Raw genomic sequence first — 144,179 nt, forward strand, 5'->3', positions numbered from 1 at the left:
ATTTGTAAACTTTGCAATCTATTCTCTATCAAAGCATAAAAACTTGTTATTGCTCAATATTGGATTTAAGGTGTTCTGTGTCATATTATCAGCTTTTTACAAAATTAACACAATAGAAGACAGCTGACAATAGTGACCGAGTTTCTTGCGCTGCTTCTCGTCAGTACCTACTGGCCCATATATTGTCCGGAAGCAGTGGTAGGGTTAATACTGGGACGTGTAAAAGTGCTTTTAAAAGCCTACTTACAAAAATAAATGAGTTTTATGAGTTTTAAGGAAATCAAAATTCAATGGCAACTTGTGTGTAACTAACAGCCCACTAAAATAACTGTATTGAATACAGTTAAGAATTTCTTAACCTAATATTTTTATTAGTTAAAGCCTACTTTTCGCAAATTGCTAAAAGCAATTAAGAAACCTAATAAAAACTGGCTCGCAAACAACAAACTGACGAATCACCGGCAACGGGAACGTTATCCAAGTTTTCTTACATTGTAAAAATTACGGAAATGAACTTGGCCAAAAAAACCCTGAATCTGGGTCGACCGGTATTTGGTACCGTACAGTGGAGATATGGATAGTAGGACATGTGCACACAATAAGCTTCGAACGGAGCTTAAAAATAGGCTAAGCGACAATATCCCAATGGTGTCGATGGTTGGAAGTGGTTTGAACCCTGGCTGCTAGAGATAAGATTTCCAGTTCCTCCGTGGTTAAGGATTTCGGGTGAAGCTCGCTTCCACCTTCGGCCTGATCGTCACTTACCATCAGGTGAGATACAGGCCAAGAGCTTCTTCGTTGTGGATAAAAAATGACTTTTTAGTCGCTGAATCCTCAAGTAGACGAATTATACATAGTATTATGAGACTAATTCCCGTTTTCACCATCAATTCCTAATTTTAAAGTGACCCCTGTGAAAACAAAATGCCTATTATGTGTTATCATAGGGGTCACTTAAAAATTCGGAATTGATGGTGAAAACGGTCATTATCACCTCGTTTTAGGGACCAAAAATAACGTCAATTTCAATTTTCCCGTCCCATAGAGGGTTTAAATTTAACTACATCTATACAACAGTTATTGTCAGCATGCGAAAGTTTTTACATTAATTCTCCGTTTCAAAATCATCTCCTTTTCTCCTATTCTGATACGAGTATTTTCTATAAAATGATAAATTTATTAATCCATTAATCCACACATTTTTTGTGAGGCTACTGCATAGATGGCGGCTATGTGAAGGGTAACTTGATTAATTATCCTGACATTACAGGGTACGGAACCCGAAATTATGTAATCTTGCAGTAAATTGAAATACGTGCCTGCATGCGTATCCTATTAGATGTAACATTGTTTGGAGTGACGAATGGACTACAAATTGTTTGGACTTCACCTACCTAACAAAAGACAATGCCGGAAATTGGCGTACATAGGACAATACATAGGAATACATAGGTACTAGATTTGCTTTTTGCACGCAAGTTTTGTAAGAAAATGCAACAAAATAGTGACATTGTATGTGTAAATAAACAATACCATCCATTAAAGGCTCCAGACATCAGTATGCAGCAGAATCAGCGCAATAAAAAATAGCGCAATATTTTGTTGCAATTTCTTACAAAACTTGCGCGCAAAAAGCAAATCTAGTATGAAAATCATCAAACTTCTAATGCTCGTAACTCAGTTCAGACTGAGTTTAGAGGTATACATGTCATAGTAAGTTTGGTTTATTACACTATTTTGTAATCAAAAAACAAAGTTTGGTCGATGGCCGCGCGAAAAAAAAAAGACGCCACCTTCCATACAAAATCTGGCATTGCCATTTAATAACGCCTGTATTCACCAACATTACTATGAGGTCTCACAGTGCGCGTGGACGCACAGGGTGACACACGAACCAATCACAGAGCTCTATTCAATGCTGTGCGTTCGATTTGCCCCTTCACTTAAGCAAGCATCGTTTGGGGCGTTTAACGGGCGTAAGAGTGTTGAATACTCATAAAATAAAGTGAAGTATCTACCTACTTACTAAACACACGAGCAACGCCATTAATAATAATAACCCTCCTTTTGGCGCAGTCGGGTAAAAAGAAAAAGAAGAACTAGTGTACAACACGTGTATACCAACTTTTATACTGTGGAGAAACACGGAAAAATTTACAATTTCTTAAGGTTTTTTTAGAAACTTCATACTTGATAGAGTTCAAAGTGGGATCGAGATAGAGAGAGTCATGTTATTTCTTAATCAAGATTTATAGATCGATAGAGTAAATAAAAGTTATAGCATTTTCATAATACTCTGCACTGCAAATACTGCACATTCACTGTTTCAGAATCAATTTAACGATTAAATTTATTCGTCCATAAATAAAGACTGCAATTCAAATCAAAGTTCATGCCTTTTTCAATTTGTCCCCGGAGCGAAGAAACAAAAATTAATATGCATAAATAAATAAAATATCCACAACAAGCGCATTTTCAGAAACAATCCCAGTAAAACCCGCTGAGCTTTTTGACAAATAACCCGGGCAGAAATTGTAGTACAAGAGCCATACATCAACATCACCCATTCACATCACACAACGGTTTAAGACATTTATTTTTCTAAAAGAATTGGCTTTACTTATAAGAGAAATACAAAATTAACCTTAAAACTAGATTGTTTAAAATGCAGTTAAAATTGACGAAATATTTCTATGTCTCGATATAATCGTATCAGCCAAATTCAAAACTTTTATTTAGTACTTAGTAAAGATTTCAGTTTCATCTTCCCTTCTCTTTATCTGTTTTATGGTACAAAATTGAAATCTCGCCTTTTTTATTCAACAGTATATTATTTTACTGCTCTATTGGTAGGACCTTGGCTTTTCTATAGAGCCTTACCAATAGTCAAAATCCTCATGCGTATCAACGTATTTCAAAGCATGTGTTTATGTCGTGATGATGGTTTAAAAAACTTTAATTTAATTTAAAAGATGGATGAAAGTCTATGTACGGTGGGCTCTAAGCCTATAAAGCGCTAGACAATCAAACAATAAATATCGGGACTGCGATTTTTAATTGGAACTTTATTATTTGCGTTCTTTTTAAAAAGTTCATGCTCTACCTTCTGAAAAATACACTATTCTGTTAAGATAAATCACGTACCTACTTATGTATAATTTGCATATAAAAGGGTTCTATTAACTTTTTAGTATCCTTTATCCCAACTAATATCCCAACTAATATTATAAATGCGAAAGTAACTCTGTCTGTCTGTCTGTCTGTCTGTTACGCTTTCCCGCTTAAACCTCGCAACCGATTTTGATGAAATTTGGCATAGAGATAGTTTGAGTCCCGGGAAAGAACATAGGATAGTTTTTATCCCGGTTTTTGAAACAGGGATGCGCGCGATAAAGTTTTTCTGTGACAGACAAAATTCCACGCGGGCGAAGCCGCGGGCGGAAAGCTAGTGGCTCTATAATAATAAAAATTTAAATTGACAATTTAATGTCCCGTGTAAGCGAACCTTTAGTTCTTTTGTCCTGTGACCAGCTCCTAAAGATGTAATATTCCGAATGAAAAACGTCTGAGTCCGTTTTTGTAGCACTAAAATCCTCACAGTGGAGGTTTCAATACGTGAATATTTTTAAAACCAAATATTACTCGTAGAACTTGTGTTAAAGACTGAAATAAGATTTCTGAAGTCCTTTCTGTGTCCTTTTTCTGAGTATTGTTTATTTTTCCCCTTAATAAATAAAGCTTAGATAACCCTACCTCTAAACAATTTTATGACAAATAAACACCAGAGAACGATGTAGACCCGTACCTACTCAACTCAATACACATTGAAACTTTCTCACAGTAGCTTTCTACATCTACATTAACTGCACACATGGCAGCCGTGACGTCACATCGACGCTCTAGTACCGACGGGGAAAACGCGGGGAGGTGTGCGGGTGAGTGCGAGGGAGAGTCGCATTCCAACGAGATGCGCAGATAGCTTGATCGGGATGTACATTGACGCCCGTATTCACAAACGATTCTTGCTTAAGTAAAGCAGCAAATGGAACGCACAGCGTTGAATTAAAACTCATTAAAACTCATTTATTTCTGTAAATAGGCTTAAATAAGCACTTTTACACGTCCCAGTATTAACCCTATCACTGCTTCAGGACAATAAATGGGCCAGTGCTGAGAAGAAGCAGCGCAAGAATAGAGCTCTGTGATTGGTCGTGTGTAACCCTGTGCGTTCACGATCACTGTGAGACCTCATAGTAATGTCTGTGAATACGGGCGTGAAACTTTCTCACCGTAGCATTCTACGTCATAACAGAGTCAATACAAATGAGTAGGTCATCTTCATAGAAACGCACCGAGCGCGGTTTGTATGTGAGCGCGCCAATACGTATGCGGCGCGCACGCACACACTGACAAAATTTAGCGTGGATTAGCGGGGTGTTGCGCCGAATTTTGTCAGTGACCTACTCATTTGTATTTACTCTGGTGATAACTTGTATATTCGCGTTCTAAAATTTCCCCTTCCAGTAATCCAAGCAAAGCCTCAAAGAAAAGAAATGGATGCCCGGCAGATGCTCCCCGACCTATCAAACCAATTGATCTTAGATTGCAATTCGACCCAAAAAAGTGTATTCTTTGTAGGATTTGTGTATTTATTTAGGACCGCAGTTAATAGCTTGCTACGTTTAACGGGAATACCCGAGGTCCTTTCAATTACCTACATTTTCTTTAAAAAAATATTAAACATCAAAAGGAAAATTATTATAAAGTTTCTCAATGTTTACTTACTTTACGCAAGCTTTTTTAACTGTTTTTTTATCAGTTTGAAATATCATCCTTCACAAAATTAGGTATCATTAGGGACAGACTTTGATACCTACCTATCGAGAATCTTACAAAATTTAGTTAGTTAATATCCTGTTTTTTTATAAATTCAGTAACTAAATACAATTTAGCTATGACTAGCTTTCCGCCCGCGGCTTTGCGCGCGTGGACTACATTACCTACATATTTTACGGAACCCTATTTTTTTCCAAAATAAAATTTAGCCTATGTTACTTAGGTAAGTTATAGGTAGTTGTTGCAATTTACGAAGGCGAGTGAGCTTTACATGTGTGGTGGCTCGCTACTGTTCGTTTTTCAACAGTTTTGATAGACATTACACTACATATCGTTATTTGCATGTACACGTAGTCACGCACACACACACACACACACACACACAAGTAAAGTTCACTCGCCTTCGTGAGTTGGAATAACTATAAATAAATCATTAGCTGTTTTGTTTTAAACTATATGGTCATTAACCTTAATTACGGGCCTCAGACATTTAAGCATTTCGGCAAAATGTTTTTGTACCCACTAAAAATGCAATATCAAATTCGGGGAATTCTAATTAAGTCCTATGTTTGTTTTGTCCAACCTTCCAATTGCCTCTTATTTCAAAATGTCCTCCCTGAGTTACCTGGAAGAGATCGCCTCGTATCGACCAGGGATGTTATGGATATCCGTAACCGTAACCGAAACTTTCGGATATCCGAAATAAAAAAATATCCAAAATCGTAACCGTAACCGATTCAAAAGTTTCGGATGTGGGCAGTTTAAATTGATTTTTGTGTAGCATTATATGTAAAGGCATAACAGCCTGATTTACCTTTAGAATGCCATCGAATACTTATCAATTTTTTTTTTTTATTACTTTTCATTTATTCGATGTAGTGTGCGGCCATGAATGAACCGTATTGGACAACTATTGCAAATTGCATTCTTAAGCACAAATATCCGTTGATAACCGTAACCGAAACTTTCGAATATCCGAAATAAAAAAATATCCGTAACCGTAACCGATACCGGTATAATATTATTCCTATATCCGTAACCGTATCCATAACCGAAACTACATATCCATAACATCCCTAGTATCGACCTCCTAAATTACGCCATTCGAAGTTGTTGTGTTTCTTGTGATTAACAGTTTTGTTGTCAGTAAAAAGTTTCTATTTACTCTTTCTTTCTTTATTTATACAGCCCACAGTCACTTACACGGGGAAGGCAAGATATTGCTCTTCTCAGAATCCAAATACAAAAGAAATTTGGAATTCAATGCGTTATTTGCATCACAAGGAGAACTCGTAAAATTTTCATAGGACCTCTTTATGGGTATTGTGAGTTGGATGTGTGGTTGATGGTTCTTTGGGGTATTTTTACGAGTTCACAAAGTTTTTGAGGAGTATAATAACCTGGTATAATCGAGTGAGATGTAATAAACCTCCTTGGCACGCATACATATACATGCAACTAGCGGCCGCCCGCGACTTCGTACGCGTGGATCCCGTTTTATCCCCTTAGGGGTGGAGTTTCGTAAAATCCTTTCTTAGCGAATGCCTACATCATAACATTTACCTGCATGCCAAATGTCAGCCCGATCCGTCCAGTGGTTTGGGCTGTGCATTATCAATCAGTCAGTCAGTCAGTCATCTTTGAGTTATCTCGTATATTATATTAAGATATCATACCAGAACACTGGTATTGGATCCGCGCTTTATGATAGTTATGATATCGTTTCAAAAGCGAATCTTTTCCGTTTAGCTCGAAGGTTAACTGGCAGCAAATGTCTTATGGCAATAAGTTCGCCAATCACTATAGGACCCATCGTTGGAAATCCTTGGGAAAATCCAAATCCAAGAAATTTTGAATTCAATCCTTGTCCAGCAGTGAACGAATGATCGAATAGGTAATCAAGTTCCGAAAAACTACTAAGTCGCCTCTGAAGCTTGTAATAATAGCTCTTATTGCCCACCCAATAAAATATGACTGAAAGACGCACTTTTCGCGTTACTCAAGCACCTTCAAGCACTAAACATGCCTAGTAAAATGAATTCAAGTACAGTCGCAATCAAGCTTTATGTTGAAAGAGAGTCCCTTTGTCGGCCGCGTCGGTCGCGGAATCTACTTACCGTCTTCTCTGTGAACTCATTAGTACTGTCCTGTACAGATACCCTTGGATGACAATGGAGAGGACTTTTTATTATACCTAATATTTATTTCAGTGAAATGAAGCACCCGTAGTTTGCTTACAGAATGTACTGGCCCTGGAAATGTAGGAGTAGAACAAAAGACAAAAACCGGCAATACAATAATTAAGAGTAAATAAATATCCTTGGAAGTTTTACACTACGCTTCTAGTCCCAAACTAAGCAAAGCTTGTATTATGGGTACGAGACAACGGATATTTAAACATACGTGGTTAGAGGCGTATTTGTTTGTATAAACGTTTCAAATACAACATCTGAGAAAAAAATAATTGTTTCATAACACCGATGCTCACATACGGCACCTATACATATAAATCTATCATATTTAATTCACGATTAAAACATTCAAAATGCGATAGTTTCTCGTAGTTGGTCTAAACTTGAGTCTAAAGTCAAACACGAATCATAATCATGTATTATTTCCTCCGCATTCACTGTATTTCGTTTCACATTTGATGACGTAACGAATGATGAAAAGTTAAATTTTATCAGTACAGTACAATTCAAAAACTCTAAACCTAAGCAACATTGAATAATAGAAACTACAGGGTGACATTGAAGTCGTTGGCACATTCCCTGAATATGAGACAAATCCAATGAGTTTTTTTGTCATAATTTTACTATTTATTTGCATTATAAAAAGAGTTAAAAACGATTGTACAGTTAACAGCACATCAGCCTATACCTTTTGTTGCATAATAACACCTACTACATCGAAATAAGATGCCACAGTGTTAAAATATGTTTGATGTGTTGTCGTCTGTACAAGTTTTAGTTTTTGAAATTGGATTGGATTCATTGGATTTGTCTCATATTCAGGGAACGTACAATGTACCATGAGTAGAGTCTTAGTTTAAAAGGATGCCAACGATTTAAAAGTCACCTGTATATGGCTACGACAGTCATCTCATCTTATACTTTTGCTACAAAAATGTATAGTCTTATGAGCTATTATGTACATAATAACGTCAAACATAATTTTGAATAAGAGCCCTTTCAGTCCACGAATTGAAATTAGGGAGTCTACTCCATTCCTTCATTGTTCGTGTAAGGTCACCTGAGCGCCTTATCTGTAACAAGCACTCCCATTCGTTAGCGAGTTGACAAAACAATTAGCATACTCGTACGAAACAAACCGTTTTGCTTACGGATTTGTTTATTTGTCTGTAAAGACTCGAACTTCTTCTTCTCAGCACTTGCCAAATGTTTGTCTCGAAGCGCTGGTAGGGCGAAAAAAGAATGAGACATGTATAGGCTCCTTAAGAGCATTTGACGATTTGTAAGTACTAATTTAATTATTCTATACAAATAAAGATAATTTAAATTGTTTTTATTTTAACTTACGCTAAAAAGTTTCTGACGCCAAGAGTTAGATTATGAGACTAATTTTATTGGTACGACGTTTCTTTTGTTTTTTATTTAAAATTGGATATTTGACAGCATAATAATATTGAGTTGGCGAAATAGTGACACAATAATCTCTTATTGCATTAGATCATTAATGGGAGAGCTGTATGTTTTCGGCGGAGTCACAACATTATGGGAGAAAGAAATAAGCACACATTAGGCCTCATCAACCCGTCGTGGGGAGTGTATACCAAATCCTCCCTATGCCTCTGATAAATTAGAGACGGTCGTCCTTCTGCAGTATAGATCGTTTCATTCACGAAGCCCCACCAATTTTGGTCGAGCGAAGCGCGGGAGATTGATCCGAGCGTCATTATTGTAGTGTGCGTGTGCACTCATGGATAATTTAGCGTGTACCGATAACACTGAAACATTAGCGGAAGAATGGTGAGGCGCGTCTTCGTGGATGAAACGATCTATACCAAATGACCTCCTAATGATGATGTTGATAAGAGACTCGTCCAGACTCCAGGGCGTAGGTTAATTAATTTTGGTGATCGCCACCAAAGCGCTGCCACCTGAGCTCCTCACCTCAATAATTTACACCGGAATCTAAACAGCAGACTATAATTAGTTTGCGGTACTGCTTGGATTGTGGTCGGATACCGCGGCTCGTCTAATTGAGCTGCGGTCAGGCTCGCCCATCTAATCACTAGATTAGTGAATGTTGTCTGTCTGTAGTTATATGGGTACAGCTAGTCGGCGGGAAATAATAATAATATTATTAAAAGACACTTTATTTTTTACAACAGACAAAACAAGAAAGCGAGAGATACACAGGGACAGTACATTTTAGGCGGTCTTATCGCTACAAAGCGATCTCTTCCATACAGCGGAAATATTATATTTAAAACACTATACCTATAAGACGCAAAACTGACGGCCGGTGGGGCAGCAATATTTTGGAGTGGAGGCCACGTACCGGAAAACCAGTGTGGGACATCCATCCACAAGGTGGACTGAAGATCTGATAAAGGTAACAGGGAGGCGCTGGATGCAGGCCGCTACCAACCGTGCGACGTGGAAGTCATTGGGGGAGGCCTATGTTCAGCAGTGGGCGCCCTGTGGCTGAAATGATAATGATGATGAATCAATAACATCTGACTCCGTCAAAATTGGACGCAAATATTGCGGAATAAATTGCCTACAATATAATTTTCACCTTATTTATTGCTACTTAAGTATTTAAAGAAATAACAACACTTCGACCAAATTTTATGTCAATATATTTTAATATAATAAGGTAATTACGAGGTAATACCCAAACTTTAAAGCTCACGTTTCAATTTATGCCTCCCACGGGCATAGTTTATAGTCCATCTTTCACCGACTTTCCTACTTTCTACCGCAGAACGTTTCGGATTTCTGAAGAACGGAGTTTCTTAGATTAAAATTTTAATACTATTTTGTGTGACCAGAATTTTCACTCGAAATTTCGTGAATCTAAAAAGTAATTCAGATAGACGTCGGCTTAATACCTAATTGTTTTGTGAGATAAAATTAATAGTATTAAACGGACCGGAAAACGCAATTTGGACAGGCCTCGGTTTACCGACGATCTAGTGAAGGTCGCGGGAAGCACCTGGAAGCATGAAAATAGTCTCTTCAAGAATCAAAGTTGTACTTCCACTAATATAAACAGAACTGTAATATCAGAAAAAAGAGCGTAGTTATAAGATCGTTTCAGCCACGAAGACGCGCCCCGCCATTATACCTCTAATGTTTGAGTGTTATCGGTACACGCTAAATCATCCATGAGTGCACACGAACACTACAATAATGACGCTCGGATTGCTCGGATCAAACTCCTTGCACCCAAAATTGGTAGGGCGCGTATTCGTGGATGAAACGATCTAGTAAATGTTTTATAGTAAAAAGTATCATTGTATGTGTGAGTACATATAGATAAATAGCAAAAACACGTGTCTAGTCACGCCAAGAAGATGTGTAAGTACAGATATAGTCAAAAAACGTTTGAAAAAACCACAAGCGTTTGGTACTGAAGTGGAAAACAAAAACAAAACAACTGAACAAAAACAGTTTCTGTCCCAGTGAAAATGTGGAATATTTTCACATTTTGCACAAAAAAGGTAATTTAATTTGGTTGTTGTAGCATAATAAGCGATAATATCAACATAAAATTACTTTACACTCGTTCTAACATTAAGCTCTTGTACTTTGAGTTGGACAGAGTGCATGGTGAACGCAGTAACAGTAGTTTGAATGGACTAAGATCCGTATGACTTAACTGTAAGGTGCATATTCATTTATTGTCACAAACCAAACTGAAGTGAAGCTACGCAGAATAATTGACGGCTGAAAGGACAGCAAGGTTCTGGAATGGAGACCACGTACCAGCAAGCACATCGTGAAACGGCAGACTTATGACTTTTTAAAGATTGCAGGAAGGCGCTGGATGCAGGCCGCTGCCAACCGGCCAATCTGAAAATCTTTGGGATTCAACAGTGGACGTCCTGTATCTGAAATGATGATGATGATGAGGCATAGGTTTACCACAATAGTCCAGAGACGGATTTAGAAACAACGACCCTGACCTGACTGATAGTCCGACACTAACGCCCACTAGGCTTTTATTGGTGGTCAAGCTGTAGATCCTGGCTACACAGGAATTGCAGCGGTGGGAACGAGAGGGAATAGTCCCGTAACGCTCAACTTCGCACTCCTCCTATGTTCTTCTGATTAATTTCGTTGCGGGTCCAACAACAGTTTAACTTTCCCCCGGGACAAACTTCACCTTCATTGGTTGGGTTTTTGTGGCGGTCAAGCTGTAGATCCTGGCTACACAGGAGTTGCAGTGGTGGGAACGAGAGGTGAGAATAGTCCCGTTAGTCCCGTAACGCTGGGCTATTGTCACCATAAAAGCCAGTCTCACTAAAATTACTGCACCTCCCTTTTTTCACTGTGCACTTTGTTACAACTTGATGTGTCTTAATCAAAATTTAACGGCCAAAACAAACATTATTCGGTATGACGTTATTTTACGCTCTGAACACTGTATCGTGTTTAATATTCTCCCTAATAACCTGCAGCTTTTATGGGCTTTGGATTTACACTTGTCGTAAAAAAATCCTTGTATTGATTTAGAGGTATAATATGTGTGTTGGAGCATTACGTATGTAGATTTTTTATATGTGCAATAAATTAAAATAAATACGTAGTTAAAATGATATCTTTGCATACACTTAGGCTGGGTTGCACCATCTTATTTTAACTTTAACAAACGTAAAAATCTGTCAAACTTCATACAAAAATCACCGGTTATCGTTATAGTCACGATTAAAGGAGGATGGTGCAACTCAGCCTTACTCTTTTCATTACTTACATTCTATAAGATGCCTGTTTGCAGAATATTTGAAGTCTTTATGTTTATTCTGCATAATCCCCTTGGAAAATGTAATGAGAAACGATAAAGAAAGATTGAACCTGGGAGAGTTTCTAGGATGGCTGACCCGCTACAGGTTTTTCAGGTAAGAACAGGGGAAGTACTACTCCCTTGAAACCCATCGTCGCTTGCTCAAACAGAGCGAGCCACAGTCTAAGTCCGAGCCGCGAAAGAATGTCTAAGTAGGCCGTTTAGCTAGAACAATAACTCGCAGTTCCGTCCCAAAAACTTTGGAGGACACCGACACCTAACCCACTGGTGCCCCCAAGTCAGTGGGTATGTAATTTCAAGCATTTCCTGACGAAACAAAAGTAGGGAAGTTTTGGAACTTACTTGGCCAACGCTGCTCACTCGCAGTCCTGGGTTTTGAGATTGCCCGGCCGGGGCTGACATCCAATATTTAGGGTCTTGCTGCACTCACAACACACAATTCACAGCATATTTTTTTAACACATCGGGTCTTTTTTTACACGTTATTGCGGTTTTTCACTCGCACGCGCGCGTGATTGTACTTGACTGGACGTGGGTAGTAGTTTCAAAAGCGAACAGCGCCCTCTCACGGCGTGACAGCGTACTCATTTTTGGTTGGCTAAAGAATTTGATAATTAAGTTTTTTGTAATTTAATTTAATTTCCATACGGGCTTTGTCCAGCAGTGGACGTCATGTGGCTGAAACGAACGAACGAATTTATTTATTTTGTTTCTTTTGAATTTTTTTAAAACTTTATTATTCTTTATGGTCTTAAAAAATGGTTGTATGGTTTTTATTTAAAGAATTTGGAATATAGGAATACGCAGCCAGTATTAAACAAACGATTAAGGCCCGATTCGACTAAACTTTTATCCGAGAATACAATAACTCCTAGTTTATCTGGCACATTGACAGTTTCAGTATGGGAAATATGTCAAAACTGACGTTTTATTGAATAAAACGTCTAGACTAAATATTAATCTCAGAATAAAATTTATTCTGAGATTAATATTTAGTCTAGTTTGGTCGAATCCACCTTGAATAGGTAGAAAAAATACATAGATAGCGATATACTTTTTATTTCATGGAAATTGTTCAATATTAATCTTATAGAATTAAAACGTGTGAATCATGGTCTGATCAAATCACCAAGATCCAGGTCTGCCAGCACGTCATTCGCGATCTCGTGCACCGTTTCACTCAAGAAACTGGTGATTTCAGGCTGAAAATGAAACGTAATGAGGTCAAAACTCCAGAACACAAACGAGTACAACGATCCAAAATTCTGCTGTTTTGCGTGTTAAACAGTGAGATTAACGCTCGTATTCTCAAACGATGCTTGCTTAAGTGAGGCAGAAAAACGAACGCACAGCGTTGAATAGAGCTCTGTGATTGGTTCGTGTGTGACCCTGTGCGTCCACGCGCACTATGAGACTTCAAAGTAATGTTTGTGAATACGGGCGTTAGGCTAAGTTGCACCACCTAACTTTGACCATAACTATAACGATAACTGGTGCTTTTTGTATGGAGTTTGACAGATTTTTGACGTTTGTCAAAGTTTAAGTAAGATGGTGCAACCCAGCCAAGATTTTGAAAATGAAAATTTGGATTTACACTACCCTAAAGATGGGTTGCACCATCATAATTTAACTTTAACAAACGTCAACAATCTGTCAAACTCCATACAAAAACACTAGTATATTGAGGTGATAGAACTTAATTGGTTTAGATTATTGTTAATAATAAGATAATTACCTCGTAAAATTCTACCAAAGTTGGCACCAAATCTTTCAGGAAAAGATTCACAAAGTCGCTAGCTCCTTCGTGACCCAACAATCCTGTGATTTCAGGCTGAAAGAAATAAACGATATCATTGTAATGGCGTTTTAATTCGTTTATGGATCTCCTCATTTCTGATTCGATCTTGTAAAGAAACACCGAGAGGGATACCTACATATAAATAATTTTAAATTGAGGAATAATAAGTAACAGCTAATTAGTAATTATAATACTTATAATAATAAGGTAAAGATTTCTAGTTCATTCGCTCTTCAGAAAAATTGGAAATTTTGACTTAGGTACAAGACTTTAGAACTTAGCATCGCAATAGAAAATTACCTCAATTGCAGACAAGCCGAAGTTGACTGTACACTCTCTGACGTTCAAAGATAGACCATTGGACCCAAAAATGCTGAGGTTGACCAGAAGGTCGGCAGTTACTTTTGGATCTATAATCTTGAGTCTGGAAAGACAAAAATCTACGTTACTAAGGCCCTACTTCACCATTTGCTGATAAAATCAATCAAAATTATTAGGCTGGGTTGCTCCATCTTACTTCAACTTTACCAACGTCAAGTCTGTCAAACTCCATACAAAAACACCGGTTATGGTTAAAGTTACGGTTAAAGTAAGGTGGTACAACTCAGCCATTGTTATTATTACTGATACCCTCTTGTTGATAAAAGTGACACCCCAGTTGAATTGATTTAAATTGTCATTTAGTACGGAAATGTCATTTTAATCCATGTTCGTCCCTAGTGTAACTTTTTACTAAGGAGGATAGTGTCCAGTCCAGCTAGAGTCGTATAGGTTATTATGTCAGTTAACTGTCAGAAACTAAACCCCTAGTCTCTCTTATTATCACCAGTCATTGTGACCATAGATCTTAACATTTAGCAAAGACTAGTAGCCGCCCGCGACTTCGTACGCGTGGATCCCGGTCCCTAGGGGTGGAGTTTCGTAAAATCCTTTCTTAGCGGATACCTACGTCATAACATCTACCTGCATGCCAAATTTCAGCCCGATCCGTCCAGTGGTTTGGGCTGTGCGTTGATAGATCACTATGTCAGTCAGTCAGTCACCTTTGAGTTATACCTATTTAGAAATACGTTTAAAACTAAAATTACAACTTACTTTAATTTCCCATTTCCAAAAACGTTGACTCCCATGGCTGAGATATCAAGGTCGTATTTATCTGAAAAAAATTTGGTCATTATTAATTCAATAAACACCATAGAAATTAGTTTCCTTGCATTTATGTTATTAAGTGAGGAGGACCAATAGAGCCATAGAAAAAAGCATAATTATTTCACGAATTAGAAATGATTACGAAAACTTTCAAATTATTTTCTTTAAAATAAAAACTCAAAAATATGTTACTAAATTTAGACCACTAGTGGCACTTATGAACGTCAAAATACAGTACAAAAAAGGTAGCCCTTGGGGCACTTTATAGGTCTCTCTATCTTTTGGGCCCTACCAGCGCTTCGAGACAAACATTATGGCAAGTGCTGAGAAGAAACGCCGGAACAAACGCAGTCAAGAATTTTCTTCAAGAATTTTTCCAGTGGTCCATTTTTTTTTTAATTTTGCTAAGCATTTTGAATTCTATAGTTAGTGAGTATTACTTACGTGTAAGTTCAAATAACATACTTTTAACGAAACAAATATGTAGGTAGTTACATAGGAATAAAGTTATCCAAAATTGAACAAGTCTTATTTATCGACCACTGTTATCATATCATGTAGGAGATCTTACATAATATCGGTCACTGACTGCTTCAGTGGCACTTATGATTAGTGAACATAAATAGATGTATTAAATCAGGTCAAGTATACTCATAGATAACAAACGTTAACAATACACCATTTAACAAATAAACTGAACTAGCTGTGCTCCTGACTTCGTATGCGTAAAAATAGTTTGAATATTTTTTTCCCGCTTTCGCAATATTTTTCGATGATGCTCCGCTTGATTGATTGTAGCTTATAGGCCTCTTCGATAAAAATGGGCTACCTAAGAAAAATAATTTTTCAAATCTGACTAGTAGTTCCACAATGGCTGGTTGGTGGCATTGTGGAAATCATTGGGGGAGGCCTATGTTCAGCAGTGGACTTCCTATGGCTAAAATGATGATGATGGTGTTCCTGGGATAATATTATTATACCTACTTAGATATTCTAGAACAGGGGTGGCCAACCGACCGGTCGATCGCGACTATTAGTCCAGTCGATCGTGGCAAGGCAAAAAATACTAGGTACATGATTGTGTACTAAACTATGCTGTTTCATTTAAGATTTCAAGAAGTATGTAAGTGGTAGAGGCCCAGGGTTTCGTTAGTAAACAGTAGATCTTATGTCTAATCAAGTTGGCCACCCCTGTTTTAGAAGATGTTATCTACCTGCTTCCACTTCAAGTTCTGGTATTCTTCCTACAAGTATGATTCTGTACCGTTGGAGCAGGAATGAGGTCATGGTGACGCTCAGGTCGTCTACCACAAAGGCTCCAAGGTTTGACATTACGGTGTCGGTGAGTGACACACGAGCCCTGAAATTGTAACACCTTATTAGTTTGTGATGTGTATTTTTTATCAAACTGTTATACTCGTAGCAAAGGAAATTATTTCTAGAGTTCCATATTGTACCCAAAGGGTAAAAACGATATTAATAACGGCAACAGGTACATGCTTCAAACATTCACAGAATATTAAGTTGTATATTGATTTCAAAAATAAATAATTTAAATTAAAATCAATATTTTAATTTCATTTAATTATTTACGGACTCACGGCCTCATAAAGTTAGCACGAAGGTGCTAGATGCAGGCCGCTACCAACCGAGCGATGTGGAAATCATTGGGAGAGGCCTATATGTTCAGCACGGGACTATTCCCACCTCTCTTCCCCACCACTGCAACTCCTGTGTAGCCAGGATCTACAGCTTGACCGCCACAAAAACCCAACCAATAAAGGTCAAGTTTGTCCCGGGGGAAAGTTAAACTGTCGTTGGACCCGCAACGAAATTAATCAGAAGAATGTTCTTCTACCTTAATTTCGAACTCCTCCTATGTAGGAGGAGTTCGAAATTAAGGTTCGAATTCCCTCCATTGCAAAGCCTATGTTCAGCAGTGGAGGTCCTATGGTTGAAATGATATGATGAAAGTAAATATAAGCGGCTCAAATATAACAAAAGTTTTTTTTGCCGTACGGAACCCTTCGTGCACGAGTCTGACTCGCACTTGACTGGTCTCTTAAGTTAGTCTTACCCAGGAAACGGTATGATTTCATCGTCCAGGTCAATCTGGCTTATGTTCAGAGGGTCCAGTGGAGGAATTACACCCGAGCCGTTGAGTATAATATCTCTGACAGTCTCAAGAAGGTCCAAAATAAGTTGCTCCAGCTGACTGTTTCGGGAGTTCTCCCCTGGAAAATAACATTTCAAAGGTAAGGAATTGTGAACTCTATTTGACCACGTGTATGTCACACCTGACTACTATGAACAAACAGCTAAATAGCACCAGGATGTACTTAAAGATATAGCCGGGTCTCCAGCGCGTGTTTTGCCCTACTTATGTTGAATGTTGAAATGTTTTTGTTGATGGTGTTATTTATTTGGCTTATTACCCACAAAGCTTTTAGAAACATTTATTACGATGGACATCACTTAGTTAAGGACAAAGAACGTATACAGAAAAAAAGACAGAAATAGCACATTAATATTACAAGGAAATAAAAAGTGAACAGAGCCGTGCTATCCTGTCGCAACCGCGATGCCCATCGCAATGGGACTCCACTCAGCATATACCGTGGCCCACCGTGGGGAAGGCCACCACGCTGGTTTTCATCCCATGCCGAGTGGAAGTCACGGACACTAACCTAAACTGTATATCAACATCAACAAGGCCGTATAAATATAAATTATAACAATAGTTTCGCATTTTCATATCTTGACGGATGTAGTACCAGTTAAAGCCAAGTTTGTCCTACAGGAAAGTTAAGCTGACATTGGAAATTAATACTTACTACTTTGAGATAATGCTCGCAATAATTTGGACTCGCTTGTTGGTGAAATTTTAATGTCAGCGGGCACCGAAGCCACAGCGGCCATAACCGCAAACAGACACCACAGCAATCTCATGATGGATAACTCTAAAAAAAGAAATATTCAAGTACTTATACCATCTATAGTAAGTAGTCTTTGGACATTTATTTATACATGTGCCATCTAGTCTCAAACCATAGCTAGCGCATAACTCAGTTAATGCCTTATTGATTTATTGGGTGACTAGCTTTCCGCCCGCGGCGTCGCCCGCGTGGAATTTTTCGGTTTTTTATATAACCTATGACACTCAGCAATAAAGTGGCTTTCTATTGGTGAAAGAATTTTTAAAATCGGTTCAGTAGATCCCGAGATTACCCCTTACAATTTAACAAATATACGAACACACAAACTTTAAATCTTTAAAATATTAGTAAGTATAGATTTTTGTTTCATCAAAATGTCAGCGAAACTTCAGATTTGTATGCTCTGTCACGTCATAATAAGTCAAAATCACCCTTCCCGCGCCGCTCCCATAACTCAGGCACTGACCTCAAGCACTAGACCATTATTATTTTATTAAACAATCGGCGATCAAAAATGTAACAACCCAAGCCTATACGTACCATCGGCAACAATGTTAACTATCCATTGCCTATCATGTATTCTCGTTCTATCGCAAAGAATCACCATTTGATGAGAGCGAGAGCAAAAACGGATATGGATAGGTAACAGTGTGGCCGTGTTTACTTGAGAAAGAACTTCTGCAGGTGTTAATTAATAAGAATTCGGAAATAACATACCCGTATTTTTAACTATTCTGTTAATCTCACCTAAAATATGTATGTAGGCCTACTTATTGAAAAAAAAAATGTAAAAAATGCTGCTTACCTTAGATAAGCCAAATAACGAACGCTCTACTCCTTGTCTTATTAATTAGTGGCTCGGATTAGTTGATAACGATTACAATTTCAGAAATACAGTTATCTTCTTATCATATCAATAGTGAATTAAATTATTAGTTCAACCACAACTTCGTGATAGTGTTCTTCAGCTAAGTGGATCATCGTGAGGGACGAAAGGACTATTCCCACCTCTCGTTCCCACCGGTGCAACTCCTGTGTAGCCAGGATCTACAGCTTGACCGCCAATAAAAACCCAACCAGTGAAGGTCAAGTTTGTCCCAGGGAAAGTTAAACTATCATTGGACATGCAACAAAAATAATCAGAAGAAAGATAAGTGGAGTTCGAAGTTTGGACGTAGACATAGTACCCCCGGTTTGTCTACCACGAGATTCTTAACTTGACCATGCTCATTTAGGTACTAGGTACATTAGTATAAACTAAAGCCTATTTTAGTTTCGAAATTATTCTGGGTTAAGAGCAAATTGAGAAAATTGAAAATTTGGCTTGAGTGATCTTAAATCAATTCGGACACGAAAAAAGGCAAAATATAAAATCATCACAATCCTTTTAGCAGGTTTAGGATAGGATTACCAAAATAAAACAAATTGATTAAAAATATCATATTTATTACGTTATTTTAAGCATGTAAATATGCTCCACGATTTCTCAACATGTTTCTCAAAATTGTTAGTAGATACGCGATTTAAATTGTCATCCATTCATTCATGTGAAATTGTCCAAAGATTATTTGTCCAAAGATTATTTATTTATTATTTATTATTATTATTTCTTTTGCCTTTTCATCCATCCAACTTGGCCGGTACTTGGCAATTACTTTCCACGTGCCAAGTGTCGAAGTACCAATCGAAGCTCATGAGTGAACTGCCTGATATAGTATCTTTGCAAGATTTTCGTTTATTACAGTCTGAAAACAAAAATAAATCAACATCAAACGAATCTATGTTACTCAAAGGTGACTGACTGACTGACATAGTGATCTATCAACGCACAGCCCAAACCACTGGACGGATCGGGCTGAAATTTGGTATGCAGGTAGATGTTATGACGTAGGCATCCGGTAAGATAGGATTTTACGAAACTCTACCACTAAGGGGGTAAAACGGGATCCACGCGTACGCTTTATGATAGCCAATAGAATTTAACTAAATGGAAACCAAATCCCTCACCTCGTTTGATTTAATAAACTCCGGCACGGTTTTCATCAAAAAAGTTTCGACTGTCTTCGAATAATCAATGTTGTTGATTTTCACGTTCACCCTTTTGGTCTGTAACAAAAACATAATAATATCAACATCGTCATTATCAATTTAATCGCAAGGGGACTTTATTATTTTTTTGCGCTAAGCCTTTTTTTTCGTTGAGTGGCTATTCTAGTTCTATGAAGTCCCAGTATCATATGACCGGTACCGATCTATTGTGATCGCCGCTATTTTCCTTACAGTTCGCCTCCGAGTCCTGCATCCAGTAAGTCGTGCAGTACCTTTTGGGGGGCGATATTTTACATCTTGTGGGCTTAGGATGTGTTTACCCAGGTGTAAGCTCCGCTTAATTCCCAGTTTGTATATTTCCAATTCAAACTAATCTATAACGTTTTTTTCATCATCAAGTCGTTCAATCTCTACAGCAGGAGCACAGCTCTTTCTAATCTACCATAGGCAAATAAAGGATTTGGCCTGTCTAACACTTACCCCCTGCCCACACAGAGAGAGGGAGTCTCATCGTGTATTTGTCCGTTACTCGACTTTTTCGACATCCAGGGAATAGTGGATCGCAAAATATTTAAATAAAATCATACCTTAATGGCTTTGACTTTAAACTGCAAATTGGAAACGCTGCGTAATTTAAAATCGAAGTCGTCAGAAATGTCAAATATAGCTTCACCAAGTATACGGAGCTCGAAGATGGTAAATCTGAAAGTTATAATTGAGTCATAAAAAAAATTTCTATTGCATTAGGTTAAATAATAAATAATGAATAATTATTTGAAAATACGAGTATGCTTATTAGGTTGCACTTTTCCTCATAAAAACTTTAATAACCCTGTTATACCTCTACAGTGGTGGAATATAAAAAATATTAAAAACTAGCTTCCCTATCTTAATTTTTAGCCTTAAAATAATGTTTCATGCTTCAAAGATTACTAATTTTCATACAAAAATTCAACCATTTTCACCCCCTTAATGGTTGAACTTCGAAAGACCTCTTCTTATAATTTGTCGTCTAAGTATTTTATTAAGAACTAGCTGACCCGGCGAACTTCGTACCGCCTTAGCGTAGAGATTTTCTATATATTTTTTTCCGTAAGAACCTTGTACAGAGTATTAGAAAACTACAAAAAAAAATCAGCCAAATCGGTCAAGCCGTTTTCATGTTATGTCGTGACAACGGAAAACGGGTTTCATTTTTATATATGTATATAGAAGATAGAAGAAGAAGACTAGGTGTCAAAAATGTTTTCTATGCTCAAGGGTTTAGGCTGGGTGTTCAGAATCACTTCAGGCTTTTCCATTTTATACAGAAAAAAATCTACTTACTGCCCTTTTGCTTTTCCACTTGATTTCGCTCCAAAAAAATTTAGTTCAGCCTCACCTTTACCTGAAAAAGAAAACATAATTTTATAAATTAGATTCAAAACAACGTAATATTATGAAGATGCTATCAATATGATATTTCAAATCGATTGCTACTGCACTTTTTCAATTTTGTCTTAAAACATACAAAAGCGTGGTGTCATAATTATGTGACCTTTTGTATGGAGCGTTTTTGGGAAAGTTCAATGTGATTTACCTACAAATAGTGACTATGAATCTCGGGATGTTTTTTATTACCATTTTTGCTTGATTTCAGACTAGCTTTCCGCTCTCGTGAAATTTCGTCTGTGACAGAAAAACTTTATCGCTTACCTGTTTCAAAAACCGGGATAAAAACTATCTTATGTCCTTTCCCAGGACTCAAACTATCTCTATGCCAAATTTCATCAAAATCAGTTCAGTGGTTTAGACGTAAAAGCGACACAGACAGACAGACAGAGAAAAAAAGGAAAGGGGAAAAAAGGGAAAAAAGTAACACTTTTGCATTTATAATATTATTATTAGTATAGTAGATTATTTATTATCGCATCGAGTGACATGAGTGAGTTGAGTAGTATGCAATTTTGTTTGATAAACTTACCGATTGAAAACTCCAGCCGTGGGAAAGACACATCGAAGTATAACTTAGAGTCCAGGGAGCTATAATTCAGTTGGTGCACAACAAAGTCACCGATGCCCGCGAACAATAGCTTCTCCAATAGTACACTGTATCCGAAAATACTGAAAATTACAAACATGATCATTATTTTCATTGTAAAAATCCTGGTATGTAAAAATCTATGTATCTGGTGAAGGTCAGGTCTCGGGAACCTGGATGCGGGAACCACAGGACGGGTCATTGTGGAAATCCGTGGGGCCTTTGTCCAGCAGTGTACGACTTTTATTTGAAACAAACAAAAATCCTAGGTCGCGAATACACGCTCGGAAGTATGGGCGAGACACGACGAATCGAACTGTGTGCCTACCATGAGTTTACGTTAGGTGTGCTCGCTAGCGACTGCGTAAAAAAATGACATTTAAATGTATGACATATTGTGCAGCGCCCCTAGCGGCTACTTTCAAGAAATAAAATCTTCATATAATTTTTTGACGTATTCGCTAGCGAGCTCACCTAACGTAAACTCATGGTAGGCACACTGAACTGCGTGTCTACACTGTCTGATTCCATCAACTTCGCGCATAATGTAAATGCGCCATCAAATTCATACCTAAATATCTTTGGAGAATAGACCTTTCAAGATTTCAAATAAAATGTCTCTCTTTACATAAACTAGATTACTTTGACTTACTCTGGCAAATCTGGGTGCTGTTGTGCTTGTTTCCACTTCGCAATAGTAAAGTTTTCATAACCATTCTCTTTCAGGAAGTGCCTTGCTAATTCCACTCCACCCTCCAACATTTTGGATATAATAGAATCCATCAGAAAAGACATGGTTACTGAAATATAAACAAAAATACAGGGTTATTTGTAAGAAAAACCAGTAACCTCGCAAATACAATCATTTTTTTTTTTCACCAAAATCAATTAAAAAAATATTTATAGTAGGTACTATCGTAACACTTGTAAGTCTATGGCACCATCCTACTTTAACATTCATAAACGTCAAAAATCTGTCAAACTCCATACAAAAAACACTGGTTATCGTTAAAGTTACAGTCAAAGTTAAGTGGTGCAACTCAGCCTATGTCTCATTCATAAACAAAATAACAATGACAATCGTTTGTTAACATCTTGATAATAGTGTAGTACTAGTACTCTTTTACAGTTAATAGCATTTACGAGTAGTAAGGTAGTTAAAAGCTCTTACATAATGGCTCAAAGTAGTATCTACTAATAGACAGTTTGACATCATACCCCAAAATTCGAAACCACAACTTTTTTAAAAAGACCCTTCATTCTGGTCTTAAAAACTTAATTTATTTTAAATTATACTTCGTATCTCTCCCGAAGATGATTATGTTTTACATGCAGCAGTACCTGGGATGATGCCGTCCTTATCACACTTTTAGAGAATATTTATTTAAAAATATAAGTTTTAAATATAATAAAGTACGTGTTTTGACTCCTCAGCACCGTAGTACATTCCGCGGTCCGCCATATTTCTTGTCATTACTTGTGTTGGTGTTCGTCCGACTCACACGTACTTTTTCAATAAAAATAACTTAGCGTAAAAATGGGTAAAAGGAAACGATCAAGTAATGGTGATAATAGTGATATGGTGAAAAGTTTGTTAAGAAACCTCGTATGTACATAGACAACGACAAATTATAGTTTTATCTGATGATGACGAACCAGAAAAAACATCTTTGTCTCCATCGTGCAGTCACTGCAGATTTGCAGACATACATACATACATATTTAAAACATTCTGGTAAGTTGTGAATCGTGTATTTTAAAATTGTTATGAAATAATGTGAATAATTTCTATTTTTTGTATTAAAAATGAATATTTTCAACTACCCTCCGTGGTAATACTTTGTGTCCCGACTTAATCGTGTGTGGATACTAAACTACACGTACAAAAATCGTGTTATACAAAATACATAAACATCCCGACGTAAATCGTGTGTGGATGCTTTATTGCTTATCCCGGCGTATATCGTGTGTGGATACTAAACTACACGTACAAAAATCGTGTTATACAAAATACATAAACATCCCGACGTAAATCGTGTGTGGATGCTTTATTGCCTTTGAGCGTATTAATTATCCCGGCATATATCGTGTGTGGATAAGACATTTTGAAACTGATTGCATTTTGCTTTGATTATTTTCCTAACGTATTATCATATAACGTGGGTAGACGTATCAACACGTCGTAAAATAGTATAACATAATTATAAATATAATAATATACAATATACATGGGGTATTTATAATTTATTACCCTATCAAATACAAAAATCTTTATTGTGAAGTATTACTAAAATAGCATACAATAATTACCTACATCAGACGAAAATACCGGGTATTTTTCAAGACAAAGCCTTTCAAAGACTTTCACAATGATCTAGCANTACGTACGTAAACCTACATACGTACCTCATGACATATAAGTAGATTAATTATTTTTTCACTAGACAGCAACCCTAACAGCGTAAGAAGAGTTCAGAGGCACGCGATAGAAAGAGACAAAACTTGTAGGTGAATAAAATTGTAGGTACATAGTGCTGTGCGAGCTGAATTCCACTGTATCGCGTCGTAACAAGATTCGCATTTATTTAAATCGTCTTGCGGAGTAATCCTTCTGTACCTGTACTATTACTTATTCTGTGCTGCTAGTGACGTTGTTATATGCACACGTGTAACATAATATTTGTACATAATAACAAGTAGATACAGTGTTACATAGTGGGGTTTTGACACGTCGATTGTCGAGCTACAAAGCTGGATTTCATTAGATGTCCATTCTTAACATAAACAGGAGGCTGCACAAGCCGGCCACACCCACCACTTGAAAACCTTTTCCTAGTTTTCGCTTTCAATCAAATACCTATCGTTCTCTTTCGTCCAGAGCAGTGTTGCCAGAAGGTTACTTTTGTAACCTTTTAGGTTACTTTTGAACTGCAGTGGTTACTTTTAGGTTACACTAATGAAAAGGTTACTTTTAGGTGATTTTTCAGAAATTGTAGAATTAACTTTACAGGTTATTCAGTAAAAAATATTAATAGTGACAATTAAAAAATTATGTCATAAAGTGGATTTAAACTTGAATTTGATTTATAAGGAACTGGCAAAGAGGCTCACCGAGGTGACCGGTGATCAAAAGGCTGGCAGCTATTTTGGTCAGAGAATTAGCCTGGCCATTCAACGTGGCAATGCTGCCAGCCTTTTGGGCACCATTCCTGACTGCGGCGCTGGGGGTGAAGTATTATTTATTTTGTAAATAGTTTTTATAATTTTTAAATTTTAGTTTTTAAGTCATTTTAAGTTAATGAATTATTATAAAATTTATTCTCGAATAAATGTACCAACAACGAATAGGCTTCAATTTGATTTATTATTTGTTAAAAAAAAAAACGCAAATCCATGAAACGTTTTTATACGACTGGTCACTTTTCGAATTTAGATGATCAATTTTATTGTATTCATTTTCCATCCATGAANACATAATCATCTTCGGTCAAGACACTCGTATAATTAGATATCAAACATCACAGGTAAGTTCGTTTGATTCTTAATTATCTGTAAATTACGATTTTTGTTCGCATTGTAATTGAAAAAAGTAGTTTGATTGAGTTGACAAAATAGTGACGTCACTTGCTTGTAGTGCCATACAAAATCTATGGGAGAGTTTCATTTTGACAGTTTTAAAAAGTACGTCAGTTGATTGGTGGTGTCAACATGTCTATTGTAATTAGATACCTACTTAACATGGTAACTAATAGGTACAAGCTGAGATCTTTTGGCGAATATTTAGGAATAAATTGATTAGATAAGACAATGAGAGTGCAATTGCACTTATTGGCTCAGAAAATTACTAATAACGCACTAGCGGCCGCCCGCGACTTCGTACGCGTGGATCCCGTTTTACCCCCTTTGGGGTAGAGTTTCGTAAAATCCTTTCTTAGCGGATGCTTAGGTCATAACATCTTCCTGCTTGCCAAATTTCAGCCCGATCCATCCAGTGGTTTGGGCTGTGCGTTGATCGATCACTATGTCAGTCAGTCAATCACCTTTGAGTTAAGTATATTGTATTTAGATTTTAACAAATGCAGATATTTTTTCTAAACTAAGTATATGTTTAGCAACAATTTTGTTTGCCACGTTGAATCAACATAAAAATCTGAACATACATTAAATTATGCAATAATTAATCTCCGTAATGGTGAAGAAATACTCACAAACTTTTAGATTGTTCACTTCCGTTGTTAGTTAAATCTGATAAATTATTGACACAGACTACTGTTGAAACACTTCCACGTATTAACGAGTTTTAACAGAATAAAATAAGTCTTTGTCTCAGAGCAGATTACAACAGGCTGACTAGTTAGTAGGTACTTTGTCTCGATAGTGTGACAAAACGGTAATTCCCCTACCATCAATTGTTTGGTGTTGCCAAATAAAAAATACTATCCACACGTGACACCGTGACTGGGTATTTCCAGCGATTTCCATGTTAATATTGTTTTGTGTTACCAGCTATAAAATACTATAAGTACACACGTGACTCGTGACTGGGTATTTCCAGCGATTTCCGTGTTATCTGTTACCAGCTGTTCGTGCTTTTATGGTAACAAAACGGTAATTCCCTGCTATATTTTTTTTGTGTCTTGCCAGCTACAAAATACTGGTCCACACGTGACTCGTACTATCGGCCACTCCTATCCATTTGCGTTTTTGCTCTCGCTCTCATCAAATGGGATTCTTTGCGATAGAATGAGACGATATGACTGGCAATGGGTAGTTACATAACTGTTGCCGATAGTAGGTACGTGACTAGGTATTACCAGCGATTTGCGTGTTATTTGTTTCCAGTAAAAACTAGTACTTCGTGACTCAGTTAGGTAGGTATAGATAAAGTGTCATTATGATTGCTAAAGGCGATTTTGTTACCCTGATCTGCTAGCAATTCTATTCCATCCTATCCTTAAATACTTCCTACAGTTCCTACTAATAATATTATTAAATGTGAGTTTGTGAGGATAGATGGAATGATGTTTTTTACTCTTTCGTGCAAAAACTTACTAAACGAATGTAGACCAAATTGACAAGTGAAAATTGAATTCTTAAATTACGCCGATCTTAAGTAATAGTATAATAGTTGTTGTGACCACAGCTCACAGCTATGATTATTAGAAAAATACCTTACCACAAAATTAACTACGGCTTTACTTCGTTAGCGCCATCTATCGGCGGAGTTCAATTGTTACTGTCGCCTGATACGCGCTATTTATAGCACGTGCTAAATGATGTATGTAATTTCATGTGTTGTTATAGATGGCGCTGATAATGTTGCTCGAATTTTCATTTCTTCAGAAATATAACAAAAACTCAATGCTTTAGGTGTATAAAGTAGGTAAATAAATAATACTATCGAATGGACAACTTAACAATGTCCTCCGAGCCACGATATACCTAACTAAAATAAAATAATTTGAACGCTAAACACATTTATTCTTATGATTAAATTAATATTTTATCTTTGAAATGCAATATCTTTATTGGATCTATCTTCGTTTGTATTTTCATAACGCATCTTTCACAGCTTCCGTGATGTAGTACACCAGAACTTCACTAATATCATCCTGGAAAATTAAAATTTGTAGTTATAATAAGGCACACAAAACATGACAACGATCAACACTGGTTGGTCACACTCTTTTTTTTTAAATATAGGTTAATCAAGACTTACGCCCGTATTCACAAACGATGCTTGCTAAAGTGAAGCAGCAAATCGAACGCACAGCGTTAAATAGAGCTCTGTGATTGGTTCGTATGTCACCCTGTGCGTTCACGAGTACTGTGAGACCTCATAGTAATGTTTGTGAATACGGGCGTTACTCCACGACACTTTCCAACTCAACAGGCCTGTATAGCTAGAATTTACAGCTTGGGTTCTAAATTCTAATGAAACCCACCCAGTAAAAGGATTGAACTGTCTTGGACAACTACGAATATACAGGGTGGAATTTTGTAATGCCACCTGGAGGGAAAGTACTCTTAATACTGTAGATAGAAAATTTTACTCAAAGAACACATTCCTTTATTTTTGAAAAAAAAATAGAACTACATTCAAAGATTTCCAAAAATTTGAATGCCACACCCGGGAATCGAACCAACTAAAATATGTTAAAAATTACACCCTGTATTTTTATTGCATAGATCGTTAGGGTCAAGTTTAAGGATGAATTATCTCCAACGAACTTGATAAATTAAATGAAAGGAAAACCATGAAATCTTAAATTATTTTAATTATTTACAGAAAATTGTATGGTATGGTAGTAAAATATCGAAAAATTTTCAAAAATCTTTGAATGCAGTTTTATTTTTTTTTTTCAAAAATAAAGGAATGTTTTCTTTGAGTAAAATTTTCTATCTGTAGTATTAAGAGTACTTTCCCTCCAGGTGGCATTACAAAATTCCATCCTGTAGGAGGAGTTCGAAATTGAATATTGTATACAGACTGAAAACGATAAGTGATCTCACTCGGTTATTTCTAAACTAAGTACATATACAAGATATCGAAAAACTGATCTTAAAAGTGCTTCACGAGCTCTATCTGATAGAGCGATTAGGTACGATATCTTATGTAGTTTTAATAAGTATGTGGCTGTACCAAATGTATGGAAACTGAAAACATAGAATTTTCGGATAGATCCAGTTTATTCTGTAACCTATTCATACCGTTCTCATGAAGCACTTTCAGGATCAGTAACTAGTTTTTCGATATCGTCTATATTTAGTTTAGAAATAATCGAGTGAGATCACTTATCGTTTTCACCCTCTATAAGTAGATAGAGTAACCTATTTATGTATGTACATACGTTGTAATCGTTGATCGTGCTGGGCAGTGTTGTGTTCAAGAACTTGTTCACTTTGCTGGAGATATCCTGGCCCATCCAGATGACCGTCATGTTAGACTGAAACAAAAATACAGGGTGTTAGGTAAATGGGTATATGAGCCGACACAAGCCCATGTTAACATGGGCATATAAATGGTACTAGCTTTCCGCCCGCGGCTTCGCCCGCGTGGAATTTTGTCTGTCACAGAAAAACTTTATCGCGCGCGTCCCTGTTTCAAAAACCGGGATAAAAACTATCCTATGTTCTTTCCCGGGACTCAAACTATCTCTATGCTAAATTTCATCAAAATTGGTTGCGAGGTTTAAGCGGGAAAGCGTAACAGACAGACAGACAGACAGACAGACAGACAGACAGACAGACAGACAGACAGACAGAGTTACTTTCGCATTTATAATATTAGTTGGGATGGTGAAGTCAGAAAATTGATATCTTCATTTTAATTATTTTAATTTTCATACAAATCGGATTTTATAAAATGTAACACCCTGTATATTATTAACCCTAAATAAAATTAAATACCTACTTTGTGATTCTGGCAGTGTAAATAGAAAGGGACAACTCTACTATGCGTGATGTCGTAAAAGGTAATTAAAGGACGTCGCACATTTATCAACACGGAAAGGGATCGTAACCGTATCAACTCGAGGAGGTCAGTATTTTTTGTACGAAACTCCATACTGCAACACTTATCCGCACCGTAACGTAAACGCCTCGCCTTGCAATTGACAGCTCGCGAAAGGCGATACGGTGTTGATCCCTTTCCAAGTTGATAAGTCTGCTATGACCTTAAGAGTAGGCGCACACCGTTGATTTGTAGTTGGCCGATGGTTGTGCCCGATTTTAATTTGTATGAAGAATCGGCCAAATCGAATCGGCGTAATGTGCGCACTCCCATACATGCCCATACTGATCAACTGCCCGACTAAACTATCGGCCGACGAAAAATCAACGGTGTGCGCCTACTCTAAGGGATAAATGTGCGAACATTCAGGCCTCCCCAATCCATCTGTTTATTCGTTTCAGTACATTCAAATGAGTAATGACATCCGCTGCTGAACAAAAGCCTCCCCCAAAGATTTCCATAACGACCGGTCCTGCGCTGGCCACATCCAGGTTCTTCCAGCGACCTTCACCAGATCGTTGGTCCACTTAGCAGGTCCACTGTGGTACCCGTGCGGTGGCTCCACTCACTGCCACTTATTAGCAAACCTGCAGGCTATATCTGTTACTTTGGTTTGGTTAATACCATATTAATGTTATAATGAATAAACTTACCGTAATCCGGCCGATGGGACAGCAAGGTTCTGGAGTGGAGGCCATGACCCTGAAAGCGCAGCGTAGGACGTCCCCATAAGGCGGGCTGACGACCTCATAAAGCTAGCAGGAAGGCGCTGGACACAGGCCGCCACCATTCGGCGTTTGTGGAAATCATTGGGGGAGGCCTATATGTTCAACAGTTGACGTCCTGTGGCTGAAATGATGATGATGATGGTGATGAACTTACCGTAATTTTACCTATTGAAAGAGTGGCTTCGACATCGCGAACTGTGATGCCCGACAATATCCCAATGTTGACAGAAACTTTGCCCGCTACATTGATGTCTGATATAGCAACACTGAAAAAATAATTTTTACTCAAAATAATAACGTGTTTGAGTATTAAGCAACGCCATCTAGTGCCAAAATTGGCAAAGTATTTTACAGAAAAATCAGGATTTATTTTACCTTCCGTTGTATTTTGCGGTTAAGTCCATGTTCATTAACTTGAATCTTACGTCGGTTTTATCTATAAAAAAAGAAAATTGATTCATTATTCAAGTAGAACTAGATAAGCAGCGGCAGGGTTTTGAAATGTAAAGGACGCATTTAAATATAAGAAATAAGAAGAATACGCATGTTTTCTTCTTATTTCTTATGAATTAATATTCGAGTTAGAAGATCTATGAAAGAAAGGTGAGTCTAGGTAGGTGTAGGCTAGACTAGCATTTGTATGTAATATAACGTTCTTACGAACGGTACAATACAGGTAAAATGTGTGACGTTTGGTTCGTGACAGATGATACACTATACGCTCGGTTGTTCTGTTACAAGTAAATGCTATAGTCTATACACCTTTATGTCTGAGACTGAGACCAGCACTGTTGGATTCATAATAATAATGTACATAGTTTATACTACCTACTTTATACTACTTTTTGGGACACCCTATATAAATTCTGATTGTGAATCTGTTTGTGGTGCTGTGAGAATAAATGAAAAGAAATGTCCAATACATACTGAAAGTGGCTGTGATGAGGGGTAAGGTGACCGAGTAGGTGATCCTGGACAGCAGCGTGTTGTATCGGAACTTGTCCAGCTCGATGTTGCTGATGCCCGTCACTCGGATGTCGCCGACTGTCGCGTTAACTACCAACAAACTGACAAAAACTGACAAATAAATAAATAAATCTTTCGCTTTGTTGGATAAATGGTGCTGAAATGACAAATAGTGAAATATGTAGTTTACACAAAATTCTCCATGCAATTAATTAACACAAGACAACTTATATATTAGCACCATCATCATCTTTTTCTTCTGATTCTTAGCACGAGCTAATATGTCGTCTACCTACACTGACCTACAGGATGGGATGAAATTAAAATCGTTGGCATCTTTGAAATAATCATGATACATGTGTGGCAAATCCTATGAGTTAAAATGGCCCCAATTTAGAGGACGGAGAGCTGGAGAGCAGAAACTAGTATGCATTTTTTAGAAACAAATGAATGACATAGGAGTATATTTTTTTTTACTAAATTCTCTTCGTGTAGAGTCGACCACGCTCATTCATCATCTTTTGACTAACTAATATGAGATGCTGTATGGTGACTGTATGACATCATGATCGCCCAAATGTACCTACTACGTTCTTTGTGGAATTAAAGTATAAATAAATTTCAGTAAACTCTCAGTAAAAATACTTACTCTGTCACGGGTAAAGAATAGTTGTAAGAAAAGCCCTTAATTTCTAAAGGGTCATATCCACTGTCTGTGAGGTTCTGGCTGATTTCTTTAATCTTTTTCTCAGCGAAGATCTCTAAAAAAATAAACATCGCTTTAGAGACTTCTTTTAAAATGTAAAGTTGCTTCGATAAATGCTAGGTATTTCTTATTTTATTTAAGCAACAATCTTGGAGTGCAATTGTGGTTTAAATTTTTTTTTTGTTTGTTTTGGGCCGACTCTGTGTAGGTTTCGTTGTCGATACGACAAGAAGAAGAAGAAGCAACATTCTTAACCAACGGGAAAATAATCCACTAGGGAATCGAACCCATGATTTTATTCTTATAAAAAAATGAATTAAATAAAGAAGTAGCCAACCATAATACATACCTGTCTTTACAAATTATCTAATTTGTATGCTTTGACATTCTCTACAAAATAAAACATCGCATTACAGTAGGAGATTGACTTTCACTTACTAGTTATTTGAGCGTTTGCACCAGTCAGGATCGTCAGGAAGAAAGCAAGCAATGTAACGAACACTTTCATTGTTATTTTTGTGTTAATTTTTCACAAATAAAATCAAATAAGTTAATTTTAACTATGTTAAAAACACGTCTTAATACACTATAGAAGTTTAAGTAGGTAGTTGATTGTAACAGAATTAAAATTCCGATTTAAAATTTCATTTACATCCGGCCTTAGAAAATTCAGAAATGACTTATTTTAACTGAACGTTAGAAATAACAAAGTAAAAATATTTAAAACTAAAGGTTTTATTTGACACGTTTATCTATTGGGTATAATTAATTGTTAAAATATACGATTTAAGAACAAACACATGAAACCAATTGCCTCATGAATTGTAATTATGTTAGTTAATGTTAATTAATTTGATATAAGTAAGTTCATTTACGATGATTTTAAGTACTTGTCAATGTTAATAATGGGCTCGTCATATTAACTCCTGTCATAATATATTAATAATAATCTTTTCTATAAAAAAAAATAAAAAAATAATAGTATAAATAAATATTTTTAGAAACGAAGGTAGCTTATCTTCTTAGGTTAGTTCAAATAAACATAAAAACATGCATTATAATAATTTATTAAAAATCATAATTAATAATCACAGAAGTTGACTAAAAAAATACAGAAACATGGATTAATGCAATAATACGTTACATAATAAAGAATAAAAATCAGTCGGCTCAGCCTGACTATAGTTTTTCATTAAACTTTTTATAGCAAAACCAAGCACAACTGAAAAGTACCTAGCTAAAGAAGACGGTGGTAGAACCCCAAGAATTCATATGTCCCACCAGTGCCGTACTTAGGGCAAATGCCATGGGCATTAGGAAGTCGTAAACTCATGGAGTAGTAAAAGTAGCCCAGTTAAAATGGCCCCCGAAAACCTAAATACAGCACTGGAATCAACAAGATGTACGTAAGGGTTATATTTTTGTAATAGTGGTGAATAGTTTATTTTCAAGGGTGAATCCTTTACAGCTGGTTTTCAATAAGGTCGGTGATGACATGTTCCAGCAGGTGGTTGATGTCAGCCTGAAAAAACAAACAAGAATTAAAATTTTGATATTTTACCTTAATAGTGTAATGAAGAGTCTTATTTACAATACAAATAACATATCTACACCCTTCCTAAAGGTTTGGTGCATTGATGTATTTAGATTGAAAGATAATTAAAAGATTATTGAGATGGACCTTTCATTTTATTTGTATTTTTGGAGATTGCCAAAATCTGTAGGCGCGACCTTTACAGTGATTTAATTTTATCAGTTTACTGTTTAATTATTTCCTATCTCACAAAAGATTACCTACTTCTATTCTACTTTTTTCAAATTGTTGAAAAATATGCTAAAAAGCACTTAAATTCAGTGCGATTCACAAAATGTAAATGATTCGTACACCTACGAAGAATTTAAAAACATGAGTCAGATTAAAAATCTAGATCGTACCAGTTTTGCTCACACTTTGTCATAGAGTAAATATTTAGGTATTTGGATGATTTCAACTGAAATTAAAGAACTACATGGCCTCAAACTAAACAAGGCTAGAAAAATAATAGTGTAAACTTACCCTGTTGGATGCCAAAGTGAGGGGAACGTAGTAGTTCAAGAAGTTGTTGATCTCCTCCGACAAGTCGTAGCCGAAGACCTCAACGTGCAAGTCAGACTGAAATAATTAAAGTTCAAGTAAATACAAAAACAAAATCAAAAATTATTATTCAGTTTAGACCACAAGTGACACTTGTGAACGTCAAAATATATGTAGTAAATAATAAAAAAAATAAAAGTTAGCCCTTATGAGTCACTTTACATGTCTCCTATCTTTTGGGCCCTACCAGCGCTTCGAGACAAACAGTGTGTGTTACCAGTGATAACATACGGCTCCGAAACGTGGCCTCTCTCATAGGCCTCATAAAGAAGCTCAAAGTTGCACAGCGTGCTATGGAAAGGGCTATGCTCAGTGTTTCTTTACGAGATCAAATCAGAAATGAGGAGATCCGTAAACGAACTAAGGTCACTGATATAGCCCGATGGATTAGCAAGCTGATGTAAATACAACTTTTTAAAATACTTATTCCCTTTACTGGGATAAGGGCCTTGACTTCTTACTCGCTGATAATCAACAGCTTACTAAAGTTCTTATTCAGGATTCAGGAAATACTAAATATTACTTTTAATTTCACTGGTGTCAATAGAGACAGTATAATAGGTAAAAGTAGTCGGTAATTAGCAACGTCAATTTCTTTGATATACGAGTACCTTTTCAGAATTCAGACGAAGGAAGATCTAAAACTTTATCTAAAATGTATGAAACTAGTCCTAAATATTGATCAATTAATGTTTATTTGAGGGATGGTGCTAGCCCGCTACCAATCGGTCATTATGGAGATCATTAGGGGAGGCTTTTGTTCAGTAGTGGACGACGTCCTATGACTGAATCAATGATGATGTATTTGGGGGACTGAGGACCTGATGATGGTTACAGTTACCTGTGTACAGGAATGCTCGTACTAGAAATGCTTGACATAGATTATTGTCCAGCAGCTAATTTTTTTTAAAAGGAAGGAAGAATGAAGGCAACAAATAACTCAGCAGTACCTTGATCTGGCCAACGCTGAAATCGATGTCAATACTGCGGACAGAGATTCCACTGATGATGCCGATGCTGAGGCGGACGTCAGCGACGATGCGGATCTCCTCAATGGAGGCCCTGGAAACAAAAAAAAAGGTGTTGAAGCCTCACTACCTTGGAGAACACAGTTAATCAGGCACTGGACCAAATTACCAGCTGGGGTGAGAGCGTCAAGCTGGAGTTTGGCCCAGACAAAACGCAAACTATTGCTTTCACCAACAAAGCTGTCAAATGTAGGTTAGTCATGAGGGGTCGTAGACTCACCTTTACTGACCGCATTAAATACCTGGGCATCATCATTGACAAGCGTCTTACCTTCACCAAGCATGTGGATTATATAGTTGACAAGGTAAAGGCCCTTTATGGCAAACTGTGCTTCTTCATACGACCCACTTGGGGCGTTCACTCAGACAACGTTCGGATAATCTACGAACATGTAATAGAGCCTATCATTTGTTACGGGGCAGGAATCTGGTCTCCAGCCATCAAACACAAATATATCATCCAGCGTCTCCTCTCTGTTCAAAGGCTGTTCGCCATTAAAATCATTCGAGGATTCAGAACGATTAGCACCGCTGCTGCAATATCTCTTGCACAGCTCACTCCGCTCCCAGCAAAAGTTGCCATGGTTGCTGACGTGGAAACCTCAAAACTCTCCGGCGTAACATCTTTTTTGCCCCATGAAATCTCTCTCGAGAATCCATGTCCTCCGTCTAAATTACTCCACCCGTCTGACAGAATTGGCATACGATTCGAGGAAATCACCTCCACACCCGAGCTCACTCAGGCGGGCGCCAATCACACCTGGCTTATATTCACGGACGGAAGTAAAATTGACGATCGAGTTGGAGCTGCCTTTGTCGTTAAGGACTCCGCCAACACTCAGCCATCAGTCATCAAGAAGTTCAAGCTTCATGACGACTGTTCGGTATTTCAGGCGGAAATGCTTGCCGTGCAAATGGCTTGCAAACACATCATTGACCACCACCTCACGGATGTACTCATACTCTCTGACAGCAAGTCTGGCCTTACAGAGCTGCGAAACGGCAGCAGCTACAACCGCTTCGCCGTCAACATCCATAAACTCTTACACCAAGCCCGATCATCTGGCTATACCATCGAATTCGCGTGGATTAAGGCCCACGCTGGATTCGATGGCAACGAAGAAGCAGACTTGGCAGCAAAGGCTGCTGCAAGAATGCGCAGAATACCAGACTTCCAAAGAGTACCCATCAGCCTCGTTAAACATCAAAATAGGCAAAAATGCAAAGAATCGGCCAAAACTTTGTATATGGACCCGAACACCTGCGTCCATACAAGATCTCTCCTGCCAACATACAACACCTTGCAGGAGTTCATAAAGATCGTTCGGCCGGACTTTGCCACCACCCAGGTCTTAACCAACCACGGTTATCATAAGGAATACCTACATCGTTTCCATATCGTCGCAGATGACCGCTGTCCCTGCGATGACCAGACTCCACAGACTTGGAAACACCTTTTAACACAGTGCCCTAGATTTGCTTCAGCCCGATATAATCATGAAATGATATCCCGTTTGTTAAACATCGATCCATACAATCTCTCAGAAATAATCAGAAAAGAAGATACAGCAAAAAGTTTTAAAGCCTACATTACCAATATAGTCGATCATTTAAAAGAATTCAACCAAACATAAGCAGCCAACACATTACAACAATAAAAATCACAAACTACCTAAATCACCGCACTGCAATTGGAGTACTCCACTAGCTCCAATTGCAGGTGCATATCAATAGCACTCATTAAAAAAAAAAAAAAAAAAAAAAAAATGTCATCATCATCAGTTCATTTAGTCTCCGCTACAGGACCACGACCCTGTCTAACTCCCAAGAAAATGGAGGACGTAGTTAGCAATAATTAAAAGTCTAAACTGATCTCATTTTAATATTAAATTATTGGTTACTTTGAAATCAATTTAGCCATTTTATTTTAAATTTTGTATTAAGTACCCACTTTACAAAATCTCAGCTCATAAAAAATACTATAAACTTGATTGTTAATATCATCATAACTTAAATTATCAACAAAGTGGGTACTCTAAGGAGTCTGTCATGGTTTCCAATCTCGTTCTATAATTTTATACGTTCCATCATGAATATTTTAACACAAATTAAGATATTTTCTTTGTTTATTTAAGCAGTTTTGGTAATTTACCTTCCGCCACCACGACCTGTGAGGATTTCATCGAAGATCTTTACACGAGCTTGCGCTGAACCTGGAAGAAAAGGAATTCTTCAGTATTTAAAATTCACAGTAGGGACATGGGACTATTTCCATCTCTCGTTCCCACCGCTGCAACTCCTGTGTAGCCAGGATCTACAGCAGGTGTTCGAGACTCAAGTGCATCTTCTTTTGTAAGGGATTCGAACCCAGAGGGTGCCATGTGGGACCCTATAATGTTTTTACTGCCTTTGTTTCATCGAGCTGTACTATAAACCGTAAGATTACAAACTGTCTCTCAGCCAATGGTATGAACATGTATGGAAGTGCGCACATTACACCGATTTGATATTGATAAGAAGAGAGCGAGTCAGACACGCATACTCAGGTCTAGTCTACACCAAAGTGAAGAAGAAAGAAGATGTGGCTGAATAACCAATCAGATTTCGTTATTCCCACATCACTTCTCTGCTCAGCTTCGGCTCGGAACTTTTCTCCACTTTGGTGGAAACCAGGCCTAAGTGGTGCTTGGTTTTACTTGGTACTTGGTTATGCTTTGGTTTAACCACAGATCACATAAACTAAAGGGAGATGTGATAAGGGGGCGGGGCCGGTGTCGCAGCAATATGCCCAAAAACAGAACAAATTGCTCGTGATAGCAATGATGACAGCAGCGACGTCATAATGTAAACAGTTTACATTGCTTGCGTAATGCTAAAGATTATTCGATCGTTGAATGCTGATACCGCAACACATTTTGATTTCTTTGTATGTGTGAATTTCTGATGCAATACTGAGTTTCGAAGTCAACGCATTAGTTGGCATCTCTCTATATCTCTATGGGTTTAACTTACCAACAGCACCAGTGACGAGGGGCAGGGAAATGTCCAACTGGAGCCTGGAGGTCAGGATGCCGTACGAGATGCGGTTGATGCGGATGTAGCTGAGACCGGTGCTCAAGACGTGCTCAGCAATAGCATCGACCTCCAAGAGGCTGTAAGAAAGTTTAAATATTAACTTGTGCGTGTAAATTAATTTGAGTTGCGAGCGTTGCGAGAGCTACGTTAAGCTAAAGCCCGGTCTGTGAGCACGTAGAATTTTGTCCAATGACCCCAAGCTACCCATCTGCTATATTGCTGTACAAATAAAGGAGTTTTGACTATGACTTTGATTACTCACTCAGTAACGGGAAGCCTGTAAGAGAATTCTTCCTTGTCCAAAATGTAGGGGTCGAGACCCATCTCCTTGATGTCATTGCTCAGGTCCTCGATCAGACCAGCGATGATGCCATCCACAAACCTCTCTAAAAATAAGAACAATTATTGTTATTATTAAACTTTTCTGCTTCCAAGAAGGTCTTATCACCTTCTAGAGCAGTGGTTCTTAACCTTTAAGTCACGAGGAACCATTTTACCAAATTTCTGTCTTGTCAGGGACCACTTTTTTTTTAAAATCCTATGAAAGGAGGTCGTTTTCTCCCACTGTGCGCCTTTTGCGTTGTGTTGACTCGTCACGTCACGTCACTTGTTTATTACGCTGTCTTCGCGGACCACTTGGAATGCAGGGACCACCAGTGGTCCGCGGACCAGCACCGGTTAAGAACCACTGTTCTAGAGAAATTTCTTTCATTTGCCCATTTGCCGGTTCGTGTGGTGTGCATTAATGACTATCCTAACTTTCTCTTCACTCTTTCTGGGGGGTTCATTCTATAATCATTATAATTAATTTGCAATTAGGTAGGTACTTTAAATCCAGAATACCAGTTCAGTAGTAAAAAAAAGGGACAGTCAAAATATAAATACAATAATAGACATCATCATCATCATCAGCCCATTCAGTCTCTACTGCAGAGGAACTACCCTTTCTAATTTACCAGATGCAAAAGGAAACATTTGATCTTAAGGTGTAATGTTCACATAATTATGTATATCTCCCTTTAATGCCTCTTACGACATCCATGGGAAGAGTGTTGGTGGTCCTATTCTCTGCCAGAAACAGACTGTTTTTTGAATTTGATATACAGGGTGTTGATTTTAATCCTCGCCATATTTAAGGAGTTGATTAATTAGCTTATTCTGATCACGAATCAATACAAAAGATTGACATCGAATAAAAAATTAAAACGAACTTTAACTTTAGTCAAAGAAAAATACCTTTACACCACGTACTTTACGTGGCTTCCTTCAGTAGGCTATCCGACATGATAAGCGAGCGATCCGCGTAGCTCGAAGGGTGCCGCAGTATAGAATGATTTCAGTATTGCGAGCCACAGTATAGTTGATGTCGCACGGAAAATATTCGCTAAAAATTATACTTTCGTTTGTTTTTTTTTTTGTGGATAATGCGTTTATAACTCATAAATAAATCAATATGGCGAGGAATTAAATCAACACCCTGTATAACATTATTTCCAATATCTTACCGTTTCCACTTAGCTCTTGGGTCTCGGGCGCGGCGGCAACACCGGCCAAGAGTACGGCAAAGGCGAATGCGAAGATTTTCATGGTGGTTTATTTATGAAGCTGAAAATGAATTACTTGATTAATAAGTGGATCAAGTTAGTGAAAGTCGCGGGAAGTATTGAATTGCCCGGTTATTATTTGAAGTATTGAGTTGTCTAGTTGTACCCATTGACGCTTCTAACCGTCAGAAAACGAAGCACATCGCCAGGAGAGCTACCATCGGAGATTAAATTACCCCATCATGTAACCTCGTCAGCGCAATCACGACCACTCTGACAAGACAAGCTTTGCTTAGTTTGGGACTAGAGGCGCAGTGTAAAAATGTCCAAGGATATCAATTTATTTATTTATTTGTATCGGGACCGGTCGTTGTGGAAACCCTTGGGGCCTTTGTCAAGCAGTGAACATCCTGGTTGAGACATCCACTAGACTAGACTTGACTATTACTTTAATTGGTTATTAATTTATAAGGAGGTTAATTATTAGAGGCGTCACTCAGCACAGTAGCTCTCACTCGTTTTTCATTATTTATGTGCCCTTTTATCGAAGCACTGTGCAATGATAATGGATTTCATCGAAGCAGTACAATGAAATGAAAATGGTATAATGAAGTTTACCCAAAAGTCGGAAAACAATAACAAATAAGTATTGTGTCCGTAATAGGATAGGTATCTATCATATAAAAGAATATTATTCTGAATTATTTTTGACTTGGTGAACACTTACACCCGTATTCACAAATGATGCTTGCTTAAGTGAAGCAGCAAATCGAACGCACAGCGTTGAATAGAGCTCTGTTATTGGTTCGTGTGTGACCCTATGCGTCCACGTGCATTGTGAGACCTCATAGTAATGTTTGTGAATACGGGCGTAAGTCTAGAAAATGCAATTGACTTGGCCAGAAATCGAACCAACACTATTGTAGAAGGCAGTTTAACTGTGCCATCGAATATCTATTTGACATGTTGTATGGTTTCGTTCATATTTAATTCAAAAATACCTTTGAAATTAATAATTTAAGAAAATTAAGGTTTTTTTATGCATAACAAAGAAGATATTTGACCATTATAGGTCTTATAGGTTATAGTCAAATAGGGGTCAAGTTATAGGGAGTATGTCAAGACGTTACGCAACGCATCGTAGGTACTTCACAAAACTTTCACTCATAAAAAGTAAATAATAATATACACTTTTCCTACTCTCAGATAAAACACTTAAAAAAGGTCACAGATCAATCCCGGATCACATTTTACTTATACTAATGGATGTTTAAATTAACTATTTTATTGCTTAAATTGTATATCTCACCTGGATTACAATAATGATTGTTTTGATCAATAAAATCGACTTCGGCTTATATACTAACTTTAATTAAGAGATAAGTATAATTAATTATAATCCGATATGGCTTGTCAGTTTATCTGCGCTGATTTTTACAAAACTGATAAGTACTTAAACGAATAATTGCCTACAGTTTTGGATATTAACAGAAGGTACGTAACTACGGCATAATATGTAGTTTGGAATATATACCTACTTATATACTTACGGAAAGCGCAGCGTAGGACGTCCACCCATACGTAGACCGACGACCTCATAAAAGTAGCGGGAAGACGCCGCTGGATGCAGGCCACTACCAACCGACCATTGTGGAAATCATCAATAATTTTAAAAAAATAAAAAAATCTCAAAATATTTTGACCTCTTTTTGTCGACAAAAATAGGTCTAGTTTCATATGTACACTTTAACGTGACTCACACTGTATATATTTAGATAATAAAATCTGATTTTTTATATTAAATATTTGGGCAATAATTAGAAGTATTTTCCCCAACAGCGAGACAGTTTTGACAGTTCCAACTCCTTGCCAGATAGTTTTTTTAGGGTAGCTCCCAAAGCCACCAGGGAGCATACGCTGACAAACTTTCAGCTTTTATAAAATGACGTAGGTCTGGCGATCACTAGCTCTTAGTCTATAATGTCTAATGTTTGAAGAATGTAGCTGTAAAGACATGAAGTTTTTCAATATGAAGGTCATTATACGCTGTAGAGCCCGTGTGAGCTTTTATGAAAGGAAAATTTGATAATTATCAAATTTCAAGGCGAAACTTAATTAAGTTTCGCCTTGCATCATTAATTTATTACGTAACCATGCCCTGCCAAAGACGTTGTATGCCTACTATTCATACTGTTATGGTTTAAATTTCTTATAACCTCAGGGTATTTTGTATAGGACACACAAACAGTCTAAAAATGAATTAAGAGACATGTATCTTTGAGTGAATCATGCTTCTTCAAAATACAACTTAAATAACAAAGATAAAATTGCGTTGCATCTTCCAAAATTTAATTATCTTATCAATTGTTTCATCTGATTATCAACAAATATTGCAACTGCGGCGACTTAAAAGCACATAATTTACGTCGTATATAATAATAATATTTATATACGTATAATAAATTTGTATACCAAATGTTTTGTGTGGTATCTTTAAAAAGTACTTTTGGTGTCCTAATAGGACACCAAAAGTACTTGATAGATATCACGATAACTATCATGAAGATTTCTTGTCACAGCGTGACCTTATTTATTGTTTTAACATATTTTATAAAAATAAGGCGATTTGAACACAAAATAAAAGACATGTCTATATATACAAGCATTTATTTTTATAATGAAACACAAATGTTGCAAACATTCAATAATGCAATCATAGCACTAATAATATATTAAACTTACTTGAAATTTTACTATTAGAATTTAAAAAGATAACTCGACTAAAATAATAACGACAATGCTTGTAGGCCTGACGTGCTATTTTCGCTATTTAGGCCAATTTGTGACACATTGAAGTATTATTATACATTATAGGCAAGCAGACTCGAAGGCAAAGTATCAGTGTGTATAAAACAATTGAATATTTACTATTCCTAATTACCAAACAACAGGTTGTTGATCAATAAAATTGTTCAATTTGCTTATAAAAGATCGATTCGTTTTTTTTTTGTAGATAATAAAAGTTTGAATGTAAACTTACATAATTAGGAATAGAAAATATACAAAATCGTCAGTGTTAAGGGAAAAGCTATTTTACGTAAGATAACTTTAGAGTTTTAATTTATTTCAATTTTCTGAATTACTCTTATTGTCTGGCGTAGCGTTTGCTGTGAAGGAATACATTTGAATTTGAATTTAAATTTTAATATCTATTTGAAATTCCAGTGTTCAAAAGGAAGAGTGGGTAAAATTGCTGAGCATAGTCAATTGAAATTATTCAATTTTATTTATTTGAAAATTTATACGCACCCCTAGTATTACTAGAGGGTGCTAGGTTAGTGGTTGTACAATAGCGCTATATGAGCTAGAGACCCCGTTATTGGATTAAAAATTTAAAAAACTTATTTAAGATACCTACTGTGTTAAACTTTTTCAAATTAACAAAAGAAAACAAAATGTCACTAAAATTGCTTAATTTATTTTAGACAATTTTATTGGCAATTTATCTTACTAATTGAATTACTTCAATTGACTATGATGTTTTATTTAAAAATTAAAACAAAGTCAATTCCAACTCTACAACAAATTCAAAATCGATCCTTTAAGTGAATAAAAGCATCACTATGACAATATAACTTGTATAATTTTTTGAACAAATTAACATAACAATGTATAAATAACCTATATTTACTTCTTTACTTGTAGGTATGTATAATTATAATTAAACAAATTATTTCGTTATAAAACTAGTTAATATTGGAAGTTATTATGGGACATTTGGAATGAACAAAATATAATTTCAATTTTCTAGTATTTAATTCCATTTCTTAGTTTGGCACTACCCGTCGTTCGTTGGCCTTTCAATATCACATAATATAATAAAAGAAATAGTGCACATACATTATTGAGAAGTAACGCATCACTACTCTACTAGTATCACCTATAATATAGTGTTTTATCAATATATATAAAAGTGAACAAGAGGCACTCTATAGGTTTACATACGCAGGTTCAAGTAAGCGTAGTCGGTGATCAAACGTGAACTAGAACATGTGAGAATGATACTATATTACACTAACGTCAGCGAATAAAGTTACATCGTTTATACAAATACGCGAATTTGTGTATAAATGTAGTCAGAGACCGAGCGAGAGTATCCTTTGACCATGAAAAGTACTTCAATGTCATTTTTCTCCTTAGTCCTTTTCAGTTCTCATTCATTTGTACTTTAAATACGAATTGTATAACTGTGAACAATTCTGAATATAAGTTTATATAAATGATGTCTGCTCGGTCTCTGACTACCGTATACATGCCTAGTTACAAAATGAATGTACCCAAAGCACGAAGGTTCTACCAAGTTACATTAGCGCTTATTTATACTTAATATGGTATCGTCCTTCACAACAGGTTATAGTCAGTATGTCATGCCTGAACCCAACACTTGAACATAGGGCAATGACGAGTTCCTACAAATACTAACACTCATACATTATTTACAACAACGAAATTTCATTACCTATATTGTGGCTTCCGCAAGAATATTCTCGAAATTACCGTATTTTACTAGTATTTTTACCTTATACCTCGAATTGTAAAGATTCTTCTATTAAATCGTTTATACCAATATTCGAAAGCTGAACTGCTGGACTACAATCTCTAAGCTAGATGTATCGACCCTAACTTTTAGGTACTAATTTTGTATGTTCTAACACAGTATACTAAGAACTGTACATCCCACACGCTGTACATACACTGCAAAATGTAATGTACATCTTGCTGAGTCAAATCGGATTTTCTATTGAATTTCGAGGCACATTTTTTCCGAATGTATTAATTTTGTTCCATTTAACATCCACCGTTTGCTACACACGAACCGTATTACACGTACAACTTTCTAATATTGGTCCGCTACTGAGTTGTGAAATGATCTAGCTTATAATCTTACTTAAACCCTAAGGCTAGAACTTAAACTTCACTATGCCCTGCGTGATATGTATAGCATTAGAGGCATCGAAGCTAACACGTTACTCTGCTACGCCATTCTGACATCCTGCAATCCATATTTCTAGAAGAATCTCACTCCTGGGACCTAATCAGTGAACAAAAACTATTCAGTTATTTTCATTTAAGTGAATTTTCCCACCCATAGCAATCCATTGTAACATTATTGTTTCAAATGCTTGCAAACGTGTCAAAGTCGCTTCAGTCGACGTTCCATTCAAATTGCAATTTGTATTAGACAAAAATGATTGCCCTGAAGTTTACATTCACTGACATGGTCAATAACCAACTCAAATCGTCACTCAATCCCGACATACGTGACCTACAACAAGAGATATGTAGAGACTTACATACTATGACCAAATTACATCTACATAATTCTATAATTTGTTATTAACAAGTGATATGTTGGTGGAGGCATCACTCCTTTTAAAATATATTATAACATTAATTCATAAACAATAGTTTTACTTCCCTAACGATTTAATTAGAACTTAACAGCGAGTTACTAGACGAATACTTAATGGACTTAAGACCGATGTTTCAGTGTCGACGCAATCAGAATGTCGTCAAGGTATCGACACTGATACGTCTGATCCCGAAGCGCAATATAACACTTGAGGTGGCTTACAATTAAAATATACTTTCTATAATTTTACATATAAAAATAAGTTGATAATAAAATATCCCAGAACTTCATAAGACGGCAACATATACACACATATACTATTATAATACAAAGACGTTTTGTTGAATTGCCGTTACAATGAGCGTAGAATGTATTGGAAACTACGCGGAGTAGTGTACAATACAAAATGTCGCGGATAAATACTTAAATTAGCCAATACCACCAACATTCTTTCGGTCCCATATCCAGTTTGGATTGCATTCGATCTCATGGTTATTCCAACATTACATAAGGGTGGGTTCAGATGACCAGAGATTTAGTACGTGATTGCTGAACTTGAACTAACATTGTGACAACGCACCATAATCATTACACTAGAAAGGCGTGCCATCTGCACACACCCTTACAATAAATTGATCAATCATTAAATGCAAGAACTGCCTAATTCAACCATCTAACAGCGACAACACATCAAATGCGTGGCAACTTCATACTCGCAGTCATACGAACAAGCGAATGCGGAACTTATTGACATCAAAACGGCAAGGCTACTGAGAGTTGGCTCAAATGATGAATTTGAACAAAGTTGCTTGCACTCCGAAGGCGAGCAGGCCGAAGCTAACTGCTTCGTGTGAGGGCTGCAGCGAAAAACCGCTGCTTGTGCAGTTCTTCGGAGGATCTGGCTTACCTGGAATAAAGAAGCAAGTAATTTAGACGAGTAATTTCATTATCAGCCTAAAGATGTCCACTGCTGAACAAAATACCTTTCCCAACTTTTTACGATAATCGCGTCATGCGCTGCTTGCATCCAGGCGCTTCCCTCGACCTTCACAAGGTTATCAGTGAGTGGAAAGTGTGCCCTTACTACGTGTTCCTTCATGCGTTGTCTCTACTTAAAGATTTATTTGAGCCTCAACGGCTAAGTATTAACCCAGCCAGCCAATAAGGAGTAGCGGACTAAGACATTCAGGCCATAGCTAACAAAACTAGAGAATTACATTTTCATTCTTTTTGAGAGCAAATCAAGTTTTTTTACTTATATGCTATTTCAGCAAATGTTTCGACGAGTTTTTTTTTTCTTTATTTTATATGAGCTTAGATCGATACAGTCGAACATATCAGCTCCATCATAACAAAAAACTTACTATATAAATCAACTTAAGACTAGAAATAGCAAAGTTTATCACTACTCTGGCTGCCTCTGATGACGGCTCTGCTAGGAAGTTAGACAATAAACCAACATCGTGTTTGTTAACATTGAGAATACTATATACAGTGTCTCTAAGGTGCCGATCCCAGTCACACTCCATCAACAAGTGAAACACATCATCTATTACACCGCACAGTTCGGGGAGTCTGTAACTTTCATCAGATATTTAAATTTATTAAGTGGAATGTGGCCAGATCGAAGCATTCGAAGCCTATGAGCAGTTATTGTATGTAATCTATCAAAACAAGTATTGGCAAACCAGGGCACCCGAGGAGGTTCTGACTGTAGCGTTTTGTAGGTACCATATCCCTTTATTCGACGAGTTACAGTTGTTGAGTTGTAGTTGTTGAGATACAGGCCAAGAGCTTCCTCGTTGTGGATAAAAAAAAAGTGTGTTCTCTCTTGCATTGCACACGTGTACACGTGCCAACAACTTTTTTTTTATCTATTATCAGTCTATCCTATATCTTAATTTCCTGTCGTTTTTCTATTATGCAAGCCTGGTAAATGCCTAATTATTATAATTACTTACTTTAATCATGCTATTATGATAATTTCCTGACAAGGCTTAAACGTGTGTGCGACCACGAAGCAATTCAATTAAGAATAAGTCAGCTTTTGCTTATAGACGAGACAATATTAACAATGACCAGTCTATGTCTGCTGGAGGATACAACTGCACCTCCATAGCACGTCACCTAGTATGATGATTATTGGCCAAATCATTTAGATTTTCAAAGGGGTATAATGCAACGCAATCCATTGTGGCGTTAATTAGTTTGTTTCAGCCAAATTAATGACGTCCACTGCTAGACTAGACAAACGCCTAAGGATTTCCATAACAGAGCATTCCTGCGTTGCAGTTCTAGTAGTTCCAGATACTTCCCGCGACCTTCACCAGATCGTCGGTCCATCTAGTTGAGGGCCTGCCACTTATATATACTCGATGTTTAAAATTAGGGCAGTCAGGAACACTTAATCAGTCATTTTCGCCCCCTTGCATCGCTATGCTAATCTCTTGCTTACCCAAGTAACCTTGAATTTTCGTAAATACCCTCGCCATATAAATTACCTACGTCATATCGTTATCAAGAAACTAGTAACTAATGTTTATCTGCACCTGTTAAGATCATTATCGATATATTTTTATCGAAAAAATACCGATTGATCGTTTTCGACACCTGTTTTGTAAGATAAGCCTGCGGATTACGAGTATACCAAATAGTACTATACTATACTCGTATTTTGATGCATTTAATACAGTTTTTTGTTTGACCGCAGAATAAATTGGCTTGACGTCATTTTAGATAAAAGAATAGAACGCATTAGTAGTAGAGCGTATTAGTTAGAGAATTTAATACATATACGAATATGTTTTAAATTCTCGAACTAAGATAGCAATAGCAATTAAGTACTCGTGTACTTCAAAACTAAACGTATCATACTAAGTAAAGTATGTTAAGTAGTTAATAACATAATTAGGTATAACAACAACTTAGTCCCCCTGCGATTTAGCTAGGAATCCTGACCTTTAATAAGACCACCACATACATTAATTCGGTATGTGCCTAATTTGAGAGTCGAGTCACTAAAACAGTGTTATTTTTGAAAATTGATGACTCAATGCCTCCTACTAGGTGGACCGACGATCTGGTAAAGGTCGCGGGAAGAGCCTGGATGCGGGAAGCGCAGGACCGTTCATTGTGGAAAACCTTGGGGGAGGCCTTTGTCCAGCAGTGGACGTCATTTGGCTGAAACGAACGAACGATGACTCAATAGAGCAATTTTATTATAATATCTAGCTCGCACTGAGCGTTTCGCTAACTTTATCATGTGAACAGCTAGAGTCTGGAATTCGCTGCCTGCTACGGACTTTCCCGAACACTGTAATTTGAGTCGAGCAGAGTTAATAGGCACTTACAGGACAGGTATGTACCAAAACTGCATCGTTCTTAACATGAAATGAAGCAGTCACTTGTAGTTACTATACAGGGTGGAATTTTGTAATGCCACCTGGAGGGAAAGTAGGTACTCTTAATATTGTAGATAGAAATTTTTTCTCAAAGAAAACATTCGTTTATTTTTAAAAAGAAATAGAACTGCATTCAAAGATTTCCAAAAATTTGCTTGCCACACCCGGCAATCGAACCAACTAAAATCTGTTAAAAATTACACCCTGTATTTTATTGCATCGATCGTTAGGGTCAAGTATAAGGATGAAATCTCTCTAACATACTTAATAAATCAAATGAACGGAAATCCATAAAATCTTAAATTATTTTAATTATGTACAGAAAATTGTATGGAATAGTAGTGAATTTTCGAAAAAGTTTTTCGAAAATTCACTACTATTCCATACAATTTTCGAAAAATTTTCGGAAATCTATGAATGCAGTTCTCTTTCTTATAAAAAATAAAGGAATTTTTTCTTTCAGTATATTTTTCTATCTGCAGTATTACGAGTAGGTAGGCACTTTCCCTCCAGGTGTATACTTACTTGTAGCAGCCATCAGCTGAGGCAGGTACTTCTGCCAGAAGGCGCACTGCTTGACCCTCAGCCCGTGGCCAACTGCGCTGGAGTTGACTGCTAGCGACAGGTACTCCCGCCCGAAGGCCGTGTGTACAGGCCAGTGGACCTTTGTCATCTCGCCATTGGGGTTCATGGATGGGTTCCTTGAATCGCAAACAACAAAGTTTGATTTAGACATAACTACGACGTAGGATTAATGTGGATCAGATCGGATGATCAGACAAAACTGAATTCTTTTAATAAAATTTTAGTTAATATTAGTCTCATTAGTACACTGATTGAAGAAAAGAAGAACGAAACTATGAATAAAAATGAAATAATGAATACACACCCCGATCTAGCAAAGTTAGCCCAATATCTCATTAGACGTTTGCTAAACTCCACTTCTTCTGGAGAATAATTCTTCCCAGGATTCAGAGGCTCCCCGAACACGTAGTTGATTTCGTCAGCGTGCATCACCCCCGTCCAGGAAGGCCAGGGGTTATTCTTGCTGCGATGCTTGTAGTAATAAGTATAGACGTTGTTCCCAGTCTCAGCGTATCGATGGGCAAACTCATTCACTCCACACGTGAAGTGGTAATCGCCCACCATCTTATCCAACGCGTTCCGGTTCCTCACAGGATCATCAGGGTTCAACCAGTCTGTGTACTCGAACACTATCGCCTGCCTCCCAACGTCAGACACATACGGATTCAACTCTCGTACCGCCTGAAGATACTGCTCTCTGGTGATTCCAACATTCTCCTCTTTAGGAAACAGCTCCGTGAGATAATATAGTATAAAGTAGTACCCTTCTTCAGTGTTAGAACCCATCAGAATATTCGTTTTCTTAAAGTTCTGGTGAACCAGAGATCGAACTGGCATCTCGTCTAAGAACGAACCATCTATAATGGGAACGAATGGGAATTCGCAAATGCCTAAGGTACCCCACTCGTTGTTGACTAATTCGTCAGCACTCTTCTTCCTGAGACACTCGATCATAGGACCAACATCAGTAGTAGAATGTGGGCAGTGAACTGCTTCAGCTAAACGGACTCCTCGCAAAATACTTTCCTCTCTAGATATTATAGCCCACGGTGCTGTTGCCGTTCCAGATTGCATAATAGCTTGTGAAAATAGGTTTCTTGAGAGCGGAGACAGCAAATGCAAAGATACAGAAACAGCACCAGCTGATTCCCCAAACAATGTTATGTTCTGAGGATTTCCGCCGAAGTATTCAATGTTATCTTTAACCCACTGTAATGCCATCAGTTGGTCGAACATACCAGCATTACCTGGTACATCAGGGGTGTCAAAGAAAAGGAATCCAAGTGATGCAACACGATATTGCATTGAAACGTAAATTATCTTCTCTTCCGAAACTAAGATTTTCGGATCGTAAACATCTAGAGTGGCAGTCCCCGAGTAAAAACCACCACCGAATACCCATAGCATGACCGCTGCGTTCTTAGGCCTGGGTCTAGGTGCCACTATATTTATATACAAACAGTCTTCCTGCATATCTGTGTTGGGGTTCCACATCATCGCACCAGGGAAGTCCCCGAACACCGTATCTACAATTTGGACGCATGAGTGTGGCAGTGTCGTCGTGTTGAGTATTTCGTCGCCCCAGCTCTCGACCGGTCTGGGGTGCCTGAACCTGAGATCTCCAATAGGTTTCTGAGCATAAGGGATGCCAAACCAGGCGTCGACTTTTTTCCCAGTGGCAGCAGTGAGGGTAATGCCCCTAACTCTACCTTTCCTCGTGCGTATGACGAGCGGGTCTTCATCTTCGGGCCGTAGCTGCGGCTCGTCTCCCATGAAGCCCTCGTCAGCCCGTTCGTGGTTAGAATAGAATCTTTCGTCATATTTGGCTCTCTTAGAGGAGGTTTCTGTTTCGAATTTGGCTCGTTTGGATGAGGTTTCGTGGTCCTCGATGCGGGGTAGGATGGTGTCGAGCTCGGGGTTGTACCGGACGGCCTCGCCGTGTCCGCGGTAGGGCTGCGCGGGCGCGGGGGCGGGCCCCGGCGCGGGGAAGCGGAGGGGGTGGTCGGGCGCGTGGTGCCGCGCGCGGTGTTCGTGCGGCCCGGCGAATGCGCGCGCCGCGAGCGCCGTCAGCGCGGCTAACACCACGCGCATACCGCCGCTGCACCTTTCCCACAGTCACCACCTGGAACGTTAGAGAGAAAATGTTTAATCCGAAACTCTTATTATAATTACAGAAACTATAGAAAGAAAGAAAGAAAGATACATTTATTACAATGGACATCACACAAATACAGGCAATTACATAGACATGACAGTGGCACATAATAATGGAAGAAGAAAAAATAAAAACAAGAGTAAACTGAGCAGTGCCACCCATTCACCAACAAGATGCCCACTGCAACGGGACCCCACTCAGCATATGCCGTGGCCCACGGTGACGAAGGCCACGGCGCTGGTTTTCAGTGTGCCCCATGCCAAGTGAGGGTCACGGACCATTGGTAAAATAAATAAAATAGTAAGCTGCATAAAATTGTCTAGATAAAAATACATAAATAGTAGGTAATATTATGATGTGTCACATAATGCCACAGGCCTTACTCTTAACAGTTATGATAGTTGTATCTAGTATTTTTATAATTAAAAGACATCGATCATAATAATAATATAATAATATTATTGTTTCTGATAGGTCGTCGTCGTCGTCGTTTCAGCCAAATGACGTCCACTGCTGATAGGTGCTTGTTAAGAATTCATTCAGAAAATAATTAAGTGCTAATTTTTCTACAAAGTTTTGATGGTAATGATGCTTTCTTGGTAATGACAGTAAGCAAGCAGTGAAAAACTCAACCAATGATTAATTCTATCAAAATTTAAAATTCCAAATGGAATTCCTCAAAAGAAAAATAAAAACAACAAAAAAATATATCCAACAGTGGCCCTGTAAAAGCATCAAATCTTTAGAGGTGTCCGCAGCCGATGACAAATTAGTCGTCAACGCAACTCAATGGATTGTCCCAGAACAAGGCAATTCATCAAAGCACACAATGGAAGGGACTCAACGATAATGTATTAGAAGGGAAAAATTACGTCTTTCCATATTTTGAGTGCCTGAATGATGAAAAAACTATGTAAAAACAAAACAGCGTCATAATTTACAGTTTTAATAAAATTTTATTATTGTATTAAACATGCTGGAAAACGCAGCGTGGGACGTCCACTCACAAGGTGGACCAACGACCTCATAAGGGCAGCAGAAAGGCACTGAATACAGGCCAATACTAACCGGGCGATGTGGAATTGGGGGATGAAATGATGATGACGATGATTCTATTAGGCTGAGTTGCATCTCTTAACTTTGACCGTAACAATAACAGTAACCGGTGTTTTTTGTATGCAGTTTGTCAGATTTTTGACGTTTGTCGAAGTTAAAGTAAGATGGTGCAACCCAGCCTTAGAAATACATGCTACAAGATTTGTCATAGTATGAAATTAAATGGTACCACTTTAAAAATTTCCATTCAATTTCATATAGATAAGTAACAAAACTGAAAACTATCTCAATACCTTTTTATTTTATCTCTTCATCGCAAATACAATAAACATACATTATCTTGGATCACAATCTATTGCCGATGTATTAGATATAATTTGATTTGTTATAAAATAATTAAAGCTTTTTTGTTTTGAAACAAACGTCATGGAAGTCTTTATACCTACTCTGTTATTGTGAGTTTTTGTTGTCGTATTAAATTAACAAAGAGGTTTAGGTAAATAAACAAGTAATTATTTGTAGTCTGTGCCAATGTAAATTAAAAACAAAAGCCGACCAAAATGGATACCGAATTGTCTTCGTCTCCTGGAGATATGCATCTTTGATTGAAAAGTTATCTCTTTCGCTACACTCTTGACAAAGTGGTCGTAGTTTTCATTATGATGTGATTTGTTTTGGATGAATATTGCTCGCTTGTGGAAGGATTATCCTTGGGGAAGGCCTGTCCAGCAGTGGACGTCATTTGACTGAAACAAACGAACGACCCATTCGTTTGACCATAGCCGTTTTGATCTGGTCTGACCATCCTGGAAACGGACGACTAACATGCGGCTCCAAACGTCTATTGAAACAGCAGCGTACTTTACGTGACATTAAAAGGGTTTTCAAAATGGGGGAACATATGGTGCTCATTAGTCATTCCAATAATCTTTAGTATTTACGAGTGTCTGAGTGATTTTAGCATTGATACTGTGAAGACCTTATCTCCAGTTCTAGTAAATTCGTTATCACGAAGGCATTTCCGACACAGGTGTCTTTACAGGTTGCTAACTACGTAATCTGTCTGGAAACCTAAAAAATGCAATTAAAATCTTCAATTTTAATAAATCCTTGAAAAAATATACTTATTTAATTATTTTTGGATACTTATTAGTGAACATTTATCAACATTTCAAACAGGGTACATGTCTGTTAAGGGATATAATGAAACTTAGGTATCTAATTGTCTAATGCCCGTTTTCACCATCAATCCCTAATTTTGAAGACAAAATTCATATAAGATGTTACCATAGGGGTTGATGGTGAAAACGGGCATAAGTCGTAAGTCCGCAATCGCTTCCAAATTATGTGTTATTCATAAAAGTTTATAAATTCCAAAAGCTTTCGTCATCTTCCTAGAAACAACTCAGAAGTAAACCCACCGAGCTATTTGTATGGACGCTATTTCAGTGGCAGACGAGTTTATTAATAGCTCCAATTAAATCGATGGGCTATTTTAAGTCGTGCCCAGCTGGGATAATAATTATAAGAGAACGGACACTATCCACAAATAAAGCTTAGAGCTATATCGTTTCAAGTCAACCAAATACTGTCCACAGCTGGACAAAGACCTCGGATTTCCACGACTGGTTCTGCGACTGTTTCTGTCCGCATCCACTGCCTCACGCGACACTTCAAACTCCTCCTATGTTCTTCTGATTAATTAATTTCGTTGCGGGTCCAATGACAGTTTAACTTTCCCCCGGGACAAACTTGACCTTCACTGGTTGGGTTTTTATTGGCGGTCAAGCTGTAGATCCTGGCTACACAGGAGTTAAAGTGGTGGGAAAGAGAGGTGGGAATAGTCCCGTTGCCTCACACAACCTTCACCAGATTATCGGTCCTCTGAGAAAGTAAAACTAAAAAATAATATTATCGGTTACATTTCTCTTTAAAAGCAAAAATCATGTAGTTATTTGACTTACTGAGAACAATCAACTACTGAAAAACAGAACCTATAATGACCTCCTACGGGTACTTAATACAAACTCTATGAAGAAAATTAGTCTCTAAGAGATATTAAGGCTGGGTTGCACCATCTTACTTTTACCTAGACAAACGTTAAAAATCTGTCAAACTCCATACAAAAAACACCGGTTATCGTTAAAATTGCGGTCAAAGTTAGGTGGTGCAACTCAGCCTAAGTGTTTAAATAACTACAGTTGCAATTAGTAACTGCAGTCGAGTATAAAATATGATATCAATGAATGATAATAGCTGAAATATAAGCTAATCCAGGATTAATATTTAATTACTGTGAAACTGATCAAATTTTTAATCACTACGCTGCATTGGCAATTCGATAACGTTTCCCGTAAGCGGATTAATAACGGAATATGATACTGCATTATTAACCTACAAACAAACCTAATATTTACCAACATAGAACCTCATTACTAAAGCTTCAACCACACTAATAAGGTTCAGCCAAACCAACGCGATCACACGCGATCAGCCGTCAATGCATTGGTAATCAGGTTCTATATATTGGTAAATATTAGGTTCACCGAACCTAAACGAGTGCAGTGTGCCTACCACGAGTTTACGTTAGGTGAGCTCGCTAGCGAATACGTCAAAAAATTCTATGAAGATTTTATTTCTTGAAAGTAGCCGCTAGGGGCGCTGCACAATATGTCATACATTTAAATGTAATTTTTTTACGCAGTCGCTAGCGAGCACACCTAACGTAAACTCATGGTAGGCACACAGATCGCCATCGCCGGCGCGATCGCGAGGTCGCGCGACCCATGACAGTCCGCGCGACCTGTCATCCCAACTAATATCCCAACTAATATTATAAATGCGAAAGTAACTCTGTCTGTCTGTCTGTCTGTCTGTCTGTCTGTCTGTCTGTCTGTCTGTTACGCTTTCCCGCTTAAACCTCGCAACCGATTTTGATGAAATTTGGCATAGAGATAGTTTGAGTCCCGGGAAAGAACATAGGATAGTTTTTATCCCGGTTTTTGAAACAGGGACGCGCGCGATAAAGTTTTTCTGTGACAGACAAAATTCCACGCCGGCGAAGCCGCGGGCGGAAAGCTAGTTAGCCTATAAATAAATAAATAATAAATAAATAAATATCCTTGGACATTTTACACTGCGCCTCTAGTCCCAAACTAAGCAAAGCTTGTACTATGGGTAGCATAGACAACGGATATAAGCATACTTAAATACTTTATCATTAGCCTATGATTGCGCCAGCGATGGCGATCTGCACGCGTTGGTGTGGTTGCAGCTTAATAGGTAATTATCGACGGGTTTACCAACACGAAAACAGACTAAAAACTCATAACAGAATATTTTTTCAGTAATAAAATGTTTCATGTGGCAGAAACTGGTTGCATTTTCTTATTTCGAACGCTGCAACCACTAGGAAGGCTCTGTGATCAAACCTTAACAACATAACCTTAGCACTATTACTTATTCTGTGCCTTAGCATCGCAGCCGAAACGTCAAGCCGTGAGTACATGATGTAACTCATTAATAAACGTCGCGTTAAGACCCGTGTCTTACTATTTTAGTTAAACCTTAACAACGTTTAAAACTTGATTTACACTCATAAATTGATGAAATTCTGCCAGATGCAGGCCGCTACCAACTGGTCAATCAGGGTAATTCAAGTGCAATCTGTCATTTCAATCTATTCTATTTGTCATTTAGCTTGTTTAATCTGTGCTGAATAAAGTGCACAATATTTAAGCAGGATATGGTTGCACGCGGATTTTTAGAGAGTTAAATCTTTTGGCCAATAGAAAACGTCATAATAGTTATTATATGAACTGGGATTGGTCAATGACTTTTGAAATTAAAATCCGATGGCCTGAAAAAATCGGTTTTCCAACAAACGTCAGTTACGCGCAAGGAGGTTTAGCTATTTATCCATCGAAGTTAATAAGGGAGAAGACATAAGACTAATTTTATTATTTGCCTGCCGCGACCCGGTTTTTACGAACAATGACGATGACGAACGATGAACCAGTAACGAGGAGCACACTTAGCAATGCTTCCAGGTTGCGCCTCGGTATCAATTAAGTAACATTTTCCGTTAAGTTTACTTTATGGCCAACTAAAGGACTTTTGCCGTCTCCATGGACAAACTCGAAGTATGATAACTACAGTCATTGTCAAAATTTTGCACTGCCATTGCCGCTGGATACCATATATCGCTACTATATTCATAGATAATAGACTTTCAGTTAATCGTCAAAATTGACATTGTTTTTTAAATAACAACAAATGGTATGAATTTTTAAATGTGATATTTTTATAAAGGTAAGTCCCCAAAACAACATTTGATAGCCTATTTTCTTTCGTTGGCATCTAAGTTCCTGTTTTCTACATATATGTTACTACTACCTATTGGATAAGTAACTAAGAACTTTGTCGTTTATTCCATGTGAACAAAATCCCTAAAAGCCCATTTGTAATAATATTCTTACTAAACACTGCTGAAAAAGGACTAAACTTCTGAGCTATGAACGTATAATCCAGTAGCATTAAGTAGGTAGGTACGTATAGCGACGTTGGAACTTGATATAGAAGTTAAGGTAAGTGCCCCCTACTTCGGTATATTAAGGCTCTTACGACTTTAACATTTTATTTAAAAATAACCAAGCATGATATCAGTATGAAAGCTTTTGTATGCTAAACTTTGGTCTTTTGACAGTAAGTTAATACATAATTTATAGTTATATTGTTTGAACTTTTTTTTATATTAATTGTTCTGCGGACCTCTAGTTTGGATCCTGTTTCGTGACAAAATTTTGCTCTGTTTCTAAGTTCGTGAACTCATGTCCCCTATTTCGGGATAAGGCTTTATGCATCCAGTTAGGATATTTTAATAATGATTAAGGGTTTAATAAATTTAAAAACCATAATAAAAATTTAGAATAAAATAATTATGTGAAATTTACGATATTAGTTACCTGAAATATTCATAAGAATTAGAGATGGGCCGACTAGTCGCCGACTAGTCGGGAAAGCCGACTATTCGGCATCATTAGTAGTCGGCCGACTAGTGACGACTATTCGGCAAAATATGCCGATTATAATCGGCGCATTACAAAATTAAATATGTGAACAAAATACATAAACTCATAATCACCAAGATGATTATGAGGTAGACCAAGGGCGTTTGTCCTTTGTCTAAACCACTTTTGACTTCAAACGATCAGTAAAAAGTGGTTTCACCAGATTTAAAATTTTGGCAATCGGTCTAAATTCATACAAAGTTAAGATTAGTAATTACCATGAAATCATCAAAAATGTGTAAAGTTTATGTAATCCGTCCACATAAAAATTATGTCATTTTGTTTTTCGGGGAAAATATGCATGGAATTGCATACCTCTACTGCGGGGAAGTGGTAAATTATGTGGGGCTCCTCTCATCGGAAGGATGAGGAATACCCACATAAATAATAGCCCCTGAGCTCCGTCGATCGCCTTAGTGTGAAGAACTATAAATAGGAATCCGGACAAAGCCATCAACTATCACAGTCCGTCCCGGCAATTGCCCACCTGTATGGCGGGTCCTGCCTATCCGACGGTGGTGGTAGTCCGTGCAATGCAGGCGGGGGTACCCCCGCGCCCCCAGCTCGCTGACCATCACCGTGGAGGGTGGAGAGGAATCAGTGGGCCTAGGATGCGTGCCGCGATAAGCGCAATTGTGCCCATACATTTTGACGTCGATAAGTAAGAATAATGTAACGGCGCGCATCCTAATCCAGCAGGAGGCAATCATATTGTCACCTCCCCCCTGAAATCCCCCGCCGTCGAAAATTATGACATCTACCTCAGGTACTGTTAGGTGATTGTAATGTTGCTTTTTATTTTTTATCGTATTAAAAAAATCTCATTTCTTAAGAAGTTATAATATTTACCTCTTTAGAAATCTAGATAATATTCTTATTTCTTTGAGAAATCTAGATATTATTCTTCGGACAAGTAGGTATTAGAATGATCGGCATTGCCGATTAGTCGGCCGACTAGTCGGCATTTTGAAAACCGATTAGTCGGCTAGTCGGTTAGTCGGCAAAGACCATAGTCGGCCCATCACTAATAAGAATTAATGTGAGTCTAGAATTATATTTTGATTTGTTATTTCTAACAATATGTGAAAATATTTATATAACCATTCGAATTGTAGAGGGGGGGACTTAACCCCCCCCCCCCCTCGTACCTATAAAATTTAGATTTGTTATTTCTAGCGATATGTGAAAATATTTATATAACCATTAGAAATGTGGGGGTGGCTTACCCCCCCCCCCCTTCTCCCCATAATCCCACCCCTGGAGCTGTTTCAAGATGTTTTTGGTTTCGTGGATTCAATTTCGTTTAATTCCAGAAAATAATCAGTTCTATTGTGCAGTTGTGTTCTTCTACTTGACGATAACGTTTTATTGATTAATTGTTTATAGTTTTCTTTCCTAATAACTCCTAAAAAATGACTGAAGTGCAGTTGCAAGAATTCAAATTGGACCCAGACTCGGAGCTACGTTTCGAGGTTGAATCAAAGAATGAAAAAGTGGTTTTAGAAGTGAGTTAAACAAAAACCATGCTAACTTTAATATTTCTAGTGCTATAATTTACTTGAAAAGTGATTTTTTGTTTGAATATCATGTCATAATTGGGTCAAATTTGTTTTTATAGGTTAAGAGTGGGTATGCAGAGTTGTTTGGCACGGAGCTGGTGAAAGGGAAGCCTTACGAGTTCCACACGGGGGCGAAGGTAGCCGTGTTCACGTGGCACGGCTGCACGGTGGAGCTCCGGGGACGCACTGAAGTCAGCTATGTGGCGAAAGAAACTCCTATGGTGAGAACTTCTCATTTTCAGTTCTGCAACTAGTTTTTTCTGTGTAAATTATGTTATTCTTGTGCTAATTTTCATTTTCAAAATTGATTTAAATTATTTTTAGAGTTTGTTCCAGCGTTTCTTCTCAGCACTTGCCATATGTTTGTCTCGAAGCGCTGGTAGGGCCCAAAAGATATGGAGACATGTAAAGTGCCCCATAAGGGCTACCTTTTCTTTTTTCTTTTTTACTACATTTTGACATTCATAAGTGCCACTTGTGGTCTAAACTGAATAAATATTTTTGATTTTGATTTTATGTAAAAATACAATTAATATAAATGTGGTGTAATTTAGTTTTTTAATACAATAACACATGCATGCTACATCATTCTTTGTGATTAATTTGTTTTTTGTGTATAATCTCTTTTAGGTCGTATACTTAAATGTGCACGCAGCACTTGAGCAACAGAGGGTGGCGGCGGAACAAGAGAATACACGCGGCCCCGTGACCATGGTGGTGGGTCCCGGAGACGTGGGCAAGTCCACGCTGACGCGGATCCTGTTAAACTACGCCGTGCGGATGGGTCGGAGGCCTATATTTGTTGATTTGGATGTTGGTCAAGGAAACATTAGCATCCCTGGAACTATAGGTAGGTTGATATGCCCTACAATGTTGTGTTCTTACGATTATAATAAAGTTATAATTGAGCAAACCTCTTAAACAGAAGCACTCTCTGATTACTTGCTAATCTAAGAAGATAAGCAAGTAAGACCCCAATTTTCCTTTCTACAGTGAATGGCTATAGCAGTTATATTATATCTGGGTTACTGTTGTGGAAAGAGTTAATAAATGGCAGCATATCAGACTTCAAAGTCGCTTTATTAAAACTTTATTGACGTCAGTGTGCTTTATGTTCCATCTTCTCTTATTTTGTCCATAATATGAGTGACATTTTGAATCAACAAGTTCTTTTAACCAGGTGCAATGCTGGTAGAAAGGCCTGCGTCTATCGAAGAAGGTTTCAGCCAACAGGCACCGCTGGTGTACCACTTTGGCCACAAGTCTCCCGGGGAGAACCTGGAGCTTTACAACACCATTGTCTCGCGGCTAGCCGAAGTCATCACCGAAAGGTGTGAAAACAATAAGAAAGGTACGCTATGAGAATACATGCTTTATCATTGTAAGATTATCAAGATAAAATATGTTATAACAGAGATTTCAAAGAACTATTGCTACACTACATTATAATAAATTATGTTTTTATTACAGCGGCAACTTCAGGAGTTATAATCAATACATGTGGCTGGATTAAGAATGCCGGTTACAAAGTTCTCACACATGCAGCGCAAGCTTTTGAGGTGACTATTTCATACTTCTACTTTATAATATTTTGAACTATTATGTTTTATGTTGCATTTTTTACTATAAAATTATCACTCCACGGGATATTACAACGAAACTTTTATAACGGTAGATAAGATATTTACCCTCCCGACGTTTCATTTAGGTTGCATGAGTCATGGTCGCGGGCAGACTGAAGAGATGCGGCGTCGTCTGCTCCGGCGTTGTAAAATCCCGTGGAGTGATAATTCTAATACTTTCTACTTAATTCAAGATTTATTCTATGGCAATATGACTGACTGAAAGGCTTATGTGTCTCTTTAGTATTCTGAGGTACTTTTGCGTCCATTACCTCAAAAACACTGCCATATTAAAATAACTTATTTATTTAAAAAACTGGACGCAGGCCGCTACCAATTGATCAACATGGAAAGCATTGGGGGAGGCCTATGTTCAGCAGTGGACGTCCTATGGCCGAAATGATGATGATGATGATGATTTAAAAACACTGCAATATTAAAATNCCACTATTACAAGTTTTATTTAAATGGTCGTTCTTTCGCCTTTTTATAAGCTTAAGAAGTTGGAGCGCTAACCTTACGGTGAGAGCAACCTTTGGAAGCCGCTCGGCTGTTTTTGGCTCTCTGAGAGTTTGAAGCTTCATATTGCTCTCATTTTTGGCGCCACAATGTTGGTACTTGGTTTTTTAGATAGCTTAAATAATAGAGTTTTTGTAGTAATGAAGAATTTTTATAAATAATATTCCATTTGCTTATTATTTGAGCTAGAAAAAAAACTTACGAACTTACGTACTATCACGAACTAGTAGCCGTTTACCTTAGCTGTTTTATATTTTTTTTCACAGCAGAAATCTTTATCTTTGATCTTAATATCTGATCGTACGTATTGTCTTTTAAAATATTACATTTGCCTAAATAAAAATAACCGACCTGCTGCCATTGAAGTAATATTACTACGTATAGAACAGACATCGCGAACAAAATATGTACAGTGCGGGGTGCGGGGCGGGAATTTGACGGGCAGCTGTCAGTCAAATCCATGACTATCAAGTTTCATAATTTATGGCGATAAAATCTGCACCAGAAAATGTCGTACTTCATTGATAGGATTGCACGAATAGTGACGTTCCTGCGGTCGCCTCATCATAGACATTGTGAATCGATTGTGAAAATAAACAAATCGGCTAAATTGTGTTAAATTTTCATGGTGCTCAATAGCAAAAAGGTTCAGCTACTTACATTATTTTCTTTTATATTATTGTGCGTTGCCTGTAATGTAATCTAAGCTCCCCTCCCTTAGACTAAAATTAGCCCTCCTAGACAAGTGACAAAACGTAGCAGTTGAAACATTCGAAATCACTTCGCTCTGCCGTTTTTTGGTGTTAGTTACTTCACTCTGTGATGCGATTTTAAAATTACAACTGGCGATTCCGAATTCACAACTGAGGGGACTGAGGCTAATCGTGTTACTTGTGCTACAAGTGCGTATGGGCTTCATACCTACTGATGCTTAAGCCATTAATTATTTTTCTTCCCGATTAAAATCTAATGTAATCGATAATCGTATAAGGTGACAATCGTTAAGTAATTTCACATATAAAAATCATTATTTCATTGCTTGGGGGTCTTGGGGCGAACGATGTATGGACGCAGAACAATATCCTTTATTTTCAAATTTAAGCAAAAAGCATTCTGTGGTTATAAAATACCTATGCTTATTTGCACCTAGTTTATCAATCACCATGTTAATTCCATGCTTTCTATCCAGTCGACTGCTCTAACGACAAGGGTGGGCAGTCGTTGAGATGACAGCGCGAAAATCGTCGGCATCCACTAATTATGACCCTTATGTACCACTATATTGACAAAGTTCTCCGTCTTCGTACGCGATATTGGAAATTTGGCATCTACCATCGGCTGATCTGACATTAGGCGTAGTCTGGCTTTGATATTCAATTTTCAACTGTATTACCTTGACAATCAGTTCAAAATTGATTACTAGAAAATTATTTGACAGACGATTTCTACTCTCGACAAATGCATTTGAATTAGCCCACTGGATATCAACGGGAGATCTATTTTCAGCAGTGGACGTCCTATGGCTAAAATAACTATGATGATGATCGATGAAATCCTGAGAATAGTTTCATTTTGATATTTAAACCGATCTCAGATCCCAGATTTGAGTAGGTATCGTATCATGATGCAGTTCTAATTTCGCGAGAAACATCTGGTAATTCTCAACTGCTTCGACCTCTCCAAACCATATTACTTAAAAGAAACAATCAAATCCATTCAAACCAGCAAAACAGGGAAGCTAAAGAGATCATACTAAATGCATCTTTATTACAAGAATGTTAAGTCAACAATTCCAATAACATGGTTTGCAGAACTGGAACAAATAAGAGGAAGCGACGGTACCGGCGCGTACAACTTTGAATAATTGGACATATAGATATATCCGGAGTATGGACGCAAGTTATTTGTATGGTATTGAGTTATTATTATGTCTGGAGTAGCGTTGTTTATATTAGGAAACGGACTTTCGGATATGAACGGAAAGTACGCAATAAACGCTGAAATATTGGATACCCAATAAAACAAAAGTAACTGATATGAACATCATCATCATCATCATTTCAGCCACACAGGACGTCCACTGCTGAGCAAACTTCCACATTGCCGGTTGGTAGCGGCCTACATCCAGCGCCTTCCGGCTACCTTTATCAGATCGTCGGTCCACCTTGTGGATGGACGTCTCACGCTGCGTTTTCTGACGTGAACAAATCAAATTAAACACTGCATTATCTTCATGTAGTTATACCAAAATTAAATTCTATCTTGCTGTAGTTAAATTATCTTATATGCTGTTGACTGGTAGACTAGGTATAATACACAAAGGAATAACTCTTCAATATTGCGATGAATAAATTTATAAATTCTAGCATTCGCATTAGTGCATAGAGACAAAAACACCATAATTTTATGCGGTATTTCCATTACTTGGGTTAAAGTTAAAAGCCATAACACTTTTAAAATGAAAGTGTTTCATATGATATTATAGTCTTATACCCGTTTTCACCATCAATCCCTAATTTTTAAGTGACCCCTATGGTAACACAATAGGAATTTTGTTGTTATAGTGATCATTTAAAAAATTAGGGATTGATGGTGATAACGGGCATTAGATCCTTAGGTATGTCTGCGAAACCCTCTCCACGAATGGTTCATAAAATATAACCAGTCAACACTTCAACTTGCTCGATGAAAGCAGTCACACTGAATTCATCTTTATTACGAAAGGGGTAAGTCAACAATTCCAATTACTCCGCTCTGCAGAACTTCAACAAATAAGGGGAAGACGATTGTTCCCACGCGTTCAACTCTGACTAATTGTGATTTGATACGTAATATGGAATGGATACTAGTTATTGTAGTGGCAAAGATAATGAACAAACATGCTTACAATATCTGCATATTATTTATAATGTTAATTCTTATGTCTCTACAAGGAAATGTCAGTATTTAAAGTTAGTAGTTAATCCACTGACCAAACGTCAATTCTAAATAAAGAAAAATAATATAAATAAATACCTAAATGAAGTCTTAAGGCAGAAAACCAAAAGTTAGCAAGACAGCCGGGTGCCCCTTGAGAAAAACTTACGCTCAGCAGTGGACTTCAAACATAAATTCCCTTCAATGCAAATTGAACATTCTTCAAACACATTTTATCGTGTGTCTCCCATTTCTTGTCGTCCCAACCCTACTGCAGCGTCCTCTATTATAATGACCCGGACGGAAAACTCATAACGGCCATCGTTTTCCACGCAAATATTTGGTTCGGAGTCCGATTGTTTTCGCGCCAACGCAAACAGTCGCTCAGCGGCCGGATATTCGATATTACATCAAAACAACACGAGCGTTCCATTTCCGAATGAGAATTGTTTGTTTCTTTGCTTCTATAAACAAATGACGGCGCGCCACTTATGTGTTTTCTTCATTCTCTTATATGCCAGCATTATAATAATATTATTATGGAGAGTAATTAATTAAACTGATTAAGAAAATAAACCTCTTTGGATACAAAAGAGGTACTTAGTTTTGTTTTTTATTGATCACCATGTTATACTTAGCTGCTCGTTTGCCTCCTGTCACATAAAAAAAATACTTTCTTATTTATTTTTACAGAAGGATAGTCAGAGAGCATGTAACATTACGTCATGGTAAACAGTCATATTAGTATTAAGTAGTATTGAATGGGCTCCGAAATTACTGGACTGATTTGAAAAATTCTTTCACCATTAGAATCCAACATTATTTCTGTTGAACATAGGCGGTACGAAGTTCGCAGGGTCAGTTAATGTAAAATAAAAAAAATCGTTTATTACCAAAATAACAATTACATTTCTCATAATAACGTTGGCCTCCACACTAGGCAAGCCTGGACTTAGGTAGCTACAATTGGATTGTACGATTGAAACTCCACAGCCCAACCACAAGCAAGAGGCAATATAAAAAAGAACTACAATAAAAGAATACAATCCTCCTTGATGGAGATATAATCTGCGCCAATTACCCGACTAAATGAAATGGCTCTGGCGGCGTAGGGCTCGCTTGGCAAGAACGTGCAACGATATTTGGCTGGCCAATTTCACGGTGTTGCCAGAATATTATGAAGTGCAGTTAGTACGAGTGTTGAGGATAATGCTCTTTAATAAACCGGCTTAAAAAATCATGGCGTTGAGAAAAATGCTAAATAGGTACCTTTGTTTGTTAATTCTCATTGTCTTTGCTCTGGAGGGAAAGCGATCTGTAACAGTTAACGTCCAGCCTCTATTTTCTTCTAATTGATTTCGTTATGGGCTCGACAAAGTTGACTTTCACTGGTTGGTTTGGTTGGTTGGTTTGGTTACACAGGAGTTGCAGCCAGGACGAGAAGTGGTAATCGTTCCGCATTGGTCACTGCAGGAGAAAAACCCTCTTCTAATTTACTAGGGGCAAATGGGGAATTTGGCTTTCACTCCCCATACTGGCCAGACGAATTAGGAAGGCCTAGTAGTAATTATTTTATCATGGACCTATCATGCGCGATAAATTGAAAGCAAATTAGACAAACTGTTCACAAGACTATATTATAGTCTATACTAAAGCCGGTAGCCATAACTGGCCATGGCCACTGAATTGAATCTTTCGACCAGCGCACTGTTGGCAGTCGCTTCGTACGGGAATCGGGACAATCCACTCAATTTCATTTGCCAGGAACAAACACTGGCCATGCCATCAAATAAAATCATAGCTCTCTTTTATTGGAAGTCGGTTGACAATTCTCTTGAGAACTATAAAATACAGATTCAATTCTCTATCAAAAATGTAGGTTGAGTGGTAGATAATGCTGCATAGCATTAAGACCGCCAAGTGTAGCGTCTTTGTGCAATTAAGCATTAAGAAATATAGGTATTAAAAGATTGGCAGTTTTGGTAAATCCATGACTGCCAAAAATATAGAGCTTTTAGTTTGGTCATGCAGCATTAATTTACATTAATATAAATCAGCTATAGTGAGTCTGTCTAAACTGTTAATAGATGTTTATCGACCAAAACTTTAATTATGTTACAGTGTATTTATTTCCCAAGAATTTTTTACACATTATAAAACAAATATTTCACATTTTCCGCAATACGACAAACATTTCCATTCCAAGACTTAGTTTCTGGTCGGGATTCACATTTTCGCCACAGATAAAAAATCTAATTTAAACGATATATCTTTTTGAGCTTACTCTGTGGTGAGCAGCAATCGCTCGGCCAAAGGGGCCCAAATTAAATTATGCAAATCCAACCGAGGCGCGCTAAACAAGCGTTAAGTATTTGTCACGGTTTTTAGCCGTGAATTTGTTTTTGAAATGATGTTTTCATAAATAAGAGTTGTGGATTTTTCTTGAATAAAAATAATATTTGCTTGATAGAACGCCGAAAATGTGATTTTATTTTGTAGATGATGATGACATTTAGCCATTAGACTCGTAGATATTTTTAAAGAAAAAATAATGTACAAAAATCAAACGGCAAACATCTCTACTGAATTTTCTAAACGTCTAAATTGTGTCCTCAACCTAAAACCTACTTAACATAAATACTGGCAACGAAACACAAAAACTAAAAAGTTACCACCTTACGACCTACTTCCCGCGAAACAGCAATAAAACGTTCCAATAACACTGGCCACTAAAGACGACTTAAAAAAAACACTCCACTTCTAAATTCCAAATTGCGGCGAAGCGCGCGATATCACGGGGTCGCGTGCCCGAAGGTCAAAGGTCGATGCAGATACCACGGTGTATTTGCAATTCAAACGTAGAGGAGTGATGGCAATGCGACAGCTACCTGACCTTGAGTTAAATTGGTTGGCACCACTGATTGTGGAAATTTAATTGGCACGTTACATTTGAATAAGGAAGACTTAAGACTTTTTTTCCTTGTGGCCAGAGTCGAGAGTAGCGTCGACTTGAAACTAGGTATCTGACTGATTTTTATCAGACTGGGGATTGGCTTATTATCTTTCTTTTTCTAACCTCTTCGGTGAATATAATAACGTTAGAACGTAATCTAAAAAAAATTGGACTCTGATGAGCTACAGCTGTACACATACATACTTCAAAAGCTTGCAGCGATAGTCTTTTTAAATAGTGAGTAATTATTTAGTTAGTCCCTTGAGACGTCGTCCTAGTAGAGTTGTGGCTCATCAGACTCTACGTTTTTGTTTTATTGCTATGCTTGATATTTATTTATTTTAAACTTGTATGCACATAAAACAGTGTACATAAGGCAGACTTAATGCCTTTCGGCATTTTCCTCCAATCAACCTTAAAGAAAATAAAGTAGGCGGTATAAAAAATACAATGACTTAAATTAATTTTGATATTTTAACTATGTCGTCTATCTGACATTTACGTTTGATGTTTATATGAGTAGTTATCGGTGTAATTATACTATCTCGTCAGATGCTGGTCGAATAACGTTCCCGTAACAACCGGACGGCTTTAAAACGGGATTTATTGCCGATTCTGTTCCCGGGGGGGGGCTATTATGAGCGCTGTAACGAGAGCCTGCCCGGTGGGGTCACCAAGTAAGACTTTTGAGTATGGATCATATTATTTTGAAGTTTGAAAAGTGGTACGGCACGTCAAGATGCACTCTGTCCCCCTTATTAATAAAAAGTTACACCTAGGATGGACACTGGATTAAAATGTCATTTCCATACTAAATGACAATATGAGTCAGTTCAACTAGGGTGTAAGTTTTATTAATGAGAGGGTGTGATATTATAAGTACTGTTAGCGTCAAATAGTTTGTGACAAAGTATTTAAATACAACCATAAGGTTGTTGGAATAATCCAACTGCAGGTAAAAAAGACGTGTGGCGAACTTATTGGCTAATTTGGGTGTCACGATCTATTTAATTCTGACTGTACGTAGAATAACAGTGTCTGACACAAATAATATATATTGTAAACAAAAAGAGCTTTAGCTCATAAAATCATTAGCCACAGCTTCACCTACTTGGAATTTGGTTTGTCACAGAAAGAGTACCTACTGTGTTTCACAACATTACCCATCTATTGATAGAGGTGGTAGAAGTTCTTTAGCAGAATGTTGCACCAACACACTGTTAACACCGCTACGGCAATGAAGCTCTATAGGCATAATAATAAAACTTCTAATACCTACATGGTGTTAAAAAGTTCCTCAAACTGCCAAAGTCCTTCCAAACCTGAACCCATAGCCACCGTTCCAAAGAGTACGTAATAGATACTATACGACAGGCCGTTAAAAAGGTTCGTTCGTTTTACGAGCCATCGGCAGGTGATGCGAGGTATTTTAATATGCCGCCGAAAGTTTCGCGCCGAACCGCCATAAATACAAGCTCGCACGCCGGTTTTCAACGCCGGTTTGGGGTGAGCTTCCACTGGGCAAAGTGGCTTCGCGATGCGAAAAATTATATCACTGTACTACTATGAGTTATAAAGGATAGAGAAGCTACAGTAAGCAAAATTATTGTTCCATTTTGTATCGAATAGACCAAAATTCCCAAAAGATAGTCTTACCTAAATTGATGCCATAACAACAATGTTAACGGCAATGGACTGGACAAGGACCTCCCCCAAGAATTTCATTCATTTCATTCAATTTGACAAACGTTAAAAAACTGTCAAACTCTATACAAAAAGCAAGCTTAAATGAAGGTGGTGCACTATTTTTTTTTTTATTTGTGTTGAGCGGCTATTCTAGTTTAATAAAGTCCTAGTATCACTGCGACCGTTATCGATCTATTGTGATCACCGCTGTTTTCCTTACAGTTCGCCTCCGAGTCCTGCATCCATTAGGAAGTGCAGTATCTTTTGGGGGGCGATATGTTTTACATCTTGTGGGCTTAGGATGTGTTTGCCCAGGTGTAAGCTCCGCTTGCGCATCAGAGGTCCGCAGTCCGTGAGCATGTGTAGTGGCGTTTCATCTGCCTCTTGGCACATCCTGCACGTTATTGTTTCGGACAGTCCCATATTGGACAAGTGCTTGTTTAAGCTGCAGTGTCCAGTGAGGGCTCGAACTAAGATGCGCATTTTGGTCCTACTCAGTCCTATGATCTGCTTAGAGCTTTTTCTACAATTCTTGATACGAACCAAAGATAGAACTAGATAGCCAACAGAAAATAGATAGGAATTTTAAGAAGCTAAAAGGAATAGAGATGTAGGGAAATTAAGGTAGCAACGTGAGGAAGTGAGACTTGAGTCTTTTCTTAAAAATAGGAAGTGACTCAGATTGCCGAATAGACATCGGCAAGGCGTTCCATAGACGGATAGCTTGAACAGTGAAAGATCGTGTATAGGAATGTGAGGTGTGAGAAGGAAAATTAAGATGGAGTTTTTTGACGACCGCATTTCGTGACCCAGAGCCGACTGCATAAATTGAAAACGCTCCTTCAAGTATGGTGGAGACTTTGAGTTAAAGAGGATAGAAAAAAGAAGGGATAGGATGTGACAGTCACGCCGACGTCTGATCGGTAACCATTTTAGCTGGGCTCGGTACTCAGAAACATGGTCATACTTTCGCAGGCCGTAGATTATACGAATGCAAAAATTTTAGAGGCGCTCGAGCTTAGCCAAATGGGTTTCGTTAAGGTCAGGATAGCAACAGTCGGCGTAGTCGAGAATAGGAAAGAGTAAAGCTTGAACAAGAGCAATTTTGGTGGGTATGGGTAAAAAGTTTCGCAACCTATTTATTGACGCTGCAGCCGCAAACACCTTCCTGCTGACCTCCCCAATCTGGGTTGTCCATGTGAGAGCACTATCGATGTGAATGCCGAGGTTCTTCACGACTTTGCTAAAAGGTATCTGGACACCGTCAAACATGATGGGTGGAAGGGCACTCCAGTTAATCTGGGAAATCTGCCTGGAACCACCCAACACGATAACCTGCGTTTTGGTGGGATATGCAATGGAAGCCCCCCTGAGCGTCTATCCTGTAGGCACTTGCCTCCACCTCCTTAGCAATGTGCATACTTAGGGGCGTTAGGCACAGTAGTGCGTTCAGGGGTGGTGCACTAGGCCTTAATTTATGTTTTAATTATTAAATCTGTGTTTAAATTAAGTGCATTTAAATCCTAGCCTTTTGAGATACAGTGATTTATTTTCTTGTATGAACTTTGTCTTGATAGTTGTATAAATAAATAAAAGTAATAGTACTAATTGAGTCTAGTGACTGCTCTATAATTTTCCAAAAAGCAAAACTCTTGAGCGTCAGATAAGTTAGTTGTACACCATGTAAAATTATTACATGCTTACAGAGATTTTGGCATGTAGCCCCGTATTAATAAGTTAGCAGCATAAGCCAGACTTTATTGCTGGCCGCGACGCCGCCATTTTCACAACGTCATATTTAGTGATGGGCCTTTACGTTAAGAGATGTCGAGGTTTTAAGAGAAGTTTTTCGTCAAGGCTTACATCGCTCCACCTTCTTGACACTTCTTTAATATGTCGTCAAACTGCAATAATTACAACCATGTTAACCTTATTTTCCGGTCAAGTAAATCAGCTGCAAATTATATTGCTAAAATCCTTATTTCATCACTTTATTTTCACGTTCAACATTTCAAATTGATAACAGCCTAAGGGCTGGAAACTGGGTGGTGGCAAAATTTTTTTTATAATTTCAATTCATAGGAATATCTAAATTAAAATTATATCATCATCATCATTTCAGTTATAGAACGTTCACTCTTAAGTCGGACGTCGTCTGATACATGCCGCTACCAACCAATATGAAAATCATTGAGGAACTCGTTTAAAAGCATTTTTACAAGAAACATTTTTACTGCTACTACTACCACTACACAAGGAAAAGCTACAAGAACTTCATCTTCCCAAGTTTTATCGATATCGATACCTAACCGTGTCCCACCACTACGCGCTGAGTGTCGGCGCGTGCCCGCACATACAAACGACTTCATTAGGCGTCAGCGCAGCGCCTCTGCAGCGATATACGACATCCGCGAAAATTTGATGAAAATTACTTTTTTGCTCAAATAATTACGCAAGATGAAGCATGTGGTAGACCGAGGACTTCTAAGGATAGGTCTACTGAAGATAAACGAATAGAGGAGCTGTTCAGAATGGAAAATGTGTCATTTCAAATTTTGCTCCCTGGGCAAGTTGCAATTATTGTGATTGTAAAAAATACTATACCTTCATAACAACTGGATGTTTTGCTTGTCTACTGGCATATACTTTTTTCAAGGAATAGGGACCACGTGATCCCAAATCTACCTACCTTTATGTTTATAAGTGCCACTAGTGGTCAAAATTGAATAAATATTTTTGATTTTGATTTTTTTTATTTTACCAGGATGGGAAGTGTAGGCCAAATTCTCCACTCGCCAGAGGGTTCCGAAGTGGACTCCAAAGACCTAATGATGATGATCCATATGCCCAGGGTCTCCAGGCAAAAGTGTGGCCAGGCAATTCTGTGTGACATAGCGCAAATTGAGAATCAGGAACCGGTTCCTTATTCTCAAGGCATAAACACGAAGAAACTGATAAGCAGTTTGTCACGCTGGAAAATGAGGTAAGTATCTTATGAAATGGCAATGCCAGATTTTGTATGGAAAGTGGCGTCTTTTTTTTTTCGCGCGGCCATCGACCAAACTTTGTTTTTTGATTACAAAATAGTGTAATAAACCAAACTTACTATGACATGTATACCTCTAAACTCAGTCTGAACTGAGTTACGAGCATTAGAAGTTTGATGATTTTCATACTAGATTTGCTTTTTGTACGCAAGTTTTGTAAGAAATTGCAACAAAATATTGCGCTATTTTTTTATTGCGCTGATTCTGCTCCACACTGATGTCTGGAGCCTTTAATGGATGATATTGTTTGTTTACACATATAATCTCACTATTTTGTTGCAATTTCTTACAAAACTTTGCGCGCAAAAAGCAAATCTAGTATGAAAATCATCAAACTTCTAATGCTCGTAACTCAGTTCAGACTGAGTTTAGATGTATACATGTCATAGTAAGTTTGGTTTATTACACTATTTTGTAATCAAAAAACAAAGTTTGGTCGATGGCCGCGCGAAAAAAAAAAGACGCCAATTTCCGGCATTGTCTTTTTACTAGAAGCTACTTTTACAACAACACGCAAATGCATTTTCTTCACTCAAATACCTAGTATTTATCCATAAATCTTTCTGCGTCTAAGAAAAACCTACATGTTTTCTTAATAGCAGGTGTAAAGATAATAAATGACGTCAAAGCGTTGTTTTTGTTAATAATTTCGCATATTTGATAGCGAATCGCGCAATCTCTCTTGTGCGTTGCATTTTAAAATATTTTAGCAGTGATATCAAGATTGCTGATAAACTGGCATTGGTGACGGCATTGAGAACTGATAGAGAAATTATCTGTCCTATATATACCTACATATTTTAGCGACCGACGACGGTCCACTAAAAATTGCCTAACTACATATTATATGTAGCTGTTTTGGGGCTTTGACTTTTACAAGTTTTCTTTGCAAAATAGTAAAACCATTTTAATGCGTTCGTCTCTTCCCGTGGATATCGCAAAAGGCTAGAAGATTAAAGCTTCAACCACACCAACGCGTGCAGACCGCCATCGCTGGCGCGATCACAGTGCGATCATAGGAAAATGTCAGGTCGGCGGACTGACGTGGGTCGCGCGACCTCTCATTAAATAAATAAATAAATAATAAATAAATAAATAAATAAATTCTTTATTAAATAACTTATTTGACAGTTTAAACTTTAGGCTAATCTTATGCTATAAAAGGTAAAATTATACATGTGCCTGAACTAGGAAATGTTTTCCTGTATCTCAGGCGAAATAAAGGCTTAACGATACTTTATTTAACTATCATTAGCAAAATACATGTTATACATAAACAAACCACTTACATACAAATTATGCTTATACTAAAAATTAAAATCTATACACATTAAGCAAAATCTAAGAATTAAAATCAGTTATTATGGTTACATTGTGCTACTTAATATTGCTTACTTAGCGTTTTCTATTACATACGGCACGCGTTGGTGTGTTTGAAGCTTAAGACATTCAACTGTCAAATGTTTTAGCAAATAAACTACATTACCCAGATGTCGTGTTTCACTATGTCTCCCGTTCTACACTTTTACACCTCTCTCCAACGTACAGAGCAACTCATGCTGGCATCTTGTATAGCATGAGAGGGAAGAAGTTTTTACTAACCACACGCCCTATGTTGCACGCTTTTTTGCCGGGTTGGTATAAATCCTTTTATCCACGAAGATGCGCCCCACCATTCGTCCGCTAATGTTTGTGTGTCATCGGTACACGTTAAATTATCCATGAGTGTGCACGCACACTACAATAATGACGCTCGGATTGCTCGGATCAAATTTCCCGCACCCCGCGCTTCCCTCGACCAAGAATTGGTGGGGCGCGTCTTCATGGATGAAACGATCTATACTACGAACAAACCGACATGAAATAACGATAAACCGTCACTGGCAAATGGCGCATAATCCACGTCGTGCGTTAGTACCCGCTGAAAACCAGCTTCGTGACTTGACGACTTATTATGTCATATTTTAAACTATTATGTTGCATTTTTACTATACAATTATCTCTTCAGTCTGCCCGCGACCATGACTCGTGCAACCGAGTTGAAGCGTCGGGAGGGTAATCAGTGCGCTTACCATGAGTTTACTTTAGGTGTGCTCGCTAGGGACTGCGTAAAAAAATGACATTAATTGTATGACATATTGTGCAGCGCCCCTAGTGGCTACTTTCAACTTTACTCATGGTAGGTACACTGTTTACTGTTATAAAAGTGTCTTTGTTGCAATAAATCCCGTGACAATGATGACTTGTGTCATGTCACGATTTTTGCTGAGCATGCCTCAATTCTTCGGATAACAACTTTCTCTCTCATCTACACTCTACAACGCGGCCAATAAAAACGCATCATCATCATCATTTCAGCCATAGGACGTCCACTGCTGAACAGAGGCCTGCATCTAACGCCTTCCCACTACCTTTAAGAGGTCGTCGGTCCACCTTGTAGGTGGACGTCCTACGCTGCATATAAAACGCATAATGACAATTATTATAATAATGATTCCTTACCTGGCACTATCTCCGAAACGCCATTGCCGGTGCTGGCGGAGTCGTGCGCTCGCGCACCTCTTCACATCATACACGGGTCCACCTGCAGACAAAAGTCTATTTTAATACAAAGCAACAAGGTACCTTTCACGATGCAGCACACTTTCGTTGTGAAACCCTTTCAATAAACAACACTGCATTAACGACCCGGATCGAGCTAACTGCTCACCTCGCTGGATTGCGACTCTCCCAGAGGGTCGATGTGACGTCACGGCCACCAAGTACGCAGTTAACTCAACCGGGTTCTAATGAGAAAGAAGATTCATTTATGTGTTTGTATTAAAATGCATCATCATCATCATTTCGTCCAAATTACCTCAATGCCTGAAGACTAGAGTGTATAACCAATGTGTGTTACCAGTGATAACTTATGGCTCGGAAACGTAGCCTCTCACTATAGGCCTTATACAGAAACTCAAAGTCGCACAGCGTGCTATGGAGAGGGCTATGCTTGGTGTTTCTTTGCGAGATCGAATCAGAAATGAGGAGATCCGTAAACGAACCAAAGTCGCTGACATAGCCCGACGTATTAGCAAGCTGAAGTGGCAATGGGCAGGGCACATAGTACGCAGAACTGACGGCCGATGGGGCAGAAAGGTTCTGGAATGGAGGCCGCGTACCGGAAAACGCAGCGTGGGACGTCCACCTACAAGGTGGACCGACGACATCGTAAAGGTAGCAGGGAAGCGCTGGACGCAGGCCGCTACCAATCGATCAACATGGAAAGCATTGGGGGAGGCCTATGTTCAGCAGTGGACGTCCTGTGGCTGAAATGATGATGATTAAAATGCAACTTAGCAACAAAAATATGTTGTCTCTAGACTCTACATAAACAGACAACATGTATGCTGTGTTCATGGCCACGAAAAAACCAATTAGTTACTTCAAAAAACAACTGCAGTACCCGTGATTGCTTTTAATAATTTCTTAAGCCAGTATTAGATTCTTAATTGAAAAGCTGGAAACAATTTATCAATAAGAATCAAAACAAAGGGGCCTATTCGGCACTCCACGGTGATCGTTCGAGTCAAGCACCACTCGACACGAGGGCCATACACTCGCGAATGCTCGCGTTTTTGCCGCTGTGACAGATGAGATGACCTGTTAGGACCCCACCGTTTTGGGATGACATTTATATAGTCTAATTGGCTAATTAGCCAGTGTTTTGTAAAGATGATCATGAAAATAATTCATTTTCTTGATGACATCTTCAAGGTAGTCCGAGTGTCTCGGTAGACGTATACAGAAAAAAATCTAGCTCTACATTTTGGAATTTCCATATTCTAAAGAAGTAAGGCCGTGAACCTCACTTCTCTTGCAAACTAAGTATCACTATACAGAATAACTTTTGTTACACTTTTATAATGTTCACAAAGAAAACTTGTATGTCCCTGACTCTATCTATGAAATATCTCTCTCTATTTTTGTGCTTAGTTATGATTGTCATTATCCAATTTTTTATTTAACTATCTTATCAGCAACTTTTTTGAGGTATAGGTACTCCAGATTTTTGTTAGACACAAAATCAATGCATGCAAAACCGTAGGCCAAAGTTAGTTTGCAATATCGCTAATAATGTTCTGCCTTACAATACATACGGGTATATAATATACGGGTACTTCTCATTTACACTCAAATTTGATGGTCACACAATAATAGTTCATAAACGGTATAAGTTAGAACAATACCTTTGAAATCAGATGATTAAATATCTATTTAGCTACATACAAAATAAATTTTATCGTAATAGAAGCAAAACGGGTGGGACAATTCAGTGTATTTGATCTTTAAGAAGGTTTGTACTGACAGATGACAAAACTAAAATGATTGAATGCACAGATATGGATTAGAGTAGATACAGCAAGTTGATCGTCAAAGCGTGCCATTCCGATATGTCCAAATGGACATACATGGTCGAGTGATGTTCATGTAATCCGATTATAACAATCGGTTACGATGATTTTACGAGGACAGTAGTACGAACACGGTAGAAAGAAGAAATGATTTACGGATTGAGAATTGTAATTAACAGTAAGAAATAATAAATTAGAATAAAGTAGCAGTAGAAGAAATATAAAGTAGCATTGTTTTTAATACATATCCTGCGATGTACTCTTAAGAATTAAAACCATGGTCCCTGTATGTGGTGCACTCATACCGATCTCCAGGAACCGTACTTACTCATAACATTATGACACACACTGATCCGTGTATTCATACACCAGACAAGTTTTTGTATTGAAACGCTGGTAGGGTGAAAAAAATAATGAGATTTGACGATTTGTAAGAATTAATTTATTTAAAGAGGAAATATAAAGATGTTTTTGGTTTTGTATCTGGCCTCCGGGAAACCCCTAGTGCCAGACTTTTTCAAATAGACAGAGTAGAGGCATCTGCCTAAGGAAGTTCTACTATAATTTTGCCATTACCTTTTTTATAAAATGACGGCAGAAGAACAATTTTATTCAAACCTTTCGATTTGTTTTGATTATTTTATAGGGCTCGTCTAAAGCACAATACTATTCATTGCACTTATATAATTATGAAGAAAAATCTTTTGTTTCATTTTCACTTCGAAAGTTTTTTACCACATTAGAAATCTCTTCAAAACTAGGTACCTGACTTAGCTTTATGAAACAAAACGTATTGGCAAAATTACGCATTTTTACATTTATTAAAAATAAAAAGCTTGAATAGTCTTTATTTTATGAAACTAGGTCAGGCACTTACTAGGATATTTAAAAGTATGGAATTAAGTAAGAATTACTAGTAGTACTATTTAACATAATGGAATACTATCATTACTTTCATAAACATTAGGCACAACAAAAACATTATTTGCAAATTAACAATGTAGAATAACGTCTACCGCTACAAAATTATTTTAATCCACAGTCAGACTAGCTATAAATTTAAGAAAATATCAGTTTTATCTTAATTAATTAATTTTCGAATCGAGTCACACGAAATCTTTCGATGACTTTGCGAATGCAATACGATGATACGATTACTTTTACGTTGCGGCAATCACTAAAATTCGCTAAAATGACACTAATGACGTTTAAAAAGTGGCACGCTCGGCTTCATACAATTTTTGACACATGCTGCATCTATCCCACAGATATGGATTAGAGTAGATACAGCAAGTTGATCGTCAAAGCGTGCCATTCCGATATGTCCAAATGGACATACATGGTCGAGTGATGTTCATGTAATCCGATTACAACAATCGGTTACGATGATTTTACGAGGACAGTAGTACGAACACGGTAGAAAGAAGAAAAATTATTTACGGATTGAGAATTGTAATTAAAAGCACAAGTAACAAATAATTAATTAGAATAAAGTAGCAGTAGAAGAAGTATAAAGTAGCATTGTTTTTAATACATATCCTGCGATGTACTCTTAAGACTTAAAACCATGGTCCCAGAGCCCCGATTACGGTAACTTTTAACGTCTACAATCCAGACACGCTTCATCGATTCTGCGATACGATTGGTCAAAACAGCTGACGTACGCTGTTGAACGACCAATAGTATCGCAGAATCGAGAAGCGTGTCTGGATTGTAGACGTTAAAAATTACCGTAATCGGGGCTCTGTATGTGGTGCACTCATACCGATCCCAAGGAACCGTACTTACTCATAACAATAAAACACACACTGATGCATGTATTCATGCACTTGACAAATTTATGTCTTGAAACGCTGGTAGAGTAAAAAAATAACGAGATTTGACGATTTGTAAGAATTAATTTATTTTAAAAATACCGTCGCTTGCTTGAACAATATTTTCTACCTCTAAAATTTAAACAATTTAATTGAAACTTTGCCATTGAAAACTTAACATGTTAGACTTATTTGTGTAGTATTCGACTTGAACCGTTAAATTCAAATTTAAGGATAATTCATAAAAAACTAAAATTTTCGTCACCTTCGTGGCATCACCTTCGTGGTGTTTTATACACGAAGGTGATTTTAGGCCACGAAAGTGATTTCTTGCTTTGGTTTATTTTAAAATATAGTGACTGGTGTTTATGTTTTTACAATATTTTAATAATAATAATAATAAAACCGAAGACCATAGGGACTTCGAGTAAAAATAAAGAAAACATAAATAATAATAATATCATTTATTTCAGATAAACAGTATCCATATGGGTTAGTAACAATTTTTGCTTAACTAATTAATGGTTAGTAAAAAATATTTCAAACAAAATTAAATTAAAATTAAAATTCAAATGGGCATCAAACAATCAAAATTAAATAATAATCAATTGAGATCAACAAAGCAGGCAGGTTCATAACTAATAAATTATACGTGGTAAAGTAGAGATCAGTACATCAATTAATAAATAAGGGCCTCGTATTTTTGTTGTCTGTCTGTATGACTGTATGTATGTCTGTATATGTGACTGTGTATCTGTTTGTAAGATAAATTTAATCTGAAGTTTGAGTTAAAAGTTGTACAACAAAAATACGAGGCCCTCTGGCCTAAATAAAAAAAATATTTTTGTTGAGGGACTGATAATCAGTAAGAATTCTTTTTTATTGAGGTACTGATAATCCGTTTTTTGCTTCTTTAGCATTTCAGAATGCCACCAGTGTCACCCTTAAAACCAATTGCGTAGAATCTTGTAACTTAGTAGGTGACCTAATCGGTAAAATTTTATCTTGTATTTAAGTAGGTACCTATTTATATTATGTTATTGCTATTTATCTATGAATATAAGACAAAATATATGTTTTATAAACACTTAAGAGACATTTACAGTAGTAAAGTTTGAAAAAATTATTGCTGTGAAGTACAGAATCACTTTCGTGGCATCTAAAAATTCAAAACTTTAAATCTTCCAAACGAGACTCACTATTTGACTGATTTACTGAGAATACAATCTTCACATCAAGCGCTACAATTTTTGTTGCAAAAAGTTGAAATAAGTTAGAAATAAAATTCGCCACGAAGGTGACGATGAGAACCGTGGCGATGAGAAATACTCATACAATGTATGTTAAACCAGCTGCTCCGTTGTTTCGAACTAATCTGCTAAGTGGCTGGCGAGTGAAGCTCGGAACTTCACTGAAGCCAGTACAACATAGTATTTATTCTGTGCTAAACCGTGATACACACGGAAGGCAGGAACGCGTCGTAAACGGATCGTTTCCGCATCGTGAGTCGTACGACATGTCGTGTATCGTGACATCATTTCAGTCGTCAACTGTTGAATTTAAGCCTCTCAATGACTTCCAGATTGGCCGGTTGGTAGCACCTTGCATCCAGCGCCTTCCTAAACCTATATCATAGGTTTTGTAAATGTACATAATTTTCCCACGTTGTTAACGATTGTAAACGAAATCATTAAAAATATAGCGTACTAGATAAATATCAAACCAATTTATGCATACATGCATTGTGTAGTCTGGAATCTGGATAACCACAAGCTACACCCAATGTTATTACCTACACATACTTAATCAGGTAGGTACTTCATCAGTGGTCATTAGGTTCAATAAATCAATCATAGACTAATTACACGCTATTAATCAATGAGAAATATGTCATTAGGCATTAATGACTGAAAACCGGGCACATTAAGCACAGTTACCGTTACTTAGAGTATTACATCACACTAATTATATTACAAGGTGGACCGACGACATCATAAAGGTAGCAGGAAAGCGCTGGACGCAGGCCGCTACCAACCGGGTAACATGGAAATCATTGGGGGAGGCCTATGTTCAGCAGTATACATCCTATGGCTGAGATGATGATGATAATGATGAATTATATTGTATTTTATCACCCTAATATTTTAAAGGCGAAAGTTTGTGAGTGTGTAGTGTATGTTTGTTACTTCTTCACGTCTAAACGTCTGGAGCGATTTTAATAAAATTTTGTATGGAGCTAGCTGACACCCTGGATTAACACATAGGCTATGTTTTACCGCGGGTAACACCCCGGGGCACAGTTATAGTATATATATTTGTATCAATTCACTTTGTAATGATATCAAATCATTATACAGACGATTTAAAACACCGTGGCAAGGATATTAGTGTTATAAAAAGAAGGGAACTACTAACTTTTTACAAAGGTCTTTCAAATAAGTATTATTTATTCAAAGATTACATTTTCAAGCTTAACACTCATAACCTCTTTATAGTAATTAGTACAAATAAAACAGATTTCACCCTGTTATTTATTTTAGAAATGCAAAATTGTCTTACTTAATAAACAAAGACGTGAAACATGGGAGAATTCGTGAAAAGCAAAATATAACGCTTTAGCCCTTGGAGGCACTATAGCATTTGAAATTTAGACGAGGAAATGCGGAAAATGGGGCTCAGAATTAAAACACACGGGCTCGTATTGTGAACGGGTGGGCTGCGTGCGTTAGATTGACTAAAACGCTTTTTAAAAAGCACTCTCCCAAAAAAAATATTAGCTGTAGGAGCTGTTAACGTATACATTACATTAGATATTGATACCTAAACATGTCATACAGTTTTATAATGTATCGTACAGATCGCAATATTAAAAAGCTGAATATCGAGATAGTACACGAAAAATACTTCTGGCAAAAAATGTACATCAGGCTATTTTTTTTTTTCGTAAAATTGCACTTCTTACTACCTACTACATGAATACAATACAGCTTAGTGTGTTGAACACACATAAAGTGAGTAGATATACTAGCCTGAAAAAATAATATCACACTTAAAATTGCAATTACACAAGATATACCTACTTTCGAGATAAAAAAAAAGATTTGCCATAAAAAGCTTTTCATTTAAAATCTCTAACTTCACTAGTTTACAAATAAAAAATTTTTTCAAAGTGTAGTGCGTACTTTTGCAGGCCAGTGTATGAACACCACAGTTCGTCTATAACACTATTTGGTCAATTCGCCAACGATGCAGCTGTCTTTCTTTTAGCGTGCCCGTCCACAAAACTGACCGTGAGTACCCAAGCCCTTGTGTGCAATTTGTCCAAGCGCGAAGAGACGTCGCGAGGGCTCTCCACGGAGACTAAACTTGTAGTTTTGCGAGCGAATAACCGGACTTTTTGGGTCCCAAATAAACAGAAAAAATGTATAGAACTAGGCTTTACCCATATTTTCTAGTTCTCGATTGAATTTATTAAACAGCGTTTGAATTCAAGTTTGTTTTGTTTAAGAAATAATATACACAGGTGTACCATATACATATGTGCAGGTGTACATGTGGTAAACGGAACAATTAGAAATACCAAGGTCCTTGTCAATAAGCCTAAAAGTCCTTGGTCCAAGGACTACTCACAATTTAGGTTTATTGACATACTAGCTTTCCGCCCGCGGCTTCGCCCGTGTGGAATTTGGTCTGTCACAGAAAAACTTTATCGCGCGCGTCCCTGTTTCAAAAACCGAGCTAAAAACTATCCTATGTTCTTTCCCGGGACTCAAACTATATCTATGCCAAACAAAATCGGTTCAGTGGTTTAGACGTGAAAGCAAGACAGACAGACAGACAGACAGTTAGTTACTTTCTTATCTATAATACATATTAGTATAGAAGTATACAGGGTATCCCAGAATGGGTGAATCAAACTTCTAGGGGAGGTAGCTCTACTAATGTACTATCACTAAAAAATATGAAAAAAAATAAAGCGCATAAAGACACAATTTTTTTTTTTAAAGTGAAAATAATTCAGCCTTGCCTCTGGCTATAATTGCTGCGTTTGGAGTTTATTTCTACTTTTTTATTACTAATATTAATTGTACATGATCGCTTCGTTTATCTGTAAACAAACATTTCAAAATAATGACTAGATTTCGAGTTTAGAGCACTTTATTTAAAAAAAAATCCGTACTCAAATTTTTTTTTCATATTTTTTAGGGATAGTACATTAATAGAGCTAGAGGTAGCAGAATGGGTGAATCAAACTGCTAGAGTCTGGGACACCCTGTAGATTTTACTGAAAAAACCTCGACGGAAATGTTAATTTTTAAATTCAATCTGCCTTAAATTTAAAAAGATATACCTAATAACTACACTTGCGTTCTTGGTTGTGTCCCATTGACTTTCAAATGCTCCCTCCGATCAGTAAATCTCTCCAATGTTATCCTCACTTCATTATATCACCTAGTATTACGGTGCGTAGGGCGTGTCCTTCAGAGTGGCCTCGACCTCTCCAAGGCCGCCGTCTAGGCATTGGCTTGGCTTGATTTCGCCGCTGATATCACCTAGGCCAGGGATGGCAAACCTTTATGGATTAACGTGCCATTTTTCTGAAAAAATGTTTGATGTGTCATCAAATAACACCTAATGAGGGGTATAGTACAAGTGACGCCACTGGCGAGTGACAAGACCTTACTCTACAGTAGCAATAACTAATGAGGCAAATACGATAGCCCCTACTCAAAACACATTACATACCTACTATTTTATTTTATTTTGTGATTGGTGGCATGCCCTAAATAAAAGCGTGCCATTGGTTCGCCATCCCTGACCTTGGTTATGGTTCCCAACCTTTTCTGGACCAGGGACCACGTTTATTTCTTCACTAGCTATTCCCGCGATAATTATTTCCCGATTTTGCAACATTTTTCTTTACTGCTCCGCTCCTAATGGCTGTAAGATGATATTATTTAGCCTAAAGGCTTCCTCTAAGTATTATTTAAAAGGAAGATATCTTTATTTAAAGATTGGTAGTAATCCTAGGATTAATATTAATTACTTAAACCCTTTCATGTCACGCGGAATTCTATCGCTTGTGAAATTTTAAATCCTTCGTGGACCATATTTAAGCTCCTGGGGACCACAACGTGGTTGGGAAACCCTGACCTAGACTTATCGGGGAAAATAAGGCTAGGAATATAGAGAAATATGTAACCTTTACGGCATCGTAATAAACGTTTTATAATAACTAGCTTTCCGCCCGCGGCTTCGCGCGCGTGGACTACATTATCTACATATTTTACGGAACCATATTTTTTTCCAAAATAAAATTTAGCCTATGTTACTCGTGGATAATGTAGCTTTCGAATGGTGAAAGATTTTTTAAAAACGGTCCAGTTGTTTTTGAGCCTATTCATTACAACCAAACAAACAAACAAAGTTTTCCTCTTTATAATATTAGTATAGATTATTATCAGAAGAAATAGTGTAGTAGAAGAGTTGGATCAGTGGGCGTAGTGTGAGTTTACATCAAACGCTTTCGACATCGACTGCGTTAAAAATATGTACTAAAATTATAGTTCTTTAAAGTTTCCGCTAGGGGCGCTGTACAATCCGTCATACATTTTATGTCACTTTTTCAGTCATTATTAGTGTAGACGTTTGATATAAACACACAAAGCCCTCAGTACCTATGGTTTTCAGGGGTCTTTATTAAGATTAAAAATTACATGTTGACACGGTGACACAGTGTCGAGAAGGAGCACGTGTAAATAATACCAGCGATGACCCAATAGCGGCTTAAAAAGGGTTCGTTTAGGGTTGTCAGTCGTCTAAAAACATTTTTATGTATTTCACGTCCACGGATCACAGGCCTTTGCCAATGATATCTGTTAAGCCGGCTGGAAGCAGCGATTTGTAGTTTCAAAGCTATAAATCAGATGTGACCTTAACTTTAATATTCCATAAGTCAAGCCAACATCCCTGACATCCTGAGTATCAACAACCAACGTTTTGTAAAAATACATTTTTTCATTCAGTTAATATTGTATCTATAATAGAGAAACACGGGTCTCAACGCGACATTTTTATAGTATAGCAGCCGAAATATCAAGCCGTGAGTACATAATTATGTAATTCATTTAAAAGATGAGTTTCTCTATTTTAGTTGAAATGGAACGCGAAAGTTTAAAATCTAATATTGTATCTGCTTTAAAAAAGTTTTGTCTGAAATCCAGGATGAAGTATGGCAACCCTACAGCACAATCCGTATTATTTGACGCGGGCATCACGCGTATTGATCCCCCCCACCTGTACTTTTTTCCCGTAAAAGCTGCCATCAGCCGAATTTTCGTCCTCACACGGCGGGTTAGGTTTTATACCGATTCGTCGACGGAATGAGACGAAATCTTTTTAACGCAACGCCATCATCTTGTCCCAAAAGAAAAGCTAGCACAATTGTAACTTAATATGTAAATAAACTTGCTGAAAATATATCTAAACAACTCTCAATCTTAGAATTCAATTACTCACACACTTAAGATAATATCATTGTGATTTCCGCTATCTATGAGATAATCGTTTAGATGGGCCAAATAAGTCAATAAAGTGTTTTATTAAAACAATTCTATAAATTATTTAAACAAACATGTCTGATATATTCAGGAAAACATCACAAACACGTCATCAGCACGTTAACTCAAAACACTCGCACACAAAGTATTCCAATATCAAACTAAAAGAAAATGCAGACTTCATTTCCAGGGGATCTAAAATATGGAGCCGCTGGAAAACTCCAGCTAAATTCACGGGAAACTCAATATGACAGAGTTGAGTGCAGCTGAATTCAGTTTGCAGTGCGACGTGTTCTTTTGATGCAGTAATACGATAGCGTTGAATGCGTTATAGTTCAAAGTCAGTCTGTATTTTGTTTTCTTTTTTACTGAAAACGTTGATATTTTGAACCAATACAGAGAAGTTTTTTGACTGAAATTTAAACTATGTTTTTTCAGCAAAGCTCACTCACCTGATAGAAAATCTGAAGGAAGAAGCAAGCTTTATCCCGAATAACCATAGAGGACCTTCTACTAACTTCATCGAATGTTTTTCGCGACCATCGAGTTGTGCGCTTACCTACCGACCGCCTAGTTTTATTGTTACAATCATACCTAATTTATAATGATACTAGCGGCTCGCCCAGGCTTCGCACGGTTGCAATGGAATTTCCCGGCTTTTCTCTTCTATAATATGCATGTTTTATACCTATAAACCTTTCTCACTCTATCTATTTAAAAACCACATAAAAATCCGTTGCGTAGTTCCAAAGATCTAGGCATACATAGGGACAGACAGCTGATAGCGACTTGGTTTTATATTACTCGTAAGTAGTGATTTCGATTCTAAAAATTACTTTAAAACACAGTTCAACTCTTATGTATTTTTATTTGTTTGTTATTTCTATTTATACACAATTTCCAACTAACAATCAATTCCTTTCCTTGTAAATTCCCTATTATAAATCCCCGGCACTTGCATAACAATTTCCCGCAATTTTCCGGGAAAACTACTGGCATTCCCGTAAAGCGGCTTTCCATTTCCGCTCCAATAAAAGTGTTAATTTTTCCCGACGTTTGTATAAGGAAGGGAAAGTCGGTTATTGAGGTGACGAGGATTTTGCATCTCATTCTTACTTCCAATAATGTTCAGACTTTCGAGAATTAGAGAGAGTACGCAATAATTTTAGCATTGCTCTTTAAACTTATAACACTTTTTCGAGGAAAAGGGTGACGTTTTAAAAAATGAAATTTTTTTAGTGCGCCTCTACTTCAATAAACTTAAATCATTGTACATCGTTTATTATTGGCAGTTAAATCAGCATTATTATTTTATTTCTGAGAGGCTCTATCGAATATTGTTAGAACTGATTATTGTTTCGGATAGAACTACCTAGCAAATAAATACTTAATTAGATACCTCAATAAAAAGTTCTACCGTGCCGTGATCGCATAAATCGTACGTCATAACGTGTCAAACATTATCAGTTTGAAAAACACAGAAAACCAAAATCATATTCAACAAAAATAGGGCATAGAATTTAACTCTTTGGCTCAGCACGCCCACTCAAAAATTCTAGCTATTTTCTTTCTCTGCATTCAAACATTCCTGCCATTCAAAAATAGCGTTAAACACAGCAATTTGCGAAATTACTACATTCATATGACCTATTAATTCTTGAACCAGAACAAAGAATTGCCTCTAAAACCGTACGAGCTTGGCTCGCAATAATGAAGTTTCATATGACCTCGTCAAAATTTTTAATTCCGGCAACGGCTCTAAGCCGTTTGAGCTGGAACGAAGCACGTACGCCTTTGCTTTTTTCTTGAAATTAAAATAAAGAAGTATGCCGCACAAATAAGGTATACAGGGTGTTAGGTAAATGGGTATATGAGCCGACACTAGCCCATGTTAACATGGTCATATAAATGGTATGGTGAAGTCAGAAAATTGATATCTTCATTTTAATTATTTTAATTTTCATACAAATCAGATTTTATAAAATTTATTTTGTATGAAAATTAAAAAAATTAAAATGATGATATCAAATTTCTGACTTCACCATACCATTTATATGACCATGTTAACATGGGCTAGTGTCGGCTCATATACCCATTTACCTAACACCCTGTATAAACAATTAATTTAAAGACAAATATGGCTTGCAACTTGCTGTTCAGTTCTGTATCACAAATGACACACTTTTAAGGATAAGTACTTGTATAATTTAATAAGCAATATAATATAATAAGACACAGCTGTGTTCCCTTAATTGAAAAATCCATTTTTAATCTACACAAACTATTGATTATATACCTATATTATTTCTTGCAATGTTTTGCAATTGGAAACTATCTTTGTTTGTTACCTCAAGATAAGCTAGCGTAATCACAAAGGCTTAATATTCAGGGAAAATAATTGTTTTTTAAGGCCGGGTAGCAGAGATAATGGCGAAAATGAGGTTTTCATTTTTCATTTTTGAGGTACTAAACAGTAAAATTAAAGGCTAAGATTTTTATTGGGTATAGTTGAGGATATTTTCTAGGGCTATTAATGGATGGAAACATGATTTGATGAAGTTGACTCGATAGAATAAATTCCCAAAGTTACCTCTATTCGTTTTCTATTTATGGTTTTATTTTTAAAATAAGCGATTTGAGATTCTAAATCTTTTACTAAACTAAAGTTCAGCAATAACTTGAGGGCTTTTAACGGATGAAATTTTTATATTGCGTCTTATTTAGTTACTATGTTAAAAAATGTGGAAAAAATCGTCCATGACGGCTTGGACAATCTCAATCAGTCGCGCGGTGGCGCTTACGGAGGACGGACGCGTGTCAGTTTTTTGGCCGTGACAGTTCGCGATTTGTCAATATTTTTGACAATGATGACTTTGATGAGTCACAGTATAATAATATCAGTGTTACTGGAGAAAGCTTAAATTTTTGATAATTAAAAATTATCAATTTTGTCTACCTATTGAAATTTAAATCGTTCGCATCCTTTTAAACGAAGACTCTACTCATGATAATAAAATGTTTTTCCAATCGCTCAAGCTCCCGAGGATCTACCGATAGGTCGGGTGACGTAATCTTGAAATTCTTTTAGCCGGCGCGGAACTTCCGGACGGTCGGGTGACGCCACGCCTCTTTGAACCGTATTTACTTTGGCAGTTATATTCTATATTTATTCGATTCTAAAATATATTCCCAAAAATTTTTAAAGTTGTTTTAATTTGTATCACTTGGATATGATTTGTATTAGAAAGTGCTGTGAGTGTGACGCTTGAACGGAAGGAAGTCAACCTAACCTAACCAACTGCGTATTTCTAAACTGCGTATTTCTATACTGTGTAGCCGCGAGAGCTTTTTGGCGCGCTGTCTTCGGCGAAGTATTGCGCGCGCAGATTTTGACAGCGCGAAATACCTACTTTAGCAGAAATACCAAGCCTTACAAAGTTCAATAAAGTAAGTGCCACAAATGCTGTGAAAACGCTATACATAAAACGCCTAATTGCAAAAATAAATGACAATTGTTTTTATGAGTTCTCTTGTCCAAGTCTCTCGGGCATTCCGCGCAAAAAGTATATCGACTATTGTCAACGAAGGTAGTTATAGGGAGTCCCAAGCGGGCGCTTTCCGATTTTCTGAACGAACGCTATTTTTAGCAGTCTATATACCGCGATTTTCCACATCGAGTGTGCCTAAAACAATGGAATCAGGTCAGCAATACTCGTTGGCAGAACGCCATGGTATTGCCTTGTTGCGATTCTTATGACTTAAGACTCCAAGTGATGTGGTAAAGTGATGCTAAGTGGCCTGCTACCACCATCTTACCTAAGTCTGTCGTCATAACAATGTAAACAGCGGTTGTAAATTTCGTAAATGTGTGCCCCGGTTATGGCGTGGGAGAGCTGTTCTTTCCTGCCCTTTTGTCCCTATGTCTGAGAGTCCTCCACCTGGACATGAGCTCCCCTGGGTTACCTGGAAGTCTTTAAACAGACTTCGCTTCGGACGCAGGTCGGCCGTATTAAGGACAATCTGTTAAGGTGGAGATTCTTGGATGGCTCAAACTTGGAGTGCAAGTGTGGTTTTGTTCCCCAGTCGACGAAGCACATGATGTCGTGCTCTGCGTGCCCAAATAACTGCTGGCAGGAAGATTTAATAAAGGCTACTGACAACGCCACTCTTGTGGCGGAGTTTTGGGCTGACACTGTGTAGGTTTGTTGTCGACACGACAAGAAGAAGAAGAACAGCAGTTGTGTTTCGGCCGTCCGTCCGTCCGTTTCAGCCAAATGACGTCCACTGCTGGACAAAGGCCTCCCCCAAGGTTTTCCACAATGAACGGTCCTGCGCTGCCCGCTGTGTTTCGGCAGTTGGAGGTAATATAGCCAAATTCTCTGTGGTTGAGGATTCCACCTTCAGCTTTATCATTCACTTACCATTAAATGGGATGCCGGCCAATAGCTTTTATTGGGCGAGGTCTTTGTTCAGCAGTGTACGTCTTATTTCAAGATATGGGCCTAAATATGCAACTGGTAAAAGCTACTATGTATTTCATTGTTAAAATTCACCTCTATTAGAGCTGTTTTAAATCGTCTGTCATCATCATCATCATCATCATTTCAGCCGCTGGACGTTCACTGCCTTTAGTATGATACAGTAGCTCCCATCTCCGACGTTAGAAAACGATTCGATTTAACTTGTATCTTTTTGGACAAACAGTCTATTGGCCATAATTCATACCACATACCATCTTTTGTGCTCCAGTCTATAAACTTTAGAGGCTTGTAAAAGGAATGTTGGCAATACAGCTAGTGCTTTGTTAGTACGCCAACAATTGTTCTATTGCGCTAGAACGAGTTCGGAAACGGGTCAGTAATTCTTGTTTTGGCAACGCGCCATTATAATGCCTTGTTGCGACTTTTGTCGTGTCTCAAGACGTAAATGCACTGATGTATGAAACTGGTAGAGATGCTGCTTGTGGGGTTATCGATAAATCTATGGACGTTCCACTTATCGATAAGTCTCCTATGTTCTTCTGATTAATTTCGTTGCGAGTCCAATGACAGTTTAACTTTCCCCCGGGACAAATTTGACCTTCATTGGTTGGGTTTTTGTGGCGGTCAAGCTGTAGATCCTGGCTACACAGGAGTTGCAGTGGTGGGAACGAGAGGTGGGAATAGTCCCGTTATCGATAAGTCTATCGCACGTCCTGTCATTTGTCGCGCGTCCTGTCACTGGCATATGCACGCGCAGTGACCGCCATCGCCGACGCGATCTGCACGCGTTGGTTTGGCTGAAGCTTTATTGCGAAACTATCTGCAGTAGTATCAATAGTATCTATAGGTAGTAGTTTCCGGTAGATCTATAAAATAATAAATATCGATAGTTTACTCGCCAGAAAAGAAAGTGCTAGGCACTTTCTCAACGAATGTAAAATTAAAAAAACCACTGCCTGAAAACCCTACAAAATGATATGTATGTATTTATTAGCATTTTCGTAGACTTGTCTATCTTGTCTCAATCTCTAGTTCTCTAGCCCATGTAGCGTAGCTATAGGCAAAGCCGCCACTGGTTTCAATAAATATTAGGTTATTAATAGGAGTACCATTTGTAATATCGGTAGTACCAAATCCAATATCGATAGTTTTGGTACTATTATTTCGACATCCCTAGCGGGTGGCGAACTGGCGACATAATTTGGGCCCGTATCATTTATTATGTTCTCTACAAGTTAGTGTAGTCTCTCGTGTAAGTCCGACTTAGTGTTATTTAAAATTATTGCTCCTTGCACGTGCGAGGAGAATGTTCTTGGCACGGTGCGATAGTTGCAGTCTTGGGGATTTTATGGCTGCTTTAGAATTTAGGGCTTCTATTTCATGGTTTTATTTATTTGGAAACTCAACAACTTTGTCGACAATCTACATATTACAGGGTACTTAGTACATATTAGTAGTTTTAGCTGTACTATTTTTATGACTTCTACTCCTTAAAGTATCATCATCATCATTAACATCAAGTCATTTAGTCTCCATTGCACAACCTTCTTTAATTCACAAGATGAAAACGGAGCATTTTGCCTAGACCTCCCTACGCTGGCCTGAAGGGCCGGGAAATCCTGATATGTCCCTAGTATGGTTACTGCATGCTTTTCCTTAAAAAAAAATACAGCCTGATTTTTCATATTTCGAATTTCCGTGAAATAACAACCTCGTCCACTTATAAGGTCGACTGACGACCTCATAAAGGTAGCAGGAAGGCGCTGGATGCAGGCCACTACCAACCAACAATCTTGAAAACATTGTGGGGAAGCCTTTGTTCAGCAGTGGACGTCCTGTGGCTGAAATGATGAACAACCTCGTTCGTTGTCAGTTAAAACATGCAAATAAAACTGTTTTTGGAATGATAACCAAATTATTTGACTCAGTGACCTTCTAACATGCAATTTATTCAAAATATGTCTTCAAAACACGCTAGATTATATCTAGTGCACCTCGAGCATGCTTCCGAGCGTTTTCACAATAACCTAGTTAGAAGTTCTGGCAAAACGACCAAAGTTTGGAAGGACTTTATATTGCAGGTGAAATGCGCCTGTCTGCAGATAGTACTAAAGGTCAGATGTTTTAGGCCTGGTTTAATGGCGAGTATAACTCAGCAGGAAACCTTTTTGGCACAAAAACACATCATCTATCTTTCTTCTTCTTCTTTTTTGATGATGTTGGCAATACACGTCGTGGTCGACTTGATTTGTGCCATTTTCAAGTTTAAAGTGAGACAAGTTAAAAAATGAGACCAAGTAATGATTTAATGAATGATCATAGATGATACCACTTCCCACCCTTTGAGTCTCAGTAAAGTTGTTGTGCTAAAGCACTCTCTCTCTCAGTAAACTGAGACCTCATATGGACTACTTGAGAGAACCCGAAGAATCACGATGCACTGTTTTGTTTCATTTGCCCACACTCATGCACGTTCACGAACACTTAAATAATGGTTAATAATCAACCATTATTACACATTAATAGTCGCCCAAACACGTATTTTAGGAAATAAAACAAAACCGCAAACATGACGCTTCAGATTCCCGCTAAGAAGTCCCACATCATCTATCTTTAAAAAAGCGAAAGATCTCACTCACTCACTCTTCACGAAATGTCAGAAACAACCAGTGCTAGGAATCTCAAATTTTGCATGGGGGTTCCTTTATATACGCTCACTGAGACAGGATTTCGCAAAAACGGGGTCGGGGGCGACCGCTAGTTACCTTTATTCTTCCAAATAATCTTATTTCTATCTATTAAATACTGAAAAAGAAAATTACCTATGTTCAACCTTATGAGTACTGAGTAAGGTACAAATTATCGTGACAATATCAAAGCCCTAAAAGCTAAACCATCAAGTCAACTTGATAAGCGTGACTCGAATCACACCTGCGGGCTTCGCGTGACCTTTATCAAATAGTTGATTGAAATAAATCATCATCTTTGTGCCATTAAAATAGAGTTCACAATCGTCAAGCACGGTCCGTTGACAATTATTTAGTTTTAACTACCCTCGAGTGTCTACTTGAGCTTTAATGTTGCGGTAAACGTTTGTGGAAAAATTATACATTAACTGATTTTGAATTTATTATGTAGGTATTTGATGTTTGTTTACAGGATATTGTTACCTTGAATAATAACGATAATCTTAATTTTGTGAAAAGTTTTCATGAACACACGGCCACACCGTGAACTATCAATTTCCGTTTTTGCTCTCGTTCTCATTAAAATATGGTGATTCTTTGCGATAGAACGAGACGACATGACAGGCAATGGATAGTTAACGCTGTTGCCGATGGTACATCCAAAGAGTTAAAAAACCTAGAAGATTTATAATGCAAACAGAAAGAAAATAAAACAAATTTCCTGTTATGTGTTACCATAGGGGTCACTTAAATTAGAGATTGATGGTGAAAACGGGCATTAGACTATCAAATCACCAGCCCCACCCATGCCCTAATCGCGCTCTATTGTCACAAATTACCAAATAATTGATGGCACGTCAATTATGGAAGCCGTGAAACCATTAACTCGTAATAGTTTGTTAGTAAGCCATAATCAAACTTTTTGTCGGTCCATTTTCATGTGTGAACACAATCAATAAAAATATACGCAATGTTGTAACATTTTCGTGCCTATTATGTAGAATTTTTTTTATTCTAATGCTGTAAAAGTCAAATTCAAAGTCAAAATTTCTTTATTTGTCTAGACTAGACTATTATACATATAGTACTTACAAATCGTCAAATATTTTGCTCTTAAGGAGCCTCTCCATATCTCATAATCTTTTTACCCTACCAGGGCTTCGAGACCAACATTTGGCAAGTGCTGAGAAGAAGCGCCGCAACAAACCCAGTAGGTATATTTGTTACTCACAGTAATAACAACTTTGCAATCATGGGGAATAAGTCTTCCAGTGACTTGGTCCACTTTTAGCTTGGCCCACGGGCCAAGTCACTGGTTTGAATTTTAAAATAGGTTTTTTCCAGTGACTGATCCGGGCCCACCTTCAATGTTTTATTAGTAAATTAATTTACTCATAATATAATATTTGTTTAAACAGCAAATCAACAAAAATCTACTCTAGTTTTAGTAGGCATCCACAACCTCTTTGGGTAGTCCTAAAATGAGAACTTTTGTTCAAGTTTTGTCGTAAACTTAATTTACCACGTTTACTTGCGGTCAAACGGGCCTTGTACGAAACAACTAAGTACTTGTTTAGGTATATTGTTCGTTTGAACTAGCATGTGATGCGACGAACGAAACTATTGCCACCTTTAAAGACAAGAAAAGTTTATAGAGGCAGTTGTTTATTCAACAGGTTTGGTCTAGTGCCTTTTTAGGAATTTTGAAACTAGCCAAGAATTCAAAAGATTTCAATCATGAAATCGTAGTCTGCCCTTACATTGTAATATTTGTAATACAACCTTATTCGTCTTTCATCATTATTTTAGTTTATAGTAATACCACAGGTAATAATAGGTATATTAGACCTTACAAAACATACGATATTTTTCTTAAACTTGTACAAATTATTCAGCCAGGCTTCCCAAAAGTCTGCTACACGTTAAAGGATTCAACTCCAATTATCTCCGCGCCAATCATTCATCCAAAGTTCCAATCCAGTACATCAATCAAAACGGCTGCGGCACGTTCAAAATCCGTAGTGCATGCATACAAATACCTTCCGATCGGATCAGTTCGTAACTGCTCGAGCTGTAACGTGAACCGACGTGGCACAAATGGAGTTACGGTGCCTTTGCGCGTTTATCGTGGCTACATCACTATCGGACAGGCGTAATATGATAACGGGCTGGGCAAAGTGGAGGTAATTGGGAGAGTAAAGCTGGGACAAACTGGGCATGTGCCGGTGCTCACACAGCCAGAACAAAATCGGCATGTACCGGTGCGGACACAGCTGAGACAAATAGCATGTACTAGATGAGTTTTTTTGACTGTCAAGCTGTAGATCCTAGAGTTGCAGTGGTGAGAACGAGAAGTGGAAATCGTCCTTTAAAGCTGGTGTGAATACTGGATGTTTTTTCCATAAAAACTGAAAGATAAGACGTTTGTGGTTAAGCTGCAGATCCTGAAATATACAGGAGTACGATAGTGGGGATTGTCCCGTAAAGCCAGGTAAGGCCCAACTAGAAAGGTAGTGTTACGGTTCGCTGCTCGTACGTCGCACTGCAGTTACGCCAGCTCCGTGCTATAAGTTTTGGGAGAATGCAAAATAACACAGATGCTTACACCTGCCAAAACCTGGTATGGGGCATTCCACGCGAAGCGGGCAGGTAAAAAAAGTCGATGTTTCCGATTTCAGTAATATTTGAGTATGTTCTACCTAAAAATATTATTGATACGTGTACCAAATATTTTTGTAATATAATGACTAGTTTAAGAGTTATGGGTCTTCGAAGTTTTCGACAACCGGTTGGCATTCAGGACTTCAAAGCCGATTATGGAGTCATAAAATTATATATTAAAATAATTAAACCACGGGATTTATTACTTCATTTACCGTGCTTTTTAACTGTATTTTTGGAAACGAAAAAAAAAATATTTTTTCCCAAAAAAAATGCAAATTAATTTTTTTTCCTTGATTTTCACAAAGTTCGACCCTTTCGATTTTTTTAATTTTTTTTATTTAAATAGCTAATATTGTGTAGAACATTCATGCCAACTTTCAAAGTGGGCGTGGAAGTGGATTCGGAGCTAGACTGAAAATACTGCCGAAGGGTGGCGGCCGCGCCTGAAGCCCGCCGCCTGTACGCGTTTAGTGAAACTGACAAGCAAATAAAATCACTTTTGACGGAATGTTTTGTAGATTTTTAATAACACCAAGGCATTTTTAATACCTATTAAATACTAAAATACGTTATAAAATAAAGTAGTAGTAGTAGTAAATAAAGTTGCGTTTTTCCGTATCGTGAAAAATAAATTACATTACTCGTAACTGTGAATATTTCCTAACAAAAATAGAATCAGCTGTTATTTTTATACCTTTCGAGTTACAAAAGGCGATTATGTGGGAGGTAGACGGTCGTCAGTGCTTTCATCCTATTCCTATGAAATTAAGTGGCTCATAATAATTTTTAGATATAATGAATACTAGACCTTTCATTCTATCTAGTCTTTTGAAAGGTCGTAAATTATTGGTAATTAGAAGATATTGTGGACTGGATTAATAGATCTACCATTTAATTTAGGTCAGGACTAATACCCAGAACCGAACCGAACCGGCCGTGCCACCCGGCATGTGCGGATACGCCATAACTAGGCTTGTGTAGTACATGTACTATGTACTAATAGGAAGCAATTCCTTTAATTAAGTGAATGAGAACGAACTATTCCGTCTTGGTCGTTCAAATCGGTCTTTTAGTTCACTTTGGTACAGCCGATCACTAATGAATAGGTGTGAACGAGACGTGAAATTGGTGACAACCGCGCGCGAGCGAGATGGATTCGGCTCTGCGAGTGTGTAGCGAGTATTTTTCGATATTGGACCATAACTGCATATGAATAAAGACTTTTTTCATTCGATCTACCTAATAGAATCAGTGTACTAAAATGTGCTAGTTAATAGTACTAGAAGACCGAACTAGTTCATTTGACCGATTTTCGGAGTTCGGAGCGATCCTTTCAGTGTCCGAGTAAGAACAAGCCTGGCCATAACGTATTTTTTAGTATTTAATAGGTACTAAAAATGTATTGGTGTTATTAAAAATCTAAAAAACATTCCGTCAAAAGTGATTTTATTTGCTTGTCAGTTTCACTAAACGCGCACAGGCGGCGGGCTTCAGGCGCGGCAGCGCGACGGCGCGGCGCTGGACGCCACCCTTCGGCAGTATTTTCAGTCTAGCTCCGAATCCACTTCCACGCCCACTCTGAAAGTTGGCATGAATGTTCTACACAATATTAGCTATTTAAATAAAAAAAAATAAAAAAATCGAAAGGGTCGAACTTTGTGAAAATCAAGAAAAAAAAATTAATTTGCCTTTTTTTTAGGAAAAAATAATTTTTTTTTCGTTTCCAAAAATACAGTTAAAAAGCACGGTAAATGAAGTAATAAATCCCGTGGTTTAATTAATTTAATATATAATTTTATGACTCCATATTCGGCTTTGAAGTACTGCATGCCAACCGGTTGTCGAAAACTTTGAAGACCCATAACTCTTAAACTAGTTATTATATTACAAAAATATTTGGTACACGTATCAATAATATGTAAAGGTAGAACATACTCAAATATTACTGAAATCGGAAACATCGACTTTTTTTACCTGCCCGCTTCGCGTGGAATGCTCCGTATGTGTCTTCAGCAAATAAATATGAATAAAAATACTAGGTATATGAGAATTCTAAATATATGAGATAAAGTTTATCGGTGTAAATGGTTGGTGTTTTTTTAAATTAGTAGTTCCATTCCATCTCATTCCACATTTCAATTGTAGACAGCATAATATCCTTTCTTAACCAAATCAATTTATTTTTTCACAAAACGACGCTTCGTTCGTTCGTTTCAGCCAAATGACGTCCACTGCTGGACAAGGCCTCCCCCAAGGTTTTCTACAATGAACAGCCCTGCGCTGCCCGCATCCAGGCTCTTCCCGCGACCTTTACCATCGTCGGTCCACCTAACAAACGATGCTTACTCGCTAAAATGTTGAAATAAGCGTCAGCGTAACGTTCGAATATACGTACATCGCGACACAGAACACGACGTTATACGACGTTTTTCAAACGGTAACGACGGTAATAACGTGGCACAAATGGAGTTACGAGGTGCCTTTGCAGGTTATCGATTGGCACATCTCTATTGGACGGCATGCAGGCTAATATGATCTGCTTAAGGGCTGAAAGGGGCTGGGCAGTTCAATTATGGTGTTAGAGCTGTGATAAACTGTTTGCTTATGACCCCTTGGTGAAGGTACATTATGTTGACTACATAACTTTTTCTTAATATTAGGTAACTACGTAAGTAACTAACGTAGCGTAGGCAAGCCTCCCTCTAGGTGGACCGACGATCTCGTGAAGGTCGCGGGAGGTGCCTAGATGCGAGCGGCGCAGGACCGGTGTTTGTGGAAATCTTTGGGGGAGGCCTTTGTCCAGCAGTAGGACGTAGTAGTAGGACGTCCATTCACAAGGTGGACCGACGACCTCATAACGTAGCAGTCAGTCATTATAGAAATCATTGAGGGAGGCCTAAGTTCAGCAGTGGACGTCTTATGGCTGAAATGATGTTGATGAACTACCTAGGATGGCACAGCGACCCAAAGTGTGTCTTACTCTCGCTCCATTCTGTTCCTAAGATTGTAGTTAGTATTATTTTCCATCGTAAATGACCTGATCCGTATATTCCGGAAATTGCCGGAAGAACTAACAAATGAGATGACTGATTCGCTTGGCTGATCCGAAGTCTTACGGTCTGATTATTATTTTTAAGTGGAACCTGTGGTAGAATGTAGCAAATCGAACGCACAGCGTTGAATAGAGCTCTGTGATAGGTTCATGTGTTACCCTGTGCGTCCTCATAGTAATGTTTTTGAATACGGGCGATAGTCACTTTCTTGATTGTAGTTTCAAAAATAGTGACAAAAATGCCTACAAAACGACAAAATGTGTTTAATATGTTAATTTAAAATACATACTAGTAATTACTACGATAGTAATGCGTCTCCTTGAACCGTGGTTTAAACAAACTATCAACCTTAAAGCCATGTATTTATTAGGCATCATATTTTGTTGATAAACACTGTTTATGATACATGTTGCCGTGCTCCCCGCTATGAGTGGAGAGCAAGTGTGGACGGCCAAGTTTCAAAAACCTGTGTTTATGGTAAACTTGTTTCACACTAGTCATAAACAGTTTATCAACAAATGTTGCCTAATGAACACATGGCTTAAAGGAAGATTATTCTGACATTCGTCTCATTAAACTGAATGCGCATGTATTGGATCGGTCGCTTTCAGCAATAAGCCAGCAAATAATCTTATGCATGGCACTAATACGCAAATGCATTACTCTGTAGGGTTGCCACAATTTCTGAAACACGAAAAAAATATTTTTCATTGTATTTTATTTCATCTGAGTAAGAAACACAAGAATGTTTTATGGTCTTGAGGGCTAAAGAATAAATTCACGCTTCTGATTGAGTTTTAAACCGAGCTTTGAGTGTCGATTTATAATACAAGTCTAGTTGTGTATTTTAACGACACTTTAAAGCAGACGCGATTCAATTCAGGTTATTAGCAATCAATCAATTTCAAGTTTTATTTTTTTCAATATTCAAATAAATAAAATCTACAGCAAATATCGTACTTAGAACTTGTTTTACAATGTGGACCTAATAAGTCGCTTAAGCTACTGGATCTATAACTGATAGGTTTAGATAGCAATGCTGATTGGTTATTAAATTACGTTGATTAAATTATGCGACATCCGCTTAGTGTTTATTACATAAAGTTGGTCAAATAAGACTTTTCCATTTAGACTTGTTGTTTACAGACGTCTGCCTGTTGCCTCAATTTGTGGTTACTTCTCATTTTGTGTTTTGAGCCTTCTTTAGTTGTAACTCCAGTGTATGCATTTAATTCTCTTTTCCTTAGTATTTTCATTTCATTTCAATTTTTTTTCCTTTGCCAACCCTATCCCCGTAACCGATCCGGTCCGGACGTATCCGGAAATTGGCGGTGCGGCCTTTGCTTCGGCCGATGAATATGCAATGGCCCCGTATGCATTTGAAATCGCGTTATCTCTTAACACTGTATTGTACGAGATTTGAATTGATGCGCTTTGTTTTCAGCTAAAGCGGTTAAAGCGTTCCGATCCTGAGATAACTGGGTTATAAGCATCCATTATGGTGCTACATGGATGAGTTTGTACCTACGTTTCTTGCTAATGTATTCTCAAAATGTCAGGCAGTGATAAGGCTAAAAAAATAAGGCGATTGTAAAAAGTTCATAACGTAAGAGCCAAATTTTAGTCAAAATTTAATAAGATGTAATTTTCTTTATTTCTTTTAGCTGCTGACCCGTAATGAGGCAAGTCTCATCACCATAATTATCATGAGACCATATACTACGAGTACATTATAATGCAGGAGCACAACCCTCTCTAATTTATCACAAGCAAAATACAAATGTGTTACAAATCGTAACGTATACCTTTAGACAATTGTTACGTTTTTAATACTGTTTGCTTGGTAGGCATTGTGCCTAGGCCTAGGCCATGCTAACACACAACCACGCTATTGATGACTATCCCAACGTAAAAACCTTTCGATTAACCAAATCGAGAAATCCCGTCTGAGAAATTGAATAAGAATTAACATTAAAACGAAACCGCGCATATAATCGCAGGATTATAATTAAAAAGTTGTGCATATCGAATCGGAGGTATTCCCATTGTCTCAGAACTCGAAATGTCAACCTCTGACATTTAGGGGATCATGGCTAATCTTATTAGGGGATGATCCCTTTCCAGCTCGCTGCGTTCAATTATAAGGGAGGTTCTTTCTGAGCTGATTATTCGGTAAGCATTGTTTCGGTTTATATGAGTTGGGACTCAGTTTTGAGTCTTGATTATTTCTAATTTACTTTAATGCCCGTATTCACAAACATTACTATGAGGTCACAGTGCGCGTGGACACGCAGAGTGACACACGAACCAATCACAGAGCTCTATTCTATGCTGTGCGTTTGATTTGCTGCTTCACTTAAGCAACCATCGTTTGTGAATACGGGCGTAAAATAGTGCTGCGTTGACAGAGTTTGTGTCGGAAAATGTTTCAATATATCAAAATCAAATTAATCGTTAAGTATGTAGGGGAGACCGAGGAGAGTTGTGACAAAGGAGAGTTGTCACATTGTCAAATTTTTTGGAACTTATTAGCAACTACTGAGCTCGTAACAGTACGCGTTTTTTGTCAGTCTCGAGCTAACAAATACACTCTGTTGCAAGCTCGCGGATAGTTAACAGGTTGCTAAGAATCGTCAATTTCACAACTGTCCTCTGTCACAACTCTCCTCGGTCTCCCTTAGGTCCTTTTAGGGCACTTATACATATCCCGAAGATAACTTGCCCCGCCGTTACTTCGGGACAGCTTAACAGCTGCACGCAACGAAAGCTTGGAACGATAAATGATACAAGGAAAAGTAGAAGGTTAACGTTCTCACGGTCAAACACCTAAGATGGACAGGCCTCATTACGTTGGCTACTAAGGCCCGGTTTCTACTATTATCTTTCTATTATGACTAACCAGCACGCGTATGTAGTTGCTCCATTTTAAGGCTTCCCACTCTGCACTAATTTCCAAGACTCACTACTTACGGCACGACACCAGATACGAGTGCTGTTCTGTTTTCGTTTCAGCCAAAAGTAGTCCACTGCTGGACAAGGGCCTCACCCAAAGACTTCCACAAAGACCGGTCCTGCACCGCCTACACCTAGTGGGGGGCATGTCCACACTACGTCTTCCGACCCGTGGTCGCCACTCGGTGTGCTGTTTATTTTCTAATAAAATTGTTAGCAACATCTTTAAAAGCAGCCTTTTTATCGATGCAGCAATACCATTTAATGTAATTTGTTAATCACCTTTGTGTTTCCAAAGATCGCACTCTCCCAGAAAGTGGTGACCTTTCATGACCGTTTTCAAGAGTGGAATATCAGAATGAAGGATAGATATATCGCTAGCGACTTCTACGATCCGTCCTTTTGGCCACAACTTGTAATAATTATGTTTGTTTCAATGTGTGATTTTGTCTTTTAGCCTAGGCGGAGACCACCGAGTTTTAGTTGGCCGATAGTTGGGCCTGATTCTATTTTGAATGAAGAATCGACCAATAAAAAATCGGTGTAGTGAGCATTTCCTTACTGATTAACAACCCGGCCCAACTATCGGCCAACTAAAAGTCGATGGTCTGCGCCTAGGCTTATAATTGTTTGTTGTAGTGATGGCTATTTTTTCTCTCTTTCTTTCTTATGCTTATAAATAATCTTTGGACCAAATAAATAAATAATCTTTGGACCATTTCACACAGCGCCAGCTAGCCCCAAAGTAAGCAACTTAATGCTTGTGTTATGGGTGCTAGCTTAACGGATATACTACTTATATACTTTTTTTTTTAAATACATACATATTATACATAGTAACACCCAGACCCGTCACAGAAATTAAAATTCATCATTTCAATTTCTGCCCGGCCGGGAATCGAACCCGGGACCTCTCGGCATAGTAGTCCGCTCTGAACCACTACACCAAACGGCCGACTGATATGGCTTATATGTCTTTCCTTCTCTCCCAGCCTACTGAACCAGGCTTAATCTAATCCAGTGTTAATTAAATAACATTTCGCTCCTTTATCCGATCTTGGTGGTCCCGCGGGACAAAAATTTGGTTCTGGCCAAAATTGGCCACGTAATGTAGTTAGTACGGAGTAATTTGGATAGGGCTATTAATAAGGTTGAAGGGAGCCATTTTTATTGTGATATAAGTACAATTAAGGTTCAAGAATGTGTAGTGGACGATATATTAATGCTTTAGTGCATTAAGTTCGCCTTATGTACAAATTTATTTTGGCATAAAAGTTTAAATAAATAAATAAATATTAATTAAAATGTATTTAATGAGATAAGGTCAAAAAAAGTTTCTATGTCTGAGCACTAAATTAATATGATTGACATCTGAGTGATTATTAATAGAACAGTAAATAGATTTTGGATCAGAAACCATGACTCTGTAAGTCTGTAAGGAAAAGGCACAGTTTAATAATGAGGATGATGATGAATTGAATCACCTCAAAATCAAAAAAGTAATATATACTCGTATAATATGAATGACCTGAATTACATTATATGTTTATAGGTACTTCTTTGTATATTTTATCAACACGACCAAGTAATGAGTACCAGGTACTTTAACAATACTACTACTGGCTTATTTACTCAGTCCACCGTCAACACAACGGTAAACAATAGCAATGTGTAAATCACCTAATTTGTGAATGCTGTTTGATATTCACAACCGATTATTAGCATATTGATAGGAAACTGCGCAAATTAGTTTTAGGATTGGGCTAACTGGCAGATACAAATTAGGCACAACGCAATCGTGTTTATGTTTTTGAAACTGTATTTAAGGTAGTCTATACTAATATTATAAATGCGAAAGTAACTCTGTCTGTCTGTCTTGCTTTCACGCCTAAACCACTGAGTTTGAGTCCCGGGAAAGGACATAGGATAGTTTTTATCCCGGTTTTTACAAAATTCCACGCGGGTGAAGCCGCGGGCGGAAAGCTAGTAAGTAATATATTAATAAGAAAAAATAAATATTATGTTTAGGAATTGCCTGAATTAAAAGGCTGAAACCTACAAAAGGTCATAATTATTATGTTGTCCCGAAGTGGTGGTAGAGCAAGCTGTATTCATGTGCCCTTTTGAAACGTTTTTGTTTACACTAAGGCTGGGTTGCACCATCTTACTTTAACTTTGACAAACGTCAAAAATCTGTCAAACTCCATACAAAAAACAACGGTTATCGTTAAAGTTACGGTCAAAGTTAGGCGGTACAACTCAGCCTGAGTAACTTTCACTTATTTCTGGAATTTAACACAAAAAACTCATTTAATTTCTGTAAGTAGGCTCTCACGGAGCACACTCTACCACTTGCTAGATTTTCATGTACTTATCTTACGGGCTGTAAACATTATTTTCAGTGGGAAAAGAACTTACTTAAATGGTCTCCATTGTATCAGATTAATTTATGTGTGAAACCACCTAATAAGTCATCATTATGCATTCAATTAACGTGCAAGACGTCACTGACTGACAAAAATACCACATGTTTGTCCATGCATGTAAGCGAGATAAAGTTGACTACTCGTATGGTGAGATGATGAATTATTTAAGAGTGAGTCATCATAATAATATGCTGATAACTGATTAAAATGTTGAACTAATCTTATTGTAAATAGGTTTTTTATAAAGAATTAGGCGATAATCAGCTCAATGGCGTTGGTGTAGGACTGGCAACTGGCAAGTCAAGATCCGATGAACGCGAGTTGAAACTCCGCCGCCGCGGTGGTGAATCCACTAGTAACACAAGCATATTTATTAGCTTAGTACGATGGGTTCTTTACAAAAATCGTATAGACCACGGCACATCGAGCTAAATACCTAAGTACTACAGTATTTTACGAGTATATTGTTGTAGTAGAAGCTATTTTGCCTCAAAAATACATAGTCTAAGGTAAACGGCTACTAGTTCGTGATAGTACGTAAGTTCGTAAGTTTTTTTTCTAGCTCAAATAATAAGCAAATGGAATATTATTTATAAAAATTCTTCATTACTACAAAAACTCTATTATTTAAGCTATCTAAAAAACCAAGTACCAACATTGTGGCGCCAAAAATGAGAGCAATACGAAGCTTCAAACTCTCAGAGAGCCAAAAACAGCCGTGCGGCGTGCAAAGGTTGCTCTCACCGTAAGGTTAGCGCTCCAACTTCTTAAGCTTATAAAAAGGCGAAGGAACGTCCATTTAAATAAAACTTGTAATAGTGGTTTCATGTGTTCCTTGACAATTGATTTGGCTTAGAAAAAAGTTATATGAAAACGTACAATTCCTTTAAAATTGCGATTAATTGACTCACGAAATAGCGTACACATTATTTTTCGGGTGTCCCCTATTTCGTGACACTACCGATTCAAGGATATTATGGATAACATTTTGATGCTTGGTTTTTAAATAATTGTTTATGATAATTTAAATGTAAGTTATGAAACAAATAATGCATTTATTTAAGTTTCTCATGACCTAAATTCGGTATATGTTTCGTTCACTAGAATTTATAACATCTTTTCGACCAAAAAACTTCAGTGCCTAAAGACGAAAGTCTACAATCAGTGTGTGTTACCAGTAGTGATGACACACGGTTCGGAAACGTGGCCTCTTACTATAAGGCCTTATAATAAGCTCAAAGTTGCACACCATGGTATGGAGAGTGCTATGCTCGGTGTTTCTTTTCGAGATCGAACCAGAAATGAGGAGATTCGTAAACTAACTAAAGTTGCCTGACATATAGCGATCGTCGGATTACCAAGCTAAAGTGGCGATAGGCATGGCACATAGTACGTAGAACAGACGGCCGATGGGGCAAGGTTCTAAAGTGGAGGCCACATACGTGTACGTGTTTGTCGGGAGGCGCTTTCTTTTTTTAACCAACTCCGGAACTAGAACCGGAATTCCGGAGTTGAGTGCCCAATATCGGAAATCAGTTCCGGAGTTGAAAACTATCCGATATTGCATGCCCTAGTTGGTGCCCTACAGTTAGCTTGATAAGGGCGTATTCCCCGTATCCGCAATAAAAAGTTTTCGATGGCTGGTGTAAGGGCTGTCGCAAAGTAGTTAACCCTCGTGTTCGTTAAACTACCCTCAAATTATTGGGGAAATTATTTCAAGCACCATCGAGGCGTTGTCACTGAAACGAACAGATTTTCAATAGATCGACTATAGTTGACACCTACTGAAACTACATATAAATAAAGTAAAGTGAGTCATAATTTCAGGTGATCCGTCTGCTCATTTGCTTCCTGTCACATAAAAAAAAATCAATCCAACTTTGTAAAAATATACACTGTGGAAGAAATTTAGGATAGTTACAGGACGTCCACTGCTAAACATAGGCTTCCCCTAATGATGTCCATATTGACCAATTGGTAGCGTAAAACGGTTGAACTTTTTCTTAACTGTAAGTAGTTTTCACAAGCTTTGTGTAAACCGAATTTAAAAACAAAAAGCAACCGAGAAACCCAACCCCGCGACTTTTCGAGATTTTTTTACTTGTAACTTTAAATTTTGTTGTTATAGACAACCCTGACGGCCCTTCGGTATACCGGGGCATATATTAAGGCGTATCTTCAAGCTGATAGCACTCGATGACGCAATCGCAAAGAAAAACGAGAAATGCCCGAACACGTGAAATAAATACGTTTTTTGCAACTGAATTAATGTGAATAACAACTGTAAAAAATATATTTGCTTAATTTCTAAGTGATTTTTTATTGTAATTTTTCGACGCATGTAACTCGTAAGTAAATAGGAAAAACCCATGCTTTACGTAAAGATATTATTTATTTATTTATTTAAAACAAGTTAGGTACATAGCATTTCCAAATATTAATGATAACTATTGACGGTGTCACAAAAAACAGTTTTGGTTTTACTGTGCACCGCTGATTCGACATCATAAAGTATTGTAAATTGACATCAAAATATTTACTTAGAACTGTTAGCACACACCTTAGATTTATCGTTTTAGTTAATACATACATTGTAGTTTGTTTATTAAAAGTATTTCTGTTGCGAGTAAATTAATTAAACCAAAAAAGTTACCCGGATTAGAGGACAGACAGTTGCATTTCAATTAAATTCAAAGTCTAACCGTATGTTTTCGTATTGTTTAGTGTTGCACTTTACACAGATGTCAAATCATCTTCATCTTTGCTAACTGTCTAGCAAGACTTATCTGCAACAATTGGCAACTTACAACAACAAGACTTATCCGCATCGAACCGGTCACAACCGCTTCAAACCAGTTACAACCAGTGGGCTGAATCCCGATCGCGTTCGCGACAAATCCAGCGGCAATTTTTGTCATAAAAACAATTGAGTGTCGCCCCGCTCACTTGCTAGGGCTGTAGCCGCCATCATAAAAAGTAATTTAGGTTTGTGGGTTGAGTTAATTAGTTTAATTAGCATAATAAGTTTGTTTTCCACGATTTACAGAGCCTTGCCGGTGAGAGCAGGACGAAATCAAGCTGGGATAAGGATCAACAAACCCATCTTAAAAATCAACGCTGTTAGAAACCTTTTCGTCTGTTGTCTATTTCAAAATTACGGTTTTATTTCGTGTAGGTATTTGATTCGAATAGGTAAGTAATCAGACAAGAATATTTTTTTGAGACTGTACGTTATTGTTGAGAAGAGATAAGAAAGATGACGTCAAGAACCGCCGTATCGTCTTTTAACATTAATAGTGAAAGATTTCTTCTCCATTTTAGGAATCTTGTTTCGCGTTATTTTAGATACAAGCAATCGGCAGGTACTAGAAATATGAAATGCGTGGAAAAATCAACTTATATCTATTTCCAGGTGTTAAATCTAACTCAGAAACTGTATTTGTGACTAGGTGACACGTAAAAATGATATCACATTTTTTTATTTTATCTCGGCTTGGAGCTACGAGTATATTTCTTTCACAACAGCCCAAAGGCTTGTTTGAAATTTCAGTTTCATCCACACCCTGTCATTTTAAAATGGATCTTATGCCAAGTTGAACTAGTTTCAAAATTAAACAAACAGCCAACCCTAGGGCAGTGAAATAGTATCGGGAATGCGCTCCCCGCGGCCGCCATCCGCTTCGAGTGACATCTTTATGTACGAGTTGATTAGCATGCCTCACTGGGAACGCACTAATACAGATGTTGACTCACTGCTAGAGATGCGCCGATCCCGGAAACGGGCCAATAATCCCGGTAGTGGAAATGTAAAGAAAAGTTGCCGGAAAAGTTCTTAAACCCACTGCCATCGGTTTTGCAAGACTCATCCACGAGTGACATCTTTATGTACGAGTTGATTAGCATGCCTCACTGGGAACGCACTAATACAGATGTTGACTAGAGATGCGCCGATTCCGGAAACGGGAAAATAATCCGGGAAAGTCCTTAGAGTGGAAATGTAAAGTAAAGATGTAGGTGGTGCCCAAAAAGGGTACACCTTTACTCAGTGGTACCATAGGTTTTTGCCAGATACTCATCTACGAGTGACATCTTTATGTACGACTTGATTAGGCGACTGTAAACGTAATGTTGACACTCTGTCAGAGATGACCCCCGGAAAATTCCCGGTAATTTTCCCAGAATGATCTTTTGATCCTTAACAAAAGTTCCCAGGCAAGGTACACTAACAGGACATACTACAGTCTACTCAGTGCTATCAGGCGAGTACAGTTAGAAGCTTGCCTCTACATGAAATCTGATGATTTTACAGTGCGAGCTATTATGGTCTGGTCTTGGCAATATTTTAGGTACATGAAAATGTTTATGGTGGTAGATCATGTCTTTTTGTATGTTGTATGTAAAAACCCATACAAACTTTCATTCTCTAGTTTAAAGGGCAGGAGGGGTAAAAGTTCCAAGTTTTAGATTTTTTTGCCAACTGCGCCAGAAGAAGAGTTATGTTTTATTTGTTGCTTGTGTACAAGTACTAGCTTACATACCCCAGCTTTCTAGAACTACAGGAAGCACTCTATGAACCCAGATACAGAAAGACACAGCGTTTTCTTTCCAAGCAAATGCATTTCAGCAGTTACACAACCGGCCGAAAACCTGGCCCCTGCAGACGGGGCTAATTCGTTACCCCGCGCGCATCCATCACTCTTGCCCCAAACACGCTTGCCCCAAATAAGCTATCTTTGTTGCCTACGAGCACGTACTGTTAGGGCAGCGTTGCCAGACGTCCCGATTTTGGCGGGACGTCCCGATTTTTTAATCAAATTTAAATGTCCCGCGCGAGACAGGCTCGGTCCCGCTTTTCGAAGAGAGACACTCACTTCACCAGACTATTGTTTGAAACGCCATATTATACTAAAGAACAAAACTTTTTTAATTTCAATTTTTGTATTTTTTATTGTAAAGACGAATTTAACGATTAGAGTAAATATTATTTTTTTGTTAAAATACATTTTCTATGGCTACTTTTGCTATCTATTGTCACGTAAACGTAATTTTAAGTCTAATAAAAATATAAATATTTGAAAACCTTTGATTTTATATACGTTTTTTTACTATGTCCCGCTTCTGACGGAAGAATCCCGCTATTTTCACTCAAAAAGTACCAAAGTCTCGACTTGGCGAAAAAAAAAACTGGCAACGCTGTGTTAGGGTAACATTTTTTGCAATATTACGAAATCTGTCTATATCTATAAAAGCGAAAAGTCACTGACTGACTCACTCATCACAAAATCTCAGAAACTACAAGTGCTAGGAGTCTCAAATTTTGCATGGGGGTTCCTTTTAGAACCTAGGTGCTCAGTAAGACGGGATTTTGAAAAATTCAAACCCTAAGGGGTAAAACGGGATCCACGCGTACGAAGTCGCGGGCGGCCTCTAGTACTCAATAAGAATGTAATGCCCATTTTCCCCATCGATCCCAAATTTTTATGTGACCCCTATGAAAACAAAATTCCTGCTATGTGTTTCCATAGGGGTCACTTAAAAATTAGGTATTGATGGTGAAAACGGATATCCTAAACCTTATCTTAAAATCAAGTAAGTTATAAGAACTGCTTACTATGTCATTAATTAATACCAAACTAAAACATCTAGCATGAATTTCAGATAAGTACGAGTCGAATTGCAAATTAATCCATTTCACTTCTTACTTAATTACTTTTTACTACTGTTTTATGGTGGCAAATGTTTATTTGAAATTGAGTCTATTGAAGTAATTGCAAAGAATTTTTTGTATTGTTTGTTTGGGTTAGGTAATATAAAAATTGCAGCCTTCTTAAATTCTCCTTCGCATATTATTTCCTCTCTACTAGAACTAGTTCGTTTATAAGCCATCCATGCGGCCCACAAGCACGTAGCCAACCAACCACAGACTAGTTGCGCAAACATGATAGAAGATTGATCTGAGCCTTGTCTCTACCATAAGTAAATTGTAATTGTTCCTACTTAATTCAAATTAAAATAATTTATTTTAGTAACCTTGCCGTAGTTTTAGTAGCGAGGACATTGGCGGCCTCATGAGCTAAGATACTAATCGCAAGGGCCAGGCCCCTCCTGAAAAATAACCTTAAATACGCCAATGGGCCTCGCGAACCTCACGAAATCGGCATATGAAGTGAACAAATTGGTTACCATTCATGAACTCGATCCAAATCTCTTTAGGGACACATTGGCTAAATCTTGGTTCGACGGTTCATCAGCTGTTTAGTGTAGGTATAGATCTTAATATAAAAAAAAACTCTCTCATGTAAGCGAATTGGCTTTTGTTGTTTAATTGTAGTGCTACACATATGCGAAAACATGTAAATGGTGTATAGATTCTTAAGCAGTGGTTATTAATCTGTTATTGTTTAACTGTATGTTTCCCGAACAAAATAAATAAAATAAATAAATAAACCTAATTTCGCCGACGTTCACGCGTGGTCTAGCGCCGCCACTGAGCGAGGAACCGTTTGGTCAGCGTGGGGAGTGTAGACCTTTTTTTTCGTAAGAAAATGCATTGAATTGCATACCCACTAGTATAGGGGGGGATTGGATTGTGTGAGGCTCTCCCTGCCAGACAGGCAGGCCTTCTCACTAACTCCTGTGCTCCAGTCTTTGAGGGGAGTGTAGGCCTAATTATTTAGTCACTGGTACAGAAGAAAAGGTCTTGCTCCTGCAGTGGAGACTAATGACCTGATAATTATGCTGATGTGTCAAATAAAGATTTTTCTTTCTTTCTTTCTTTAAATAACAGTACAAAATATGAAATAATTACTTTATAACTTATCTTGAAGACTTAACACCATTTCATAGGAAATGTGGTGGGAATTTAAAAATGTACGTTTCATATTCCCACCACATTTCCTTTCCGCGTTTGCTTTAAATAAGCTATCGATGCAACCCGCAAGCACGTAGCTAAAGTTTGCCGAGTGCGCAAACTTCAGACAACGGCTTTATTTAATATTGTTTGATAAAATTTATGAAATTCATTTATTCAGTATCTTGGCTTTTTAAAAAGGCTTTTTCTTACCGGGCATAAGTTTTTGATATTGTGGGCAAGTATCTAAAGAGGAACTGTGCACTTATGAAATAAACTAATTTAATGCTTACTATAAAATTAAGCACCGTCTCTTTCTTATTTTCATCTCTACTTTTTGTTCAATATTTCACTAACTCAATATTTTTGAGTTCCTTTGAAAGTAAAAAAAATACATTACACAATTATGCAAAGTCTTAAATAAATAAATAAATAATCTTTGGACAATTTTACACAGCGCCAGCTAGCCCCAAAGTAAGCAACTTAATGCTTGTGTTATGGGTGCTAGCTTAACGGATATACTACTTATATACTTTTTTTTTTTAAATACATACATATTATACATAGTAACACCCAGACCCGTCACAGAAATTAAAATTCATCATTTCAATTTCTGCCCGGCCGGGAATCGAACCCGGGACCTCTCGGCATAGTAGTCCGCTCTGAACCACTACACCAAACGGTCGACATGCTAGTACCACACTAGTACTGAGAAGAAGTAGCGCAAGAAATTCAGTCACTAATATGTCATCGGAATTCCTTTCTTATCATGAAATATCCGAATTTAATGCCATTCACAATGAAGCAAACCTGAATAATGGGCGATCATTAGTCTGTGGCGGTCAGCAGCTGCACTAGTTCAGGGTCAGCAAGAAGGTTGTATCATTCAATTACTGTTCTCAGAATCGGGCAACCCCGAGTGGGCGGCCTTGTGGCCTTTACCTTTTTAATGATGGGGCAAAAGCATAAACAAGACAATGTCACTGGCAATAAAGAAAAAAATGACATTTTTTTTTCGTGATATCGATGATGCAAATAGGTTGTACAACGACTTTAACGTAAAATTGTCTTGAACATGACGTGTTAGATTTAATTTTTCTTACGTAAAGATTTTTTAAAATTGTGGCTAGGGAATGAAGTTATGATTTATAAGTTACTAGCTTTCCGCCCGCGGCTTCGCACGCGTGAAATTTCGTTTGTCACAGATCGTCATAAATTATAGCCTATATGTTATACTGGATTAATATGAACAATAATACTGTAAAGTTTCATCAAAATCCGTTCAGTGGTTTTTGAGCCTATTCATCACAAACATACAAACATACAAAAATAGGTACAAATCTTTCCTCTTTATAATATTAGTATAGATAATTCAAATTTAAATTATATTGAAGCAGTAACAAGAATTATATTTGTTAAAATTTCAAATTGCCTTGAATTAAAAACTGCAAATTGATGACACAGTAGAGTAATTTGGCGAGTGCGCTTCTCTCAATGTCACACATTTACAGAATAGACCGCAAACAAACAAAAACCATTTTATTACCGCGAACGAATGTTTTACAATTTCATCGGTAAGGTATTTTTGAGATATTTTTAAGCATTTTTTGCACAATTCTGTGCTAATTGAATATATCAAGCACCGGATAATTTGTCGAGTTGTGGTATTATCCTATATTTTCCTGTCCAAAAATGACGTTTAAACTCTACGGGTGTCCGCGGCAGAGCCGATCCGTGTGTCGCACTGCGGCGAGCTGCGTCATGCGGGCCTACTACCCGTGAACGCTTTTTGAATATGGACCGCAACTGATGCTTTTTTGTTTACGGCTATGAATGGACCCTTTTGCAGCCATGTTTTTTTATTTCAGCCAGAAAAATGTATTAAATACTGGCCGGTTTGCTTTTTGCGAGTGTTGCTCGCTACATTCATTTGTTTTTGGTTTGCAGCATTTTTTCAAAAAGAGATCGTTAATTTTTGCCGTCATCATAACAGCCGTCGCATTATTTCAGTCATTGACGATAACGTGGTCTTGACAATTTTTGAGCTACCTGCAATCCTGTATGAGGCTGTTAATGCAGTATAAGTTCTGAGACCTTTCTTTTTCAAAAAAAAAATAATAATTAATCTGTATAATTCAGGATAGACTGGGGAAGCTACTTTAAACAAAACTCATGTTTGACGAATAAAATGAAGGTACTATACTGGTAATATAATGTACCTGCATAAGATTTCCTTTCAAGCACTATAACGGAAAGAAGATTCAACTGCAAAAGTTTTTCATTTCATTGCTGATAGAGTCGGGCGCTTGCACTGACGGTTGCAAACCATTTGTTTTAATGCGCTTAAGTAAATGAGATGTGGCCAGCGGGTACGTTCAGAGTTCCATTAGACTGTTTAGAGGTATTTTATGGTTTCACTGGGCTCTCAGAGGTTTCATATTTCAATAAAAAATAACTATCTTTGGTTTATGCATTTGCTTTTTTTTTATTGCTGACCTGACCCGGCGAACTTCGTACCGCCTATGTTCATCAGAAATAATGTATGTCATTTTTAGTGCTAGCTAAGTTCATTAAATTAGCAATAGATATCGTAAAATGTTTAGTTCATGTTCACGTCCCAAAAATGGCTTAGGGGCAAAATCGGCTGGAGCTAAAAGCTACGCGAAACTATATTCTTGTTATTTAACTACAAAAAACAACGAATTACGTCAATTAAGTGGTAAAAAGAACACGCCAATCAAACAAAAAAGTGACCTTATTCCTTCAGTTCAAGCCTAATCAAACCGACCATCTCGACCCCATCAGATTTCAAAAGTTCACTGCTAATTTATGTCTGTGCCTTTATCGCGACCTCGAATTATCAAGAAAAAATAAAAATAAATTGTCTGTGGTAGATCGGCTGCTATCTGTGGCCGGTGATGATATATTGTGACTGCGCACGAAAGGAAAAGTAGAAAGGTCAAGTTCTTTTCAAGAAAGTGTTGGGTTCTCACCGACCTTGCGATCACAATTCACGTTGAATCGTCCGAATCGATGGCTCGGATTGTGGGAATTTGTACATTGTAATGTAAGAAGGATATTACCTACTTGTAAAAGTTAACAGCATAAAAATGAATCATCATGATGACACCATTTAAAACCTTTTTTTATTAATCTCAAATTATCTAAATAGCTCTTTATTATTATTATTTATTGCTGGGTTCAGAACTTGAGAATCTTGAGATCATTTACTAGCAATATTTTTTATAGGTGGCGGATCACCTTATGATAAGCCCATGTACACGGGCAAGATTAGTAAAGATTCCAAAACCCCGGCTGTTTTAACCAATCTACTGTCACATTGTACACATTTCAGAGCATCGTTCGTACGTTTCAGCCGAAAGACGTCCACTGCTGAACAAAGGCCTCCCCCAAGGATTTCCACAAAGACCGGTCCTACGCGCCGCTCGCATCCAGGCTCCTCCCGCGACCTTCACCAGATCGTCGGCCCACCAAGTGGGAGGCCTGCCCACGCACTTCCAGCTCGTAGTCGCCACTCAAGAATTTTCCTGCCCCAGCGGCCGTCAGCTCTACGAGCTATGTACATTTCAGAGCATATTCTGAATTTCAGACAATTATAAAGTAAATATCAAGAAAAAAAAAGGAGAAATAATAGGCACTAATAGGCATAAATCGGGAGGTCGTTAAAGCGACATGCTAGCCCGTTAGGAATACCCCGGAAAATTAAGCGCGGCACGCTTCCTCGCCCGAGGCGGGGGCGTTTTGTTCGATATGCCTGCTAAAGACGGATTGCGAAGAAATAGTTCAGTAAAGTTCGAGAAAAAAGTTTATTTTAGTTATCTTTTTCACACAGTAAGCCACCAAAATAAGGAAGTGTTTGGTGCAACAAGAATTTCAGTCGCAGTTAGGACTTAAATACCGCTGATACACATGAGTGAATTCAAAATCTTTATTTAGAATACTTTTCCAGAGAATTAGTTTGTCATTTAATAATTATTTGTATTTTGATCGTTAACTGGTCAATTTTCTAACTTCTTCTGAGAAGCAAAGCAAATGATAGGTATACGATTCTAAACTTAACAGTCTACCTGTATTTTTTTTTTGTCTTTTTCGTGCGACCTTTATCCACCACCACTTTGATTCTGACTGATGAAAACTCTGAAGAGCTATACAAAAACTTAATGCGAATTATCATTAACATACTACTTTTTAATTATTTAAAACTTTACTGCACACAAGAACGAGCTACAAAAGGCGGAATTAATGCCTCCAGTGGCATTCTCTTTTTCAAAGTCTAAGTCAAAATTCCTTTATTTGCATGGACTATTATTCAACATAGTGCTGATAAATCGTCAAAATAAAAAAATAAAAGACTAAAAAAAACTTTAAAGTTTTGCTCTTGGGGAGCCTTCACAATCATGCCTCATAATCTTTTTGCCCTACCAGCGCTTCGAGACCAAAATTTTTTAAACGGGCAATATCGCAAGGAAGGTAAATAAAGCGCGAGAAATGCGCACCTTGTCCCGAAAGATAAATTACATACAGTAAAGTTCATAAGCGCCCTAGACGGCGCCTTGAACCATCCGCCCACGCCCTAACACGCCGCCCTAGCCAGCTGATCGCCACGTGACTCTTACCGGCTATAAGGGTTCGGACAAACCAACGCGATCACACCGCGATCAGCCGGCGTGCAGCGATGGCGACCAGACCAAAATGCATTGATCGTCATCGCTGCACGCCGGTTGATCGCGTTGGTTTGACCGAACCTTAACCGGATATATCTAAACAAGGCTGGATTGCACCATTTAAATTATAACTATAACAAACGGCAAACTCTTACAAAAACACCGGTTATCGTTATAAATGACTAATCTATACTAATATTATAAATGCGAAAGTAACTCTGCCTGTCTGTCTGTGTCGTTTTCAGATAGTTTGAGTCCGGGGAAAAAACATAGGATAGTTTTATCCCAGTTTTTGAAACAGGGACGCGCGCGGTAAAGTTTTTCTGTCACAGATAAAATTTCACGCGGAAAACTAGTAAAAGATAAATAAAAATTGTACCCTTTTAAAGGTAATATTTTAAACTTTAAATTGACACTATAGATACCTACATAGGCATTCAGTTCTTAAGATCGCTCTGAACAAGGAGGTGATTCCATACTTTTGCTCGTAAGATAGTTACGTATAAAGTTAGGTGGTACAACTCAGCCTAAATGTACAAACAGTTATTTATTGGTTAACTTATTACACGTTTCATTAACTGTGTCTTTAATTCTTTTTAAAGACAAACATGTTCTTTTTAACTAACTCCGAAAAAGGTGGTTCTCAATTCAATTGAAGATGACGAAGTAAAACTCCGCGACTGTTAGGTTACTTTATTTTTAAGAACAATGTTTCGAAAACTCTTACGAATTACTTGTTCGTGAGTTCAAATTAAATGTTACTTAGAATAACTTGATTGTAACGCGAACGGAAGAAAAAGTGAGAAAACTGAATTGCACGGTGAACTGCAATTAAAAAGCTTACTTTTTATTTTAACGGTTGGTAATTGATCTTTTTCCATTACCATGTAAACTAAAGTAAAGAGTTGTTTTGAATTCACTATTGAAACACACGAAGTCATTGTTACACGGCATTTAAAGAGATAATTTTCACTCTTAAAAATAGGAAAAGCGAGTTTTATAACTAAAAAGTGGGTAGAAAAAATTGGTGACACAGTCTATCAGGCGAACAAATCCACGGGCGGCTCCTAGTATTTATAATCATTATCAGTCTTCTTGTCTGTCTAGACCTGTGTCTACATCGTTAGGCGGGCGGCGCCCAGACAGCGCCTTGAACTGGACGCCCACGCTTCATTCCACTATGGAACCAGCTGATCGCAATATGACACAGAAATTGTATGCTTCTCCTGCATTTAATGCAAAGAATGTTTATTGTTTAGATTGCAGATTTTTAATAATAATGTTTCTGGACTTCTATATGATTACTGATGCGATCATGTGACTCAAAAACTGCACAAAATTTAAGTGCGTGCGTCTACAATGTACCGTTATTGTTGCATCTTGTACTGGTAACTAGCGGCCGCCACGACTTCGTACGCGTGTATCCCGTTTTACCCCGTTTGGGGTGTAGTTTCGTAAAATCCTTTCTTAGCGGATGCCTACGTCATAATATCTACCTGCATGCCAAATTTCAGCCCGATCCGTCCAGTGGTTTGGGCTGTGCGTTCATAGATCACTATGTCAGTCAGTCAGTCAGTCACCTTTGAGTTAGGTATATAAATTTAGAATAATATAGTTGAAATAAGAGTAATTTTGCGATAAAATCTGTATTCTTAAGTGCTTGCAAGTACATGAATTATTTGATTGGTCGTCATACAAAATCTACTGCTAGTCCGAACAATTAATAAAAGCTCTCACAGTCTGCAACTTCCTGTTATACATTTATTCAAGGATAAACCCATCCTAATAAGGCCAACCCTAGCAATAAAATGCGGCCTTAAGTTATTGACCTAAAAGTCTTGTAGTGATTTAATATAGTAATTCTGGAAGCCTTGAACCGCCGCCTACGCCCTACGCTGCCGCCCTATTATGACGCCGCCCACGGCTCAGCTGATCACCGTCTCGGTACTTGAATAACCTCCTTTTCTCAAGGTAAAAGCTAACGTATTCACAAACATTACTATGAGGTCTCAAAGTGCGCGTGGACGCACAGGGTGACTCGACAGGACGAAATAAAGATCAATCACTTGGCCGTTAAAATAAAAAGTAAGCCACTTTTTCGTTGCAGTTCGCCGTGCAATTGGGTTTTCTCACTTTTTCGTCCGTTCCAATAAATTTATTCTTAGTAACATTTAATTTGAACTTACGAACAAGTATAGTTCTTTAAGAGTTTTGCGCCCGTATTCACAAACGTTACTATGAGGTCTCACAGTGCGCGAGGACCAATCACAGAGCTCTATTCAACGCTGTGTTCGATTTGCTGCTTCACTTTAGCAAGCATCGTTTGTGAATACGGTTTATTAATAAAACGTTTGACAAATCGTCAAATATTTTGCTCTTAAGGAGCCTCTACATGACTCAGAATCTTTTTACCCTACTTTCATCATCAGCAGGTCATTTAGCCTCCACTACAGAAGCACGACTCTCTCATTTTCAAGTTACTCGTATTACAAGGTATAAGAAGCAAAGTTAGTTCATCCTTTGGTTTGTATGAAGAAATACTGAAACTATGTGAGTGTAAAAATCTTACTGTGTAATGAGCATTGAGATTTTTTTTTTAGATTATATTAAATGAGGTAACGTCATAATTTTAAGTTTTGCGCATTCTTTAGCTGTATATCTAACTTTGATATGCTGTCGTCCGTTCAGTATACTCGTAATCAATATAATTAATTACAATCATTAAATAAAAGCGCCCGCTCCCTACGTATGCAATTGAAACGTCCGACAATGACGTTTGAACTTCAAAGGTTAAAATAACCTTTGGCATGACTTATGTACAGTCTCACACATCATCACATTTTTGTTGAAAAACAGTGCCTATTTCAAGTATATTAGATGCCACATTGTTAAACTTAATGTGCAATCGTCCAACTGTGGTTTAGTCTGCGTCATTTTACTGCAAAGGGGGCCTTTTCCCTACTGTCACTCTCCCACATTCATATTTAACCTCGTAAGCCCGGATGTGCCTCAGAAGGAACTGAAACTTTGTAGTCGGTAACGCCGAGACATTTTCGGAGGTGAATTGTAAGTATCGCCGGATGTGCCTTCCGAGGAACTAAAACTTTACCGATAATTTTAAGTTCAAAAATTCGCGCCTATCGAAAAAAACGAGTGATAGTCTATGGCTCAAAGTATTCAAAATCAGGTATCCGAACTTATTAATGTAAAAAAAACAAAATGTCACTGTCAAATTACCATTTTTCTTTGAAAAGGTGGTTCTTCCGAGCGGACGTGATTTACGATTAATTTTTTTTCTTCACGTAAACGTAGTTTAATTGAAAAACTAACCAGTGTAATTAAAGTTAAAATACTGCTAAACAAGCAAAGAAAATATTTTTACCAATTCGAAGAAGTTTTGTATGATTTTTTTTCGTTTGAAAATAATAGTTCTTTGCAAGGAACATTCGGTCTTAATGGTGAAAGTTTTATTTTTGTATATTTTTTCTATTGAGATGAATTGAGAATTGGACTTTTAAAATTGTATGTTATAAAACCGATAGTACTTTTAAAAGTACTAATTATGGAACATTAAATAAAATTAAAATACTTGTGCCTTTTCAGTTACATTTATTAATATCATTATTGTATCTTTATGTACTATTAATTTATTAAGGAGGTTACATTTATGTTTTACTTTAAAGTATAATATACAATTTATTTACTTTTTCTTTTTAAAGTCTGTAATACCGAATGTTCTTTTAAGAGAAAACATTTTTTTATTATTTTTTACCTAAAATAAGCTCTATGCACTATTATATAGGGTCCCTGAAAATATGGGTGCAAAAGAAAATCCCTAACATAGAAATTTTTTTACTCGAAGTGCTCGGCGTTTACGACTTCAAATTATTCGTTCTTCTGAAAGCACATTCGGCGATACTTAGAAGTTGACAAAATTTACTCTTCGGTCTTACGAGGTTAAATTAGACGCATATTTTATCAAAATGAAAATATAAAACGTATATTAAGACTGTACCGAAGAAATTCAATTTGGTATGCAGTATTTCTTAAGCCGGTCACAGAAATGTGTCAAGATGTATGCGAAGATGCACAAAATGAATTCAAAAAGAATCATTGGTAAATATTGTAACTAGGTCTGGGTTGCATCTTCATTTAACTTTGACAAACGTCAAAAATCTGCCAAACTCCATCAAAAAACACCAGTTATCGTTATAGTTACGGTCAAAGTTGGGTGGTGCAACTCAGCCTATTTACAAGTATTATAACGTATGAAAAGTTGTTCAAATACTCCGTTAAGATTCTAATTAACAGAACTATAGTCTACTACTCGTATGTGCGCTATCTTTGCAAATACTTTTCTAGAAATATTAGCAAAAAGAAAGAGAGAAGAATGGTATTTTTCCATAACTTATATTAATTCTGAATCCTGTTTGTGTTTTAAAATAACGCAGAATGAGGATCGATTAAAGACGCCAGAAATATTGGCTTAATATTAATTAACGCAACTTTCAAAAAAGGTTGGTGACCCTTATTATTTATTTATTTTTAATCTTACAATACCTAGAAACAAGGGCTACGTACTTAATATACGTGAAAATTTAAGATAATTTGGTTCCGGGTAAAATTTCCCTGAACCTGAATTGAAGGAGTTATCATCGATTTTAAAATGACACATATCCGTGCCTAACGCCACACGCAAAAAAGTGATGACACTGAAACGTGCCATCCGCAACGAATCGGTTTAACTTAGAACTTCTCCTATGTCCTTCTGATTAATTTCGTTGCGGGTCCAATGACAGTTAACTTTCCTTCGGAACAAACTTGACCTTCACTGGTTGGTTATCTATTGGCGATCAAGCTGTAGATCCTGGCTACACAGGAGTTGCAGTGGGAACGAGAGGTGGGAATAGTCCCGTAGTATCTGGCCTCATCACTAGTAACCTACAAACAACTGAATCATACACAGATCATAATAATAATGTGTGAAGCGAAGCGGCCTGTTGTCGCCGGGTGCCACCACCAGTGATATTATCCAATGAACAAATTGACGGGCTCACATAACTGGAGTTCGTTTGAAACTATTATTTAGTTATGACTAAGTGGGTATGTCGCTATTTGTACAAACAAGCCTTGTGATGTACTTTAAAATAAAAAGGAGGGCTTCTCAGTACTTATTCTTAAAGCTGCATTGGATCAACAATAATTTTCAATTTAGACAATGTAGGTTTAATTTCTAAGCTGCCACCATGACGGGTTTAAAAATCTCTTTGTGGAGATAAGTTCACTAATAGGTATAACTTTCCATATCTCTAGAATCTATCTTAATAACAAAAAATTGAAACTACATAAAATGCCACACTGTTTAGCTTATTACGCCGTGTAATTGCCTGTACCGACTATCTAATTCAAAATAACACTTATATTATACACCACTAAATTAATCATGACAGTTTTATTTCCAAAAATGTATTTTTCCGGATACAAAAAGAAATATTTTCGTATTTTCGCACCCTAAAAGAATTATCAAATATTAATACTAACCCTGTACATTTTGAGACAGAATATATTTTTAATTTTTCCTTCGGAAGGACACTTTTTCGCAAGAAAAGCATCATTATTTATTTACGTTAGGGCGTCTCTACTTCTCTACGTTAGAAATGTCATACATATTTGACGCATTCTCCAAAAAAACACTTTACACCGTTGTAATAAACAATACTAGGCAGCTTTTCGTTTTATTTCCTTGTTTAAATGGTTTAAATTAATAACTTCGAAGTTATGAAAATTGCAAAGATTTTCTCAATATCCCAATTCACACTGTCAAAACGAATAATTTCAAATCTTCATCAGTATCATTTAAAAATGCTGTAAAAGTAACAGATTTCTTAGATTAAAAGCTTCAAATCGAAAAAAATCGACCGCAAACATTGCGAAAAGCAACGCAGCAAAAACGGGCAAAACGATTAATTCCAGTACATCTGATTTCCTGATATCGTGCGCCAACCCGCAAGGCGCAAGGAACGTCCCCGAAACAAAGAACGTGGACGTTCACGGAACAAGGTCGGGGACGATTATGGCGAAACGACTGCCATCCGACCACCCAAGACAGTCTTCACCCACCCCGAGACCTTCTCCTGACCGTGAAGTGACTACAAGCGTTGTCAAAACTCCCGAAAATCGCACGTAGCTACTACGGCGTCTACGAGTGCTACGAGCCGCGGCGTGGAGTCTGCGCGTCGATAATTTAATGTTTGTTATTTTTAATTGAATTTTTGGGATAGTAAAGCACTTACCTGGTGTAGATCTCTCGTTCCCTCGGATTGAAGGTCGGTCGTCGGCTGCAGAGCACTGGGTTCACTCGCGCGGCTGCGGCGGGCGGCGATGGCTGACTGAGCCCGGCCGGGAGCCGTTCCCCCCGCGCCGCCTCCCCACCCCTCGCCCTAGCGGATAAACAACGTGCATAGTGGGCCCGATCTGTGGACCTACTCTCCTGAACGCACACACACACAACCGCGACGTATGATACAACACGCTCATCCATTGCTTGTTTTGGTTTAACACTTGTGAACGTTATTTATTTTGTGCCAGCAATGGTTGCCCGAAAGCTTGTATTGCGATACAAACGGTAGCGAATAAGGAGTGGATATCAAATAAATTCACTGCCCAGATAGTAGTCTAGCGTTATAGATTTTGGATTTAAGTCTTACGGTGGTACAAATCCAGGGGAATGATAATGTACTTTGGCCCGTTTTTGCCTACTTACCTGTAATATCGTAGATTTGGCTCGGTTGTTTTGATAAGATAGCGGTTTTCGCAAGTAAATTTCGTAAGTTAGGGAAACGGATTCCAGACGCGCAGAGGAACGGTAAAACTTTAACAAGTGGAGTATACTAATGCAGGAGACTTTGAACCATTTTGTTTTTTATAGTTATTATTGGTAAATATTCGTCTTGTTAACCTAGGTATTCTTTTTAAAAACGATTTTGAAACCAAATTACTCAACGGTAATAATTTGGTTTCAAAAACGATTTTAGTTCAATTCAAAATGTTCATTGTTCAATCAATGTTTGATGGGTTTCTTTGACAGTACCTTAAAAAGTACGGCCAACTAGCAGTGATACGAAAGGTCATTGCAACTGTCGAGTTGACAATCTATTCTCTCTTCCCATCTTGTGTATTTGTCGTAATGTCTCGTTCTCCCACCAAAATATGTCAGTCAAGACGGGTTCGCCAACATTCGGACATACATTTTAGTATACATAGTAATTGTTGCAATTCACGAGGGCGAATCTGTTACGTCGGTTCTTATTTTATTATTCCGATATATTTAAGTCTCTATGAAAAAGGGGTAGGCCTGTTGCCATACACCACATTATGGCACATTGTGAGGCAGGTCTATCAAGGATCTACTTTATACAACAATTCAAATTATAACAAAAACAAAATTCGATAAAACATCTATTTTTATGGTTTGCCAGATATTTTTTATAACTACATTATACGGGGTGTTAGGTAAATGGGTATATGAGCCGACACTAGCTCATGTTAACATGGTCATATAAATGGTATGGTGAAGTCAGAAAATTGATATCTTCATTTTAATTATTTTATTTTTCATACAAATCGGATTTTATCAAATTTATTTTGTATGAAAATTTAAAAAAATAAAATGATGATATCAAATTTCTGACTTCACCATACCATTTATATGCCCATGTTAACATGGGCTAGTGTCGGCTCATATACCCATTTACCTAACACCCTGTATAGTCTACAAAAATATGTAATCTAACTATTAAAAAGTTATGCACCCCTGCTATTCCTAATGACCATGACATTGGGTTTGTTTACATTTAGTATCGCTTCTCGTTGACCGTACTTTAGATAGTTTATTAATGTCATAGTTTTAGCTTATGATAAGGTAGTTGAAAAGTTCAAAGTCAATTTTATGCAAAGATGACTACGTATTTTTGGAAATAAAAACAATCCAACAACTGATTGTTCTATCACATGGGTGAATTTCAACAAGTGCATATTTTTGCCTAATTTTGGTGGAAATTGTTATTTGTGTATTTTTATTCTTTAATTATAGATCAAATTTATTGGAAACTTATACTGTTTCTAAAATGATTAAGACATTAAATTTTGTCTAGTAGTTTTTTAGATTTTCCTTACACCAAAATTAAGAGAACACCAAAATTCATATTAAAGCACCAAAATTAGAAAATCTGCTGTCAGTCGGTCATATCTTAGTGCCAAGCTTAAGAAATGGTTTTAAATTTACCAGCACCGACTCCAAAAATATTAATCATGGTATATTGTCCTAATAAATAAATAACGACGTACTTATTTTCTACTTTTAAGTGATTTTTGGCGTCGGTTTTAATTTTTTTGTTAAAATTATTTTTTTTCATGCTTTTTAGTTGATTAGTCCTTGTTATTGTCACTGAAGAGGGACAGTACCTATGTTTAATGTGATTAAGACTATAATTTTCCATTTTGTTATGGAAAATTATAGTCTTAATCCCGTCTGCCGTCACTGCTCGCGGGGGCGGTACTAAACCTAACGAATGATGGGAGTGTTTAAATCCTGTTTGATCTTTAAAGAAACTGACGAGCTATTTCATTATTGACACCAAAATCATAAATTTTTCGCGGACAAAACTTAAGGACGTGACTTAATCACAGTTATTTGGGAAACTTGCTTAATTTGGTAATCTTAGATAATAGATAGATTGTATAATCCAAAAATATACTTTTTCCCTAAGTTAAAAAAATACATATTGTAAGAAATTAAGGATGTGGACACTGCACCAAAATTAGAAACGCTTAAATTATTTTTTGTCGAATTTGTAAAAGAAAATACTCATTAATAATGTTGTCCTCAAAATGGAATCTCTGTATATTTTCGTGTAAAAAAAAATCAAAGTTCTATGTCATAAAAAACATATGATTTTCAGCTACGCCGCTCAAAAAATGTGTTTGGGAAATTGACCCACATACGACAAAACTTCCAAAAAAACAACATAGAGACCTCGGAGATCGGTTTTCAACTCTAAATACATGTCCAACTCTATTATTCTCAATTTGTAGCGTCAATTACTCACATCCCTATAGATTAAATTGTAAAGTTGTCCCTTGCAAGCGACATTAAGGGACCATCACTACTGGGACCACTTTTCCGGGTTCCACATCCATTAATTGAAGTGGTCAAGTAATAGCTCCTTTGCATAATTCCCCTGGCAGGGTTAGATTAACCTTGGCTTAAGTTGCAGTATCAACATAGTTCAACTTACATGCCTTTTTATACAAACATCGCTTGCCTTTCTATAAAAAGTAAATGAGCGTTGAACACTTGTTTAAATTGACATTTATGAAATGTCATTTTAAATTAGTGTTCAATGCCCGAGTATTTTTGCAATAAGGATCCCATATGTTTATAGGGGAAAATATGTCTTTAAAGTCTTTGATTAATTATCTCTTTAGTCAGTAGTTAGAGGACGGTCTTATATTAGAATTTGAAGGCTTATTTTTAAATTCTCTTATTACATAACGGCTGGCCACGGGCTGGAAGACGTAGCGTGGGCAGGCCTCCTACTAGGTGGACCGACGATCTGGTAAAGGTCGCGGGAAGAGCCTGAATGCGGGCAGCGCAGGACCGTTCATTGTGGAAAACCTTGGGGGAGGCCTTTGTCCAGCAGTGGACGTCATTTGGCTGAAAAGAAGAAGAAGAAGAAGAAGACATAACGGCTGTTTGGTGTAGTGATTCGCATACCGGACTGCTATGACAGAGGTCGCGGGTTCGATTCCTGCACAATGCAAACATTCCCAATAAAGTATATACCCATCGTGAAGTACACTTTAAAAGATAAACTTAAGCCCAATAATATCTGATAAAGTACCTATCTAAGAGTATCCTTATAGCAATGATGAACTTTTCTTGCTTGTAGACATAAAACTTATAAATGTTTCATTTGGTTTCATCAACCTATACCCCAAATGACTCAAGACTCGAGTACCTATATCCCAAAGCGTATTCCACGATAAGAAGCAATCCCACCGACAGAAAATAAGCAAAACCCAACCCTGTAAAATATGTCGCGAACCGTTTTTGCCCAAAAACATACAATAGTGAAGCCCCCTTAAGAGACAGGTCCAATTCGCGGGGCTCGCATTTATCCTTCAATTGGAGCGGGCAGGTAATGGCGCTCATGCATAATTCCCCGGACTCAGTCAGGAGCGGCCCTCGGAAATGAGCGGCCCTGACCGCATTATGTAGGAACAAAGAAATTTAGAAACGCCTGCGTTATTCTTAAAGGAATCGTCCAATTAGTGCCGGAGTTTGGACTTGACGCTTGGTTTCGGGAACGCGATAATGCTGCCCGCAAGTTCGTAAAACTGATCAATCTGCTCAAAAGTCCAGTCTACTAAGACCTCTTGTGGATACAGGATTGCATATAGCTGAGGGGTCAAGCTACGATTGTAGATTTACGTTGTTAATCAAAATACGTGTACACCAGATTTTCAGTTAAACGACAAAACGAACATTCATATAAGAGACGTAAAAGCTATTTAGCGATTAGAGTCGCTTCTCAAACTAAATTTTAAATAAATAAATTGAAAAATGGAACTGCCTAAGGCGGGAATCGAAGCCACGACCTCGGCATTCGCTTGCCGGGCGACTGCTCTTCCTAACGTAAAAACTAACCCATTATTTTAGCTAATGTAGTATGTTTTATTATAATGTAGTGCACGAGTAGGTATTACGTATTACCTACCTGGGAATTGAACCAAGGTAATCTAAATGTTTCGGAGGTGTTCCATTATTGTTGGCAAATCACATTCCTTACCTCAACACATTACCTCATTTGACTACCTTCATAGATTTTTATTTTAATGCGAAAAAAGAGCCAATTGAAAACGCAAAAATGCCGTGATACAACCCCGTTAACCAATTTGGTATCTGGCAAATATGAGCTGAGCAAACAAGGACTGTATCCCATGGGCATACGGTTCACAGGTCATCGACGCGTAGGTACAGTCAGTGTCAAGAGTAATATAGCATCTAAAAGTTTCAAAATAACTACCATGTTATATCAGTGTGCTTACCATGAGTTTACGTTCTTCTTCTTCTTCTTCATTTATTGATGGCGATGGACTTGTGTTTTTTCGCCACTGGGGGCACACTGTTCCGCCAATGTGAGTTTACGTTAGGTGTGTTCGCTAGCGACTGCGAAAAAAAAAATGTCATTAAATGTATGACATTTTGTGCAGCGCCACTAGCGGCTACTTTCAAGAAATAAAAACTTCATACATTTTTTGACGTACTCGCTAGCGACCAAAACTAACGTAAACTCATGGTAAGCACTCTGATTGCTTGTACTTATTAAATGTTTTACCTGCTAATTAACGTAGTGCAAAAAATAACAAAAATAAAAAAACATCACATTTTTTCCTATATTATTCTTATTTTCTTTTCTAGTTAAGTAGATACTTTTTCTCAGCACCAGCCTATATGTTGACCCGAAGTGGTGGTAGGGCAAGCTATATTTGGGACATGTATACAAAGAGCCCTACAAAGGGCCCATCGAAGTGGTGGTAGGGCGAGCTATATTTGGGACATGTATAAGTGCCCTACAAAGGGCCTATGTACTGAATAAACTATTTGAATTTGAATTTGACTGGTTAAATACCTACAACTTTTCTATCGTGAAACTACTTTTTAATGTTGACTGTACGAGAGTCCAACCTACATAGTATTGTTGATGTTCGCGAGGTCAGGTATATTTTAACTGCTGGCAACACTGCCTCTCTTCACTGGCAACTCTGACAGGATAATTGACGCACAACGTCTGCCGCATTTCTGCAACAGTAACTGCAATGCCTAAAACTGCTAAAACTTAGATTGGCCTACAAATTTCCGTTTAAAAACTGTGCAATGATATTAGCGAGAATCTTTAAGTTTCTTGCTATTCCATGATTCACGTACCCGATTGAACTAAGTTTGTGAGGTGCAGTCCGGAGTAATCAGCCAGTTCAACGAGAACTTACTCGAATATTCCATAAAACAACTTAATAATCTAAAAAAAACAAATATTAAAGACTAGCTTTCCGCCCGCGGCTTCGCCGGCGTGGAATTTTGTCTGTCACAGAAAAACTTTATCGCGCGCGTCCCTGTTTCAAAAACCGGGATAAAAACTATCCTATGTTCTTTCCCGGGACTCAAACTATCTCTATGCCAAATTTCATCAAAATCGGTTGCGAGGTTTAAGCGGGAAAGCGTAACAGACAGACAGACAGACAGAGTTACTTTCGCATTTATAATATTAGTTGGGATATCAAGATTACACACATATTACAGGTAAATCTCGATCATTTTACTCATCACATAACTCTTCTAGCGGAGTTTTAGTCTGACACTGTGTAGGTTTGTTGTCGACACGATAAGAAGAAGTATAATTTTAGTAACAGGAAGTCCACAGCCGAACATTATGCCTCCCAAATGACGTTGCTTGCCTCTCTTCTAACTGACGTAACTACATTGAGAAAAATGTTCAGTGTGCCTACCATGAGTTTACGTTAGGTGAGCTCGCTAGCGAATACGTCAAAAAATTCTACGAAGATTTTATTTCTTGAAAGTAGCCGCTAGGGGCGCTGCACAATATGTCATACATTTAAATGTCATTTTTTTACGCAGTCGCTAGCGAGCACACCTAACGTAAACTCATGGTAGGCACACAGAAGGCCTAAGATGCGCGCCGCGATAAGCGGTTATCACGCCATTTTATCGATTTTGTCCATACATTTTGACGTCGATAAAAGTTATCACGGCGCGCATCTTAGGCCTACAGGCGATTAGACAGATCGATTCGTCTTGCTAAATTGATTAAGATGGTCTAGATAACTCAGTTACGAAAAAAATTTCAGATACATCAGTTAGAGAGGCAAGCGACGATGATTTCCATTCCCAATGGTCCATCCAGTTTCCTACAACCTTTACCTTTATTATCCACCCAATGCTTGTTCTATTAGGTGAATCTTAAAAGCTTGTTATAAATAAATTTTTCGTTAGTCATTCTAAATACGCCGTAAATCGAATCACTGTTATTTAGTTGCATTCGTCTTTAATCTACACAATGTGTTTTTCAACCCTAACTTTACTATTAAAGTCTGTAATTCTTATCAAATTGTATTTAAGCTCTTCTATCCTTGCTGTGTTTGAAACATAGTCCGAGCGAGCCGATGGCCGTACCCAAGTGATAGCGCGCACGCGACCCTCCTGATAACACACTCTGAAAATATGTACTCGCTGAAGTGACAATATTATAAACTTACACACGCACACAAGCACAACCAGGGGTATGTGAGCATGATAAAATTTGGTAGAAGGAACTATTACAGTACTTATTATTATTCTGTGCTATTACGAATAGTACCACAGAATAATAATAAGTAGGTACCTACTACGTACAGAAGTTTTACTTCGCGAAAATATTTAAACAAATGTATGCTCAATGTCATTAACAATATGGTGTAATTTAGCCTGTCTCAAGAGTCAAGCACCATTTTGTTGACAAACGTCAGTGATCGGCACTGCGCCGAAGCTATAGGGCTGACTTCGGTAAAATGATGTGACGTGAAGTGCCAAACTGCGGAAAATGGCGGAGGAAATACATGATTTAGCATGAATTATCATGAATAATATTAACTACTTATTTACCTCCCAGTGTCTTGAGGCAACTTAAAAAAGTACATTCTGTGTTTTTATTATTATTTAGGCAGTTAAATACTGCACAGTATTTAGTACACCATTTTCTTTATTTTCTTCCATCATATACAAGAATACGCGTGCATCAGTCAATGTTCGCTCGTATGTGAGGCCTTGTCGAATAGTGTCCTGTAGGTGGGCCATCGTGCGTGTTTTGTTTTCAATGTAAACTCGCGGAGATGAACAGGCCTGATAGTACTTACATGGTAGTAAAGGTGATTTGAAAATGACAAAATTTTACTGAGACGAGCAAGGTTTATTAAGTGATAGGCTACACAAAAGTAGACAACTAAGGCCTTGCAGAATGCAATCGAGGTGCATAAATTCGAGCCGGTGGATTTTAAAGCCTCAACTATGCTGTTTTCTTCTGAAGAGCTGTAGGCCTAAGATGCGCGCCGCGATAAGCGGTTATCACGCCATTTTATCGATTTTGCCCATACATTTTGACGTCGATAAAAGTTATCACGGCGCGCATCTTAGGCCTACTGACAATATGACGTGTCGATATCGGATTCAAGGGGCGTTTCTAGGATTGTTAGTTCGAATCTTGTCGATTGTTGTGAACCCAATCCTAACCTGTTTCTGAATTAATTTGATTTTATTTGATTTTGCGTGACAAATATGCGAATACCAAGCCTTCTCAATCGGTCTGGCCAGTATAGAGTGTCATGCCATATTCCTCCATTTGCATCTAAATTAAAAAGGTACCGTGCACCTGCATTGAAGATTAAATGACCTGTAGACATAAGATAATTAATTATGCCGCAGACAAAACACGCTGTACACTTCCCGGCGCTAAATTTAGGCCCGCATAAAGAGTCCCGCTGCAGTGCGGTGCAATGAAACGTTAACGCCGCACATCTGCGCGTTCATCATAATTTCAGCACGCTAGTGTACGAGTACCTTGTTGGATTCCTCGTCACGGCTGTTTGTGGGAGTGGAATACAGAACTTTGGAAATACGCCTTTATGTTTATACTAGCTTTCCGCCCGCGATTTCACCCGCGTGGAATTTTGTCTGTCACAAAAAATCTTAATCGCGCGTGTCCCTGTTTCAAAAACCGGGATAAAAACTATCCTATGTACTTTCCCGGGACTCAAACTATCTCTATGCCAAATTTCATCAAAATCGGTTAAGTGGCTTAGGCGTGAAAGTAAGACAGATAGAGTTACTTTCGCATTTATAATATTAGTATAGATTAGAGCTTTTGCCCGCGACTTCGTCCGCGTATAAGTCGAAAACGGTTCTAATAGGATACTAGTTTTTACCCACGGCTTCGCACGCGTGAATTTCGGACTATCACAGGATGTCTTTATCGCTTGCGTGTCCTTCCAAAAATCGGGGTAAAAATTATCCTATGTTTTTTCCTGGAAACTATCTCAAACTATCTCCGAACCTATCACCTAAATTAAGTCAGTGGTTTAAGCGTGATAAAAATAACAGATAGACCGACAACTTTTTATGACGTGTTGTTGACTACAATTACCTCCTTACGAAATATCAGGAACTCAGGACCTTAAACATGTATGATTTTTAGTAACACCAATACTTCTATGTAACAATCCACTATAGCATGTAATTAGCACTACAGCATGTAATATTTCTTGATTAAATAAAGATTCTATTCATTTATGTATGAAAGTTAATAACAATATTTTTCATTCGGTAATAGTACGAGTATAACCGTAAAGTTGTCCCCGACAGAACTGTGTTAATTAAAATGTCGTCCAGCAAATGTTTTCAAAGGCAGCAATAAAATAAGCTGAAAACAAACTACTCCGCTAAAAAGCTAAAACCACCGACCAACCCCTACACTCCGCTGGCAAAACGACCAAAACTATCGACAGATGCCGAAGATGTATAAATGAAAATATAGAAGAGGCTGGTCAGCAATTTCATTTGGAACTTGGTGGCAATTCTTTGTCATTTGAAAAACTAACACACGAGTATATTCAAAAGCGCCTTTCAACTTTTTTCGTGAAAGATATCAAATAAACGATTTTTTTTCCATTTCTACTTTATACCTGGAATAGTGTGCTAGAACTAGAACATAATGCCCTGATAATATTTTACACCACACGAATAATTTGTCCTTTTAACAGTCCATTTTATAACGTTAAAAAAACAAAACTGTGGGTTCTTATTTTATTAAAATGTAACATATATAATTAATAATCCTATAATTAAGACAGCACTTAGATTAAGTTTAAATACGTTGTAAATATTGATTGTCTTCTAGTGTATGTCTTGTTGGTTGTCCTATTAAATAAATGAAAATAAACATTAGTTTTAAAAGGTATTGGTACTTTGGTTCAGTACTTACTACTAGTAGATTAATACTAATAACAACATAAAACAACTTACAACCAAACTCAAATAATACATTTTTTTTTTCTGGCGTATTTGTTATCTGTTCGACTTACGAATGTAAGTTTTGCATTCAATGAATTAAAATATAAGTAAATTGTGTTCTATCTTGTACGATATTACAGAACCCTTCATGCATAAGCCCGACTCCCACTTGACCAATATTCTCCTCTTCCAGTAAACTTAAATCCTCGATACAGACTCCACAAGACCAACAAAACTACGCTGCGCTTTTTGCTGTAGCGTGCTACGGGCTACGGCGTAGCTCTGCGTCGTAGCTACGAGCGCTACCACAGATCACAGAAACTAAAGGGAGATGTGACAAGGGGGCGGGGCCAGTGTCGCAGCAATATGCCCAAAAACAGAACACATTGCGTGAAAGCAATGATGACAGCAGCGACATCATACATATTATAATAAACAGTTTACATTGCTTGCGTAGTACCAGGCCTGTTCATCTCCGCGAGTTTACATCGAAAACAAAACACGCACGATGGCCCACCTATAGGATACTATTCGACAAGGCCTCACATACGAGCGAACATTGACTCACGCACGCGTATTCTTGTGTATGATGGAAGAAAATAAAGAAAATAGTGTACTAAATAATGTGCAGTATTTAACTGCCTAAATAATAATAAAAACACAGAATGTACTTTTTTAAGTTGCCTCAATACACTGAGAGGTAAGTAAGTAGTTAATGTTATTCATGATAATTCATGCTAAATCATGTATTTCCTCCGCCATTTTCCGCAGTTTGGCACCTCACGTCACATCATTTTACCGAAGTCAGCCCTATAGCTTCGGCGCAGTGCCGATCACTGACGTTTGTCAACAAAATGGTGCTTGACTCTTGAGACAGGCTAAATTACACCATATTGTTAATGACATTGAGCATACATTTTTTTAAATACCTTCGCGAAGTAAAACTTCTGTACGTAGTACTTATTATTATTCTGTGGTAGAACTAAAGATTATTCGAACGTTGAGTACTGATACCGCAGTGGATAATGAGAACATATTTTGATTACTTTGTGTGTGTGAATTTCTAATGCAACACTGAGTTTCGAACTCAGCGCATTAGTTGGCATCTCTCTATATCTCTATGATACGCTCAGGCTGCTACGAGCGCCGCCCACTCGATCATTCTACGAGCAATGCGTTTTATTTAGTACCTCTTCGTAGTACTGTTTTGTCTTTGTCCCAAAGATATAAATAAACTTTCTTTTGGTTAAGAAGTTTTTGAAACTAAACTAAGTCCCAAAAAACATTGTACTTTACAATACCGATAGAAAAAGATAAGCGAACATCTGTTTCTAGAAATACAGAATGAGGTTAATCGAAAATTATAAGATAAATAAATATTTTCTACTAACAACTTAAAGATTGGTTGAAACTTGATGAAAAATACTTTAAAAGCGACACCTCGACATGATGCTGAGTGGATACCGTTTCGGTATTTACTTTATTTAGTTACCTACTTTATTTAGTTCAGTTTTGTCATAATTTTCTGGATGTTGTTTTGTGTCGCTGAATAAAACATTTCATTTTCATTTTTTTAAAAGCATACAATTTTCATCTTGAACTATTGTTCTAGTTCTCTAACTATGAAGCTTTCCAACCGTGCTTTAAAAGGAATAACCACTCAGAAGTATAAAACAAATATTCATACCATTGTTTCCAGTGCAATAGACAACACCTATAACTTTTACAAGCTGCCATTCAATACAAAACATGCAGAGAAACAACTTCATACAGGTCCGTTTTAAGTCCATTGTTTCACATTGTACTATCGGCAACAGTGTTAACCGCCCATTGCCGATCATGTCATCTCGTTCTATCGCAAAGAATCGCCATTTGATGAGAGCGAGAGCAAAAACGGAAATGGATAGTTAACACTGTGGCCGTGTGTACAGTAAAAAATATGCCTAAAAGTAATTGTTCTTCTTCCTTGACTATTCCTTTCACCTCGATCGAGTATTTAAGAATAATTAATATCTGGAGCAGTGTGCTTACCATGAGTTTACGTTAGGTGTGCTCGCTAGGGACTGACTGCGTAAAAAAATAACATTAAATGTATGACATATTGTGCAGCGCCCCTAGCGGCTACTTGCAAGAAATAAAATCTTCATAGATTTTTTTGACGTACCTACTCGCTAGCGAGCACACCTAACGTAAACTCATGGTAAGCACACAGGTCACTGAAAAACTTGGATGTGGGCAGCATAGGAACGGTCATTGTGGAAATCATTTCAGGAGGGTTTTGTCCAGCAGTAAACCATTTGCTTTAAAAGAAAAATACATTATTTTTTCAATCTATTTACAACTCTATGTTTTTGTAATTAATTTCGTTGCGGGTTCATTGACAGTTTAACTAACCCCGGGACAAATTTTAATTTGACCTTCATTGGTTGGGTTTTGTATTGGCGGTCAAGTTTTAGATCCTAGTTACACAGCATTTGCAATGGTGGGAACGAAAGGTAAGAATAGTCCCGTAAAAAATTCAAGATGATCTTCTGTACACTACTTAGTCTATGGTGCGGCCTCGTTCGACACTCTTTGGTATCGCTTCGAGCCGTGTGTTGAGGTCATCCGACCAGTTGGGTTTATGAGTTTGTTATGGAAGCTTTGTACATACCTACCTACATACCTACTGCAGACATTCCTTGAAGGGCAGTAACTGTACTTGTTTAGGCCTTAACGGGATCTAGTGCAGTAGTTCAGGACGTTAAGTTATACTAGTCTTTTATACGATCAACGTGGGTATTTGGATATTTTTGTACTAGACTACAAAGTCAGTTTTATGGGTTTCAATCCTGGTTAGAGCAAAAATTAATGCCATGAGAACGTTAGTCTATGAAAATTCATGGACGTTGAAAGTTAACGTATAGCCAGTATAGCGTGCACTTATTTATTATTGTACGGATTGAGTATATCTAACGTAGCATTGGACTCCTACTCAATGGGTCGACGAGCTCAAGAAGATGTGGTGTTTCTTGTGTCCATAGGCTGAAATAATGATGATAAAATAGTTTAGGGACAATTAGGTGGGGTTGCACCATCTTAACTTTTACAAACGTCAAAAATCTGTCAAACTCCATACAAAAAGTACCGGTTATCGTTATAGTTACCGTTAAAGTTAGGTGGTGCAACACAGCCTTTAGTAATAAAATAACAACAATAATAAAATGCAAATATTAACGAGCAAGTCAGTATTTCCAATAAGAATTTCGGTATTAAAATTTACTTCGAAAATGGTATAAAAACTGTACTTTGCTATTATTAATGGCTTCGTATCCATTAATATCCATCAGGCGCATCCGTCCATTCCATATTCGCATCATATTTATTACGCCTGAGTTTCTTATATGTGTTGCAATAAATAAATCACGGTATTCATTGGGGTAGGTTAATTAACTGCCGGTGTAAACACGGCGCTCAAAATATTGCACTTTTCATTTTACAGTTGAGGCGAGTCCTCTCTTAGAGCGGAGGAGGAGAAACCAAGAATTGACCTAAAACTCTTTGCCTGGTTGAGGCAAAGAATGCATGAAACATCCAGACCAATACAAGTAAAATATTTATGTTGATGCACACAAATGTTTGCACAGTGTGGGAGTCGAACGGCGAACTTATGACCTCTGCCATAATAGTTACGCGTACTGTACGCGTACCACCAGAAAAAAGGCCGTTAGATTACGGCTATATCGATGCTGTATCAATACTGTACGCGTTTGTAGGTACCTCTACAATAAGTCCCACCCAGAGTATAAAACAAGGATGTACAAACCGTGGCCCACGGCCTGTGTGTTCATGCGGCCGGACAGCGAAGTTATAATAACCTGAACCTTTATTCAGTTGCTTTTTCTGCTTCCCGCTTTTAGCTCATAATCTGCCCGAGTGGCCCCTAGTACCGTAGTAGACGAAGAAAAATAACTTGTAGGGAGTCAAGAAGTGTGGCGCGGTGGAGTGCAATCTGCCCTAGGCAGCCGCAATTCCGCGCACACCTCCCGCGATTCGGCCAGTATAACCGCAAGGTAGGTATGGCCACGGGTGGTGGTGGGTTGGCCCCTAGTCCCAGTAAGTTTGTGCGTCTCAGGTATAAAGTATAGGTACTCGCTGCGTGTGAGGCCCCACCTCTATGCATTTCACTTACCTAGTTATAGGCCGACGAGGGCGGCGTGTTACCGCAATATACTGATAGCGGGGTCGTTAGTACCGCAATTATAGTTGGAAGCTGTCCAAAACTGTAAATAGGATCGATTTCAATGCAGGACTTGAGTGAAAGTTCGTATTTTAATGATTTGGAAAAGTTGCGAACCATATTATAATGTTACATATTCATGGAGTTTACTACGAAACAACTATTGCTTTTTTTAATTTGCTTTTTTAATTAGCATCCCTTAACAATATTTATTAGCTCAGTATACAATGCACTTCCTCTTCTATACTATGAATCACAATAGGAAAATCGAATCGGCTGCTCATCCTACCTGATTTTACGCAACACGCTTCACTCGAGTATCGAGTCCATAGCTTTTAGGAGTCGGACACACTGTCTAACCACGATATGTCATATCAGGTCGAACTGATGTTATCTGGATCAGAAATGCTTTTTCTAGTTTTTTTTTTTTCATAAACAGTTCTCCTTTTCAGTTTTAACCACGTATGGGACAAAATAAATAGGTTTCTAGGTATAAGTACAGTTCCAACGTTTGTTCACATTCATGCATTGCAACAATCTCCTCACATCCATCATCCTGCTTCGTCCGTAGGCCGAACCGCATTCAGAATATCCTAATTTAAATAATGGAAATGGGCCGCGTCAACACCTTGCTGACGTCACAAGAGCGAGACAACCTGGCAACCCTCTCGCTCGCCCAACGCATTTAAACACCGGCCATGGACAATGCAATTCGAAATTCAAACGAATGAAACAACGGCTCTATTCTGAAATTAAATTGAATCTGACCGGTATATGCCGGTGTTTTCCACGTGAGGGCGGCCATTTTCCGTTGACCCCTGTTTTTTCATTAGGTCCGGGGGAAGGTTCTATTGGTCAGTGTGTAGTGGGGGGCGAGGTAGGTCAGGTTGACGTGGTCATCATCCCGGACAGGCTGCGTTGCCTGCGGCTATCTGTGCTGACGGATTTTCTCTATCCCTAATTTGTTTTTTCTTGTTTTCAATGGCAAAATCATTTAAAGGCAACCAAAGGTATGATTTGTGCCCATTCAAGAGTTATAACCGCTGAAGAAGCTCTGTTAACAGACTCTATTATACAGCTTTCAGAACCCAGGTAAAAAGTATGACGGCCGCTGTACAGCCTTTTTGTGCTATTTGGGATGACCTAAGTATCTTGAATTTCTTCAAGCCATTTTAATCATATTCCATGCATGTCTCCCCCTAGTTTTAATGATTTTAATGATAAATCCTCCATGACAGCTCGATAACCTTATCTCCCCGCAATCGTCGCTAATGACCGGTCTGCTTTATTAATTAATATTACCCTGATGACCCAAATCGGCAATGAGAAAAGGAAGGTACAGTCGGGTACAAAAAGGTTCAAATGTTATTTTTGACGTGCTCTTTCTTTAATTCAACAGGATACTTGATTGCGACACTTGTGTTGTCAAAAATCTAAACTGTCTTATTAGACATCTGACGTTTATCATCGATTTCTTCGATACTAGCTTTTGCCCGCGGCTTCACCCGCGTCAAATTAAGTTTGTCACAGATTTTTATAAATTATAGTCTTTATATTAATCTGGGTTATAAACAATAATACTGTAAAGTTTCATCAAAATCAGTTCAGTAGTTTTTGCGTGAAAGAGTAATAAACATCCAGACATCCATACAAACTTTCGCATTTATAATATTAGTAGGATTTTGTTAGGCTCCTACACATTTTTGATCTTGACGAATCGGCTTATTGATTTAAGTATTTAAACATTTTCACTTTTATAATGTACCACGAACTTATCAATGTTGACGCAGTTCAAAATAGTTTCAAGTCACGTGACACTAGGATTTGCGTATTTCCATCTCCGTTTTCGTCGCGACTGTACCCACCATAAAGGTATTAGCATATCGAAATCAGTAATAATCTGCGCAGTGCGAATGCAATCGGACGCATTGCGGCAACGATACAACGTTGGTAATTATGCGGCCCACATAGCGTTTTTTGTCTGTGATTTTGCGCCGTATGAAAATGTTTTACGGTTAAAACTTGGGTAAACTATTTTGTTTGGAAACTTTTCAGTTGTTTTTAACAGAAAAGACCTAAACACAGTGTACACAATCTTTTTTTTACTGTAGAAATAAGATGTAAGTAATTTTAATTGTTGGGTTAGTAGTAGTTTCGCACGAAACGTCCCCTTTCAATAATAATTGTTTTTAGTAGGCGTTTCGCCCGGATTTATCAAAAGTATTAAAAACGGGTGCGAATCGACCCCTTTGAGAACTAGAAATCGCATACTACTAGTTCAAAAAAGAGTCGATTCGCGCGTGATTTTAATAATTTTAATAAATCCGGGCGAAACGCCTACTCGTTCGTATCGTTTCAGCCAAATGACGTCCACTGCTGGACAAAGGCCTCCCCCAAGGTTTTCCACAATGAACGGTCCTGCGCTGCCCGCATCCAGGCTCTTCCCGCGACCTTTACCAGATCGTCGGTCCACCTAGTAGGAGGCCTGCCCACGCTACGTTTTCCAGCCCGTGGTCGCCACTCGAGAACTTTCCTGCCCCAACGGCCATCGTCTCTACGAGCTATGTGCCCCGCCCACTGCCACTTGATTTTAGCAATTCTGCGAGCTATGTCGGTTACTTTGGTTCTCCTACGGATCTCCTCATTTCTGATTCGATCACGCAGGGAAACTCCGAGCATAGCCCGCTCCATCGCCCTTTGGGTGACCTTGAGCCTTCTTATGAGGCCCATAGTAAGCGACCACGTTTCGGATCCATATGTCAACACTGGCAACACACACTGCTCGAAGACTTTCGTCTTGAGACACTGCGGTATTTCGGACATGAGTATAGTCCACATTTTCGCAGTCTCCTAGGCATTCGAAACGATTTTGCAACTCGAGCTGAAAGCTTTCGGGGTTTTGGAGTTGGATGGGCGCTGGGCGGAGCGTAGACTTCATCAGTCGACATCTCTCGAGCTTGGGTCTGATATTCAATGTGCCTCTTACCATTCGGTGATCGCTTCCTGTTTTGACCGAATTGATCACAGAGACATCATTGAATATATGCTTCTTCGTCGACAAGATGAAGTCTATCTCATTTTTTGTAGCGCCATTGGGATGCAGCCATGTCCACTTTCGCTGTTTTGGCTTTCTGAAGAAGGAGTTCATCATAAAGAGGCCCTCCCTCTCCATAAAGCCAGCCAGCAGTTGGCCACGTGCGTTCCTCTCTCCGTACCCAAATTGCCCCACTTTCGGCTCATTATCGCTTCGTTTACCTAGCTTCGCGTTGAAGTCCCCCATCACAACGGTAAAATGGGACCGGGAGCCATGTATGGCTCTGGAAATATCCTCATACATGGTCTCCACTTCGTCGTCGGGGTGTTCCGTGGTCGGTGCGTATACCTGTATGACCTTCAGCGAATACCGTTTGGTGATTCTGAGTATCAGGTACACTACCCTCGCCGAAACACTCTCGATCTGGACCACGTTGTTGACAAGGGACTTGTGGACGATAAACCCGACACCACCCTGGGACTGCTGGTCGCCCTCCCGGAAATAGAGCAGGTTTCCGGATTTAAGAATTATGGTGTCCTCCCCCTCTCTTCGGACTTCACATAATCCCACGATATCCCACCGTAACCTGTTCAACTCTTCCTCGAGTTCCATTAGCTTCACGTCTGTACGCAGTGTGCGAGCGTTATAGGTTGCCAGGGCCAGAGGTCGTCGGTGTTGGTAGCCTGGCATCCCCCGGGGATTCTTCGCACCCCTTGCCCCACCGTTACCGTGACCGCTACCGTGGTCCGGGATAGTGGGGCCGCCGGGGACTAGGGGCCGTTTTTTTGTTTGTGCTACCATTTGGAGGGTTTTGCCCTAATCGCCACGCTTGGCAGGCGGGTTGGCGATCGCAGTTTTTTACTTGGTTTCGCACGCAGACGCTGCTGCCCGTCCGGTGCTACAGGAGTTTGTCGCCTCTTACGACACGCCTCCTGTTGGCGGTGGGGAAAAGTATTCTTTTACGGCCGTCCCCACACGGCACGAAACGCCTACTAAAAAAAAAATATTATTGAAAGGGGACGTTTCGCACATTCGTGCGAAGGAAAATCGTGCGAAACTACTAGTAACCCGTCAAAGAAATTAGAGTTGTCATTTTTGCAGAAAAATTGCATCATCTGCCATCATTACAATATAACACTGGCAAGAAACAGGTAAGCCATCAAAAAAAGAAAACTTTAAACCTGGATTTTATTCTAATACATTCAAATTCGAAATGATTCCTGATTTTTTTCTTAATTTTCCCGCCAGTCGCATCCCATCCGCAAAGCCATAAAGCAAAGAGCATTAAGCAAAAAGTATCATTATAGAATCGTCAACATTAAATCTGGCTTTCTCGCTTTTGTGATGGCCCCTGTACTACGTAAAGCCATTCCAACTGGCGAAAGCAATCGCTATCAGTTTTAAGCAAAACTCAACTCTATGGCTAAGAAAAATTCGTATCTTTTTAGCGATTTTTTCGAAACCAGTCTCGATAATGCATTCGTAATAGACCCCCAAACGTTTTCAATTATTGATAAATATCAGCGGGGTCCTACTACAGATGCGATCGAGAATACGTTAATAACACTTCGCTTGCACGGAAGGTTCTTACAAAATACGGTGCATGCTTTTGAGATATTATTATGATAAAGTTGGTAGGAAATATTGATATGTTTAGTTTTATAAATGTTTGATACTTTTGCTCGTATTTACTTCGCGAGGATTTAATGGCAGTTAATATGTATAATATGGCAGTTAACACGACTTATCTTGAGTTGAAAAAAGTCTGACTATGGACAAATATGTAAACATATAACATGAGTAAATAATTCACGCTTTGGTTAAATAATAAGGAATTAAGAAATGTCGTATTTATTTCAATGTTATTTGTGACTAATGGCCGCCCTCGACTTTCGTACGCATGGATCCCGTTTTCCCCCTTTTAGGGGTTGAATTTTGCAAAATTCCGTCTTAGTAAGCACATACGTTCTAAAAAGAACCCCCACGCAAAATTTGAGACTCCTAGCGCTTGTAGTTTTTGAGATTTCATGATGAGTAAGAAACCTTTCACTTTTATAGATATACTTAGATGAGTGTTTGGTTATTACGAATGTCAAATCGTTATTATTTCCATGACGAATATCTCGATTTAACATCTTTAAGGCTTGATAACATCTAAAAGGGAAGGCATATTGTGAGTTTCCAAATCTAACTCAACAAATGTTAAGTAAGCGCCTCACAAGTATGGCCCCAAGACAAAATTGAGGGTAGTCCCCCGTCTATTCTCTCGAACTCTTTTATCTGGAACATCTTTATGGGGGAAATTTTCGCGGGAATTCTAATTAAATTTTCCGAGAAGCCAACGCGACAATGGGCCCTCGGCTGTCTACATCCATGGCTCAAGTCACAAGAAACAGTATTACAATTTTGGTCTTTATTGACCGTATAAACACCGATTTTACACCAAAATTTTAAAATGGAATTTTAGTCTAAAACTGATTCGTTTTTTTTTTGTACAATTAAGTTGTTGGTGCCTTTCAAATTGATTAATAAGTAGGTACTCGTATACTAATTCGAATTAACATACTGAATCCCCACTGAAAACGTTAGGAATTACTTCTAAAAGAAATCGGACATAATAATAATTATCCAACATGCATACTGTGTACCATATAGGTGATACACAATAATTGCTACGAACTACGAAATACTACGAAGTATAGGAAATGCTACGGCGCGGCGGCGTAGCATCACAGGGCTTCACGACTGGCATTTGCTACGAATCGCTCGAAAAGACGATGTCCTTTTTTTGTTACAGCTTCATTCATGTTAACAAGTAAAATAGAGGATGAAAGATTGTTTACGAACTTGTTTATGGATATGAAAATGTATATTTATATATCCTTATACAAGTTTTTATTAAGTTTCGATAAAAAATGTACTTTCTTTTAATAAATTCGTCAAATGGTTTTCAATAGCGACGATATACTCGTATGCTTCAGCTAATACTAGATTCAGGATAACATGAAGTACTTAGATAAGTACATGTTAATCAAAAAACGTCGTCAGTCTCTCCATCAAAGCAGAGCCTTGCGCTCAATTTGGCGTGCCAAATTTACGGCCTACAGTGGTCGGTAGGAATACTATGCATAAACTTTAATAACTTCAGTAAACTGTGCAGTTTCTATACTTATTGGCCGTATGAGGATGCCATCTCATTTCAAAAGGATTCTTATATGAAATTAAATCTATTTAAGTTTTTCTAATTCTCCAATTGGGTGTCCACGGAAGACCAGCGTCGTGGCGTTACTAAAATCCTCCATGGATTTTTCAGAATGTATCATTATAGCATGTACTTAGGTAAGTACTTACATTTATTTGCAATTGCAAAACTGTTGCAGGTTAGGTATGTGTTTGTGGTATTGAATTAATATTTTTACCCGACTGTGCCAAAAGGAGGGTTACGTTTTTCCATTTCTATTTCAATTCCTTGAAACCTAAAGTACTTATATGCTGAAGTTTTTAAATGTAGGAGCAGATAGGTGGTAATATCCTATTTTTTAAATCAGGATTGGAAAGCATTTAAAAATAATAGCACTTAATCAGTGTTACCTTAGTACTATGCTCGGAGTTTCCCTGCGTGATCGAATCAGAAATGAGGAGATCCGCAGGATAACCAAAGTGACCGACATAGCTCGCAGAATTGCTAAAATCAAGTGGTAGTGGGCGAGGCACATAGCTCGTAGAGACGATGGCCGTTGGGGCCGAAAAGTTCTCGAGTGGCGACCACGGGCTGGAAGACGTAGCGTGGGCAGGCCTCCTACTAGGTGGACCGACAATCTGGTGAAGGACGCGGGAAGAGCCTGGATGCGGGCAGCGCAGGACCGTTCATTGCGGAAAAAATGGCTGTGACATACGGACGGACAGACAGACATGACGAATCTACAAGGGTTCCGTTTTTTGCCATTTGGCTACGGAACCCTAAAGGGTAGGGCTAGGAAAAAAAATAAAAGTGTAGGGCCCAAAAGAAAAGGAGACATGTAAACTGCCCCATAAGGGCTACCTTTTCTTTTTTTATTATTTTCTATTGACGTTCATAAGTGCCACTTGTGGTCTAAACTGAATAAATATTTTTGATTTTGATTTTTTTGATTTTAAATAACTTTTAAAAAAATAAAACCGACTTCAAATGCGTGAACACAAAAAAAAACTAAAAATTGCGTATAAAAAAGTTCATCCCCAATTTTCCACCCTTGGGGGTGAAATATTTTCTTCAAATTCACATGAAACCACCCTTTTGATAATACCTATTCAACAAAAAAATAATCGTTCAAATTGATTTATAATCGGCGGAGATATTGCGTATAAAAAAGTTCATCCCCAATTTTCCACCGTTGGAGGTTGTTTTTTCTATTATTAAATTTAAATGGGACCACCCTTGAGGTATTACCTATACGCCGAAAAAAGATTTGTTCAAATCGGTTCATAATTGGCGGAGTTATCGCGTAACAAACATAGAAAAAAAAAAACATACGGGTCGAATTGAGAACCTCCTCCTTCACATTCCCTGTATCACAGTGGCGCCGCCCTAGTGGGAAATAAAGGCTGGATGCACATTCGTCATACGAGGCATCGTTAATTACTGCTAGTAAAAGTTTATAGTTATGTGCGAGAGCTAGGTAATGACTCGTTGATGGGGAATGGTTTCCAGTGCATTACCTCGAAGGCTGGTAAACCTAGATACTGTAAGAGCCTTTTAAGGACTGAACTGGTAATACTAATACTAAGGTTCGTTCGTTCGTTTCAGCCGAATGACGTCCACTGCTGAACATAGGCCTTGATGATGATGAAATGATGACTTAGGGATTTGGATTTTGAGATTCCGATGTTAGTTTTTAGATTCGAATACAAACTCATCAGAACACCACTCATGATGTAGCGCCTACTATCCTACCTAAGTCTTAACAAGGTTAAGGGCTAGCATCCATTAGCAAGAATTTTCACCTGGCAACACTATTCATTTATCATGATCGAGTAAAAAGGCAAGCCGCAAAGCCGTAACGACGTATAATGCAAACAGCCGCGCCCCTTGCTATAACGCCGCCCTAGGCATACCGCAGCCTTGAACAGCGACGTAACGCCACTTCTACTTTATGGAGCCGGCAGTACTATCTATGTGAGACTAATGCCCGTTTTCACCATCAATCCCTATTTTTTAAGTGACTATGGTAACAAATAATAGGAATTTTGCTTACATGGGGGTCACTTAAAAAATAGGGATTGATGGTGAAAACGGGCATAACTGTGGTAAATCTCCTTATGTACCTATAGCTTGACCACAAGAGCTATGCCGCTCTATTTAGTCTGCAGCTAAATGAGGATTACGAAAAGCGCTCTTCGCTCTGCAATTTAGCCATAGATGTACGCAAAGATAAAATCTATGACTTATTTACAATTTTATTTCACGGATTTCCACAAATATAATGTCAAACTTACATTAAAATAACTCCAAAAGTCAACCAGAATAGTGGTCAAACTAGGTAGTAGTACCTTCTCACACAGAAAGTTATCCAACGCAGATAACTAAAGAGTCTTCAAAAAGCTAGGATAGTAAGTATTTAATTAAAACGGCTTAACATTACTCTCACTTGATGAGCGCATGATATTTAGTGTTTTTGATTTGGGTATCCTTCTGGGAAATTATAAGCAATTTTTAGCATTTGCCAGTTTGCCAATTAAGTTTCTCACTTTTCTTAAAGGACAATAATTTCTATCCTTAATTCCGTGTTCTACGTAGGCTACTAAAATCTAATCCTTGTCCATTTTCAACTGTTCTGTTATCAATGTGCAATCTCTCGCCCAATAGCTACTTACTTACCTGTGATCATAATCGTAGAATAACGGCCAACTCCAGTGCTATTATAGTCGAACCAAACTAACGCAGGCAATGTTTAACCTGGATATTCGCGTCTGCCAATTAAAAGGATTTATAGCGGGCTTCGGCTATAAAAGCGGTTATTAGGTAAGCATTATAAAAGCAAATAAGCACGGAGTGGCCATTAGTTGGTTTCTAAACAAACAGTAGGTAGGTATTGAGTTGGACGAAGTGAAACTTTTTACGCGATAGGTACCTATTGATCTTTATATTTAACTAGCTTTCCGCCCGTGGCTTCGCCCGCGTGGAATTTTGTCTGTCACAGAAAAACTTTATCGCTCGCGTCCCTGTTTCACTAAAAACTATCCTATGTCCTTTCCCGGAACTCAAACTCTATGCCAAACATCAAAATCGATTCAGTGGTTTCGGCGTGAAAGGAAGACAAACAGACAGACAGACACAGTTACTTTCGCATTTGTAATATTAGTATAGATAGTATAGATTAGATAACTTAATTCATACTTCATTAGTTTACTGTGGCTACCACCGATAATGACCATTAGTTAGCAGAAGTTGAGACGTTTTTCCGAATGTCTTTCATATGTTTAACAGTCAATACCTACCGACGCACTACTTTAAAACAAATGCCCAGTTCTATAACAAAGAACTTCAATAGAGAATAAAGCCGCTTCAAACTGGATTCCACCATGATTCCATTACTGGATAAATACATTTTTCTTCTCGCAACCTGATTTGTTCGGTTCAGCACGGGCGCGTCGGCTGCTAACTCAATTTTATTTCATATCTCTGTCTAGTGCAACTTATTACGAAATGTCGCCTGCATTTTACATGCCTTTTGTACGTGGTGCAATTTAACGTGAAATTCACTATTTGCTCCGAGTCTGCTGTGCTCGGATGACAAATAGT

The 144,179-nt window shown here is 37.8% G+C and overlaps 6 protein-coding genes and 1 pseudogene across 6 annotated transcripts; 1 reads left to right on the plus strand and 6 right to left on the minus strand.

Annotated features, from left to right (window-relative positions):
- Nucleotides 1-12,875: 12,875 nt before the first annotated feature.
- LOC114359111 (uncharacterized) lies at nt 12,876-18,623 on the minus strand. Its single transcript, XM_028313366.1, has 8 exons — nt 18,521-18,623; nt 17,614-17,739; nt 16,857-17,013; nt 15,994-16,139; nt 14,726-14,786; nt 13,931-14,054; nt 13,568-13,663; nt 12,876-13,034 (listed from the first exon to the last, which is right to left on the minus strand). The coding sequence occupies exons 2-8, from the start codon at nt 17,726-17,728 to the stop codon at nt 12,942-12,944; spliced, it is 792 nt and encodes a 263-aa protein (XP_028169167.1). The 5' UTR covers nt 17,729-17,739; nt 18,521-18,623; the 3' UTR covers nt 12,876-12,941.
- Nucleotides 18,624-19,144: 521 nt separating this feature from the next.
- Nucleotides 19,145-26,135, minus strand: LOC114359112 (uncharacterized). Its single transcript, XM_028313367.1, has 8 exons — nt 25,993-26,135; nt 22,437-22,584; nt 21,728-21,867; nt 21,091-21,151; nt 20,352-20,466; nt 19,723-19,821; nt 19,323-19,460; nt 19,145-19,262 (listed from the first exon to the last, which is right to left on the minus strand). The coding sequence occupies exons 2-7, from the start codon at nt 22,577-22,579 to the stop codon at nt 19,407-19,409; spliced, it is 612 nt and encodes a 203-aa protein (XP_028169168.1). The 5' UTR covers nt 22,580-22,584; nt 25,993-26,135; the 3' UTR covers nt 19,145-19,262; nt 19,323-19,406.
- A 1,128-nt stretch (nt 26,136-27,263) lies between these two features.
- Nucleotides 27,264-32,342, minus strand: LOC114359114 (uncharacterized). Its single transcript, XM_028313369.1, has 7 exons — nt 32,136-32,342; nt 31,641-31,752; nt 30,953-31,092; nt 30,401-30,461; nt 30,180-30,291; nt 28,636-28,731; nt 27,264-27,396 (listed from the first exon to the last, which is right to left on the minus strand). Exons 1-7 carry the CDS (start codon nt 32,203-32,205, stop codon nt 27,337-27,339), a joined length of 651 nt encoding a protein of 216 aa, XP_028169170.1. The 5' UTR covers nt 32,206-32,342; the 3' UTR covers nt 27,264-27,336.
- An 804-nt stretch (nt 32,343-33,146) lies between these two features.
- LOC114359113 (uncharacterized) lies at nt 33,147-39,561 on the minus strand. The gene is made up of 7 exons (XM_028313368.1): nt 39,440-39,561; nt 38,197-38,320; nt 37,872-38,011; nt 37,012-37,072; nt 34,782-34,893; nt 33,754-33,849; nt 33,147-33,219 (listed from the first exon to the last, which is right to left on the minus strand). The coding sequence occupies exons 1-7, from the start codon at nt 39,519-39,521 to the stop codon at nt 33,160-33,162; spliced, it is 675 nt and encodes a 224-aa protein (XP_028169169.1). The 5' UTR covers nt 39,522-39,561; the 3' UTR covers nt 33,147-33,159.
- Nucleotides 39,562-42,239: 2,678 nt separating this feature from the next.
- ace1 (acetylcholinesterase type 1) lies at nt 42,240-120,406 on the minus strand. Its single transcript, XM_028313356.1, has 5 exons — nt 120,319-120,406; nt 73,962-74,043; nt 49,182-50,999; nt 48,818-48,993; nt 42,240-45,798 (listed from the first exon to the last, which is right to left on the minus strand). The coding sequence occupies exons 3-5, from the start codon at nt 50,966-50,968 to the stop codon at nt 45,674-45,676; spliced, it is 2,088 nt and encodes a 695-aa protein (XP_028169157.1). The 5' UTR covers nt 50,969-50,999; nt 73,962-74,043; nt 120,319-120,406; the 3' UTR covers nt 42,240-45,673.
- LOC114359106 (protein CLP1 homolog) lies at nt 58,437-60,311 on the plus strand. The gene is made up of 5 exons (XM_028313357.1): nt 58,437-58,662; nt 58,776-58,937; nt 59,347-59,566; nt 59,897-60,067; nt 60,187-60,311. The coding sequence occupies exons 1-5, from the start codon at nt 58,570-58,572 to the stop codon at nt 60,309-60,311; spliced, it is 771 nt and encodes a 256-aa protein (XP_028169158.1). The 5' UTR covers nt 58,437-58,569.
- A 16,871-nt stretch (nt 120,407-137,277) lies between the features above and the next one.
- LOC114359110 (uncharacterized) lies at nt 137,278-138,253 on the minus strand (annotated as a pseudogene).
- Between the last annotated feature and the right edge of the window lie 5,926 nt (nt 138,254-144,179).

This window comes from Ostrinia furnacalis, unplaced genomic scaffold, assembly GCF_004193835.3.
Source record: "Ostrinia furnacalis isolate ACB-3 unplaced genomic scaffold, ASM419383v2 OfSCF4235, whole genome shotgun sequence".
NCBI lineage: Eukaryota > Metazoa > Arthropoda > Insecta > Lepidoptera > Crambidae > Ostrinia > Ostrinia furnacalis.

Excerpts from the sequence above, each read along its gene's own strand:
- LOC114359111 (XM_028313366.1), bottom strand. The coding sequence starts at position 17,728 with ATGAGATTGCTGTGGTGTCTGTTTGCGGTTATGGCCGCTGTGGCTTCG. Across the intron at positions 14,787-15,993 it reads AGAACTTGAAGTGGAAGCAG|ATAAATACGACCTTGATATC; the intron begins GTAGATAACATC and ends AATTTTTTTCAG. Across the intron at positions 14,055-14,725 it reads TTTGGAAATGGGAAATTAAA|ACTCAAGATTATAGATCCAA; the intron begins GTAAGTTGTAAT and ends TTGTCTTTCCAG.
- LOC114359112 (XM_028313367.1), bottom strand. The coding sequence starts at position 22,579 with ATGTCTTTTCTGATGGATTCTATTATATCCAAAATGTTGGAGGGTGGA. Across the intron at positions 20,467-21,090 it reads AGTGGAAAAGCAAAAGGGCA|ATTTACCATCTTCGAGCTCC; the intron begins GTAAGTAGATTT and ends TATAACTTTCAG. Across the intron at positions 19,822-20,351 it reads TTAAAGTCAAAGCCATTAAG|ACCAAAAGGGTGAACGTGAA; the intron begins GTATGATTTTAT and ends TTTTTGTTACAG.
- LOC114359114 (XM_028313369.1), bottom strand. The coding sequence starts at position 32,205 with ATGAAAGTGTTCGTTACATTGCTTGCTTTCTTCCTGACGATCCTGACT. Across the intron at positions 30,462-30,952 it reads CCTCATCACAGCCACTTTCA|ATAAAACCGACGTAAGATTC; the intron begins GTATGTATTGGA and ends CTTTTTTTATAG. Across the intron at positions 30,292-30,400 it reads ACCGCAAAATACAACGGAAG|TGTTGCTATATCAGACATCA; the intron begins GTAAAATAAATC and ends TTATTTTTTCAG.
- LOC114359113 (XM_028313368.1), bottom strand. The coding sequence starts at position 39,521 with ATGAAAATCTTCGCATTCGCCTTTGCCGTACTCTTGGCCGGTGTTGCC. Across the intron at positions 38,321-39,439 it reads CCAAGAGCTAAGTGGAAACG|AGAGGTTTGTGGATGGCATC; the intron begins GTAAGATATTGG and ends TCTTATTTTTAG. Across the intron at positions 37,073-37,871 it reads CCTCGTCACTGGTGCTGTTG|GTTCAGCGCAAGCTCGTGTA; the intron begins GTAAGTTAAACC and ends CTTTTCTTCCAG.
- ace1 (XM_028313356.1), bottom strand. The coding sequence starts at position 50,968 with ATGCGCGTGGTGTTAGCCGCGCTGACGGCGCTCGCGGCGCGCGCATTC. Across the intron at positions 48,994-49,181 it reads GCTAACTTTGCTAGATCGGG|GAACCCATCCATGAACCCCA; the intron begins GTGTGTATTCAT and ends TTGCGATTCAAG. Across the intron at positions 45,799-48,817 it reads TCAGCTGATGGCTGCTACAA|GTAAGCCAGATCCTCCGAAG; the intron begins GTAAGTATACAC and ends TCTTTATTCCAG.
- LOC114359106 (XM_028313357.1), top strand. The coding sequence starts at position 58,570 with ATGACTGAAGTGCAGTTGCAAGAATTCAAATTGGACCCAGACTCGGAG. Across the intron at positions 59,567-59,896 it reads TAGCATCCCTGGAACTATAG|GTGCAATGCTGGTAGAAAGG; the intron begins GTAGGTTGATAT and ends TCTTTTAACCAG. Across the intron at positions 60,068-60,186 it reads GTGTGAAAACAATAAGAAAG|CGGCAACTTCAGGAGTTATA; the intron begins GTACGCTATGAG and ends TTTTTATTACAG.